The 144179-nt window shown below is 43.7% G+C and overlaps 2 protein-coding genes across 5 annotated transcripts; one reads left to right on the top strand and one right to left on the bottom strand.

Moving 5' to 3' along the window:
- Positions 1-7008: 7008 nt before the first annotated feature.
- LOC147898527 (SWI/SNF complex subunit SWI3B-like) lies at positions 7009-71717 on the bottom strand. The gene is made up of 7 exons (XM_087379347.1): positions 71153-71717; positions 70451-71007; positions 26552-27148; positions 26269-26423; positions 26056-26147; positions 8140-8285; positions 7009-8050 (listed from the first exon to the last, which is right to left on the bottom strand). The coding sequence occupies exons 1-7, from the start codon at positions 71526-71528 to the stop codon at positions 7607-7609; spliced, it is 2367 nt and encodes a 788-aa protein (XP_087235473.1). The 5' UTR covers positions 71529-71717; the 3' UTR covers positions 7009-7606.
- A 64762-nt stretch (positions 71718-136479) lies between these two features.
- Positions 136480-140226, top strand: LOC147898528 (uncharacterized). 4 transcript variants are annotated; one of them, XM_087379611.1, is made up of 8 exons: positions 136480-136678; positions 137657-137990; positions 138160-138756; positions 139013-139069; positions 139217-139366; positions 139495-139613; positions 139719-139884; positions 139959-140226. In XM_087379611.1, the coding sequence occupies exons 1-7, from the start codon at positions 136579-136581 to the stop codon at positions 139793-139795; spliced, it is 1434 nt and encodes a 477-aa protein (XP_087235737.1). In that variant the 5' UTR covers positions 136480-136578; the 3' UTR covers positions 139796-139884; positions 139959-140226. The 4 variants fall into 4 exon arrangements, with proteins under 4 accessions (XP_087235737.1, XP_087235739.1, XP_087235738.1 ...); XM_087379613.1 differs by having other exon boundaries at positions 139965-140226; XM_087379612.1 differs by having other exon boundaries at positions 139719-139869.
- The last annotated feature ends 3953 nt before the right edge of the window (positions 140227-144179 follow it).

The raw sequence follows: 144179 nt of genomic DNA on the forward strand, positions 1-144179 counted from the left end.
TTCTTATGCTTTCAACTGCCTAGGTTTTGAATAGGTTTATTCTTCATTTGCTCAGACCATTCCATCTATTTGCAAGGCATGGACAGTGCTCAATCCTCCTACATATTGCATGTACACACATAAACTCTTTCATAAGGACATGACTGCAAAAGGAACTATAAGGCTTTCAGAGTGGGAGAGAAAGCATTGTCCATAGTGGATAGAGATGAGTAGTGGAAAGTGTGTGGAGGAGGAGGCATTAATGCTAGAGAGGTATATTTCTCATGTTGGTTATTTATGTGCCTCTTGTTCTTAGCTATTTTTTTGTGATTGACTTGCTCCATGGGTTTCTTGATAAGGCATTCGAAAGGTCAATGTAAATTTGATTCTGGATCCTCTCGAGACATGACGGAGGAGCAGCGTAAAAATCTGGAGGAGCAACAAAAGATGTTGGTGGAGAAACAAAATGAAAATATAGGGAATCCTGATCTTGCAAAACCAGGGAGAAGGAAGAATACCAACTTCGATGGAGATGGTAAGCTGCAAAATCTTTGTTGAGGTTTTCCAATTCCTTTTAGTCTAGTATTGTCATTTGATATGCATTATGTTTTCAGATACTCCATAAGTTGATGACTCTGGGATAGTGAGAAAGCCTTTCTCCATTGAATTTATTTAGGTTCCACTGTCTTTTTTACCACATTGGAAACATCCCCTCATACCTAGGAGTTGGGTAAAGGTATGGGAGTTTGACTATATCAAATTGGGCAAAGAGATAGTGCAATCACAACTTGCAGATGGATATCAAGAATTACGCGATTTTTTTGCACTTCTACACCAATAAGGGAAGAAACGAAACTCTAAACAATGCACATGGAGTGTGGACTGTTGCATTGTGGATCTTCCCACAGGGTATGCTACAAGTGGTAAAGGAGAGGTTCCACCTTGGAATGTTATCACAGAAGATCATATCTCCTCTTTCTTGGCCTTTGCTACTGCTGTGATGGATGACAATGGGTGGACATTGGTTTTCTGTTCTCCATCTACTCTACCTACTGTGGAGCGCTATGCAGTAAGATTAAAAATGGAGGTGGCTTATAGGTAAATTTATTTCTGTTGAACACTTCATGAAGTCTTGCGGGTTATAGGCTAGGGTCTGATTCTGGTACATATTGTTTTGTTTCAAGCAGATGGATAGTACAAAGCATGGAACCTCAAGGCATTTCAGACACACTTGGGATTGGTGTGAAGGTGAGTCTTCAGATGTATGTTTGCTTCTACTTCTGTATCATAAATCACATAGAAATTGACTCATGCTTTTTTTAATAGTCTTATGTTTTCCATGCTATGGCTATGAGGAGGATAGGACAAAGACCCACATTTAACATGCAATCAGCAAAGGATGTGGCCTCCATGATGAGGATGAGTTTATATGGCAACTTGCTTCCACATTACTTGCCTTTAGTCCATCGTTCCAAAAGAGTTGGCAAGGGAGGTGCATGGCGTGGATCTCTTGAGAAGAGTCCTGCATTCATACTTATGTTCTTGGTGATGTTGTGTCCTCCAAATGGTTCCATTCTTGAGATGGGGGTAGGGACAGGACCAGGATTGAGGGCTGCACTCAACTCTGGTCACCCTTGCTTGGCAATAGACAATGACCCAGAGATATATATTGGACTACTTCTAGGAGTGGTGGATGCTATTTATGCAGGTGTGGGATCGTCTACACAGCAGCATATGCTCATGGACGTCGATGCCGAGGAGGAAGAAATCAATGTTGCTGTGCCATTGGACTAGTGAGTAAAAAATGTTGTTCTTTATTTTGAATGAATACCTTTCATTCACACATGTAAGGGAGTTTAAGAGTTTCATTTTGAAGTGAATTGCCAACTTATGCAGAGAGTATGGCCATGCACATGGAAAGGAACGACAAATCATATAACTATGAGTTGAGGGAGAAGAGGAGATGACGGACTTTATTTGTGGATGACTCTGCCTACGAGAATTAGTTTATGGTTATACTTTATGGTCTACTAGACATTGGTGCTATCTCACATACACGATATTTATTTTTGGCTATATCATTTTGATTCTGAAATTTTGTGACATTATGCGTATGAGACAATAGTTTGGAAAACTTTTTTTGGGTGCACTCTAGTTTATTAATGCACAAGTGAAATCTACATTGGAGGTACATATTGTTTTGGCTTTTGGAAACAATCTTGAGCTTCTATTTTGTTGGTTGGCATTATTATTTAATGTAAGGTTCTATGATATGCATTCCTTCTCCTTCATACGTTGTCACTCTTACTTGTTATATTACCTGCATCTGGTAAACTTGTTGCATGTGGTTTGTAAAATATCACTTGGCGGCTTACATATAGATGAGCAAGCTGAAGTGCACACGTACATTTATTGGTTGGATTGGTTCATTGAAATTCAAAATTTAAATTACGCTTGTGGGTTACAATTTTTAGTGTGGAATCCTGGATTCATGATCTGGATTTAATGTTTTTTCGGTTAGGAATATATTGGGCAAAACTTCCACATCTAGTAAAAATTTTATGCAATATGCTCAAACCTTGTTCATGGATGGAATCACATACATGAGTGGCCAACTTAGAGAAACAGTCTACTTTGGGTGTGAGGAGAATAGAGAAAAATAATAATGAATTTAAAAATATGAATGTTCCAAAAGATAATGTATCATTCTAGGGGGGTTGCAAATGACCTTGACCTGTTTTAACATTTTCTTTAAATACTATACATGGAAAGTTTATAATGTTAGAATTGAATAAATATAGTTGGTATTTAACATATGCCACCGCAATAGTGTTCCAATATGATTCCTTGAATGAATATACATTAAAAAATGTTGCAAAAAGGCTCGCTCGGACTTCTCCGCTCGTGGTTTTCTGCTCGGATACCTATAAAACCCTACCAATAGATAGGAATGGAAGTATTCCACAAATTGATTTTGTAGACTATGTGGAACACATTTTTGGCTAGGATGACAATAATATGACAGATTATTGATAATCAAGAATTGCTTGTTGAAGTTGGAGCTTGGGTCATTATACATGTGTATGATAGAACTGCTATACATATCATTAGCTTGCAGCTAAGGGATGATTTTGAAAACCCATTCAGGACTAGTATGATGCATCTTGAAACAATCAATATAGAATTGATGGAAAAGTGTGTCAATTATTTCATTATCTTTGACTGGGATAGCCTTTGATTGTAAACATGTAATCTTGGAGCACCAAGATTCATCTCATTGAACTCCAATGTAGATGTTTTTTAAAAATTATCCCCATTATTTGTTTGTGGTCGCTATGAACCATGACCTACATACCATGTACAATCAGTGGAAACTTGTGAAATGCCCTTACTGCTATGAGGAATTCTTTCTCAATAGTAAGATAGTTCTATTTTTCTTTTGAAATACCATGCTTGATGAAATAAATTGGTTGCCAATTATTCGAGTCTGTCTCTTGCTACAATAAGACAACTCCTAGACCCTGATTTGACATATAAATCCGTAGTAAGAATGGTCTATCAAAATTTGGATTCTTCAACACCAATGATGTTATAACCTTCTTATTTAGTTTACAAAATGGGTGCTCTGAATCATCCCATTGAAATATTGTTTCTTTTTACAAGATTTTACAGAATGGAGTTGTGATGTCTACAAAATTGGGAATCTATCTTCTTAAAAAATCAAAATTTTGTAATTGCTTCAGGGATTGGCCTTATCTAGGCCCATCTCAATTCTAGCCTCAAAAAGTATAAATCCAAAACCTTGACTTGTTTTTTTTTGCACCCATTTGCATGTTGAGTTGGTGCGCCAAGGACTTTTCCTTGTGCAACCGTGTTGATACTTCCTTGATTATCTTGAAGTGGTCGCTCTAGGATTTTGTGTGTATAAGCATTTTGTCAATGTATGTTACCATGAATTTTTGTTGATATAGATAATCAAACATTACATTTACCATGCTTTGTGGTTGTGTTGGACAAGCCAAATAAATCTATGATGGACTCTGAAGAACAATGGGAGTGCAAATGCAAAATTTGGGGAGTCTTTGGGCTTGAGTGGTATGAAGAGAGACAACAGTCATGCAGATGTTATGTCTAAGGACGAAGCCAATCTCACCAACTCTAACAGCATACTCTAGACTGTGTAAATCTACACTCTTACATTTGATCAAGTGGGTGTTAAAGAATAGAGTGAATAAGTGAGCTTTGTGGTCAAACCTACCAAAGATTTACTGAGGGCTGAATGGAAAGGTGGTGCAATCAACAAAAGAAATTCTCTTGCATCATTTATGGAGTTCACCACTTTGTGAAGCATGTCTACAAAACGTTGGTGCTACCTCTACTTTGTAATAGTGTGAATCTGTGTGAGTAATAGATCTTCTCAAGTCTTTTTGTGAATACTTGTGTCGACTTGTTGCTAGAGAGAGAAAGATAGAGTTCTCTGTACATTCATGATCACACACATTCATGATCATCTTATGTTCAAGTCTCTGTGTCTTCGATTCCATTGCTTATGAACATGTGGGTTTGCACATCATGGTGATTCAACGTGCTACCTTTTGTATGGTCATTAGTGATTCAATTGTCTACATAATGCTCTTAGAGGTCTTGGTCCAAGTACTACCTGTGTGCCATTATGCATTTCTGTTTTCCGTTTTAAACATCTGCACTAAGGTTGCATACTCTGCGTGAACTCTCGATTTGATTACAAATTCTTTGCGTGCCAACATAGCGTATATGGCAATCCTTCTAGAGCTTTCTTTTGGTGACAACTAGAAAGGGTTGGCTCTACAACATTCTTTTTTCCCTTTCTTTCGTAGACACTTGGTTTCCTTGTTAATTAGCTTCTCCTTGCCACTCCTCGTTTTCGAGCATTTGCATCTTGCAAAATGGTAAGGCATTATCAATGGATCTTATGATGATACCGAGAAGAAAAACCACCCAAGAAATCTTGAACAAGATAGGATTGAAAACATCATGACAGTCGTGTAACCTAAGGCCACAAAACAACTCTAAGAGCACAAAAGGGATTGCAAGCTGCTATTAATATAAATTGACTATTACAATTTTCATGTGCAACGGAAAATCAAGGACTTATGCATTACCTTTGCTTTGTAGCGCCAACCAAAAGCACATTTCAAGAGATTCAAACGCAAGGCCCAACATCTAAAACTGCACATTGTGCAACCCACGTAAATCGAACCAAATCCAAATATCAATATATCAAAAGATACGCCTAAAAACAAATTCACATCTCTTGAACAAAGATGAACAAAGGTAGAGAAGAAGACTCTGAAGAACCTAAGATAAAACATGACAAAATGATATGTAAGGAGGAAATGCAAGAATGTACATGAATGATGAAGAGTATCATAAAAGCAACCTTTTGGAATCAAGAGCAAGAAATAAATTCCTTTCTCAACATACACATTATCATACGTTTGAGTGTGTATAAGCAAGTAAATCCTTTCACCTCCTCTAAATAGGGATGCCTTTCACCTCTCGTATTCCAACCCATTAATTAATTAGTTTTGGTGCAAGGAGGCTTACTTAACCTATGTTTATCTATGACTTAATTTATTTATGCTTTAACTAACCTATGTTTCTCTATGGCTTGTTTTATTTATGCATTGATTAACATATGTTTCTCCATGGCTTAATATATTTTATGCATAGACTATGTCCAAGGGGGTCTTCCCCAAAAATTCAAGAAAAAATTCAAAGCCAAAACCTTCTTTTTCCCACGCATGAGCCCTACCACTACGTATAAAGCATTATTATATGCCCCTTTCCTTGTAATGGTATTATAAATCCTCCATTTCCTCTCTAATGCCCTTCATGAGTAGTCACTCCCTCCCAACCTGACACAGCCCTCCCTCTTTAATGCCCCACCCCCCCTATTTAATTCTAGCTCTCCCCCTCCCCCCCTATGAGACTAGTTATTGCCCCTCCCCCTCCCCCTTTATTTAATTCAAGCCCTCCCCCCATTATTTTGCTATCATATACCACTCCCCCTTCCCCCCCTCCTCCCACACCAACTAATTAGTTAATAGGGGGGATTTTCTCACTCGGGGGGCCCTATTTGTCTTGAAGATTTAAACCAGCAATTCTTATGTCATCCTAATTTTAGGCTCACCTATGCAAGTCCCATACATAGAGACACTGCTCAAGCACCATCCCATGAATTTGCATGGAAGGAGATTAAGAGAGATTCTGTACAATCGGGTATTGTTCAAACACCTCTTTAAGATAGGCTAGATCGTGGAGTTAATTCAGAAGGCTATCATAAACACTCCAAGACCTTTCTTACTCCTCAAGGCCATGCAGATCAGCCTCTGAAATGCAACAGGGACATTGTTTAGATCAAAACGCACGACCATGTAAGCAAAGACCCTCCGTTCACTTGCAAAGCCCGTCTTATGTTTCAGTCCATACTTGATTATCCACTAACAAACTATCCAAAAAAATATAGACCTCGCATTTTGCTACTTGACACACCCTGCATTCTCCCTATTGCATTGTGACACAGCCTCTCAAAAGTTGATGCCTTCTAACAGGATTCCCATATAAGGACATTACATTGAGCAGCGGAAATACATCTAGCTCCACTTGGCCAGATAGGACTGAAAATGTCCAAACCAGGGATGATCTGTATAACGATATAGTGAAATAAGTCCACACGGAATTACAAAATGAGTTCAACGGGGAACCCCTCAACAAAATGATAAAAGAAGATGCCCATCCCCATAAGAGGAGGCCAACAGCAGCAAGTATCCCAAAGTTAGCATGTTTTTATGATGAATCTGTTGTCGCTTTGTGAGACTTTCTTGCTACCACATATCATGTCACCAAAAATTAAGCAAATACTTTCATGCAATTCTTTTTGGCAAAGAGCAACACAGACACCTTCACTCCATAGATCCCTACATTGAGAGAGTTCAAGCTTAAGCTAGAAAATGAAGACCTCAGTGCATGCAAAATGAGAGCCTCTCTTTGTATTACATGTGAAACATGTGCAAATGCCAACACAAGACTGAAATCACTTATTCATCTAGGACTCCATGTACAGTGAAACCTGTCCCTATCATTCTAGCATTTATGCTCTGTTGTCATAAATGAAACCCAAATCAAAAAGGTAGAATTTGGCAGCAAGGTGCCACCCTGTTCTAAAGTGTACACTTTACTCCTAAGATACGTTACATCACATGACCTATAATAAGCCATGTAAAGCACTATGGGTCTAAAAACTTACAATTTACAGCAATCTGAGAATCGAAGACAGCCTCCAGGGCTAACCCAGTCCCTTGTGATGGGTAAGGACAACTGGAATGTCTTCAAAGTAACTTTGCATGACGACCCTGGTGATTCTCAGCAGCATGTGAGTGTCCCAAGATTCTGATTAGAAATGGGCATGTTCCTTTGTTTCTTTGCAGGAAAAGGTTCTCTGCAACAAGAACTTACCAAAATGGTTGCATATATCTAGATGAATCCAGGAACATGCCCAAACTCATCCTCTAAACACACAACACATAGTGCAGTTTCAATCTCATGATAGTCACTCATAAGGTTGAAAACCATAAACTAGTCTTTCTCATTTTGACCTTGACATCCTAGGTGTGCTTCTCTGAATCTCAGATTGGCCTAGAAACTGAGATGTATTAGCAAGAGACACAGGTCTCATAGGTAAGTTATTTGTCCCATGAGGATCCCTGAATTGTGGGACTGAAAGACCTCTGAGGGAATCATTTTGTCCTGGGGCAGTAAAAGGGGGGGTCGCTGCCGTTGGAGCCATTGGAGTCACTGAAACAAACCCTGAAGATGCTCCCAGAAGCGAATGTGATAGCTTTGATCCAAGGGATCCAGCTCCATTCAGACCTGATGAATGACCAGAGGCAGAGTGGATAGCCCGAGGTGCTGTTATCTGGGCATGATCCAATATAAGCCTTTGCCTAGATTTCTCCAACAGATCACGTTCCCTTTCCAGCATCATTTCTAGCTCTCTAAATAATTTAAGCTTGATTTGAGTCTTTTTCAACTGCATTCATAAAAAAACTTGTATTACTTTCCAAGCCCACCCAAAGATGGACCCAAAAAAAAAGCTGCATGACAACAGAGATCAGAAACCTGACTGTCAACAACTTTGTCTGCCAAACGTAAGATTTCCCATTCCTCTTGATCAGCAAGGAACTTGGCTTTGACAGCAGCAGCTGCCACAGCTGTTGCTGCAGCGTTCTTAATCTTCCCAAGAGATGAGCTCCTTCCCATTCTGGCTGTAAAAACAGAAACGCGAGTTTATATAAGACAATCGTGTTTGGTATATTTGTGAGAGCAAATACAAAACTAAGAAATGAAGCAATAAGCAATCAAGTCAAGAATCATGCCATTCTTCTTTTCCCACACATGAACTGTGCCTATTATCTAAACACTAGCATGACATTCTTTTTGTCCACACATGATTACCTATCTAGTTCTCTAAACCGTAGTAAGTACTCTTAGCTTTTACATTGTAAAGATGATATGATCAAACCAACAACAGAACTATGCTTACGACAATTCAAACAAGGCATGTAGAATCCTGGAACAACCAGCAGGAGCATGATAGTATCTTTGAAAAAAAGTTTGAAACATGTCATGGCTTACCAGGCTATGGTTAAGGTTCGTGGTTGTTACATCAGATATAACACATTAGAATGCTTTGGACAAGGGTGTCATAAGTTTTTCTAAAAATTAGACACTTTAGAAACACTTTTTTTAAAAACAAAATACTGTAACATACAAGTGGACCAAAAACAGGTTTTATATTACAATTCACATGTCATAGCAAACATTAAATGTAGATACTAAATAGAATTTCCAATCTACATGAATCAGTACATACTTTCATCATTGATGAGGTCTGAAGATAAAACTTAAATACTAAAGATTGAAGTAGTTTTAACGTGCTGTAGAGTTTGGAATCAAGACTGCCTGGCTTGCAACTTACAAGTTTAAGTAACAAAAGTTAAGTCTCAAATTTCAACTGAAATTAAAAATAATAAGTGGCCCAAGGGCTCTCCAGCAGCTCAAGTTCAAAGTGCCCTCTGCCACAAAATGAAAACAAAATACTCAAATCTGAAAAAACTATGAATAATCATAGATCATAGGTCATACGTTTCAGTGGCCAAATCACCAGACACAATGATACATCGTAAAACAAAGATCAGATCATCAAAAACAGAACTCAAGTATCAAGTCTCAAGTCTCATAACAACAGACTATACTGCCGAGTCAGTAGTCCCATGTCAGAATTGAGCCATGACAGGTCACATGAAACATGTCAAATCCTTATTTGAATGAACTGACTCGCTGAATTCATAGTTTCCATTAGTGATAGTGTTACCCTCAATTTCATACAAAGGCTCCATAATCTCCAGCACCTTTCCTCCTCATCTGACCCCTTAGGAATATACTGGGAGGTACTAGCCAGTCTTTGCCTCTCTTGGCTGTAGTTTCGCCCAGCATTTTGCTGGATGTGTTTACCTCCAATAGCCAACCTAGCTTCCCAGTTCCAAGCCTTCCAGGCATCCGGATCCCAGGGTAGTTCTGTTTGTGACAATTGACATTGCTTCCTAAGACCCAATTCAATGATGGTCCCCCTAATGTGCAACACCAGGAGCTTTGTGTTTTGTAGCATTTATTTCAGGCATCTAAAGGGGAAAAAATGGAAAATAAAACTTCTGGAAATCTATGCTAGTCAATGCATTGCACCTTCCTCTGGTAGCAATGCCACTTGAAGGATGGCAAAGGTGCCACCACGTGGGACAGATTTGAGCATGTCATTTGTAAGCAAGTCGTGCCTACTTATGAGGATTTCCAACCTCGTGCCCAGTTGCAATAATTAGATTGGTACTTGAGATTGATGGTTTGACCAATAAAGAGAAACTCCATGCCTTCACTTTGGGACTATCTCCAACAATCTGCACCGACGTTATGAACTACAATCCTTCCACATAGGCAAGATGACATACAATAATCCAAAGGATATCAGACCTTATGGGGCCCATTCGATGAACCTCTTCTCAGTTGCAATCACAATCCATCTCTGGCAGTTCTCATTTTCAACACAATGATCCCACAATCTCAATAATAGAATCATTTCTAATGAACTTCCAATATCTTCGCGGTAAGACCCCAAAGCTTGAAGCAACCTGGAATTAATCATCAACAACAATGGCCCAGGCTCTTGTCTAATGGACCTCCTCAAAAATATCGCTCACGAGTTTGCCAGAGTCCACAGGTTTCTCTAGACAATGCACCATTTGTTCAAGCACCCGTCACTAGATTGATTTCCAAAGCGCCTTTTAAACCAGCAGAATTCTAATATGGAACCTCCCACTTTGGACATACGATAGGAGGCTAAGCCTACTTCTCCAGACATTAAGAAAAACGCTTTCACAATGGAATACATGTCAGCCTCGCATCAACTTCAACACAAGCATTATAAAAACAGGTGCTCCTGTTTCAAGGATCTATTCTTGGTACTCCTCTATCAATTCTCATGGACAATCAATATTAACAGCATCTACTCTCGTAGAGTCAAAGAAATTCTCAATGTACGCTTCATTATGGAATTGAACTTGCGGATCAACCTACATTTTACCGTCACGCTCATGACTCAGGTCCAGCAACTTTCATTCCAAATCCAAAAATATATGGATCAGTTTGACTTTCGAGGCCATGCCCTTCTCCCGATACGACCTGATTCTTGTGTTATATAATTAAAATCTGATGATCAGCTTTAATATCTTTGGCAATTGCAGCTCATATGAGTTCAGAAGAATTGCATGGTACATCTGTTAGAGATCAACATCTCCTTATGAGAGAGGGCCAGTGTTTGTGGGTGTGCCCGCCCAATGAGTGAGGGTAGCGTAGAGAGTGAGGGCCTGTGTTGTGGGTGTGCCCGCCCCCCCCGTGAGGATAGTCTAGGGTATGCTGGTCCCTATGTCTGTGCTGTAGGGCTGCAGCCTGATCAGTCTTGAGGGGCAGGAGGAGAGGCTCTCCCTCAGGACTGTCAGCTCTGGAGGCGCCTAGGGGGGTCGCGACCCTGAGCAGCCCACTGCCAATGCTGACCCCAAGGGAGGGGATGTAAGAGAGGAGCTGCTGCTGTTCCAGAGGTGCAGAGAAACGCAGATTTCTGCAACGGGAAGGGGCTGGAACAGTAGAGAGAGAAATTCTGCAGTAGAGAGAGAAAGACTGCAGCAGGAGAGAGAAAGGGGCTGTGGCTGCTCCAGGCTAGGAGAGAGGATGCTGCTGCTGTTCCAGAAGAGCTGAGAGGGGGCAGATTTCTGGAGAGGAGGGGCTGGAACTGTAGAGAGACAATGTGCTGCTGTAGAGAGAGAAAGTGCTGCTGAGGTGAGAGAATGGCCTGGGGAGGAGCTGGTTGCACCCAAGGAGCTGGAGAGGTTCTGCTACATCAACCAAAAGGAGGGAGAAGAAAAGTGACGAATTTTTCCATGTAGGGAATGAAGGGGAGGGGCCTTCTTTTCTAGGCTCAGCCCCCCCCCCCCCCCCCCCCCAGGCCCAGAGTGGAAGGTGGACACTTGTCCCAGATTTTTGGTGGGCTGCAGTCCCAAAGAGGACAGCCCACAACCTACCCCAAATCTACTAGATTTGGGGCCAAACACTTGGCCTGCATGCCCTACCACCTACCATGCATGCTGCCACATGTGTGGGACAGCCATGCATGCTGCCACATGTGTGGGACAGGTGGGCTTACCTGCCAGCTCAGATTCCATGTGGCAGTCTGCCACGTGTCAGCTGCCACATGTCGCTCCCAAAAACCCTAAAATTTCAAAGTTGTCAAAATTCAATTCTGATCGCACCCACAGGTTCCTAACAGCTTGGACTATCTACTAACATACTCTAAGGTCATAATTGAGCCATACTGAGCTCATTTGTTTGTCGTCTTATCTTATATCTCCATTACTCTTGATGCAACCAGGCCCACACCCAAAGCTCAGGGAACATTCTCTTGAATGGTTCCTAGGTCAATATGCAATCTGTGCATTTGATTGGTCCCATGTTTGGGTACTCAAGTGGGGTTTGATTTCCGGATGTCCCTCTCAAAGAGAGGCCATCACTCGTGGGTCACTAATGCCCATAACCCCAAGCAAGGGGGTCCACCCTCAAATGCTAGACCTAGTCCCCATTGACCATAACTGAACAGTAGGAAAACATTTTATTTCTTAATAAGCATACTATTAAAAAACAAAAAGAAATATTACCAAGCAAGTGGATACATGTTATTGAAGCAGGATGACATTCCCTCCGTTTTTCATTCGGTTGTCCTCAACTGAAATGCTTCCTCATAAGCATCCAGGATTTCAAGACACTCTTGAAATGTAGCTCTGTCCACCCATTGGGCATCAGTGGATGGGAGTCCTCTGAACTTCAAAAGATACATCTTGCGAGTCGTGCCTCGATGTTTCATAGTGTAGACTGTAGTTATTCAAAATAATCTCCTCTGGGATCAACAAGATCTCAGTGTCCTCTACTTCAGATGCATCGTCCAATGTGGGCTCTTGAGGTGGTTCCCCAATGAAGGGTTTCACCAAGCTTACGTGGAAGACATCATGGATCTTCCAATGCTCTAGAAGTCTCAATCGGACTGAGACATCATTTATTACTTGCAACACCTGAGAAGGACCATAATATCGAAAGGATAGCTTGAAGTAGATGCGCTTTTTGCCCACTTTGGTTTTTAACCGGGCCTTCTCATATTTCAATAAGACCCATTGGCCTTCTTTCACTGCAAACACCCTCCGTCTTTTATTTGTAGCTGCTCTTTGTTTCTCCTGTGCCTTTTGAATGGCTGCTCGAGCATAAGCAGAGTCATAATCCTCCATGAATTGATCAGCGGCAAAGATTTTCTCTTTTGTTTGCATGAGTGGAGTTGGTAAAGATCTACCATATACAATTTTGAAAGGAGCTTTTCCAATGGAGGAATGAATTGTGTTATTATAAGCAAACTCCACAAGAGGAAGGAATTTCTCCCAAAAGGTTTGCTGGTCATACACATAAAATTTCAGCAAATCCAAGAGTGTACTATTCGTAACTTCAGTTTGGCCATCCGTTTGAGGACGAAAAGCTGAGGAGAAACTTAGAAGAGTTCCAAGGTTCTCAAACAAAGCTTGTCAGAAGTTACTAGTGAACTTTGAGTCTCTATCTGATACTGTAGACTTGGGCATGCTGTGGTGCCTAAAGATGTCTCTAATAAATAAATGGGCAACTTCAGGTGCCTTGAGATTCTTTCTGCAAGGAATGAAGTGGGCTTGCTTGCTGAATCGATCTACTATCACCCAAATCATGTCATGATTTTGATTGGTCCTGGGAATTCCTATAATGAAGTCCATGGTGATGTGTTCCCATGGTCTCTCAAGAATGGGCAAGGGCGGAAGTAAACCCTCGGGTTTTCCTCTCTCATACTTAGCTTTTTGACATGCGAGACAAGCTGAAATATAGGCAGCAGTGTCCTTTTTCATGTCAGGCCAATAGAAAAATTTATCCACGGGCCACGGCTGAAAAAGTGGCCACAATACCCCTATGACAAGCATAGGGTGGGTTATGGCTTTCCTCCATCACTTTAGATCTAAGCTGCTTTGTGATACATAGTTTGTTCTCCATGAATAAATAGCCATCCCTAATGTGGTAGGCATGATGGGTGCCCCATCTTTCAGATGTGCCCATGGCTGAGCAAAATCAGTGTCTCCCTCATTGAATTCTTTGAGGGCTGTTAGCTCATCATGATAGGGAACTGAAATATGGTGAAGCCGTGGTCTATGAGAAAGGGCATCAGCCACTACATTCTTTTTTCCAGGAGTATATTGTATCTGAAAATGAAATGATTGCAGAAAGGTAGACCATTTCATATGTCTCTCTCTGATCAGAGGTTGAGTTAGAAAATATTTAAGACTTTCATGATCAGTTTTTACAAGAAAATCTATCCCTAAAAGATAGTGTTTCCAAAGTTTGAGAGCTTGAATTACAGCTAAGAGTTCTTTTTCATAGATATCATATTGAAGTTCAGCATCTCTTAGCCGTCGGCTTTCAAAGGCCACAGCATGACCATCCTGGGTAAGAGAAGCCCCAAGGCAATCGCCATTGGCATCAACTGCTACTAGGAATGGTTTCCTTAAGTCAGGAATGATAAGTACAGGAGCTGTAGTCAGGGCATGCTTTAGAGCATTAAAAGAGTCCTTTTCTTTTTGGATCCATCTGAACTTCAGATTTTTCTTAGTGAGATCATGTAGAGGGGCTGCAAGTTCAGCAAAATGCCAAATATGAGCATAGGCCTAGAAAATACCTTACCTCATGGGCATTCTTCACGTCAAGCCACTCTACAATTGTTTGTATCTTGGCTGGGTCCATACGGACACCTTCTCGTGAGATAATGTGACCACGATAGTGAATCTCAGGAAGAAAGAACTCACTTTTCTTCTCATTGATGTGAAGCTAAGATTTGAAATACAATCTTTAGATGCTCCTTATGCTCTCCCTCATTCTTGCTGAAAATGAGGATGTCATCAAAGAAGACGGCAGTGAACTCTCTATAGTTCCTAAACAACCGTTCCATCAGCCGATTGAACGTGGCTGGGGCATTGGTAAGGCCAAATGGCATTACCATATATTCATACAGCCCAAATGTGGTTCGGAAGGCTGTTTTATGAATGTCCTCAGGTACAACTCGTACCTGATGGTAGCCACTCTTAAGATCTATGCGGCTGAAAATTTCAAATCCTCCTAAACGATCAAAGATATCGTCTATACGAGGAATCGGGAAACGATTCTTAACCGTTTGTTTGTTTAAGGCTCTATAGTCTATGCACATCCTGAAGGTTTTATCCTTCTTTTGGACTAGTAAGACAAGATAGCAAAAGGGAGAACTACTGGGTTGGATCAATCCCTTGTCCAAGAGTTCTTGGACTTGCTTGAAGATTTCATCCTACTGGGATTGACTAACTCTATATGGGGGTCTATGTGGAGGTGAAGACCTTGGAACTATTTTGTGATCTTCTGGTCTCTCAGGAGGGAGGTGGCTAGGAAGTTCTTGAGAGAAGCAACCACAGAATTCCTGAAGGAAATCTAATCTTTCTTTTATGAGAGGATCTAACTTTTCTTCACTTGGTTGCTTATCGCGTACAAACACTAGAAAAGAACATACTCCTTTCTTAAGCAAATTGGGAGATCGTGCATGACTTACCATATGGAATGGTGTTTCCTGAAACTCCCGCTGTAATGCTCACATCTCTACCTTATGTTGGAGGGTTAGAATATTCTTCACATAATCGATTCGGGGGTTGACTTGCTTATTCATGGGCATGCCAAGAATTACATCCGATCCTTGAAGTGGTGCCACCATGAAGGGTAGATGATCCAAGTACCCCTAGATGTCTACCTGAAGCTTCCCGATGATGGGATACACCTTCTCTTCTTGGTTCTTGAAGACTGCAATTGCCTCCAAGCCTTCTCCTTTATCCTCTAGGGCTGTCCCCAAGTTCTGTGCCATCTCATGAGATATAAAGTTGTGAGTAGCTCCGCTATTTAACAAAAACAAAGCGGATTGATCCTTTACCTGACCCCATGTTTTCAACAAACTATGGGTGTCATTTGCAGCTCCCTTTTCTGGAGGTGCTTCCACCTTGTTAACCACCAAAGCTGGCTTTTTGGGGGCTTTTTCTTTGTTGCTGCTGTTTTTGGCAGCTTGAGGGCATTCGTAGAAGTTGTGGCCTCGCTCGCCACATTTGAAGCACCGCCCTTCGGAGTAATACTTTTGCTTCTGTTGTGGAGACAATGAGCTGAAAGTGCAGGCTGCTTTCTTCGGAGGAGGTTGGCTGGCTGACTTTTGCTCTTTTGGTGCGTCCTTTGCTGTCTCCGTACCCTTTTGTTCCTTGGAAGAAGTTCCCTAGGACTTCCGCTTGTTGTTGCTGCCGTTCCACTTGTTGGAGAAAGACTGCTTCTTCTCCACCTTCAAGGTGATGTTGATGGTGTCTTCGAGAGAAGTAGGAGCGGCAATGTCCACCTCATGTTGAACGACATACCGTAGGCCAGCAAAGAACTTCCTTTGCTACTCTTTTTTATCCTTCCTACTGAATGCTTGAACTTTTAACAAAGTATCTCAAAAAAGATCAACATACTCACTGCCTTTCTCTTCTTGGTGTTAGCGGAGGATGTCCCACTGCACCATTGTATCTCTCTTAAACTCCTTATGCAGGAAGTACCTCATCAAGTTCTTCTTGAAGCGCTTCCAGGTGTGGGCTTGCTATCCAGTGTTGACCATAGCTGCCCACCAGAGTGAAGCACGGTCTTGCATGTGCAGGATGGCAAACTGGATCTTCAAAAATACTCGAGGTCTCACATCTACGCCAGCAAGACCTCGGGCTTGTCCTCTCCCTGGTACTTGGTAAACTTGAAGAGCTTGTCTCCAAGAGGTACCTTATGCTTTGCATACCTTCGTCTCCGTGGATGTCTCGAAGGAGATGGACTCCGATGACGCCGTCTACCTCGAGGAGGGGAAGAAGAGGATGATCTTCCCTCCTTGTTGGAGTTGGTGTTATCCGCACGGCCTCTTCCTTGGGATTGGGGCCCTGTATCATGAGTTTCTGCTTGGTTGCTTTCCAGCACTTCAAACTGTTGAGCAATGTTTCACAAGAGAGCACTCAACTCATGCAGGTTAGGAGGAGGGTCAGGTCCATTGGCTGCCATGATGACAAGATGACTCAATGAAGGAGAGACTCAACAAGAGAAAGCACAGAGTACAAGCCCACTGCCTAAGCTCTGATACCAATCTAAACTACCCGGTGCTTTCAATCGATTCAGACAACGGATTTTACAGAGGCGTTTGAATGAAATGATTGCGAGTTACCAATCACATATACTTGAACTTAAGAGATTGCAATTAAGCTGGAATTAAGACTTATACAGCTTAAACACAAAGTGACATCATTGGAAATTGCAATATGATTGAGGGGGCAAGACGCCCCCCTCCCCCTTATCTAGGCTCACTTTATTCTTGAAAATGGAGATACAAGACCAAGGTGCAATGCACCTTCCAAACTGATGAACTCAATGAAAGCCTAGGACCTAGATACAAGACTCAAGAGCATATGTACAAGGTAGACAACAGAAAGGAGGACTCCCAGCTCAGGTTTCAACTCTTGGCTTGCCCAATCCACAAGGAAGAAGCCTGCAACAATCACCACTTACATCCACCATTAGAGGCAAGCACTAGTTTCTAGAAAGATAGTAGAAACAACATGAAATAGTGCTGTAAATGAGATAAACTTGACAATACAGACTCCCTTCGTGACTTGACCCTTTTGTAGATGAAGTCCTTGATGCCTCTGAACCTCCCTTGGGTGAGGAGAGTGTGGATATGGGGCTGGAATGAGAACAGCTCAGAAAAACAGCCTGTAAGCTAGAGAGAGAGCCTTTATGGAGTGATAGCTGTAGACAGAGAGTGCCAATGCTGAGCCCAAGGGAGGGGATGTAAGAAAGGAGCCGCTGCTGTTCCAGAGATGCAGAGAAAGGCAAATTTCTGCAAGGGGAAGGGGCTGGAACAGTAGAGAGAGAAATTCTGCAGTAGAGAGAGAAAGGGGCTACGGCTGCTCCAAGCTAGGAGAAGGAGAGAGGATGCTGCTGCTGTTCCAAAAGAGCTGAGAGGGGGCAGATTTCTGGAGAGGAGGGGCTGGAACTGTAGAGAGAGAGTGTGCTGCTGTAGAGAGAGAAAGTGCTGCTGAGGTGAGAGAATGGCCTAGGGAGGAGCTGGCTGCACCCAAGGAGTTGGAGAGGTTCTGCTGCATCAACCAAAAGAAGGGAGAAGAAAAGTGACAAATTTTTTCATGTAGGGAATGAAGGGGAGAGGCCTTCTTTTATAGGCTTAGCCCCCCCCCCCCCCCCCCAAAAGCCCAGAGTGGAAGGTGGACACTTGTCCCAGACTTTTGGTGGGCTGCAGTCCCAAAGAGGACAGCCCACAACCTGCCCCAAATCTACTAGATTTGGGGCCAGACACTTGGCCTGCATGCCCTGCCACATGTGTGGGACAGGTGGACTGACCTGCCAGCTCAGATTCCATGTGGCAGTCTGCCACATGTCAGCCGCCACATGTCGCTCCCAAAAACCTTAAAATTTCAAAGTCATCAAAATTCAATTCTGATCACACCCACGGGTTGCTGACAGCTTGGACTATCTACTAACGTACTCTAAGGTCATAATTGAGCCATACTGAGCCCATTTGTCTGTCGTCTTATCTTGTATCTCCATTACTCTTCGCATGCTGCCAGGCCCACACCCAAAGCTCAGGAAACATTCTCTTGAATGGTTCCTAGGTCAGTATGCAATCTGTGCATTTGATTGGTCCCATGTTTGGGTACTCAAGTGGGGTTTGATTTCCGGATGTCCCTCTCAAAGAGAGGCCATCACTCGTGGGTCACTAATGCCCATAACCCCAAGCAAGGGGGTCCACCCTCAAATGCTAGACCTAGTCCCCATTGACCGTAACTGAACAGTAGGAAAACATTATATTTCTTAATAAGCATACTATTGAAAAACAAAAAGAAATATTACCAAGCAAGTGGATACATGTTGAAGCAGGATGACATTCCCTCCGTCTTTCATTCGGTTGTCCTCAACTGAAATGCTTCCTCATAAGCATCCAGGATTTCAGGACACTGCTGAAATGTAGCTATGTCCACCTCATAAACAAATTGAGCCATACTGAGCTCATTTGTTTGTCCTCTTATCTTGTATCTCCATTACTCTTGGGATGTTGCCAAGCCCACACCCAAAGCTCAGGGAACATTCTCTTGAATGGTTCCTAGGTCACTATTCAATCTATGCATTTGATTGGTCCCATGTTTGGGTATTCAGGGGTGGTGTGGTTTCCAGTTGTCCCTCTCAAAGAGAGGCCATCACTCTTGTGGGTCACTAATGCCCATAACCCGAAGCAAGGGGGTCCACCCTCAAATGCTAGACCTAGTCCCCATTGACCGTAACTGAACAATAGGAAAACATTTTATTTCTTTATAAGCATACTATTGAAAAACAAAAAGAAATATTTGTTGGAGATAAGTGCACACTAAGTGTACTATTTCCCTAGTCTACATTTGTCTAAGTCTAGTCTAGTCTTTGTGTCTTGAGTGTGTGCCATGTGGCACCTCTACAATTATCCCATAAGCACTCTTGCTTTATGTCTTGTACTTTGGCCCATATATTCATGGGTCACATCATTGCAATCTATCTATCTAGCTTGTGTCTTGTCTACACTCTTCTCAAGGTACTTCTTGTCTTTCAATCTTGTTATTATTTCACTTCTAGTTTTCTAGTTTCCCCTTCTCAGATTTCTCCCTCGCTCAGCTGGTCGCCATCTTCATCTTCTGCCCGCCATCTCTCTGCCACGCTGCTGCCGTTCCTGCTGCCGCTGCAGATCTGCCCGCCATCTCTCTGCCAGATCTGCGCGCCAGATCTGCACGCCATTGCGCTGCCAGATCTGCTGCGCAGTTCCGCTCTCTGCCAGATCTGCGTGTCAGATCTGCACAGATCTGGCGCTGCTGTAGCTCCTGCTCTTGCTGTCCCTGCTGTAGCTCCCGCTGCTGCTGTCGCTCCTGCACCTGCATCAACGAACGAACATTTCGAAGTACAGTCAAGACTGTCCGTACAGTCCAGACTGTCCGTACAGTCCGTACGACTGTACGGAATCCATACCTGCACAAACCGCACCTCTCCAGCTGCTGTCGCGATCTGCGCCATCTTCACGGAGATCTGCGCCATCTGTTCGTGACTGCACGGAGATCGCCTGAGAGCTGCCCACGTCTTCCCTACGGCATTGCCTTGGAGCTCGCGCTGCTTGCACCTCCTAGACCGCGCTCCTTTTTGCGCCTCTGCCTCTGCCTGGGATTAAGGTACTGTGCATTGCCTCTTTCAGTTTGCTGAGCAGTTCCTTTTTTTGCTGGTTCCTCCTGCTTCGATGGGTTGTCACATGCTATGGCCTTGACAAAGTGGTGAGAGAACCGGCTTCTTGGATCTCTCCTTTCATTTATTTTTGCAATATTGTAAGGGAATAGACACTGCCCTTGCATCTTAGCAAGAGGTAAGACCTTCCCACATGGCATCTTCCTCTCATTCTCTCATGTCTATCGACAAATTCAATGGGTCCAACTTTCATACTTGGCAAATCAAAATTAAGTGCCATCTTATGAAAGGTCTTTGGGACATTGTTCACCGTGCTACTCCCGAAGATCCCGACATTGAGCAAGCTGTCACTACCAAGAACGACAAAGCCTATGCTATCATCTTGCTCGGTCTTGGAGATAATTACATTCATCACATCTCCGACATACAGTCTGCTCCTCAAGCATGGATCACTTTGGATACCCTTTTTGGACCCCGATCTAAAAACTCTATGATTGCACTTATGATCTCATTCTTTGATCTACATATGCAGGAAGGAGCTACTATAGCCTCTCATGTCAATTATCTTCGCAGTCTTATGGTTCAGCTTGCATCAGTAAAGTCTCCCATCTCCGAAGATATTGCTATTGCTGTGCTTCTCAAAAGCTTACCTGACACCTATGCTACTCTTGTCACTACCTTCAAGTATCACAATTATCTTTCTCTTGAAGGTATCATTAATGCTCTCCAAGAGGAAGAAAGAACTCAACAACGAAAGGTAACTGACACTGCATTTTTAGCAAAGAAAGAAAGTTCTAAGGTAAGAAAGCCTTGCACCCATTGTGGCAAAACTAATCATATGGAGAAGGACTGTTTCAAGGCTCATCCATGCACCATTTGTGGCCGTGATAATCACCGGGAGAGGGACTGCTACTCCAAACCCTCTACATCAGCCCCTGCATGTACCTCAGCCCATGTTGCTGCAACATCTCCATCAGCTGATCCTGCTGTTCCTTCCTCATATGATGAGAAGTGGGCTTTCTGATTACTTCTATTTCTTGTCTACCACTTTGACCACGATGATGTAGGTCAAAGGGTTCTAGTGTCTTGGTCTTTCTGTTTGACTACAGTCAATCTTCTATCTATCTAGTCTTGTCTGTCTGTCTATTTGTCTATCATTCTGATTGTGTTTTGTTTTAGATCCATCTTGTCCCTACCCTTGTGGACCCATATGAGGATATCACTTGAGGAGGGGTGTCTCAGGATCTTTGTCTATCATGTCTTCTATCTTGTCTCTCAGTCTATCGGTCTTTATGTCTGTCTTCTAGTCTTGTCTTTCTGTCTTACTCCTAGTGTCCACTTAAGGAGGGTGTTGGAGATAAGTGCACACTAAGTGTACTATTTCCCTAGTCTACATTTGTCTAAGTCTTGTCTAGTCTTTGTGTCTTGAGTGTGTGCCATGTGGCACCTCTACAATTATCCCATAAGCACTCTTGCTTTATGTCTTGTACTTTGGCCCATATATTCATGGGTCACATCATTGCAATCTATCTATCTAGCTTGTGTCTTGTCTACACTCTTCTCAAGGTACTTCTTGTCTTTCAATCTTGTTATTATTTCACTTCTAGTTTTCTAGTTTCTAGTTCTTACTTCCATATTCCAACAATATTACCAAGCAAGTGGATACATGTTGTTGAGGCAGGATGACAGAGTGTGTGTGTTAGTGAGGTGTGCTATCTCTCTCTCTCCCTCTTCTGTTCATTTCTACTGCATTTCTCACATGGTATCCCCCCCTCAGCCCTCTTTGGTGCATCTTGTGGAGCATCAGATCAGTCCATTCCAGAGCCTGGCTGAGGAGAGCAGAACCAGCCCAGTCTTGCACCTGTGGAGCAAGGTTCTGGAGCAGTTCATCCACTCCCTTGTGCTCCCTTTCTTTGGTTGTTGAGCTGTGTGTTTCGAGCTCTCAAGCAGCCCATTTTTTCCTAGGTTTTCCCCTAGTTGTAGCGGGGTTTTCTCTAGAGATCACTTCAAGTTCTCATGTGCCTTTCTCTCCTTCTGAGTGTGTGTGAGTGAGGGATGCTCTCTCTCTCTCTCTTCTGTTCATTTCTGCTGCACTTCTCACATGGTATCAGAGCCACAGTTGGCTTGAGACCTGAGGGGCGGAGGGAGTGTTGAGCCAACACACAGAGAGGAGGATTAGGGTGCTGTTTGGAGGTATCTTTGAGGAGGAGCGTATGCAAGGAGTAGAGTGTTCAGGTCACCAGCGAAGGGTAACTTTGAAGGGTGTTTTCATATCAGAGAGGAGGGATTCCCTGCGAAGGTATATTGGGTTGTCAGCCCCTTCATCCTCATCTTCAACCTTCTCCTTTCTTCAACCCTCAGTTCCTTCCATCCCATCCATCTTCTCTTTCAGTTCATCGTCCTCTTCACTCCGACATGGCGACTCTGTCCGAGATGGCAGAGAACAAGACTATAATACCAGATGACCCAGTGTACCATTACCACACCAGTGGAGTGTACTTCACACCTGTGGCCTGGGAGCAACAGTTCCAAGTTTCCAGTGATCGTGCTAAGCCACGAGGGGGCTTCTTTGACAGTACCTATGGCGGTCTTCAGCGGTGGTGTATCACACGATGGATTCCTCCAGTTGTTCCAGCAGCACACCCAGCTCCCTGGCTCTCTGTTCCATCCAATAGCTGAGAGGGATTGTTAGAGATCAACATCTCCTTACGAGAGAGGGCCAGTGTGTGAGGTGGGAGAGAGAGAGAAAGAGAAAGCACACCGACACACACAATGGACACAAGAGTGTGGGGATAAGAAGTATGTGTGTACCTCCCCTAGCACACAGTCAACCTTTTATATCAATGGATAAGGTTATAGCACTAAGTACACAGTACTTAGTGTACTTAACAATAAAAGTACTAACTGTACTTAAGTGTACTAACTGTACTTGGGTGGCCATAGTGCCTTTACCCCAACAACCTCCCACTTAAAGGCAATATGCCCTCAAGTAAAAAATAAATGAGAGAAATACAGCATATACACAATGGAGTACAAGGCCAAAATGAGGCTCAACCTATACCCATCAACTGTCGGCAATGTGCAAACCGCTCTGCAGGCAAGCCTTTTGTCAACAAATCTGCTGGATTGTCATCCGTGTAAATCTTGACAAGCTGAATCAGCTTATCATCTATTACCTCCCTGATGAAGTGATACTTCACATCAATGTGCTTTGTCTTTGCATGAAAGACAGGATTGTGTGCCAACTGAATAGCACTTTGACTGTCACAATACAACAATGGAATATCACCTGTAATGCCCAAGTCTCCCACTAGCCGAGATAGCCATAAGGCCTCCTTGCATGCCTCTGTGGCTGCAATATATTCAGCTTCCGTGGTAGACAAGGCTATGCACTGCTGCATCCTTGACATCCATGACACTGCACCTCCAGTGAATGTATAAACATAACCGGTAGTAGACTTCCGGTTATCTGGATGACCAGCAAAATCTGAATCCACATAACCATGCACCTTTGCATCCCTCTTGCCAAAGCATATGCACAACTCCTGTGTGCCCTTCAGGTATCTCATGATACCTTTCACTGCATTCCAATGCTTCTTGCTTGGATTTGCCATATATCTGCTAACCACTCCCACTACAAACGCAAGATCAGGTCTGGTAGCAACCATGGCATACATGAGACTGCCACAAGCTGAAGCATACGGAATCTTGGCCATTTCAGCCCTATCAGCATCTGAGTGTGGGCTTTCCATTGCACTGAGTTTCACATATGGAGGCAATGGAGAACTAAGGGTCTACCCCCCTCCATATGAAACCTGTGCAATACTTTGCCAATATATTCGGTCTGAGACAAATACAACAAACGCTGTCCCCTGTCTCTCCGTATCCGCATTCCCAGTATGTGATTTGCATCACCAAGGTCCTTCATATCAAAGGCCTCATGCAATCTTTTCTTAAGGTCATCAAGCTCCTTACGAGCTTTACCAGCAATAAGCATGTCATCCACATATAAAATGAGAATGATTAAGCTGCCATTTGCAGCTCTTTTGGTATATAAGCAGTGATCGTCATCACTTCTCCTGAAACCTTGGGACTTCATGAAGGTATCAAATTTCTTATACCATTCCCTTGGTGCCTGTTTCAGCCCATAAAGGCTCTTCTTAAGCTTGCATACAAGTGACTCCTTGCCCGTTTGACTGTTCAAACCTATCAACTTCAAGCTTCAAGACATCACTAAAACTGTATAACACAGTTTAGAGTAGGATTTAGGCAAAAGCCCCTTGACTGGAAGAAAAAATTCTAAGAATTTGAGTGCATATACCGCTTCACTGACCACTGTAAGGCATTTAATTACTTCCCCCAGCACTGATATGCATCCAATTGCAAAACCCCCAATTTGACTGGCACATTCAGTGCTCAAGTCATGTAGTACTCAATGCATCTTCCACTGTCCCGTAGGTCAACAAATGCATACGAATCCTGCAAGAATCAACTCCAAATAGGAGGATAAACGCAATGCGTGCGTATACAAGCCAATACTTGGCACTGGCTACAAAAGCCCCTTGATTCTGCAATTCAATGTTGAGGATTTCCTCACACAGTAGGCATAGACTGTTATCTGCTTCCCCCAATACCAGTAATGCTCACAATGAGCTCGAAGGCTGCACGTATACCTGTAACACTGCCAGAGCAGTTGGAGAACTCCTGGCGGGAGCTCGTAGGCCTGGCGGGCTGATGCGGGTTCTCACCTGCGTGGCGAGCTGACGGCGGATTGCTGAAGGTGTCGCCTGTGAGGCGACTTGACTGCGCGCTGGAGGAGTCGCCTATGTGGCGACTTGGCGGCCCGCTAGTGGCGTCGCCTATGCAGCGACTTGGCGGCCCGCTGAAGCAGCAGATCGATGCTGCTGGCGACGAAATGCAGCAGCTTAGGCTGCTACTGGCTTGAAGGCGCTGTTGCTGGACGAATGGGAGGGAGATTGGCAGGCTCAAGCTCTGATACCACTTGTGAGGTGGGAGAGAGAGAGAAAGAGAGAGCACACCAACACACACAATGGACACAAGAGTGTGGGGATAAGAAGTATGTGTGTACCTCCCCTAGCACACAGTCAACCTTTTATATCAATGGATAAGGTTACAGCACTAAGTACACAGTACTTAGTGTACTTAACAATAAAAGTACTAACTGTACTTAAGTGTACTAACTGTACTTGGGTGGCCATAGTGCCTTTACCCCAACACAGTGTTGGTGGGTGTGCCCACCCAGTGAGTTAGGGTAGCGTAGAGAGTGAGGGCATGTGTTGTGGGTGTGCCCACCCCCCCGTGAGGATAGTCTAGGGTATGTTGGTCCTTGGTGTGTGTGGTAGGGCTGCAGCCTGATCAGTGTTGAGGGGCAGGAGGAGGGCTGTCGACTATGGAGACGCATAGGGGGTCGGCCCTGATCAGCCCCTGCAAGGCTGCTACCAGGCCCTATTATAGGGCAGAGGTGGGTCGGCCCACCCCCTTTTGAGTCAGCATGCTGGTCTGTGGGATCGGCCACCTTGCAGGCTGGTCGGCCAGTCTGCCCTACCCGACTAGGGAGGGTCTGGGGGGCTATATATAGGCCCCCCCTCAGCCCTCTTTGGTGCATCTTGTGGAGCAGCAGATCAGTCATTCAAGGGCCTGGCAGAGGAGCAGAGCCAGCCCAGTCTTGCACCTGTGGAGCAGGGTTAGTGGAGCAGTTCATCCACTCCCTTGTGCTCCCTTCCTTTGGTTGTTGAGCTGTATGTTCCAAGCTCTCGAGCAGCCCGTTGTTTCCGAGATTTTCCCCCAGTTGCAGCAGGGTTTTCTCCAGAGATCACTTGCAGTTCTCCTGTGCCTTTCTCTCCTTCTGAGTGTGTGTGTGAGAGGCGTGCTCTCTCTCTCTCTTCCGTTCATTTCCCCTGCACTTCTCACAACATCCTACCTATTAAAAAATCTAGGGATTTGACAGAGAAAGCATTAACCAAGGAACCTTAAATCAACAAAAACATGAATCCAGAGAGCACACAGCAGTAGAAAAATTGACCCACCAACATATAGTTGGCATCGTGTCACATGCACAAACGCCAAGAATTTTACCTTCATCAGGATAGATGTTGTCATCTCCAGTTGAAGCTTGCATGTTTTTTGTAATGGAGTGGGAATCAGACTGCACGGCCCCTTCCAAAGGCCTGACTTCTTTAAAGTTAGTGGGCAAAAACGATACTTCAAAAGTTCACATCAATAATCACAGAGCTCTGCGGACTACAAAATTAATGCCAAGCAGAAAGTTAGAATGTATATTTCACACACCCATCATGTGGTAAGCTGTCCACATCTGCCTCCAAATTGAAAGAGTTCTTATCAGCAAGTTGTAGAGCTGATGCCTGTCCAGCAAGGACATTGAGTGCAGCTTGGGCAGAGATGGCAGCCACATCTGGACCAACAAGAGCGCCAAGGAATGCTACCTGCAACATGATACTTAAACATCACATATCAGCACACAAAAGGAATAGCACACTTAAAAGTGGAATGTTGTTGCGGAAATGATGTCGATAGGAAATAACTTGCCAAACAAGAAAACTGCATTGCATACCAATGCCATGACAGGATTGCCACATTCACTGAATGCGAGCATTTTATCTGAGCCACAAAGCCCTGCTGCTTGGGCTGCAGCAATCATGGCACTTGTGACAATGGAATTGTTATCTTCCAGCCCACCATCACCCTTGGTCTCTTCCTGTTTTAGCTTTCCAAAAACTGTGTCATCTTCAGAAACTTTCTGCTGGATCATGTCATTTGATTGATTCTTAGCAACTCCATCTTGGTCATCAATTTGACCAAAGGAGCTTGAATTCTTATTACCAACAATAGCATCGGCTGCAAGCTGCACACTTGAAAGATTGCTTGACAATTCCTTGGCTTCAAGAAAAGGATCTTCAATAGGCAATCGAATAAAATGAAGAATACATTGAGCCTTTGTCTTTGTAGCCACATGGTCTGCTATCTCACTGAAATTGTCTCCATATAATTCCAGTGCTTCAAGAAGTAGCAGTGTTTCTTGGTCTGTCCAACCACCACTGCCATTATCATTGGCCTCTGATAAGGCTTCCATGAGAATGAAATCTGTCTTTGTCATTCCAAAGCTGAACTTATCTTCATTATAACATTCTGGACACAAATCAAAATCTACCTGCCACATGATGATGAACCGAACAGTTTCACTATCTTAATGGTGACCAATGGTAAGGAATGGAGGGACTTCAAATCTCTGAAAGCTTTGCTGTGAACTAACAAGTTGAAGTATGATGTAATCCCTAGAAATGGCCCACACAGCACTGAAAGCATTGCTACACTAAAAAATCAAATTAAAGAGCAGTAATACAGAACATCATACAACTCCCAAGACAACTCTATCAGAAAATACAAACTTACACAGTCAAGAAAATTCAGAATAAGTTTTTACACCATACATTTGAAATTTCGCCATGTGTCGCTTAGGACTTAAATCTTAGTCTAGGGTTAAGGATCCTGCACATGTGCTTATGTTTCAATTATCTTTAGTATGGTAATGTCATCTTCAGCATGGCCGTGTCACCTTCAGTGTAACCTTGTAATCGTCAATGTGACTTTACCAACTTTACTCTGTGTTCACTCTTTAGTAACCTTTGTTTTCACCTATAGTTGTGTTTTGCTAGTGACTTTCAGTGACATGATGTCCAAAGCTAGTGCATGAGGTGGGCTTCACATAGGTGGAGTTACAAGTCACTTGGCAATTGGTTTGCCTGATCATCCTCCATTTGATAATAGATTATTAGCATGCCGCACAAGAATGAGAAATTCTTAGTACAATCACGAAGTTTTCAAACACCTTAGGGTCTTTAGAACCCTATATTGGATTACCCAATACTTATAGTTTGGCGTTTGAGGTGACTGTTGCTGTATTAGGTGGTGATGCTCAGTTTCATGAGAATGGAACAAAGATCCCTTAGTTTTCAAACCGTGAAGCAGATATGTCTTCACGGCCAACTATCCTTTGAGTATATCTTACTTCCAACATCAAGAGGGGACATCTGAACTCTCATTGGCAGACATGGGAAAACCACAGTTGGAATTGATTTGGACATGAGGTGATAAAATCAGGCTCACTTCTAGCAAATATGCAGGGAAATCTAGCTGCAGATCCATCCAATCCTTTCAAGGCATAGACCAACAATCCTCCATCATGCAAAATGGTTATAGGAGTTTGACTTTATTCCTAAAGATTGCATATCTAATAGAATAAACTATCTTACAGAAAGGAGATGCTTTCTCCTTCAGTAAAGCCTTGCTGAATATGGACCTGTAAATTTTGCATCATTTCATGAATGAAGTGATATCTGATATCAATGTGCTTAACCTTGGAATGACCACAAAAACTTTTGCCAAAGCAATGCATGATTGATTGTCACAATACTAGGGACTATACCCTCCTATGCTATGCCAAGATCCTGAAGTAACCCCTGAAACCAAATTGCTTCACATACTACAACATTTGCTACCATGTACTCAGCCTCATTGGAAGAAGAATGTTCCTCACCCATGAAAGAACGCTAGTGCTGAGTGAAAAGTGTAGCCTACAGCAGACTTTACGTCTTTGCTACTTGCTCAATCAATGTGGCATCCACATCCAGCTCATCCATATCAACATCCATTTCAATCTTGTCTCCATGGGGGTAGAAATTGATTTGTTGTCCTGCATGTGGGGCTTTTCCAATGAGCCCTTAGTATACTTTGTCTATGAACAAAAAACCACTAAAGTTGTCCCAAATATATCATCTCAAACTCTTTGCATGACACCACCTTAAGTTGATCTATGAGAGCTTGACCATGCCCGTAATGATGAGATCATTGGCATAAAGATTGACAAGAATGAAGCTATCATTTTTAATAGAACAAAAAGACTTGGATCTAATTTGTCCTTCTCCATGTCAAAAGTCCAAAAGAAGGTATCTATCTTTGGTGTACACAATCTAGGTGCTTACTTAAGTCCACAAAGTAACTTGTGAATCTTGCAAACCTTTTGCTTTTGTTCCTTCTAGACAAAGTAAGATGAGCGCTTCATACAAACCTCCTCGTCCAAGTCTCCATTAAGAAAGTAAATGTGACATCATTTGCCATACAAGCCATGAGAAGTAAGCTGCCATGGATAACACTGTTCTTACAATACTTGACCTTGCAACTAGTGTAAGCATCTATAAACTTACCCCCCCTTCCTAGAAGTACCCTTTGGCAACTAGTCTTGCCTTGTACTTGTCCATGTGCTTTGACTTTCTTTTTATACACCCACTTGCATCCTACTGGATTCTTCTAGGGAAAATTAACTAGTCTCAGCTATTATTCTTGACAATGGCATCAGTTTTCTTCACATGATTATATGTTGAGTGAAACTAACAGTCATCAATTACCCAACACATACATCATGAGGATTGGATTTGCACTCTCCTTTGCTTGCTGTAATTTGGTTGGATGCCTCATCCTGCTGCCCGCATGGATATTCTGCAATTTTGCATCCTCAATTGGCTTCACATACCCTCTGGGCAATTTTTCTTGGAGAATCAAGGCATGTACTATAATGACCCTCAATATCTTGCTACATCTCCCATGTAGCATAAGAATGTAATATCAAAAGAAGAATCCTTGAAAGAAGAGAGAAACTCAAATAGATCCAAGTTCAATTAACATGTGTGCACAAAAATCACTCAGAGAGATTCTACTCAGATCTGAGATTAAGCCAGCTAGAACATCCAAAATAGTCCAAAGTTTGTTCGTCAAAACAAAGGTCAAAACCTTACAGCATCACACTCCTACAAAGACCTTGACACATGCAACAGTGAGCTACCTTTGGATGCTCAATGGAGAGCTCCTTTGTCTGCTCTAAGTCTACATCACATTACTCAGTGTGCTCCCTATGTGAATATTCCATGGCGTTCACAAGTGTGTGGCAATTTACAGATGGAAGAGGGGACTCAGTCTGTCCCGCTCCAGAAGCCGGCTGACTAGCCTAAAGACTATCCAAATGTAAACAACTGACCTATCTGTGGGCCAACCGACCCCACAAATGCCCATTTTGCTGACTAGGTTTATAAGCCCCATAGCCCCCTTTGATTGGACCCTTATCTCGGCTCCCATCTGCCCCAGCCATTGTCACCAATTGGTACTTCTCCCAAGAAATAAAGAGGAATCTTTGGTCAAAGAAAGTTGACTTTAGTTAACTAGAAAAAGTTTTATTTACTTGTGTTGCATTGGTAAAAGAGAGCTGCAGGGACGCCCACACATTAAACTAACCTCTTGTTGAAATGGTCACCTCCCCATCTGTAAGCCCCCATATGAGGAGAGCATGGGGGGGGTGAACCTAAGCACAAAAGCATGGTACCCAGCTGCCAGTGAAGGGCCTGGCAGAGGCAGCTCAAGGCACCTTCATGGTGGGATGCAATCACATAATAGGCGGCCCGGATGGCAAGGGTTGCAGGCAGGATCTCGACCTGCAGCAAGCCCTGGACGAGGCACAATGACATCAGCAGGAACAGCAGCGCTTTGGGGCCTGGAAAGTAACCTGGCAGGAGGCGATACATGCAGGGCTCATAGGTGCCTACTAGAAGCACATGGCAGGCCAGCACAGCAGGCTGGAACAGGCCTCACATAAAGGCAAACAGTGGCGCAGGGCTACGTGGCAAGGCGGGGCAGCAAATGGGCTGGCAAACCCCCCGGCCTGGTCAGTAGGTTGACCCCAAGGGGGTCGGTTTTGGTCGGCCAGGGGCAGGGGACTGAACCAACCAGCAATCGGCCCTCTCTAGGGCTGCTGGGTCGGTTGGCTGTGTTGGTAAACTGAAAGGAAAGAGTAGAGTGGACACAAATTCAGAATACTTGCATTATGGAATGAAGAAGAGTGAGGTCCTTATGTAGGTACCTCTTGCATGCTCACTGACATCACTGATGACTTCAGAGCTCCACAATCATCTCCTCAATCTGCTCCTAGATTCTCTCAATCATCCTATGTGGCTTTCCACCACCTAACTGTGCTTATGGGCACCTAACTGTGCCTCTAGCACTCACACATAGAAACCAAGGTGTGCCTGAGGCATACACCTTGAGATATCCCAACAAACCCCCCTCAAGGAAATGCCTCAGGCTATGTCAAGGATACAGCTAGCACAAGGTGTCTCATGCCATCTCATGGTGGTCATGGATCTAGGATCTCAAGCTAGCATGGGTTCCCATGGGTGTAAGGTAAACAAAAGGGATACAAAATACCTTCCAATGGTTATCTCCCCTGCAAGTACATGCACACAATGTCTGCAGGAGGTACCATGGAGCAAAAACACATACACATGGCCTACATCATATGGTGACCAGAGGTGTTTACAAAACACAATAGTTTATTTCATTCATTTTGGAGGACTATCCAGGCTGAGTACCTTGACTCAACAAAAAGAGAGATCTGGAGCATACATAGAGATGATTTAAAATGCATAATCTTCAAAGGATGCCTCATCTTGTGGAGGCACATCAACTGAAAGTAGATTGGCATTTTCTGTTTTTTCTTTGGCTCTGCAAAACTTCTCATGATGATTGTTTTTGCCACAGTGTTTGCATGGATTGATTTTGAAGCAGTCCTTTGAAAGGTGATTTGTCTTCCCACAATGATTGCAAGGTGTAAACTTGCCCTTCTGGATTTTTACAGCATAAACTGTGTCATTGCCTTTCCTGAGCTCCATGTGCCTTTCTTCTTCTTGGAGAGCAGAGATAATACCTTCAAGATTAGGATTAGGAAGATTTTTCAAAGTGGTAACAATATGATCATAATCTTCAGGCATACTCTTAAGTAACAGTGATAGGAGAGTTAATAGAAGCAAGTTGAGTCATAAGACTCCGCATGTAATTGACATGTGCTGCCAAAGGAGTGCCACTAATCATCTTCAATTCAAAGAAAGAGATTTTAAGTGATAATTTAGAGATGTGAGAGCTAGCACCAAAAATCATGTCAAGCTTCTGCCAAGCTTCTGAAGGAGACTCTAAGTCAGAGATATGATGAATATAATCATCTCCTAAAGCAAGAGCAATGATACCATATGCTTTCTCCTCTCTAGCGGGATCCCTTGCCGGGCGTGTCGGAGCTGAGGATTCTCCAGCATTGGAGGCTGTAGAAGAAGAAGTTGAAGTCGGTTTGACAAGTCCCCAGAGGTTTTCCCTCATCAATGCAAATTTCACCTTCATCTGCCATGTGTGGAAGCCCTTTCCATTGAACTTTTCTATATTCAATATGGTAGCCATGAGAGGGTCTAACCCAGATATTGGGCAGTGTCTTCTCTCTTACAAGGCTAGAATAACAACTAAAAGGCTTCCAAATATAATGTAGCAAAGACTAGTGACCAAAAATCAAACAATGATGCTTTTTCTTACATGCTTCAAAGAGGTGGCTAAAATGAAAGCTTTCCAATCAAAACCAGGTATAGCAACTCAAAGCAAAGCCGAAGCCACAGTTGTACTGATGTTATTGAAAACTTCAAAAACTCAGAAATGCTAGAGTAGCATTTTATGTAGCATCATCTTCAAAAACTTGTCAAAACTGTCAAAATCAAAAGACTGAACTTGGAGGGCTTGTATCTCACTCTTCAAAGCAAGGAAAAGAGGGCTTTCTGAAGCAAAAGAAAGCTCATATACCAGAGAAGATCCAACACAGAGGTTGGGCAAAATGGCGCGTCGTTTTGCCCGGGGGAGTTGCTGCAGGCTGAACCTGAGTTTTGACGATTTCTCCTTCGTTACTGAACCAAATGAGCTGAAAAATGACTCAAAATGTTCGTCTTGAGGTCGCCCATCTACAAGAGGGCTCGAGCAAGATTTGGGAAGAAAGAGGAGAAATGGTGAAGATGAAGAAGAAGAAGATGATGATGAGGGATCAAAGGGCTCTGATACCATGTTGGTAAACTGAAAGGAAAGAGTAGAGTGGACACAAATTCAGAATACTTGCATTATGGAATGAAGAAGAGTGAGGTCCTTATGTAGGTACCTCTTACATGCTCACTGACATCACTAATGACTTCAGAGCTCCACAATCATCTCCTCAATCTGCTCCTAAATTCTCTCAATCATCCTATGTGGCTTTCCACCACCTAACTGTGCTTATGGGCACCTAACTGTGCCTCTAGCACTCACACATAGAAACCAAGGTGTGCCTCAAGCATACACCTTGAGATATCCCAACAGGCTGGCCAGGCTCTTGGGCCTATATAAGGAGGGCCTTTGTGACCTCATAACTCATCACTTGGAGCAGCAGTTCATGGAGCAGAAGGAGCAGCAGAGCAGCCACCTGTGGGCCTTTATCCAGAAGGAGACAAGTGGGCTGTAGAGCTGCAGACCTAGCTCAGAGTGCTGCCCACCTAGGCTGGTGCAAAGACAGCAAGGTGGAAGGAATCTAGACGGAAAGTCTCCTTACACTCAAGGTGGAGCACGCAGGCTTGAGTCGAGAGATAACTGGTAGATAGGAGAAGGACCTTGTGGTAAGATCAAAGGACCACACCATTGGTGAGGCTCTGGATCTATCTCTTTTGTATTGTGTCCATAGCTTTGGACGGAAATATATTATTTTGGTGGTTTCTCTATCTGGCTGGTTCATTGTCTATTGATGAGTCTGCACATCTATTTTATGCACATAAGTTAAGAAGTTTGTGATTCCACACCCCACACGCACACTGTGTGAGCTCCTGGGCATTACTATCAGTCTTCCGCTGTGCGTACCCTCTGTTGGGTAATTTCTAACACCTCCAATGGACTAAAGTGTTGGAAAATGTTTATTGAATGCATAGGACCAAGAAGAGTGCAAAAAGGCCAAAATTCAAGTGGCAAGTGCCAAAAAGCAGGTCCCACAAGAGCCAAAGTAAAGAACAAGTGGCGTCCCACTTTATGGAGGGCCCACTAAAGTCAAAAGCCCATAAAAGATGCCCTACTTGGAGAAAAGCGCTTTCTTTATGGAGAAGAGAAGCAAAAGCTAGTTTTTTGTAAAAAGAAGCCTATTCTAGGCTAGAAAGCAGGTCTAGCTTTGGAAAAGCACAAGCTAGGCCTTGTCCAGGGCTGTGGTTTGCTTATTGGAAGCTGTGTTTGAGGTTCAGTTGAGGTTCTAGTCGGTAAAGTATCAGAGCTTAGGATTGTCACTTTCCTTGGTGACAACACCCAAGACCAAGAAGATTGTTGAGGACTGCAGCGATTTTGGATAAGCGAGAGTTTCAGCAGCCTTGATTACTGTGCCATGCTGTCCTGCAGAAAGCCTACCTTCTTCTCTTTTCGTTGCAGTCTATGATTCCTACGTGGCATCACTTCTGCTCTTTTTCTATGGAGCCTATGCTGCTGTACACAAGCATCCACAGCCCCTGGCATGCTTCCTACAGACTGGAGCACCATCAAGTATTGCCAGGCAGTCTCAGAAGACAGCACGGGTCAAAATATGCAGAGTTGTCTTCTTTGTCAGAAATTTAACGCGTTGACTTTTGACACTATCAACAAAGTGTTGACTAGATGTGGACCTCTGTACACACAAAACCTATTCTCCTACTATAGAAGCAAATGGGAGTGGGAAATGCAATGCTCAACAACACACACACAGGGAGAGAGATGCCTCAAAACTCCTTCATCTTAATGTTCTCTAATTCAACATTACACACCCCATTTCACTTTACAAGAGGATTACCCTAATCCTTTCTTCTCTTTACACTATGTCCTTTGGGATTCCACCTCATCCTATGACTCACACACACTTTTGTTCATATGTATAATGTCTATACACCAACAAGCTCCCCCTCAAGCTCAACATGAGCTTGCACATCATACAAGCCTAAAGCTTCTCTAAAATACTCAAACTTATCTTTACCTAAAGCCTTGGTAAAGATATCAGCCACTTGCTCATTGGTCTTCAGATAGACCAAAATCTATTTCATCACTAACCACTTCCTCCCATATGAAGTGATAGTGGACTTCTATATGCTTGGTTCTTGCATAATACACCGGATTCTTTTCTAGCATGATGCCACTCACATTATCACAAAAGATCATGACAAACTCATCATCTGGCATCTTATCTTTTTGAGTGAACCATTCACCAGGGTGGGTCATATGATTGTTGGCACCCGAGTCAATAAACCAATCATCACTTTGTGATGGCGCTGACATGCTATCCATAACATACTCCATGCTAAATAAATGAGCTCCATGCCTATGCTCATATATATATCATACTCCCTTTGGCCAACATAATTGTGGTATTTATGCCTTCCACATTGGCCTTTATGGAAGGAATTTTGTTTGGCATGACAATCCCTCCCACCTCAGTGATGCTCTAGTATCAGTCAATTTTCTCTCCTGTATGTAGCCTATTGGATGCCTCAAACATATGCAAATGATATGTTGGACCTTATCAGAAGAACCACTTGCTGACCGGAGAAACAGCCTGAGCGCTAATGCAGAAGCTTCAGATCCTCTCAACAAGAACACAGACCATGAAATCTGCTACCGCAAACCATTCGGAAAGGTTATTCCTCTCGTGAATTGTTGTATCGTCATCACTCTTGGCATATGCGTATTCGAAAATGATCCAGGTCGCTCAAGAAGCATCTGATCCCATTCATCGTCAGTCTCACCAAGAAGATGGCAATGATGTGCTCATACTACCATCAAAAAAAACTGCAGAGTAGTCGTATGTTGCTTACTCTATTTTTCAGAGCATCTGCGCCTTCGCCCAACACTGGATCAAAAAAATCAAGTCACGGCACCTTGGGTTCATGTCATTAATCCATCTCAATAATCGTGACTTCAATATAGCAAAACCATTATCTGCTTCGGAATCTTCACATGTCGAGTGGAACACGAGCCTATGGAATGAATTACACCTTATGAGTTTCAGCACTTCACCAACAATTTCAGAACCTTTACTTCCCATGTCTAGCCAATTGGTCCTGGCAAATAGTTTGTCTCAAGCAACTCCAATGAAAGATTCAGATCTGTACTTCCCCACTGAATGCTTTCCAATTTTCTTCTGTTGCAGGGCTCTGGCTGCAAGGCTTGGCTGTCTATACATACATAGGAAAATGGGGTGACAGAAGTTTGCTATGCTATCACTTGTAGAAGCAAATGGGAGTGGGAAATGCTCAACAAGACACACACAGGGAGAGATGCCTCAAAACTCCTTGAACTTCATGTTCTCTAACTTAACATTACACACCTCGTTTCACTTTACAAGAGGATTGCCCTAATCCTTTCTTCTCTTTACACTATGTACTTAAGGATTCCACCTCATCCTATGACTCACACACTCTATGTCCATATGCATAATGTCTATACACCAACGTAGCACTTCCAAAACAATTGCAAGGCCTGTGTTGCTCTCCTAGAGCTTATGTGGACCTCATACGTATGCCCCACAATCACGCCTCCTTGCTACTTCTCTAGCCAGCCCTTATAAGGTAGTGCTTGCTCAAGATCCTTGACCTCCTTGCTGCTATGAAGGCAGCCCAAACTGAGGCACAATTCTCCTCCTGACACCGTCTTCCTTTGCTGTTGTGTAGGCAGCACTTGAAGAAGAACTCTAAGAACTATCCTTGCTGCCAATAGTCACTTACCTCGCTGCACCAATAGGACCTGGTTCGCTCCTTGAAGCAGGCTGATCTGCACAAGGTTTGAACTCCCTGGAATAGTCACAATGCCCTAGACAAGGGGGCTTCCCATAGGGGGCTGGAAGCCCCAAAGATTGACCAACTAGGTCAGTGAGCCAACCGACCCAGTCAGCCAGCCAAACAACCAGCCAACCGATTGGTCCCACTAGCTGACCCAATGAAAGATTCAAATCTGTACTTCCCCACTGAATGCTGTCCAATTTTCTACTGTTGCATGTAGACCATTCTATGGACTATCCATAGGTGCCACTCAATCCTTGGTATGTGCCTTGTAGGCCTAGTTATAGGCAGTTAGCACACTTGGTACAGTTAGCACATGTACCAGTTAGGACACTTAGTCTAGTTAGGACACCCTGTCCTAGGGTTTTGTTAAATTGGGTGCCTCTTGTACTCTCTCATTTGAGTTTGCAGCAATTCATTACACAAGCTCGTTTTTGCCTCCATTCCTTGTCTCTTTGAGCTTCCATTGCCTGCCCTAGCCTACAGTGGTATCAAAGCAAGTTGGGGATCCCTCCCCTCAGCCATGGGCATCTTTCCCAAGCTGTTTGGCAGCCATTTCTGCTCTCCTTGCTAATCGGCCCATTTCTCCAAGTGGTCTTCACACATGCAAGCATTCAAGACTTCTCCAAGCAATCTTGTCGCGGCAAAAGTGCATTTTGGGGCTGTTGCAGCATTTCGAGGTGTTTTGGTGTTGCATTTGTGCCTTGAACCAGCATTTCGGAGCTGTTTTCAGCATTTTCGACTTGTTTTCCTGCAGTCGCCTCACACATGACTGTACGAAAATCCGTACATTCTGTACGGCTTGTACGTACAGCTGGTGGAAGCATTTAATATATACCTTTGTAAGACAAGAATAAGTCCAATCATACAAATTTAGATTTTTTGATGTTCTAAAGACCACAAAAGAATTTTGGCTGTTGGGGCTTTTGCACCCGCGTAAGATAAATCGATGTAGTTGAACAATTGATCACCACTTGGACGAAAATTCAAAGAATTTGCATGTCCGCTAAGGTGATAGAAAAATGTACCTTCGTAAGACTAAAAAAAAGTCTCCACGGTCGGACAATCCAACAAAAGTTTGAACTTGAGCTGCTACTCCTCTCCCCGCTCCCTTGCTGCCCCCTCTCCCTCAGCCCCCTCCCTGGGTCCCTCCCTCCCTCCACCTCCCTCGCCCTCAGCCCTTCCCCCTCCCCCTCCCCCTCCCTCAGCCCATCCCTCCCTCCTCCTCCTCTCCCTCTCAGCCCGCTCCCCCTTCCCCTCCTCTCCCTCTCAGCCTGCCCCCTCCTCTCCCTCTCAGCCCGCTCCCCCCGCTTCCCCTCCTCTCCCTCTCAGCCCGCCCCCTCCCCTATCCTCTCCCCTGCTCCCTACCCTCTCCCTTCTCAGCCCACTTCCCCCCCTTCCCCTCCTCTCCCTCAGCCTGCCCCATCCCCTCTCCTCTACCTCGCTCCCCCTGCTCTTCCCCCCCGCTCCCTTCCCTCCACCTCAGCCCTCCCTCTACCCCGCTCCCTACCCCCTGCCTCTACGCTCTCCTCTACCCTGCCTCTACGCTCTCCTCTACCCGCTCCCTACCCCCCCCGCCTCTACCCCCCTCTCCTCTACCCCCCTCCCTACCCCTCGCCTCAGCCCTCTCCTCACCCCCGCTCCCTATCCTCCGCCTCAGCCCCCCCTCTCATCTACCCCCCCTTCTCCTCTCCCCCGCTCCCTATCCCCCCACCTCAGCCCTCTCCCCTACCCGCCTCCCTACCCCTGCCTCTACGCTCTCCTCTACCCCGCTCCCTACCCCCCGCCTCTACGCTCTCCTCTACCCGCTCCCTACCCCCCCGCCTCTACCCCCCTCTCCTCTACCCCGCTCCCTACCCCTCGCCTCAGCCCTCTCCTCACCCCCACTCCCTATCCTCCGCCTCAGCCCCCCCTCTACCCGCTCCCTACCCCCCGCCTCAGCCCTCTCCTTACCCCCCTCCTCTACCCTTCCCCCTCTTTTGCTTCCTTTCTCCCCCCTCTTTCACTCTTCCACAGCGCTTTTTGGAACGGACGGAGCCTCAAAAGTGTTCGAATCGGCCTCTTCACCTCGATTGGCGATGGATATTCCATTAGCCGATCCTAAGCATATGCCTATTCATGCACGCATTGACAGATTTTATGTAGATGATTGGGCACTAGACAGAGATGGTAGCTACTGCCCTTTCTAGTATTAGCGACTTTTACCACTCAGTTGCTAGTACCAAGAGATGAGATATTCTCAGACGTGAGATTGGTATTCGCCAACAGTTGGCAGCTTTGCAGCGGGAAGAGCAGAAACGGCCTTCAGATGCTTGGATTCAGGAGCGCCTTGCTGCAGCAAAAGCTCATTAGCAGACATTGCTTGATCAGAGAGCAGAGTATGCCTTTCATGCACGGGAGTCCTTCTGCAGATGGGTGGCAGAGTCAATAAACACTTTTTCTCTACTCTTGGCCCTAGTCATAGTAGAGAGAGTGTATCCCAGCTTATTGACTCACATGGGGTTTTACAGACAGATCTAGATGACGTCATGCGCATAGCTTCAGATTTCTATGCCGCCCTTCTTACTGCAGATCCTGACACACAGGATAGAGAGGATGCTAGACAGGTTATTTGGCAGAGCATCGCTATGTTGGTGAAACCGGATATGCATGTTTTGCTTGATGTACCTTTCACCAACACAGAATACTGTACTTTCCGCCCTTCACAAGGGCAAGTGCCCAGGTTCGGATGACCTCACCCCTTCTTTCTTCATTGCATTTTGGGATATGATTGGAGACTGCATTACATCAATCCTGCAGGGCATTTGGGACTCTGGTGAGATGCCCGGGTTGCTCACAAAGGGTCTCATCCACCTTATCCCGAAAGGGGGTTGCAGAAATTTAGTGTCCCAGTGGAGGCCTATCACACTTTTAGGGGCATGTTACAAGATTCTGGCCAAGGCAATCAACCTCCGATTGCAGCCCCTTCTCCTAGATCTTATTCATGACACTCATACGGGATTTGTGCATGGCAAAAGAATTTTTGATAACATTTTCTTCTTTTGGGAAGCTTCAGAGTGGGCCATGCAAAGTGGCCAGAATCTAGCCATTCTGCTCTTGGATTTTGAGAAAGCTTATGACAGAGTAGATTGGGGTTTTTTAGAGGGCACCCTTCTACGTTTTGGCTTTACAGATGCTTGGATCAGAGGTGTTTCCTCTTTGTACATTCAGCCCACAGCCAGGTACTTATTGGTGGGGTAAGGGGTGAGAGATTTCAGATTTCCAGATCCGTCCGTCAACTATGCCCCCTTGCTCCTTTTCTTTTTTTGTTCGTGGCTGAAGCTATGAGCATCTATATTAGATCTCAAGCTGACATCTTTGGGCTGAGACTTCCCATCAGACGGGAAGAGGAGTTACTTGACACTGAGTTGGCAAATGGCACGGTAGTTTACTTGGATGCCACACCACAGACGCTCACTTCTTTCAGGACAGCATTGGATTTATCTTGCTTGGCGGCGGGGGCGCAGATAAATTGGCATAAATCCAATGGCTTTTGGATCAGTTACGAGGACACTCCAGATTGGGGGATTGACATAGGTTTCACTTGGGTTCAGAGGGGTGTATTTGGGCTGCCACGTCGGCTTGGATATTTCCTCCACGCAGCAGTTTGCTCCCGTGTTGGAGAGCATCAGGAGGAACCTCCTTTCTTGGATCTCAACCAAGCTAGACCTTGTCTCTAGAGTTGTGGTGGTCAACCAAGTCATCTTGGCCACGACCTAGTTTGTTTGCTCTCGCTGGTGCCATTCTAGGGATTGCATCATTCAGCTCATGAAACCGATCAGAAATTTCCTTTGGAGTGGGCTTGATGGCACAGCAGATGCTTTAGCCAGGGTGGCTTGGGAAACCCTCATCCTCCCTACACAAGAAGGGGGTCTCAATGTTATTGATCCACATTTACAGTGCAGAGCTTTACTCTCCAAGATGGTGGTGCGCGGACTTATGCTAGGGCAAGAGCCGTGGAAGGCTTTTTTTGTTAGCAGCATACAGATGTGCACACCTTCGTCAGGAGACTGGATGGATAGTATCAGATGGATCTTCACCGCAACACACCTCAAGTCTCCTTCATCCCCTCTCATGGTTGCCATCCTAAAAGCATGGGCCAGCTTCAGGAGCACTCTTCAGAGGATTTCCCCTTCCTCTCGCGAGAAGATTGATAGGCAACCGGTCATGTGGAATGACAATATATTGGATGATCGTGGCAAACCACTTGGTACTTCACTCTACATGTAGTGGTCCAGATGGGAGAGGGGACCTGCCTCATCTTTGGGGTCATGGAAAGCTTTCCGGAGGCTTCCAAAGGAGACTAAATCTCAGTTGACAAGACATCTCAGAGGGAGTGCAAGGAGGATCTTGCAGATTGAGGCAGCCCTTCTAGTGGATTGGGTAGACACAGATGATATGCCTCTCACTTGCTTCACTTGGGCAGATGCTTTTACGAGAGGGGCTGTTCCTCTTTAGGTTTTGGCCTTTCGAGATGCACATGGGGATCCCTTAGTTTTTGATGTGCATGATGGTGGTAGGTTGTTCAGGTCCACAGAGGACATCTTGCTTGAGTCTACCTTTCAGCCTATCAGGATTGTAGGTCTTTTGGTGCAGGGATCAGATTCAAAGTGGTTCCTTGACCCAGACCCCCGGTGTTATGCTCTAGCCGAGATAGCATGACCTCGCAAAGATCGGTGGGCATTTTCCCTTAGATGACCAACTTCTGTAATATTTTATGTGCGTAAATAAAATGGTCAAGGGAAGTAACTGCCAAGGTCCTAGGTGAGGGTGTATTGGCATCGACTAGGTGGTTCTGAGTGCTAAGACCTAGGTGCACCTAAATGTGTAATAATGCCAAGGGGCAAATGTTTTAATTGTGCCCCAAGAGAGGGGTAAATGGTATACCAAGTTAAAGGTCTAAAATGATGACATGTGGCAGAGGGAACCATCTAGGGAGTTGTGGGCTTGTGGATAGGCATGAAGGATAAAAAAAAGTTACGTATCTTGTGTGAGCATGCGATCCATGAGATTGGCTAGGAGGAAATACTGATGCCAACGCCTGTGAGCTAATCAGAATCAACGAAAACCAGAGAGATTAGAAATTGTTCGTTTCATTTGGTATAAGAGCAGGTGAGCGTTCAGGCTAGATGAAAGAGGTGCAGACGGAGGATTACTTCGTGGAGAGAGGTTTGACGAGGGGGAAAGCAGCGGGGTAGGCTGACGATGAGCTGTGATGGCATGGCGCACCTTCAACTATTTGATGGACAAGCCTCGCGTGCTGGTGGTTGATGCCAGAAGCTTAAGCTCTTACTCTGCTGGCCACATTCGGAACTTCATCTGTGTAAGGAAACGCAAGGCTGTGGTTTTGCAAAATGAGGAAACAGGTTTTGGAGCAAGTGCACCCTTTCGAACTTTGGTAAATCAGGCGTAGCGATGGACGATGCACGGACAACGATATAGCCCGTGAGTGAGGTGTTGGCGGTGTCAAGCGTATCAGTGGCCTCATTGACGAAGGAAGCGCTGATTTCTGCTCTTCAATCAATCCCGACGCGAGAAGCTAGGTCCTCACGTCAAGAAGCCCACTTTGCAATCTGTCACCACGTATGTCTTTGCAAGCTTTGTAGATTGGAGGTCCTTCAACGCGATAAATGATCCCCTTTTTTTTGGTTCGTAAGGGATCATCAACGTTGGGCTGCATTGAAAAATTTGATAGACAGGGGTAATCACTCGAGGCTGGCCGTTGCCTAGCTTGAAGCCCTACGCGTGAACAAGCCTACCAATCTGTTCACCAAACCAGAGCCAGTTGGTCCAGTCAGTGTAACCAGACAGTTATCCATCCAATTACTGTGGAGGAAAAAAAAAAAAAGAGGTTTTTGGTCACCAGTTTCCACTTATCTGCTGTCAGTTAATTTCCTGTCAGAAAGACAGAGTTTTGCAGAAATCTAGAGACTTGCAAAGGCTTGGGCAGAAGAAGGAAGTTCGGGACATCTGCACTACGTGGAACATCTAGGGAGGATCTTTTTTTTCCCTTTTATACAAATTTTCAGCTTGCAGTCTATTTTACTCCTGTACAGCAAAAGGGGAATTCGAAGTGTGATATACTTTTGGGGTTTTAACGTACGGAAAGAAGTTGAAAAAAAAAAAAATCTATTTTCCCTTTCGAAAGAATGGAGGCAGAGGGACAAGATTCCAGGGTAAATCCTGGCGAATCTAGAGCGCACTCTACACGACAAGTGTCCCATCACACAACACCTACTCTGGTGGTAGGATTTCTGTACTAGAAGATGCTTCACAGTAGATCATGAACCAGCAGCTTCAAGTGAACGCTGGTCAAAATGAAATTAGGGAGATGGTGCAAGCCTTGTCGGCTAGACCATCTAGAAATGAAAAGGGCAAAGCTCCAACAGAGCCAGAGCCCAATATACACTCATCAGAACGTGCGAAGGTCAAGGTACCTAATATTGCCAACTATAGACCGGAGAAGTACGCTGGTCGGATGACCGAGCGTAGTTCTGATGTGATCGAGGTTTGGTTACACAAGTGGGAAGAAGCCTTCGCCATTTGTGAAATCAGATCTGATCTAAAGAAAACCCGCGAGACCACTCACCTGTTTATTGAGGCAGCAGATAGATGGTGGATAAAGCAACAGAAAGATCGAGTTGCCCCTACCACCTGGGAAGGGTTTAAAGCTGAATTTAAGAAAACACTTTCTTCCACCCGACGAAGAGTCCCGAGCTTGGGATGCTTATAGAAACCTTCGCCAGAGGAATTTGTCGGTGGCAAAGTACACTGACAAATTCAAGGAATGTGTTATGAAAATAACAGACCCTCTCCCTATGTCGGTTCAGTTGAAAGACTATATCTGTGGACTGAACGACAAGATTAAAATGGAAGTTCGGGCTAAATATGTGACTATATTAGATGAATCTATTGCAGTAGCCCTGAACTATGAGGATGCCAGAGGCAGCCCTAGTGGTTTTGTGCAGGCAGGGACTCAGCATGAGTACCCGAGAAAAGGGGGATTTCAGAGGAAATGGACTTCAAAGACAAGTGTCTCGCAGCCAAGTGGCCAAACCAAGCAGGTGAAGCCAGTTGAGGGACCAGCAAAGACAAGTACCACCGTTGGGGTGAAAAGGAAAGTAACTCCAATGGCAGCCCGGGCTTGGTCGAAGTCCTCGTTCACCCCTGAGCAAAAGGTGAAAAACTGGGTTGAATCTGCCCCAGCTTGAGGTATTCTTCCAGTTGTCTTCGAACCTCAGCTTCTTCTGTAAAGCTTAATCTATAGGGAGGTCTATTTACAGGTTCTGCCCCCGAGATAAGCTCAAAACCCTCTGGTCCCATACTTCAGTTGCACTTCCGTCCGCCATCCTGACCGTATAAGCATAGTCAGACGGACTAGTTTTCAACTTGAGCCTCTTACTAAGCTTCGAGTTAATTACATTGTGCGTTGACGCTGAGTCAAACAACACAATCACATCACAATTGGCTACTTGTCCTTTCATTTTAATCAACTCGGGCTCATCGAAAACCGTACATCCCGTTGCTGCGGGCTTTGAAAGGATGTTATCAGGTGCACTGCTTACTAACTTAGTAACAGACACACTTAACAACATAGGTACTAACCTCTGAGAAGGTCCCGCCAATTGCATCTGCATATGTTCCGCATTGGGACTCTCCTGCATTTCCGCATCGCATTCAGATATTATCATGTTAGCCGTGCAACGGTCTTTATTTAGTGGTAAGTGGGAGAGCATTTCCACGGACTTTATTGTAGGTCTGCCTACGACACAAGGTGAATATGATTCTATCCTTGTGGTGGTTGATCGTCTTACCAAGATGGCTCACTTCATTCCAACTAGAGAGTTAGCGCCCGCAAGTGGCGGATTTGTTTATTAGACATATATTTCGTCTGCATGGATTACCCAGATCCATAGTGTCAGACAGAGATGTCAAATTTACTGGTCATTTTTGGACTGCGGTATTTGAGACACTGAGGGCTGAGTTGGGAATGAGTAGTGGGGATCATCCAGAAACGGATGGTCAGACAGAAAGAATCAACCAGATTTTAGAGGATATGCTTAGAGCATATGTGTCATTGAGGCAACATACATGGAGCCACGACCTTTGTGATTCAGATGCGGGAGATGCTAGCGCTTGCGAGAGCTAACATCTGCCAAGCTATGGATAGAGCTAAGGTGTATGCGGATGAGAACCGATCCACTAGAGAATTTAAGGAAGGAGAAAAAGTTTTTCTCAGAGTTTCTTCGCACTCTAAGTCTTTGACTGCAGGAGAGTGTGTTAAGTTATCACCTCGATATTGTGGGCCATGGTTAATTCTAAAAAGAATAGGCAAGGTAGCCTATAAATTAGAATTACCACCGGGGTGTAAGGTGCACCCAGTGTTTCATGTTTCTCGTTTAAAGAAATTTTTGCATACTAGTGACTCACTAATCGAAGGTGTGGTTTTGTTTCAGGAGATAGAGGATAATGCAAGACGCAAACCAACAAGAATCCCAGACCGAGGAACAATGCAAGTGCGCAATCGGAAGATACCCACGGTGTTGGTTGCATGGCATGGTTTACCTCTATCGGAAGCTACCTAGGAATCCGTATACCAGTTACGGAGTGTTCCCAAATTTCATCATCGAGGACGTTGATGCTTGAAGAGGGAAGGAATGTTATGCTTTAGCCGAGATAGCATGACCTCGGAAAGATCGGTGGGCATTTTCCCTTAGATGACTAACTTCTGTAATATTTTATGTGCGTAAATAAAATGGTCAAGGGAAGTAACTGCCAGGGTCCTAGGTGAGGGTGTATTGGCATCGACTAGGTGGTTCTGAGTGCTAAGACCTCGGTCTGAGTGCTAAGACCTAGGTGCACCTAAATGTGTAATAATGCCAAGGGGCAAATGTTTTAATTATGCCCCAAGAGAGGGGTAAATGGTATACCAAGTTAAAGGTCTAAAATGATGACATGTGGCAGAGGGAACCATATAGAAGTTGTGGGCTTGTGGATAGGCATGAAGGATAAAACAAAGTTACGTATCTTGTGTGAGCATGCGATCCATGAGATTGGCTGGGAGGAAATACCGATGCCAGCGCCTGTGAGCTAATCAGAATCAACAAAACCAGAGAGATTAGAAATTGTTCGTTTCACTCGGCTTCTCTCCACTGGATCTTGGAGACTTTGGCTCTACGGGGGAGTTCCCATTAGGTATTTGCAGTGGGAGCCTGGAGAGTGGGAGTGGATTGACGCAGGGCATCGAGAGAAGAGCATCCCCTTCTTTCACTACACGGTCAGTAATGCCAGGAGATTCCAGCCAAGTAGTAGAGGTTAGAGACCTTCCAGAGTTCCTCATTGGGAGGCATTTGATATCACTGCGGATTTGCAAAGGTGCTTCTGTAGGAGACTCTGGAAATCCCACAGGAATAGAAAGATCACTCTTTTCTTTTGGCTTTCTATCCATGGTGGGATTGCAGTGAACCTTTGGAGATCCAGATTCAGAGCCGACCCTACTTGCCCTCGTTGCCTCTGTGCTTTGGAGACGATTCAGCATTGCTTATGGGATTGCAGATAGGCGAGGATGATTTGGATAGGAGTAGCCAGGGTTTTCAGTCACTTTGTGCACTCCCCATTCTTTATGACATGGGGCTCGGTGGCTTGGCTTTTTCTTATTGGGCCTCAGGTCTTTTATGAGAGGCATGACTCTTCTCGGGCCATTTCGATTCGATGTCATTAAGTTGAGCCATGTTCTTTGGATGTGGTACCACACCTTCCTTATGTAGCTATACATGCCTCTATGGATACCTCTTGGGGGATACTGGCGAGCATAGCAGCTTGGCATATCTGGAGAGCCAGATGCACAGAGGCATTGGAGGAAACTCAGGTTCATTCCTCGCACACATTGGCTAGTATCTGGACAGACACCATACATACTTTGATGGCCGTATGGACGAGTATGCAGGGAGACTCCCGTGCAGCATCAACTAGGAGGGCTTTGTTCTTCAGGGAATGGAAGGATTCTCCTTTCTTCTTTGAGACTCTTACAGGGTTGAGGTGGCACTTTCAGCCTCAGTCTTGGTTGTTTTCCACCTCAATTTGAGGGGTTTATTTATCCTCATGGTTTCATGATGTATTCCGCTTTGAGCTTGCTCTCGCGGGTTTTTTCTCTTACTTAATAGAAGTCTCTTTCTTGGGGGGGAAAAAAAAAAAAAGAATTTTAGCTGTTGGGGCTTCTGCACCCGCATAAGATAAATCGATGTAGTTGCATAGCTGATCACCACTTGGACGAAAATTCAAAGAATTTGCATGTCCACTAAGGTGATAGAAAAATATGCCTTTGTAAGACTAGAATAAGTCCAATCATACAAATTTAGATTTTTTGATGTCCTAAAGACCAAAAAAGAATTTTAGCTGTTGGGGCTTCTACACCCGCGTAAGATAAATCGATGTAGTTGAATAGCTGTTCACCACTTGGAAGCATTTAATGTTGACTTCAACATGTACGGACAGTTTCGGTGCTGTAGAGCATTACTGCATTTACTGCATGTACGAAGCATTTAATGCTGTACGGAGCTGTTTTGGAGCATTTATTGCAGCCGCTTGCCATTCGGACATGCCTCGGGGTTTGTGCCAGCATTGGAAGCCTCCCTCCAGCTTCACTTAGTGGTTCGTGCTTGGCTGCTGCCATCCGGAGACCTCTCCTTGAGCCCATTTGCCATTCCTTGCCTCGGACTGCGAGATTGTCTCCATTGTATCCTTCTCCACTCATTTTGAGGTGCTCTCCTCCTTATGGAGCACATTCTCTTGCTGGAATTCTCATTTCCAGCCTTCTCTTGGCACCCTTCATTGCCATTTGCTGTCCATTTCACCTCTCCTCCAAGGGTGAATACCTGTACTTGCATTTGGAGCATTTTCCTTGCTGCATTTTTGGGCTACATTGTTGGGTAAAACTCTACTGCATTCATTCCTTTTATTTTCTGCAAAGCAGTCCTTTCTTTGCTTCATCGGCATTGTGGAAAGGCCCCGTGTTGCCTTGGAAGGCCTGGTGTTACCTTTTGGGAATCTTTTTGCAGCCTAGCATGTCAGCACTATGGCTGGCAGTAAGGATGATTTGTTTGGGATGCTTGGGCCTGAGAACCAACTTGATGGCACAAATTACCCCATGTGGGCCTATATGATTTTGGTTGCCAAGAATTTGTGGAATATTGTTTCAAGCACTGAGGTCAAGCCTACTCGACCTGCTGCTTCTGGTAATGCCTATGGTACATCTGCAACTGCCTCTGGCTCATCTGGTGATGGGTCTAATGCTAGTTCTAGTGCAGCTACTACAGATACTTTGCCTCCTCCTCAGAAGCAGATTCAGTGGGATGGACGTGATGCCAAAGCACATGCCTCGATTGCCCTTTCAGTGAAAAGGGTCATTGTCCCTCATATCCGATCATGCAAGACAGCTAAGCAAGCATGGGATCAGCTTGCATCCTTATATCAGGTGCGGAATGAGGCGAGGCTTGCCTATCTCCGCAAGCAGTTGAAGGATTTGAAGCTTGAAGAGGGTGGTATATGAATGCCTATCTTACCAGTGTGAAGGATCTGAAAGAGCAGTTCGCCAACATTGATGAGGTGGTTCCTGATTCTCAGTTTGTTTCTAATACCCTTGATGGGTTGTCTGACTCCTACCAAGGCTTTGCTACTACTCTGAGGTTGGTTGCAAGTGGCAATACCAACCATTATTCCTTTTTCCAGATGGTTTCCCTCTTATTACAGGAGAACAAAGCCATGCAAACAGAAATGCTTCTATGGCTAGTGATCAAGCCTTTGTTGCACAACATAAAAACAAGGGCAAAGGCCAGGTTTCAGCCGGTAAGCCCCTCATACACATGTTGGTCAAATGATGCCTCTTCTCATAGGGAGAAGAAGAAGAAAAAGTGATGCAACTATTGCAAGAAACCTAGGCATGATATTTTTGAATGCAAGAAGAGAATTGCATCTGAAAAAAAGGTCTTGTAGTTCCTAGTTCTCCTAGCCCAGATGATCGACATGAGTCAAATAATTTTGCACATGACCAGCATTGGGCTTTTCTTGTTACTTGTCAACCACTGATCTTCTGAATCGAGTAGCCCAACAACTTAAGGGTGGGCTGGCTAGGGAAGGCCAGAGTAATCCGCACTTGTTCCCCCGGCGAGACAATATGTGGTGCGGGATATGCACAGGCAACCATCCAACGAATGAATGCCCTCGCCTAAGGGAAAGGTCGTCACTCTACTGTGTGCATTGTGCTAGATGGGGAGATCATGAAGCACACTGCCGTTACCCTAAGCCAATGCCCCCATCCATGTACCAACAACGGCAACCATTATCCTTATCGGCACCACCTAATCTGTATAATCAGGGCCAGTTAGCCTTACAAGGAGCCCCCACGCCAACCAAGGGCCAATGCGAGCTCAAAATTTGCCATTGCCACCCGTAATCCTAGGACAACCCCCACCACCACAGATTACTCTTGTAAACCAAGTCATCATCGAGGAGTTGCAGACGAGTGGGAGGACCCTGACTACGTCTTACCAGCGCCCGAGTCATCTCCCTATGAGAGTCTTGTGTATCAAACCAATCAAATCAGCCATTATGTGATGCAAGATGAGCAGTACATTCCATTGTATCAAACAACTCATGCAACGCAGCAAGCCAAGGACATGAATGCTATGAATCACCGACCGGCCATCCAGTGTTATACTTGCCAAAGTCCGCATCGCGCTAGTGAGTGTCCCTACAAAATCACTGCTAACCAGGCCATAGCTTGCTATAAATGTCAAGGGCCTCACTTGCTAAGGGACTGCCCATACAAGGACGATCAACCCATACCGGGGCCGACAGCGACCAATTTGAATACTCCATTGTACTCGAGTTGTGGAGTGGATCGTCTCTATAAAGATTGCCCTATGAGAAGGGCTCCTAGGCTGGCTCCCGACCCAAGAGCCAGTATTATTTATGAAGTATCGAAAGGGGTCAAGTATCCTCAGTGTCACTAGATGTGATTACGAGGACCCACGCCAAAGCTATGAAGCATGCCAATAGGGAAAGGACGGCCGTGCCCCAGTCTAAGGGCAAGGGTCGGCGAATGCAATGAAGTGGGGGATGGTTCAAACAGAGTCATTATCCAAAGTGGCTCGGATGAAGAGACTGCAACAATCTCCACCTCGACATCCTCAGGACCTGACCGACCAAACAAGGAACCCACCACACCATGCAAGGTAAGTGGTAAGGCCAGTGAGACAACCACGTAGACAGGATTCAAGCCCAGTGGGTCAAAATACATACCCTGACCTGGCCACCGAGACGCAACACCTAATTGAGGCACAATGGTTAGTCCAGGATTGCCAAGAGAGCTTGCAAGCTCAGGTAAACCTTCCACAAACGTGAAGGTGTCTTGCTGCCAATCATGCTCACAGCACCAATGAATCCCAAGGATCATGTCGCACCCCATCAAAGGTATCAGGATAAAATCCCGAGTAAAAATGGCCTTCTAAACAACAAAAGTAAAATGGATGGCCTTATGTGTGATGTGTGTGCGCAAGCTAGGTGTGAACCCGTCCATTGCAAGCTCGTGAGTCACCAAAGTGCACGCCACTATCTTGGCAAGCAAGGTGGACATGGCATCTTCTGAACTCCCCATATCAAACAGGACAATAAACTGATGCCCATTAGCTATGCCATACGCTCGAATAAGAGCCTTCTTTTGGTCTGAGAGGTCGCCCTCCTTCTTAACTTGAAAGACCACCAAAGGAACGAAGTTCAAAGCAAGGAAGACGACATTTGTAGCTGAGGCTTATGGCGGGGTTGAAAGAGCCAATACATTGGCAATGGAAGAAGTAGGCGCTTTCACAGCCTTTTCGGCAAGCCACTTAGGACAACCCTTCTTGCTGTGACCCTCTCTCTCTCTAAGGTGACATCAGGAGATGTTGACCTCCAACACCTTCTCTCAGCTCCTGGATGGAACAGAGACGCCAGGGAGCTGGGTGTGCCGCTAGAACAACTGGAGAAATCCGTCGTGTGATGCTCCACCGCTAAAGACCGGCACAGGAACTGTCAAAGAAGCCCCTCGTGGCTCGAACCGCCTTAGCACGGACACTAGAAACCTAGAATTGTTGCTCCCAGGCCACTCGTGCTAGGTGTGTTGCTCCCAGGCCACTCGTGCTAGGTACACTACTCTGGTCTGATAATGGTACCCTGGGTCACCTGGTACAACAATCCAACTGCTGGCACTGGTATATGACTCCAACAGAGGATCCTCGAACAATAATCCAACTGATACAACCCCCGATGCATGGTCTACTTCCTTGCATGGGCACCAGTATCGCAGAACTAGATACCCCCTTTGAAGCCCCCTCTCAAGTGCAAACTGGTACACTGTCGCCAGATCGATGAACTTTAGTGCTCCAATGGCAACGGGCATATACCAGCTCACAAGGATCAACCACTGTGTCTAGGTTCCTGCACTAGCAATCTATTGACCCATCCGGATCCCCAGCAGCATCAGACAATAGTTGCAGCAGAACACTAGTAGACCCCCTCTAGATCTGCCAGGTCATAACGTCCAAACAAAATAGAAACTGGTAACATACTACCACCTGAGTCAGCGGGAACAAGTCGTGGCTCAAGGTCTACCTGAAAGCCTGCTTTGATAAATGACTCCCTGCTCAGTGCACCTGATCAGTAGGTCTAGCTGCCACAGACAAGCAAGCAATCCTCCATTTGGATCCGGAAAGCCTGCTAGCAGTGCCTGCCTGGCGCTACTAGAAGGCTTGAGTAAACGTGGTCACTAGTCACTATTGGCCACTTGGTTACCGGACCCCTCTGCGTTCCCTTGGGGACATTGACGCCAATAATGACCTTTCTGGCCACATCGGTTACAGGTACGGGATGCCTTAAGAGCTTCTCGTTACTCAGTTGTCAATTGCTTTCTACCTTTTTAATCAGTTGTCAAAGCCTCGGGCTGACTGTCGTAGGTACAATCGACACTAGTGATCAAGGATGAATAGAAGGCCCCATACTGAGAGGATAACTCCGAAAGTAGAGTAATGGCCATGTCCTCTGATAAAATCTGCTTCCCCGCCAGGAGGATCTCCTGCTGAAGTTCTTGTAACTTGTTGATGTGGTCCCACATCAATGAAGACTTCTTTGTTGGAATATGGAAGCAAGAACTAGAACTAGAAACTGGAAATGAAATAACAAGACTGAAAGACTAGAAATACCTTGAGAAGAGTGTAGACAAGACACAAGCTAGACTGATTGATTGCAATGATGTGACCCATGAATATATGGGCCAAAGTACAAGACATAAGTGCAATCTTAGAGTTTTTAGATCGGGCTCCAAAAAGGGTATCCAAAGTGATCCATGCTTGAGGAGCAGACTGTATGTCGGAGATGTGATGAATGTAATCATCTCCAAGGCCGAGCAATATGATAGCATAGGCTTTGTCATTCTTGGCAGTGACAACTTGCTCAGATGGACCTTCGGGAGCAGCACGGTGAACAATGTCCCAAAGACCTTCTTTCATAAGATGGCACTTGATTTTTATCTGCCAAGTATGAAAGTTGGACCCATTGAATTTGTTGATAGATATGAGAGAATGAGAGGAAGATGCCATGTGGGAAGGTCTTACCTCTTGCTAGGATGCAAGGGCAGTGTCTATTCCCTTACAATATTGCAGAAATAAATGAGAGGAAGAGATCCAAGAGGCCGGTTCTCTCACCACTTTGTCAAGGCCATAGCATATGACAGCCCATCGAAGCAGGAGGAACCAGCAAAAAAGGAGTGACTGTTCAGCAAACTGAAAGAGGCAAAGCTCAGTACCTTAATCCCGGGCAGAGGTAGAGGTGCAAAAAGGATGCAGATATCCGTGAAGATGGAGCTGGAGAAGTCAGCCTGTGCAGGTACGGAGAAGTCGGCCTGTGCAGGTACGGATACCGTACAGTCGTATGGACTCTACGGACAGCTGACGATGTACGGACGGCGAGCGGAGTACGGCCGACGTACAGATGACGTGCAGAGTACGGACGACGTACGAAATACGGGCGGCGTACGGACAGCGGACGACGTACGGATAGCAGGACTGTGCAGATCTGGTGAGTGACAGCAGGACTGCGCAGATCTGGCGCTCAGATCTGTGGCTGAACTGCGCAGATCTGGAGCGCAGATCTGGCGCAGATCTGAAGCAGGATACACACAGATCTGGCGTACACACAGATCTGGAATACACACAGATCTGGCGCAGATCTGGAGCGCAATGACGGGGCAGAAATAGATTCTAAAAGAGAGCTGAGAGATGACTGAAATATAGAGGTGAGAAGTGAGCTGTGCAAACTGTAAATAGAACTGTAAAGAGCTGCTGAAACAGTACCCAAACCTTACTCCGTTTGCTGGTCTGAATCCCTGACTGTTGTGCTGCATAATCCCTGACTGTTGTGCTGCATAGACACCTTCTAGGAGGGCTGAACTGAGGCCAAAAGCTGAGGCTGATCAGAGGGCAAACTCTGGAAGTGTCAAGGCTGCACAGGAGGGGCTGGAGGGGAGCTGTTTGGAGTGCTGAAGGCTGGAGGACTGAATGAAGAATGAGGGCATGGAGGCCCCCTATTTATAGGGGCTGGAGGGCTGAGCCAACCTACCCACACTGGCCAACTTTTCAGTCGGCTGTTTGGGGCTGGTTGGTTGGGCCCTTGGCCCCATAAAAGGTGGCCTAGGGAGGGGTGCAGGGCAGCCTATAAAGGCAGCCCTTCCCCAGCCCATTTCCTTCGCTTGTTCGAGCCCGGAGGGGGCCCAGAAGGGCTCCTATCCTAGGCTGGACCTAGAACTACCTCTAATCCTAAGATGGAAACACTACCCTACTGTTCTCCAATGGGTACAAGTGAACAAGGACTGATCTTCTGACTGGACCTAAGACTGAGAGGCTGACATACGTAGCTTGTGCCTGATTGTCCCTGGACAAGGGCTCACAAAGGGGTCACAACATACGACAAAATCTCCCATTAGGGAGCTCTAACGCACTTGTCGATGTAGCGAGTGTGTCACATTGCACCCAAGTGCAGGGGTGCACGTCACATAGGAGCCCTGTCAAGTCCCCGACTACAAATCGCCCTTCCCAAGAGCTGCTACATGAAATCGCAATTCACCAAAGCTGTCCCAGGAGCTGTTTGCTGAAATCGCAATTTGCCAATGTGCCTTCTAGGACAGGTAGTTGATGATTGCGCACTTTTCCAGGCTTCATTCCGCTTCCAGACAGGGCGATTCACTATTCTGTGTGTTCCCAGGGCTGATTCAGTAGATTCGCAATTTGCCTAGCCTGCCAAGCTGTTCGGGATTTCGCAAATTGCCAGAGAGCTCCTTTGGTCAATCGTTTTCAGTTTTACACCTGTCTGGGCTGCTCCGGTGACCTGCAGGAAATCGCCTTCAGGTTTCCTCATCTGCCAGGCCATCCGGGTGCTTCCAAGGTTGGAGAATTTCTCTAGAGACTTGGCGATTCTCCTCCAACACATTTCCAGGGTTGTCTTTGCTGATTTTCACCTGCCAAGGTGCCAGCGAACTTGCCCAAGGAGATTCATTTTCATGCTTGCTGCTCTCCCAGGGTTTCTCAAGCTTTCCGATCTATCAACTGCTTTCTGGGAGCTTTGTTGCAGCTAGCCTTTCTGATTCCCAAGAACAGCCAGGTGTGGTTGTTTTGCTGGCCTCTATCTTGCCAGGACCCCCTCGACAAGTATCAGAGCTGCCACGACAGATTTGACTGATTTCTCTCCTGCCAGGACTACCCTAGTGGGTATTAGAGCCGCCAGGTTAGAACCCTCAGTCAAAATCGGAAGAAGGGCTGCCATGAGAAGCTGCACTAGACTGGGATGCCTTTTATGTGATTGCATAGCAGGACGGAAGTGCCTGGGAATGGATTATTTAGTCGCCTGTCTTTGGGCTGATGCACAACAGTGCTTTCTTTGTACTTGCACGCCTCTGAATAAAAGATAAAGAAATACCAAAAAGGGCGCTAGGTTTAGGGCCAATCTGGTGTATGGTACAGGACGGGGGCAATCTAGCTCTCGGGTGTTCTTTTCTAAGTCGATCTGTTTTGCTATGGACAGTTCTAAGTGGCAGAAAATCAAGTATTTACTGGTTATTAACTGTTCAATGCCCTTTGGAGTTTCCGAAGGCCGGTTACATCTGCTACGGGATACCCTCTGGTGGGATTTCAATTTTCTAACATGGTATCAAAGCCCTAACGGAAGTTCTCGCGAAGTGAATGTTGAAGGCAAGGACCTTGCTGAAGGACAGCCTTGATTCAAGGCTCGGAGTAGGTGTACGACACTCTTTACCTCTTTCAATTCATTATCACGGCCAATAGATACCAGATCCCAAATTTTGGTGAGACAAGCAAGCTCGATGAGACCAGGTAGGGGAGAACCACCATGGAGGGCAGATCTGGCAAAGGAACAAATGCACAAGTTAGCAAGCTTTGGAGGACCCTAGGGGCTGGGAATTGAGGCTGATTATGGGTAGGCCTGCCTGGGCCAATGGCAGCCTGCAACGTGGCCAGGCAGGGCCAGCCAAAGATCTGTAAATGAGAGCCCCAGAGGTGTTTATATAGGCTGCAAGGGCTGAGTCGTTGATCGAGTCGGCTACAGGATCTGTCTGTGTCAGTTTTCACATAGGAGCAAACAGCCCTATAAAAGGGAGGCCTTTGGGCTTCATTCGCTCATCACTTGGAACAGCAATCCAAGAGTAGGAAGGAACAGGAGGAGGACCATCCTTGGGCCTATACACAGGAGGTGAAGGTGACCTACAGAGGGCTGCAGACTTAGTTGAAGGAGCTGCCCACCTAGGCTGCGTTTCCGAACAGTAAGGTGGAAGAGATCCTTTGGACAGAGAGTCTACATACGCTCAGTGGAGCACGCGGTCTTAGAGATCTAGACGTGCCAGGCATATAGTAGAAGAACCTTTTTGGTATTGTATCTTGTCCAGTCTGTGGACAGACGGAAATATATAAGAGTTGCTTCTATATTGTCTTTGAGCACAATCTATTTGCTAGTCTGCAAACAAATCAATGGTTGTGAAGTACACACACTTGATGAAGCTTAATTCCATAGTGAAACTCTTCTGCGTGTAATTCCTAGGCTATCTATCAGTCTTCTTCTGCAGGATACCCTCTCGTGGGATTCAATTTTCTAACATGAGGGTAGGTCTTAATGGGAAGATGGAACTTGATTGATCCTCAAGGGACATTAATGAAGGGTATCTCCCTTCATTGGGAATCACACATAGCATTCTCTCCACCACCTTGCATTCATCCGCCATCTCTCTCCCTGTGAAAAACCAGACTTTTCAAGAATGCAAATGTGTGCAATGCATGCAGAATTTGAATGCCAATTGGCCCTCCAATGGGGAAGAGTGCCCTCGCGAGAGTATATACCTAGATGAACCCAGGAACATTCCCAAACTCATCCTCTAAAAACACAACATAGTGTAGTTTCAATCTCACGATAGTCACTCATAAGATTGAAAACCATAAACTCCATCACGCATAGCAGGGACTAGCTACTATGACATCCCCACTGACGTCATCAGCGCCCAACAGTGGGTGTAGACCATAGTATAAAAGTATGCTCTCACACATACAAATCCACATACCCACACATACTTGAGCATACAAAGTCTTCGTACTAAGTTTCTGTCGGCACTCCGGAGGTGAAGGGCAAACTCAGCCATGACGAAGGCTAGCCCTCGTGAGAGTACTTGTTTCTATTTCAACCTACATGCAAGGTGGGAGAGAGATGGCGGACGAATGCAATGTGGTAGAGAGAATGCTACGTGAGATTCACAATGAAAGGGTGATACCCTTTCATTAATGTCCCTTGAGATCACTCAAGTTCCATCTTCCCATTTACACCTACCTTTATCCTATGACCCATGCACCTACCATTCAATGCACTCTAATGCACCCTTTCCCTTTCCTATTGCCCCTAGGACCTAGACACGTGTGTGCACATCTTTATTACTAATCACTGGCCAATGTTACATAGTTTTGGCGGTAACTATTTACACCGCTTGAGCGATCATAAATACAAACATGTAACCGCACCATCAAATTGGCGCCTAACAATAATAAGGTTCTAATGACTATTAATTAACTAAATAATCATTTCTCTTGTCATAACACTCCCTCCTGCTTGAATGAGCAAAAGTCCTCTTCTGGATTATTGCTTGTCTCTTCCTCTTACGTGCACTCTCTTGTTACTTTTGCAATTGCATCGCCTCTTTATAATCTGCGAGTATCTGTGGAAAATCTATAAAGAACTCTTCTTCCATCCATTGTGCGTCACTAGCTGGCTGGTTTTAGTTCAGTAAATACATATATTTCTTCTTTCCAGGAGTATTCTTCTCTTTATGGTACACGATCTGTTCCAAAGTAAGAACTTCAGTCCCATCTTCAAGTTCAGGTTCTTCTTGATGCTGAGTATCCAAAAACGCAGAAGTATCGCCATGGTATCTCTTCAAATTGCTCACATGGAAGATATTCTTCATACGCCAATGGGCTGGTAATTTCAGCTCATACGCTTTGGATCCTTCTCTTGGATATAAAGCTGCTGAAATCTGAAATGGACCATAAAACTTCGGTGCTAACTTGACATGTTTTGTACTTCCTCTCACTGACTTGATTCTTCTTTTATCAATCTTCAGTAAAACCCAATCATCCTCCTTATAATAAACTTCTTTTCTTTTTTTATTGGCTGCCTTGGATTGTTGAACCTGGGTCTTGTTAATATGTTCTTTTACCTGCTCAATAACCTGTGACATATCCTCAGCAAACTGGTCAGCAGCGAAAATTCGCTCCCCCAAGTGTGTTATTGGAGTGGGTAAACATTGCCCATAGATGATTTCAAATGGGGCTTTCTTGGTGGAAGTATGTACAATGTTATTATAAGCAAACTCTAACATGGGTAAGAACTCTGGCCACCTTCTAGGTTGGTCATGGACATAAGCTCGAAGTAAAGTAATTATGGTTTGATTGGCATTCTCACTTTGTCCATCTCCTTGAAGATGGAAGGCTGTAGTAAATTTCAGTTTGGTTCCAAGATGGGCTGTCCAAAAGTTGCTAATGAAACGGCCATCATTATCGGATACAATAGATTTTGGTAACCCATGTAACCTAAAGATTTCCCTAATGAATAACCTTGCTGTTTCAGGAGCAAACAACTCCTTTTTACAGGGAATAAAATGAGCTTGTTTACTCAGCCTATCTATAACAGTGAAAATCTGCTCAAACTAACCAACCTTGGGGAAACCTGACACAAAATCCATTGTAATGTGTTCCCACCTTTCAGAGGGAATAGGCAAAGGCTGCAAAAGACCAGTAGTCTTACTTGTGTCAGATTTAATGCACTGACATACGTCACATTGTTGAACAAAGGTCGAAACTTCTTTGCGAAGTTTAGGCCAATGGAAGTACCTCTCAATATTGTCAATGGTCCCTCTAATGCCGCTATGTCCAGAATATGGACTCGCATGTAACTCACTCATGACTAGATACCGAAATGTTTTGGGTACACATATGGCACATCCCAAAAATAAGTATCCATCCACGATGGAATAAGCATCTAAACCCCCGACCTCATTACACTGAATCTTCCCATAAATGTCAGCGAAGTCCTCATCTAAAGGATAAGCTTCAACCATTGCTCCTAATGATTTCTCCTTAATCACAAAAATGTGATTAACTTGGGGCCGTCTACTCAAAACATCAACTACTAAATTCTCCTTTGCTGGCTGATATTCAATATTTGGTTGCCCAAAGGATTGAATATATTCACCCCATTTGATTTGCCTTGAAGAAACAATGGGTTGAGAAAACAAGTGCTTGATACTTTGATGGTCAGTCTTAATCTTGAAAGCAGAACCATATATATAATGCTTCCATAACTTTAAAGCATGAATGACTGCCAGTAACTCCTTCTCATACGTGATATATTTCAATTCAGCCCCTTGAAGTTTTCTACTCTCATAAGCAATGGGATGCCCTCCTTGCATCAACACTGCCCCAATCGAGGTACCACTCGCATCCATACATACAACAAAGAACTCTTTGTCCATGTCCGGAAGTGTGAACACTGGTGCAGTGACCAATGTTCTCTTAAGCTCCTCAAAAGCTACTTGGTAAACCTCTCCCCACTCATACAAGGAATGCTTCTTCAACAAATATGTTAGTGGAGAAGCAAGACGAGCAAAATTATTAATGACTCTACAATAATAACTACACATCCCTCGGAAGGATCTCAGCTCATGTATATTTTTGGGTATTGGCCATTCAATTATGGCCTTGACCTTTTTAGGGTCAACCCGAATTCCCTCAGTAAACACAATGTGTTCCAAATACTCTATTTCTGTCTTGAAGAACTCACTCTTCTTGGTATTTAGGAACAATTGATCCTTCCTTAGGAGCTCCATCACCTTAGCAAGGTGATCCTTATGCTCTTCCTCATTCTGGCTGAAAACTAAAATGTCGTCAAAGAAGACTATGAAAAATTTTCCCAAGTAGGGTCGTAAAACCCTTCCCATCAGCCTACTAAAAGTGGTTGGAGCATTAGTTAGGCCAAAAGGCATGACCAAAAACTCATAATGTCTAGTGAGAGTGCGAAAAGCAGTCTTATGTTCATCCCCAACTTTCATCCGAAGTTGATGATAACCAGATTTCAAATCCAATTTGCTAGAAACTTTAGCACCTTTAAGCATATCCAATAAATCATCCACTCTTGGAATCGGATACTGGTTCTTAATCGTTAGTTTATTCAAAGCACAGTAATCTATACACATACGATATGATCCATCCTTCTTCTTGACCAATAATACACGTGCTCCAAATGGAGAACTGCTTGGTCGAATCAAGCCTTTTTGCAATAGATCTTCAATTTGTTTTTCTACCTCCGTTTCTGTCCTGTTCATCCTGTATGGGACTCTACATGGAGGAGAAGCTCCTGGCTCTAAGTCTATGGCATGATCATCTTCTCTCTCCATAGTTCAAATGAGTCATCTCTTGAAAATCGATCCTCATAAGCTCTAAGGAACTCATTTCTCTTCCAATATATGAAGATATCATGAATCCCGTATATACACAAGATTACAATCTACCCCTCTTTTTACCAATCTTTTCGCTTGGGTAGGAGTAATCAATGGAATGTATACACGTCTCGATCCCCTACGATCCTTATGTTTTCATCCTTATGTACAAAGCAACAATGATGAGTATGAGGATGAATAGCAGGGTTAAAATCATACCGCCATGGTTTACCTAGAATCATGTCAACGTCTTGTAAAGGAGCTACTAGAAAATCCCTTCGATCTCTATATTTTTGTATACGAAAATGAATATTCCGTACTATGGATGTGTCTTCTTCATTGTGTCCCCTAAAAGCTCCTGAGAGCGACATGTTTTTTATAGGTTCTGGTTTAAGATCGAGTAATTTTACCAATCTATCACTCACTAAGTCATAATTACACCCATCGTCTAGGAGAACCACTATTCTATGTCCATTCATGAATCCATACAACTTAAAAAGAATCCATACAACTTAAAAAGATCATGAGGCCCAAAGGTATTGGCTGAATGGACAGCATTCACTATTGGCTCAATAGTCACGGTAGATTTCGAGGGTGACAAGGTAGAAGCCTCACCCTCCTGCTTGGATGTAACATGCAGCGGTGATCTGATCGTGTAATTCACAGCAAGACCTTCTTTAAACCTTTAGCGAGGAATGAGCATTGTTTCCCATAGAGAGAGAAAGGAGATGAGGGTAGAGAGAGAGTAGAGTCGACAACCGATTGGGTCTCTGTACCCACTGAGGGCCCCCTCTCCCAATCAGAGGAGAATTTGCTTTATACTTGGAGAACTGAGAAATACAAAGAACACTCTTCGAGAGAGCCGGAACGCACTTCTCAAGAGCTCACTGTGCACACGTATAGCAGACCCAAAGACCTGATAGGCAACGCCGATCAGTACCAAGACCTTGATGCTGTCCACACTGACGATGTAGGACGCTTCTGCAAGGCAAGCAAGGCCGATCAGTACGGAGACCTTGATGCTATCCACACTGACGATGTACGATGCTTCTGCAAGGCAAGGAAGAGGCTTGTGCTGTCTACCGAAAGGCAGGATTACTACATGAGGAGAGTGATAGCTGAGAGTAATAGTGAACAAGAACTGACTTACTGACTTGACCTAAGGCTAAGAGACTGACCTACGTAGCTTGTGCTTAACTATCCCTGGACAAGGGCTCACAAAGGGGTCACAGCATACGACAAAATCTCCTATCTGGGAACTATGATGTAGCCAGTGTGTCACCTTGCACCCCAAGTGCAGGGGTGCATATGACATTCCCTCCTTCTTAACTTGGCGGTAGGTTCATTGCTTCCAAGGAGTCCGCCAATATCTGGAGAAACTCCTCGAAAAAATCTTCGTCCAACCACACTGCTTCATGGGTACCTCAATCACGGAACTTGGTGTAAAACTCACGGATCCTGCGTCCTGACCCATGCTTGGATTTATGAAGAAGGATCTATTTTGGCTGAAAAACTTCGGCTTCATCAAGAACTTCAGGTTGTTGCTCGTCGAAAATCTCTGAAAGAGCAAGTCCAAAATATGGCTTCAACCAAGCTACATGGAACACGTTGTGCATAGTCCAACTGTCTGGTAGGCGTAACTTCATTGAGACTTCGTTATCTTTTGAATAATAGGGAATGGTCCAAAGCTCCTGAAGGATAGCTTAGGGCATCGCTTGCCCACCTGCTTCAATTGTTGCTTGATAATGCGTAAATACACCCATTGACCCTCTTTATACTGGACATCTCATCTGGATTTATTAGCTTGGCATGTATACGATGCTTGAGCTTTGGCGATGCGGCTTTTCACGGACTTTGTAATCTCTGCCATGGATTCGGTGGTTTTGTTGGCTTCAGAGATGGAGACACCATCCGGGTGAGGAGTGAGGTAAATCGGCGTCCAAACGCCGCTTCATAAGGTGTGCGACCAATACTCGAAGAATAGATATCGTTTAGAATGGCCTGCACAAGCAGAAGAAACTGCTCCCACTTTCCTTGAGCATCATGACAATATGATTTCAAAATATCAAATGCCATACCATTATACTTTTCCGTCTCGCCGTTCGATTGCGGATGGAAAGCACTGGACATCTGAAGCTTAGTACCAAAATTATCAAACAAGGCTCGCCAAAAGTTAGACGTAAACTTGGAGTCCCTGTCGAATGTGATGGTCTTTGGCAACCCTCCAATGGGATACCCATACTTGATAAACAAACGAGCTACATCTTCAACATTGGCTGTTTGTTTGCAAGGAATGAGCATACAATATTTACTAAAGCGACAAACAATAGTAAGACATTGAGTATTACGCGTACCTGCCGATGCTGGAAGTGGCCCCACGAAATCCATACCTATGTCCTGGAAAGGACCGTCGAGGATTGGCAATGGCATAAGTAAGCCTGCCGCTTTCTTGTGGGAAGCCTTGACCTTTTGGCATATTTGACAATTATGCACATAGCCGTATACGTCCTTCCGCATCTTTGGCCAATAGACATAGCGCTCTAACTTCTCCAAAGTCTCCAAAGTCCCGTTGATACCTCTGTGACCACCGGTAAGGGTGTCATGGGCATCATGTAGAAGCAACTGCCATTTGTTTTTTAGTACACATAACCTTTTCTTATAGAAAAGCCAACCGTCCTCTAATAAGTAATGGCCTAGAGCAAGCGTCGTAGCTAACTGGAACTGCGTGCCAAACTCTGCTAACTCCGCGTACTGTGCCTTCATGCTATCAAGATCCTTTCCTTTGATTTCGAGCACAGTGGCCTGCTCAATGGCCTGGATGGAACCTTTCTGACTGAGAGCGTTTGCAATGGGGTTGTTTTTGCCGAGAACGTACTCAATCATTCCCCGAAACTGCTGGAATATCTGACTCCACCGCTGCTGCCGATCACTCCATTGCGTACTAGGCATTGTCTGAAGCCACTTAAAGGCTTGGTGATCTGTCTTCACCGTGAAAGTCCGTCCGTATAGGAAAGGCTTCCAATATTTTAATGCATGGATGACACTGAGGAGCTCTCTATCATACATTGAATAGTTCTTTTCGGCATCGTTAAGCTTTCTGCTGTAGTATGCCACGGGCCTATCCTCTTGCTGTAAAATTGCCCCTATGGCGACATTGCTAGCGTTTGTGATTACCAAAAATGGATCATCCCAAGAGGCGATCTTCATAACTGGTGCTATCGTGGCCAACCGTTTCAAGTCATAGAAGCGTGGAAGGCCTGCAAAGCTTTGCCTTTGACTTGAACTTTTTGTCTGCGCGTCTTTACACCCTTGAGTAAATCTGTAAGAGGGGCTGCGTATGTTGAGAAACCCTCCATGTGTGAGCTATATGCTTGACACAAACCCACAAAAGATCCGATCTCCTGGGCCGTCGTGGGGACAACCCAACTTGTGATAGCTTGGAACTCTTCAGGGTCCAATCGAATCCCTTGAGCACTAATGAAGTAGCCCAAATACTGAATTTACAGCAATCCGAATTCACTTTTCTTTGCGTTGAGATATAGATGGTTATCATGTAATAGCTGTAGGGCACATCGCACATTCTTCATATGCTGCTTGGCTGTCGCGGAAAAGATAAGGATATCATCGAGAAAGATGAACAGGCACTTCCCAATATACTCTGTGAATACCCGGGACATCATTTTGTTGAATGTTGGTGGTGCATTCTTCAGACCAAAGGACATGACAACAAACTCGTAATGAGCTCGCTCAGTTCGGAAAGCTGTCTTTGGGATGTCAGCTTCAAAAATCCGGACTTGATGGTAGCCACTCTTAAGGTCAATCTTTGAAAAAAATCTTGCACCATTGAGTCTTTCCAAGATGTACTCGATGCGGGGCATAGGAAACTTGTTGCTTACCGTAAGCTTGTTGAGTGCTCTGTAGTCGACACATAGTCGTGCGGACTTATCCTTCTTTGCCACAAATAAAATGGGTGCAGTAAAAGGCAAAGAAGAAGGTCTAATAAACCCTGCGCGCAGTAATTGAGACAATTGCTGCTGTAACTCCCCCTCCATGGGAACTTACTTGGAGGTGTCAAGTCCGGAAATAGATCGATGTGATGGTCTTCCGGTTGGTTGGGAGGTAGCTGGGGTGGCAGATCGTCCCGAAGCATGATGTCTTTGAACTCTTGGAGTAGATCCACCATTGCTTGCCCCATCGAAGGAGCGGCTTGAACTACAATGATTTGGCACTAGACATAGACAAGTGCACACATGGCACCCTTGCGGGCGGCGCAACCTGCTTGAATATGAGAGATTAATGGAATCCCTGGTATGCTCCGATCACCGCCTATCACGGCGGGCTCAGGTAAACCTTCCACAATCGTGAAGGTGTCCTGCTGCCAATCAGGCGTCGGAACATGCTCACGAAACCACTGAATCCCGAGGATCATGTCGCACCCCATCAAAGGAGTCAATATAAAATCCCGCGTAAACATGGCCTTCTGAACTGAAAAGTGAACTGGATGGCCTTATGCATGATGTGTGTGTGTGCAAGCCGGGCGTGAACCCGTCCACTGCAAGCTCGTGAGGCAACAAGGTGCACCCCACTGTCTTAGCAAGCTGAGGGGAGATGGCATCTTCTGAACTCTCCATATCGAACAAGACAACAAACTAATGCCCGTTAGCTGTGCTGTATGCTCAAATGAGCGCCTTCTTTTGATCTGAGAAGTCTCCCTCCTCCTTACCTTGAAGACCACCGTGGGAACGGCATTCAAAGCAAGGAAGACGGCATTCATAGCTGAGGATGGAGGCGGGGTTGGAAGAGCCAATACATGAGCAACGGACGAAGTAGGTGCTTTCGCAACCTTTTAGGCAAGCCACTTCGGACAATCCTTCTTGCCATGCCCAGCGATGTGGTGGCCATGAAGGCAGCAATGTTCTTGGTGGTACCGCTGCTGCTCATCGAGGTGTAGATAGCCTCTTGTAATACCTGCTTTAGCCTTCTCATCCGGAGTCATCTTTGATTTGGACTCCTTCTTTTGACCAGAAGCCTAGCCGTCTTTCTTTTGGAGCTGGTTGTCCTTCTTCTGATCCTTACCCGCTGTGTTGTTTGATTGCTGCGGGGCTTTGGAATCTTTCTGGACCTGCCTGGGCTTTCCCCCATTCAACATCATCTCCTGATTCTATGCGAGTCAACGCCCGCTCGTAATCTAGCGGGTCGAAGTTCCGAATGGTAAAACGTATGTTCGTGTCCAATCCTCGCATGAATTGCTTCATCTTGGCGCTCTCCGTCACGCCCAACTATTGTGCCAGCATGATGACCTTGTTACTGTATGTCAACACAGGCAAACCATTCTGGGAGAGACGAGCAAACTCATCCTCCACGTTAAGCAGATATTGGGGTGGGAGAAAACGGGCTTTGAGATCGGTCACAAACGTTGCCCAAACGAAATTCATCTTAAACGTGTTTGGGTCAGTATGCTTACTAGCCCAATGCTGCCACCAAGGAACGGCGTTCAAAGCAGGGAAGATGGCATTCATAGCTGAGGATGGAGGCGGGGCTGGAAGAGCCAATACATGGGCGACGAACGAAGTAGGTGCTTTCGCAGCCTTTTCGGCAAGCCACTTCGGACAATCCGTCTTGCCATGCCCAACGATGTGGTCGCAATTAAGGCAGCAATGTTCTTGGTGGTACCGCTTCTACTCATTGGGCTGTAGATAGCCTCCCGTAATACCAGCTTTAGCCTTCTCATCCGAAGTCATCTTTGGTTTGGATTCCTTCTTTTGACCAGAAGCCTGGCCGTCTTTCTTTTGGAGCTGGTTGTCCTTCTTCTGATCCTTACCCGCTGTGTTGTTTGACTGCTGCGGGGATTTGGAATCTTTCTGGACCTGCCTGGGCTTTCCCCCGTTCAGCATCATCTCCTGATTCTATGCGAGAGTCAGCGCCCACTCGTAATCTAGCGGGTCGAAGTTTCGAATGGTAAAACGTATGTTCGTGTCAAATCCTCGAATGAATTGCTTCATCTTGGCGCTCTCCATCACACCCAACTATTGTGCCAGCGTGATGATCTTGTTACTGTATGTCAACACAAGCAAACCATTCTGGGAGAGACGAGCGAACTCATCCTCCAGGTTAAGCAGATATTGGGGTGGGAGAAAACGGGCTTTGAGGTCGGTCACAAACGAGGTCAGTATGCTTACTAGCCCAATGATGCCACCAAGTCACCGCCTCACCTGTAAGATGAGGGGCTGCAAGGTGGACTTTATCTTGCTCATCTTGAATCCGTGCTAACGGAAAATGAGCTACAAACTTATGAATAAATTGTAAAATTGCTGAATGGTCACACTTACCATCATACTTAACAAAATTTGGAGTGGACCGAGTGAGTGGTGTTACCTTTGTCGATGGCGAAGCTGTGGCGGAGACGGCTGCTGCGCTCAAACTTGCCTGCATAGCAGCTAACATCTGTTTGTGTTGGAGAAGCATCGCCTCTCAGTCTAGCTTTTGTTGCCTCTCTGCCTAGGCAAGCTTTGCGCGTCGCAATGCCTCCTGATTTTTGCATTCCTCACATATCATCAAGAGTAGTTTTTCAAAATTTGTGGTTCCTCTTTCTTCCAGCGGCTTTTCTGCTTCTTTTTCCTCCAAACGTTGTTTTGTCTGGTCCAATTGTCTTCTGCTTTCTTCCAACTGGGATGAATGTTCTTCGAGTTCCTGCAGCAAGACCCGATTCTGCTCTAGAAGGTTCGCCATCACTTCTTGAGCATTTGGCGGAAGAGAATCTTGTTGGTAGTCTTTCTCCTCTTCAAAGTCTTCGAGGTTGAAATCTTTTCCTGACCCTTCCCTGTACCCACTGAGGGCCCCCTCCCCCAATCAGGGGATAATTTGCTTTATACTTGGAGAACTGAGATATACAAAGAACACTCTTCGAGAGAGCACGGAAGCGCTTCTCAAGAGCTCACTGTACACACGTATAGCAAACCCAAAGACCTGAGAGGCAACACCGATCAGTACCGAGACCTTGATGCTGTCCACACTGACAAAGTAGGACGCTTCTGCAAGGAAGGAAGAGGCTTGTGCTGTCTACCGGAAGGCAGGGTTATTGCGTGAGTGAGAGAGTGATAGCTGAGAGTAATAGATACTAAGAGAGAGCTGAGATATGACTGAGAAACTAGAGCTAAGAAGTAGGCTGCATAGCCTGTAAAGAAAACTGAGAAAAGCTCAGGAGACACTTTCCAAACCTCTCTCTCCGTTCTTGTGCCTGACTGTCCCTGGACAAGGGCTCACAAAGGGGTCACAGCATATGACAAAATCTCCTTTCTTGGAACTATAATGCACTTGTCGATGCAGCCAGTGTGTCACCTTGCACCCAAGTGCAAGGGTCCATGTGGCATTGGATGCCTTGGCTTTCCCTTTTACTAAATTCATCTTGGCAATCTTAGCCAAGAGAACCGGACACTTATGCCATACGTGCTCTGGCTTATGTTTCTTACACCCGAAACATTTTCCTTCCTCTAATCAACTTCCTCTTCTCTTCGTCCGTCATAGAAGGAAATGGCACCCATCCAAGTGGTGATTGGCTGTTCACATTCCTTACAAGAGCTTTACCCTTCCCTTTATTATTCTTAAACCGGTTGGGTATATTGTTGGTCTTAGATGATGACCCGCCCTCCTTATTGAAGGGTTTATGAGGATTCAATTTCCTCTTGGCTATTTCAGCCAGCTTAGTGAGGTCCTTAAGCGTGGTCGGGTTAAACATTTCAACCTCGTACCTTACTTTTGGACTTAAGGCTGCTAAATACTTCTTTCTCCTATCTTCCTCACTCTTTTCGAGTAACTCTAGAGAGAGTTTCCAAAATCTGGCTGTAAAATCTGCATTACTCTCATTATCAAACGGCCTAAACCTCTCCCAACGAAAGGTTAGGCTCTCTTCATGCCTTGGTGGCATGAACGTGGCTTTCAATTGCTCCACGAACTTAGCCCATTCATGAATAGGCTCTTTTCTTGTTTGTGACAAAGACCACCACATTAGAGCATCCTTCTACAGATGCAATGTGGCAAGAGCAAGCTTCTCTTGCTCAATCTTGCCTTGATGGGCAAAGTATAGCTCAAAATGGCGAATCCAATTGAGGATTTTGTCAGCCTCCCTTGCCCCATCATATTTGGGGAACTCAATTCTCTCTCGCGGTTGGAATTTGGACCTCTTAGAAGGGGTACTCAACTCTTCATTCCCAAAGTTTGTGACACCTTCGGTGCTCAACTTCACCACAATTTGCATTGGAGTGACTTCCATCCTACAATTTTCCTTTTGAAATTTCTTCAGTATCTCCAGGTATCCATTCAAAGGGGGACAAGAATTGATAGTGATGATTCTATACATCGAGATGAACCAATCATAAAAAGGTATCATGAGGACAAAATTGAAGAGGTGAAGACATTATTAAAGATGAAGTTTGACATTATTGACCTCAGTCTATATTTCTGCTGTAAACTGGTACGCTCCCTTTGGGCTACTTGTTTTGAGCCGATTGGAGCTCTAGATACCGTTATAGGGAGTACTTGATGGGTGGATCACCCCCTTAAAATCTTATTCCGATCCAACTTTCCGTTGGGGAGAACGGGGGGGTCTCTTTTCCTCACAGTTTAAGGATTTTAAGGGGGAGGGAGAGAAGTCACCCCATTAGGACACCCCGTTCACCGTTCAAGACCAAAAATTTTCATAACAATCCTTTGTTTCAAAACCTCAAGAATTCAGGATTGGCCAGGAAGGAGATGTTTACAACCTGAAAAATATGCTATGTGCATGGTGGACTGTTGTCCGTGGCGCATGCGTGTGTGCGCGCCGTCCAATATTTCGTTGTCTTGCATGCGTTCCTTGGTCGTGCACGCCTTCTTTTTCTGCGTAGCATTCCCTGTTCGTGCCTTCTCTTGCACGTTCTTTTACGGCTTCCGTGCCTACTCCCGCCACTCGTTGTGCTTCTCTTCCGTCATCCGCACCTGTCATGGATTGTACCTCCCACTAGTGCTTCCGCCACATCTGTCACGATTTTGCACGTTCCTCTCACCCTCTTCTCGCCCCAGTCATGGACCGTCACCGCTCTGATACCAAATGTAAAAAACCAGACTTTTCGAGAATGCAAATGTGTGCAATGCATGCAGAATTTGAATGCCAATTGGCCCTCCAATGGGGAAGAGCGCCCTCGTGAGAGTACTTGTTTCTATTTCTACCTACATGCAAGGTGGGAGAGAGATGGCGGATGAATACAATGTGGTAGAGAGAATGCTACGTGAATTCACAATGAAAGGGTGATACCCTTTCATTAATGTCCCTTGAGATCACTCAAGTTCCATCTTCCCATTTACACCTACCCTTATCCTATGACCCATGCACCTACCATTCAATGCACTCTAATGCACCCTTTCCCTTTCCTATTGCCCCTAGGACCTAGACACGTGTGTGCACATCTTTATTACTAATCATTGGCCAATGTTACATAGTTTTGGCGGTACTATTTACACCGCTTGATCAATCATCATAAATACAAACATATAACCGCACCATCAAATTGGCGTCTAACAATAACAAGGTTCTAATGACTATTAATTAACTAAATAATCATTTCTCTTGTCATGACACTCCCACCTTGTATATAGGTCAAAAATGGAAATAAGTACTCTCACAAGGGCACTCTTCCCCCATTGGAGGGCCCAATAAGCATCAAGATTCTGCATGCATTGCGCCCATTTGCATTCTTGTAAGTCTGATCCTTCACAAACTTTTCCTTCATCCATGAGGACACGGTTCTAGCTCAATATATATATGGAAGGAGGCTCAAAATACATGGAAGAAGGCCGTGACATTGATACTACAGAATGCCCCATTGAAAATTAACCCTGCAAAAATTAAAGAATGCCAAGTACAGAGTACATGAGCAGTAGGACAAGCAGCAGTGTTTAGAACAGTATGAACCCAAGTCAGCAAGCAGAGGCTCGACCTACCCCCAAAAGTTAAGCATCAGAAGATACGGCAGCCATATCATACAGCCGACGGCTCCATCTCAAGGATGCCCTGGTTCAGAGGATGAGCTGAAGAGCTAGATGCATTTCCTTTACCAACAAAAAAGAGCATGCCAGGGTCCTTTCAGTGAAACTAAAGAAAAGTTGCCAGCTCAAATAGAAACATTTCCATGGCAGCCTTCTCCTTCCACCGAAAATCCCACCTACTGCCACACCAACACCATTCACGCTGTCTTTGTGGTGTGGAGCCCTAGGTTTCAATTTGTAGCTCAAGGCTGAGCAAGATTGTAAGCATCTATGGTCAATTAGCGGAAGCAAAAGAGCTGAGTTAGGCAAGGGCCTACCTAATGGAACCAAGTGGGGTATAGAGGTAATATCTACACCCTCTTAATACTATCTTGATGCCACTTGATGTATTTCAGTTTGCGAGGGGTTCAAAGTGGAGTTTGCATTATGACACATGGCCAGATATTAGCTGCATTCCAAACACATTTGCTTATGTGATGCAAGAGCCATAAAAACCGTATCATGTAAAAGATCAAGCATATCAGCGAAAGTAGAAAGGATGCTTTATCTCAAAACCTACCGCACATTTCCCTACCTGCCCAAAAAACCCATCAAAGAAGAATGACATAATTGGCCGTTTGCAAAAAAGCCAATGATTCACATTGTTCGTCCAGCTAACACAAACCTGCTTTTGGCAATGAAAGCGTCTCTTTGAGCAGTCTGCTGAACAGAAATTGCAGTGGTATTCAACAGCTGGTCCTTGAACCGCACCCTGTAGTTCTGCTATCGTTGTTTCTGTGACAGTTGCAGCTGCTACGGCTTTTGCAGATGTAGCACAAGGCTTCGATGTGGAAGATGCACCAGGTGAGTCAAAGCGATACAACTGTGATGACAAAGACCGTTGTAATCGGTTTGATGTTGTTTCATCACCCATTGGAATTGGTCTCTTGAATGAAATATCATCTTTTTGCCCCTCTAAGGATCTCGAGTTTATAAGGCCCCAGTGGTCCAAAAACTCAAATATACGTTTAGCTGCCTCTCTGTGCGTCTCTTTGCTATCCGATATAACTCTTGACACATCCGCTAAAGTAAAGAGCTTTTCGGGATTTTCCAGATATTTTTTCATGAGAAGATTCCTGTATTCCATGTATAGAGAAGGTGTCTTTAATTTGGACTTTGAGTTGAAAAACTCAGGTAAGCCCCTTCGTTCCAATGCATGTATTTTATCCCACGAGAACCATCCTGGCAAATGGAGAAGAGAAGCATTTTGAGGCCACAAATCGGAATGACGATTTAGGAGCATTTGAAACCATAAATCGGGAATGACAATTTAGAATGGCAGGAGTATATTAACTGTACTTGCATCTGTCGAGACTCGGAAGCTCACCTGCATGATTGGGAATGAGTGGGCCCAAACTCGTAGACGCAATCGGCTCGCCAGTTCCAGCTTCTTGTCCCTTCCAATCTTCCCGGTGTAGTGTGTCCTTCGCTGCGACTTCTTCCTGATCCCGACTCTTTGCGTCGTGTTCGGAACAGGGCAGCCCAGCTTCTACAGAGAGATCGTCCGTCCTGGAGACAGAGGGCGCGAGATTATTCCCATTAGATTGAGGATTAGGTGGGGCATCGGCGGCAGGACCGTCATCTGCCCTTCTTGCAGGACAACCATTAGCAGGCAAAGAAGCAGCAGATTCATCTCTGGAAGGCCTCTTGTTGGGTGCAGGAGACTGGGGGAGAGTGGGATTCTTCCGCTTGAGAGAACCCATGTGTTAGGAGTGGATCAAATTCATGGGTGGGTGAAGGAAGAGGTCAGGGGAGGAAGCAAATGCGACATTTTGCAGGGCTAGAGTTTGCAAAGGAAGCATTGGGCTGCAAGTTTTGATGGTGCACCATCTCGTGTGTGTGTGTGTGTGTGTGTGTGAGAGAGAGAGAGAGAGAGAGAGAAAGAGAGAGTGACAGTGACAGAGTACACAGTGAAGTTCTTTGGCTAGAAGTGTGAATTTCCCTTTCTTTCGATCATTCCCACTCAACCAAATCTGCATAATTAGCCTAGCCATTGTGCATTTTTTCCCCCACGTGAAAAGAGATACGCATCATTGGATGTTGGTGGATCCGCGGAGCTAGCTCATCACATGGATACAATTCTCCGATAGCAAGCATCATGGCAAGATCCAAGCAAGCTATTCCATAACATTTCCATCTAGGTGGATTTTTTATGGCGAGAGACGCAAGAGGATTGGGTCTCTAGACTCTAAAATGTAGATGTGTGTATGAGAGAGAGAGAGAGAGTGTGTGTGTGTGTGTGTGCAATGTGTGTCCGTTTTTTTAGCATGAGTGAAGTGCTTTGGTTAGGAAGTGTGAATAATCATTCCTACTCAACAAAATATGCATAATTAGGCCATTATCACTATTTTTTGAGCTTGTTGGGTAGTCACAGAATTTGGATGCCTTGGCTACTTAGGGTGCATCTCAGCTTTTCCATCATATGAACTAGGGTGCGGTAGGCCGCCTAAGGGGAATGAATGAAGAGAGTAATCTATAATATGTTGATTATAAATTAACGATGAAGAAAAGATAATAGGCCGATGTTTGAAAAATACATGATTATAAACTAAGCTGACAATAGACCAAATGGCGTATGTGTTTAAGCGTTCCCTTCTTGTGAACACCTTGGCACACAAATAGAAAAAGAAGAATTTAGAATATGCAAAAGCAAAAGAAAACACAGAACTTGAAATGGAAAACATATATATATATAAAAGTGTGGGCGGGGAGGCGGCGTGCTTCCTTCCCAATAGTTATAATCCGAGGGAACGGGCCCTTCCCCGTGTGCTAAGGTTGTAATCACCAAGAATATTAGTTCCGAGATTGAGTATAGTGAATATGTAAGAGAATGATATATTACCTAGATCTTAATAAGTGTATCTGTATTCCAACTCAAGCATCGGACCACATTCTTGTCATGATTTCTTCTGTCATTTGCTGTGGAAATCCTGTCTCTACCTCCAAAGCGGTTTCTCGATGTGAGCGATGTTGGAGAGAGAGGGCGGCAGAGCCAACATCAACTAGATGATCCAAAGAGTTGAAGTTTGTGAAATATATAGATTTAGAGGCCTTCAAAAGTGCTCATGCCTTCCATCAAGAGCTTTTAATCCAAAAGCATGCTTTTCATCAAATGTTGTAGGCCTTCATATCAAAATTAAATCCAAGGCTTATATTAGGACACGTGGCTCAAGGGAAGGCCAAGAAACCCAAAATTCCCCATAGGCTGCCTATCGTAAAGATGGCTTTGCTAGGCAATAAAGAATGTCTTAACAAATCATAGTACCGGCTCTGAAATCTAATAAGAGCTGCAGTTGTGCACCATATATGGTTGCTTAGAAGTGCATTGGTCTTTCACCACGAGCAGCTCCCCCATGGCTCTCGTCAGACACAGGGTATTGAGTTGCTGGGATATTACAACAAAGTCTCTAAGGAGATAGGAACTACTTTCAAAGCTCTACATGATGGATTGTAGCATTAGCTTTTCTTGTTGTATTTTTCTTAATTTTCATTTTCATTGATATAATTTCATTCCCACCGCTAAAAAACAAAATATGCGCAATTTTTGTTCCCTTAAGGTGTTGTAGACGCCCACAAGCATTTACGCTCTCTTGTTTCCAAACTTTCTTACATGTGTAGTGCAATCTCCCTCAAGTTAGGAGTATTCATGTGTGACTCCATGTGTTGGGTAAGAGGGCGGGTTGGGGAGGGGGGGGGCGCGGGGGTGGCACAAGGGAGGTATTTACAAAAGTGGTTATAGGGTTATTTCAAATTGAACCCAACTTTTCCATTGCCAAGATTTCAAATTGAATGCAATGTTATGCACCCGAAGGCTACCTCCACCAAATTAAGATGAGTATATGACTATCAAGTTGCTTGACGTGGCATGAGAGAGCTCACTTGGATGCTACTTTTGCCAGCTCACATTACTACAAACTTAGTACAGTATGGGCCGTTAAAAGGCAATAATAGGGTTAGAACTACAAGTTAAGGCAACATCTTTGACATGCCCATCTAGAGATTTCCTTTTAAAAGATGCTAGCAATCAAAATATGTATTTACCAAGTATTTCACAAGAGCCAAAAAGCTTTTCACCTTCAAGCATTATGATACCTCACTTAAAGTTTTTAGGTGGTGTATAGACTAGTGCATGATGGGCATGCCACCCATGGATCATGGATGGGCAAGATTTCCTGCCCACATCCAGTCCACTGCCTAGATGCATTCAATGCACCATGGGTGGGCATGGGCGCCCATAGTTTGTCGAGAAAGTGAAAGAAGAGCTTCTTTCTTTAGCCCATGCCTTTCCAAGACCCCCTTTAAAAACAAGTAAGTTTAACTTGGCTTAAAAGAATGCAAATTGTACATAGTTTAAATTGTAATGAATGATATTACTTCTTTCTGTTGCAATTGATGCTGTAATATGCTTATTTCCTCTCTTACCTCGACACTTATTAGGGCTCTTTTTTATAGTCTATCACTTAGAGATGTCTCTTACCTTGACAATCATTAGGGCTCTTTTTTATAGTCTACACCTAGAGATGTCATTTACAAAAAAATGCAAGTCAAGGATATTACAAAAATGGAAATATACATGTGTACTAGAAATTAAAGAATGTTTAAACTTGAACTGGATTTTGCTCTTATAATTTTATACTAATGGCCGCATTATAAGGTCTTATAGCCATACAAAAAGCTACCAAAGTCAAATTCAAATTCTTAAACAGATGGAAAGATGGAAGACAGTGAACGATGATGGAGGTGATCTTGATGGGAATGCCTATCTACATCATACCCTCTCACATCTTGAGCCTAAACTACAGACAAAGCTAGTAGAGGATCTGGGACTGAAAGGACGGCTACCAAGATGGAATAATCTACTAACGGATGACTTAGAGCTCCCTCCCTTAGCCCAAGAAAGATAACCAAGCTCTTTTCAGCAGTAGGGTGTAGACTTCACATGTAAGCTTTTTTCTGAACATGGTAGAGAACCGCTCTTTGCCAGCTCATTACGTTCGCCCGCCAGCAACAAAGGGGGGAGCAACTCCCATGCAAGAGGACGTGGAAGTGGTAATGGTTCTCGAGGTGAAAGGGATGCACGAGACGAGCAAGACTCCACCATTGATAGAGGCGAGAGAGGTGCCAAGACCTCGTACTCAGCAGCAGCAGCACAGACAGACGACTAGGAGAGGGTTCTTCTCCCTTCCCACCTGGTTGAGATTTGCTCCTTGCGCTGCCTATCCAGAAGAGTCCCAGCATTTACCTGCCTAGGAAAAGCAGATGAAGTTAAGGGCACAGCCTACCCTCACGGAGGAGAAGGAAGCACACGTGAGCCCAATAACAGCCCTGTAGATAGTGAAAAAGAAGCCGACAACGAACGAACGTCAAGAAATAGAGAAGTCATTTAGACAAGAAATAGAGAAGTCATTTAGAGAGAGGATGAACGAAAGACTTCCAAAGCAACTGAAGGCTAGGCGGAAGCACAAGACTCCCAGGCCCCCCAGACTCTCCCCGCAAGCACTAGAATGGGAGGAAGCTATCCGAAAAGCTCATGCTTAATTTTGCAAGAGCTCTTAATCTTGTCGAGCAACGCCGACTATTGATTAAGGTATGCATGTTACTGCTACACTCGACGACAAACTCCTTTTCGAGTCTATGGAGTGGTTAAGCACACGTGCGTTGGTTGGGTTTTTGCCAGGTGTTAGACTCCCTCTCACAGTGATTGAAACGTGGATTCAAACCAATTGGTTGAGGAAGGGACTAGTTGTTGCTAATGTCAGATCCTTGAGGAAGGGATATTTCTTTTTTTTATTTGAAAGGACATGGCAGCAAGATCTTTTCAACATGGCTTATGGACTATTTGAGACCAACCCCTCTATCTCTCATGGTGGTCTCATGACTTCTCACCAAACAGCCCAAGGTCCACTAAAATCCCCGTTTGGGATGAATTTCCTAGTTTACCTTTGTCCCTCTGTAACCAACTCCCCACCCTCTATAGGGGATTGGGTAAGGTACTAGGTGTAGAAGCTGAAAACTTCATAAACCCGAGAGGGAATCCTCAAATTTGCATCCAAATGGACATAGTTGAGGAATTTCCTAGCTCTTTGGTGATTCTCAATAGGAATGGGAGTGTATTTAGAGAACAGCAACTACTACATAGAAATCTTCCTAATTCATTTTCGTATGCGGACTTGCAAGTCATTCGCTGAAGAATTGCCCTCAGAAGAAGAATAAGGCCAAGCGTCAGGTCCCTCCCACTCCTAAGCCGCAATGGCACAAATCAAGAAATGGGTGCCCAAGGCCCCTAACAGAAATGTAGAGAAGGCGCTCTCATAGATGTGGGAACTACCTCTAGTCATAAATCTACGCAGAAACAAGAGTTTCTTAAGCCCCCTTAGTCCTTCTCACTAAGAACTCTTTTGAAGCTTTAGTTGATAAAATGAGACTGAAGAGTGGATTAGAGAAAACTAGGACAAAATGCAAGGTGATGATTTTGATCCTGGATGGGCCAAAGACTTTAAAGAAGACATCATTAGAAGTGATGATATGGTCACACAGACACCATACTAGGTATTGCTGACTCAGAAAAGGAGCTACCCAAAGCTTCCCAAGAGGACAAGGAAACCCCCACTTAGAAATAGCCTTCACTATTGTCCAAAACAAAAGGAGGTAGTCCAAAATAGCCAGTCCTCGGAGTGATATCCCGAATCCTAGGGCTAAAAAGGGATCCAAAAAGAATGGTAAGTAAAATGGTCTCTTTCCTCGCCTACAATTTCGAGGGACTAACTAGCCCTGGTAGAAGTAGGAGATTGCCTTTTGGCTGAGAGCCAATTCCCTCCCTCCTCATTGTTAGCCCTTCAAGAGGTCAAAGCAATTAGATACACTCTTCTAGATAGACTTAAAAGAATAGAGAGAAGAAGAATTTGGTTTGTCACCAATCACGAGGATGGCAAAGGAGGGACAACTCTAGGGATCCTTTCTCATTTCGGGGGTTGTATCCTTCATGACCAGGTGGACACATAGGATAGATGGGTCTCATTAACTTGTCTTTTGAAAGGGCAACGCTTCATTGTCACTTCTATCTATGCCCCCAACGGTTATATAGACAGAAAGAGCACTTGGGATTCAGTAGATGCAATTGGTGAAAGAGGATTTCTCCTAGGTGACTCTAACATGGTTGAATCTAGCCAGGACAGATGGTTGAAAAAAGGCTCAGTTGTTAAAGGTTCAAAAAGAGATGCGTGGGAAAATGCCAACGAGCAGCTTCAGTTGGTTGACACAGGCAAAGTGGACACTTTCACTTGGTGCAACATCCAAACGGGCCTTAATAGAAGAGAGGCCAGGCTAGAAAGAACTTATCTTTCTCAGGAGTCAGCATTTGTTGAGTGAGGTCTCTTCTTTGACTGACCACATTCACTCTACCCTCTCTCTCTCTAACCATAAGCCTGTCACTCTCCAATGTGACTCTGGAATGGGGAGGCCGTTCATTTCATGGTTTAAGGTTGGCCCTAGACTCTTTGGTCTTAGGAATGTTTAGGAAAAGATTTTTCATATCTGAGAGGATTTCTTCATAGAACAAAGACTCGTTGAGGTTTCCTAGCTAGAGGCAAAGAATACCCAAAAAGTTCTAATGCAGGTGAGAAGGGACAGGGCCAAGATCACAAGATGTTGAATGGAAAAAATCAAGGAGACCATCAATGCACTAGAGAGGGTAGCCAAGGCAGGAGACAAGAGGAGCTGTTGCTAGCCAATCGAGACTTAAGATTGCAAGAGCAACTAAAGCTCAATGAGTCAAAAACTTATATATGAGGGGATCGTGGGTAGGTAGAATCGATCAACCAACCAAGGAAACCTTAAACTAATCAGAAAAAAGAGGGCTCAAGAAGAAATCCATCTGTTGAAAAATGGTGATAACTCTCTAGTAGCTGATATAGCAGGGAACATTCAGTTGATCCATCAACACTTTGAGAAACTGCTACTATCCGATGCTATTCCTCCTAATGAGTCAATCATTCAAGCGAGGCAGTTGTGCAAAGAGGCCAGGAGGAAGATGGTCAGAAACTTTGAGAAAATATACCTTGAAAAAGAGCTCAAGCAGGCAGTGGATGTAATGGTAGAGGAAAATGCCAGAGGAAGATGGTTTGTCTGTAGAGCCTCTGTAGAGTTTTACAAGTCCTTCTAGGAAACAGTAGGGCCTCATCTTTTGTAGGACTATGATTGATGAAAGACTTGCCTCCTCCTTCCTATCAGCCCACATAAATGGGGGAGTTAGTAAGCTTATCCCTAAGGATCTCCCTCTGAATTCAAGACAGATTTTACTCTTGGATTCTTAAAGAGCAGAAAGGGTTTATTAAAGGAAGGCACCTTCTTCAAGCAATCATTAATATTTGGGAAGGGTGTGAGCATGCAAACGACTCAAAATATGGCATTTTCTTTCTTAAAGTTGACTTTGACAAGGCATATGACCATTTGGACTGGGACTTCCTTATTCAAGCCCTCCAGGACATGGGCCTTCCCCTATCTTTTGTGTCTTTTGTAAGGCTACTCCTTACTAATTCTTTATCAAAATTTTGTGTCAATAGGAAGATGAGTCACTCCTTCCTCCTCAAAAGATCCATTAAACAGGGCTGCTCTATTGATCCACTCATTTTTGCAATTGCTGTAGATTCACTAGGATGGCTTATTCAAAATGAAATTGAAGGTGGTATCCTCAAAGGTATTGAGCTCCCTTCAGGCAAACAATTCATCTGTCAGCAGTTTGCAAATGACAGTATCTTCACACCGAAAAACGCAAGACAAGATATTCAAAAAGTGTCAAAATGTCTTGATGTCTTCTATGAAGCCTCGAAATCCCTCATCAATCATTCAAAAATTGGATATGCAACTTTAAGTGGAAAGGAACAAGATTTCTTGAGGGACCTTGGGGTGTTTGACGATACCCCATGGCTCAGTTTTTTGCCTGCTAGGGATTCCAATGGGATTTCAAATTTCAATGAAGCCAAGATGGGATTGGTTTCTCTGCAAATTCAAGAAAAAGCTTGATAAATGGAGTGGATACCAAGCCAACCTAGATGGGAGGAGATTAGTTCTTAATCATTGCCTTTACCCATTGGCCATCTTTTACTTATCTTGTTGGGCACCCTTAAGAGCTAGGCTTGAAAGCTTTTATCAAGCTATGTAGAACCTTTCTGTGGTGAGGTCCTTTTAGATTGTCAAAAGTGAGGTGGTATTTTTACACTAAGCCCAAAGGGGAGGGAGGTCTGGGGATGGTGGATATTGATGTTGGCTCTTTTCTAGGGCTTCCGCAAGAAGAGTAGGGTATTCTCAGTATGCATGGTTCCGAGGCTTTTTGTCACCTACAGATATATCGGTGTATGTTTGTAGTATAAGTGTAGCTTAGGACCTCGAGTCGTATTCCGATGAGAGACGTAGGCTTAAGTGGGGTAAGCAAACATAGTGCATGCATGTGTGAAAGGGATGTGCATCATCATGGTTAGGGTAACAAAGGCTTTTGCCTTCATTGGGGGTTGAAGGGTTTAGGAGGAGTTTGAAAGTTAGAGGGAGGTTCAAAGTTCAGAAGGAGGTTCCAAGGTTCAAAAGGTGGTTCCAAGGTTTAGAAGAGGTTTAAGGGTTAGGAGGATCCAAGGTTCAGAGTATAGTACATGGTGGAGAACTCGTCTCCCTCATAGATCATGGAGGTCAAGGGTTGAGGGACTAAGGGTTTAGGGGGAGTGTAGGAGTGGGAGAGGAAGAAGGTGTAACAGTATGGGGAGGAAGGAGAGAGAGGAGAAGGGAGAAGAAGGGAGGAGGAGGAGGGAGGAGAAGGGAGGAGGAGGAGGGAGGAGGAGGAGGGAGGAGGAGAGGGGAGGAGAAGGGAGGAGGAGGAGGGAGGAGGAGGAGGAGGAGGGAGGAGGGAGGAGGAGAGGGAGAGTGAGAGGATGGGTTGCAAGGTTCAATCGACTATGTGTCTAAATGAAAGCGTGTGAGTGCACGTGACCTAGTAACTAGGTAGGGACTAACTATATGCTTTTTTTGTTGTTGCTAGGATTTCATAGGGCAACTAGGACTCAGGCATCACTTCTGAGCCCTAGGTTGAAATTGGGTGATGCTACCTATATGTGCGAAGACGTACATATGCAAGTGAGTGCTCGGGATACAATCTAATACTAACTAAGGAAGACTTGGGTTTCCCAAATCTTCATTTTTGTCGGGGATGGCTTGCGTGTTGAAGTAGTAGCGCTTCAATCGACTCTCGTTTATGGTTGTGTTGAAGTGGACTTCATCCAATGTTTCTAGCAACACAGCTCCGATGGGATTCATTTTTCTTACTCGATACGGTCCTTGACCTAGATACTTGAGTTTTTCCTTGTGTACTTTGGCATTGTATAACAAGACTAGGTCACCTTCCTTTATGTCTTTGGCTTTAAGATTCCTGTCAAACCACACCTTTCTTCTACATTTTTCTATTTTCATGGCATGGTAGGCGACTAATCTGGTCTCTTTATGCTTCTCCAATTGATAGAGTCTTTCTTTCATGGATGCATGATCTCCCATGCGTTCCTGTACTGCTATGCATAGGCTTGGTATTATAAATTCTAGTGGGACTAAAACTTTAAGGCCGTACACCAATTAAAAAAGTGTATTTCCTGTACTGACCTTGAGTGTGGTTCTGTATGCCCATAAGGCTGCATTTAGTTTCTCTGCCCAATCAGAACACTGTGGTTCTACTATCTTGGTGAGGATAATGCATAATATTTTGTTGGTAGAGTCGGCCTGTCCATTCCCTTGGGGGTAGTAGGGTGTGCTTTTTCCATGGAATACCATAAAGCGAGACAAGAATTCTTGGATTACCTTATTAACAAGATCTGTGCCTCTATCCGACACAATTTCAATGGGGCATTCGAATCGGGTGATCACATTCTCATATAAGAATCTTGTTGTGCTTCTGGCATCTGTGTTTTGACTGCTTTAGCTTCAGCCCATTTGGTAAAGTAATCAATGCATGTGTCCCCTTTGCTGTTGGATGGATGGGACCTACATAATAAATCCCCCATTTTTCAAATGGTTTTTGTGCAACAACTGTTGTTAGGGGATTGAAGTCCTTGTGTTGTGGTTTAGTAGTCCGTTGGCATACATCACAGCCTTTGTCATATTCATAACATATTCATAGGCATTTGCCCAAAGTGTTGGCCACCAGTAGCCTGCTGCGAGGACTTTTCTTACTGTGGCTTCCCCTTGGAAGTGTCCTCTTGCAATGCCTTCATGGACTTCACTCAGGATTGGCATGATCTCATGAGGCATTACAGGTCTTCTTAAAAACTGGTCCTTGCCCATCTTGTATAGTTGTCCTGCAATGAGTTGATAGGTTGCAGCTTTTAAAATTAGTTTTTTGGCATCCATTGCTCTCATTTCAGGGGGTGGTCTCCCGCTTGACACGAGCAAAGTAGAATGAGTAGTCTTTCTTATGTTCACTAGGTTGACAAAGCACACTCCCAATCGCATACTTGGATCCATAAGCATGAACATGAAAATCAATATCCCAATTGGGAGATATAAGAATGGGTCATGTGATTAGGCGCCACTTAAAAGATCAAAGGCTTGGTCACACTCTTCTGTCCATAAGAATTCCACTAATAATTTGCAAAGTGGTCTGGCTATCATGGCATACCACAAGATAAATCTTCTATAACAGTCAGCATGTCCCATAAAGACCTGCACGCCTTTGGAATTTGTAGGAGGAGGCGATTCCATGATGATTTTGATTTTGTCCATGTCAGTTGTTGCAATCCCATGTTGAGAAATGATGTGCCCCAAAACAACTCTGCGGGTGACCATGAACTAGCATTTTATTGGATTTAGGGAGATGCCATACTCCCTGCATTTGATTAGTACTGCTTCAAGACATTTGAAGTGGTCTTTTTTGTTCGAGTGGATGCACAAATCATCCAATAACACCTGTAAAAACTTATTCAGAAATGACTTGAAAGCTGTGAACATGACTCGCTAGAATGTGGCTAGGGCATTACAAAGGCCAAATGGCATGACTCTATAGGCAAATATACCCCATTTTGTAGCAAATGTTGTTTTTGATTGGTATGCAAGAGCAATTTGCACTTGGTTATAGCCACTGAAGCCATCCAAGAAGCTATATATCTCGGAACTTGCCACCTTTTCCAACCATGTTTCTGTTAAGGGTAGGGGATAGTGATCCCTCATCGTGGTGGCATTCACATTCTTTAAGTTAACGCATATTCTTAGCTTTTGACGATGGGTGAAACCCAATCAGTGTGCTCGATCTCATAGATGAATCTGGCATCTAAGAGTTTTTCCATTTCGTCAGTCATAAACCATGGTGCCATATTTTGGATTTGTTCAATAAGGTCCACATACCTTAGGGTGGGCACCTTCCCTTATAGGTATCGTGTGTACTACCACTTCTGGTGAAATTCCTTTCATTTCCTTATACGACCATGCTAGGCAGTCTCGCTATTCCATTAGGAGTGCTTTGAGCTTGGTTTCATCGTCTTATGTAAGTTGTTTCCCAATGAAAACCAAATTTTCTTCCTCTCCTTCAAGGGCGAGGTTTATTGTTTGAGTTTTTGCCGGTCCCTCATAGATTGAAGTTTCTCCAATGCTATCGATTTCTTGAACTTCAGATTCTCTTAGTGGTCTTGGCATTGCTTTGGGGACACTACCACTTGTGTAGTTCTTGAAGTACTCCAGAACTTCTCAAAGATCATCCTCTGATGGTGTTGAACTAGCGTGACATGTGCTATGGGTACTGGGTGGCATAGTATCATCAACCAATTTTTTAGGCTCTTGGGAACTTTCTTTTCCTGTAGTCTCTTGATCGAGCTTCATCCGGACATGTGGCTTAACTTTCAAAACTTCTTACGTTGGGAATTGTGGGGTAACTTTTCCACTGGCATACTCCTTCAAGTCCATCAGGGGACCATTCAAGAGGAAGTGGCTTAGATTTTGAGGGAGTTGGCTTGGCAAGATACTATTTGGTGATCCTAGTTTGGACTCATTCGAATTCATTGAAGTGTTTGGTCTTGGCTTTGCGGCGGCGAGATCCTACTCCACCTTTCTTGTGGGATCTTTTACTATTATTCAACTTTGGAAAGCTCAATCGCCATTAGGGCATGCAGAATGGCTAAGTCATTGTCAAAGACTTGATCTTCAAATTGAGCATTCTCACCCTTAGTTTCAAGGTCCCAAGGAAAATTTGAGTCCTTATTGGTATGGGTACCTTCTTCAGGTTCATTATTCCACTCAAGGTCAACCATAAAGAATGGCACCTCTAGATCGATTGGTTCTTCATGTGTGAGTGGAGGATCTACCTGCATGACCTTAGCATCCATCTGCGAGAAGATGGGGTCTAGTGAATGGTAGTTGTCAGTGGTTGCCAATGCTTGTATCCAATTATTGACATTGCTTTGTGTATCGCCCGCTATGGCATGCTGTTTGTAGGGGAGCTGATTTGCTTGAGATCGTCGTTGAAGAGGTTTCATCCAACGCTCTAGGCACAATTGGTTTTGTTGCTCCTGTGCCCACATTGACACTGACTGCGGTGTTGCGATTTTGGATTGTTAGTCTATCAGCTCCCCAATCATGGAGGACCAATACTTCACGTAACCAAGGACACCCCAGCAAGATTTGATAGGATTTCTTGGAGATCCAAGGTTGTGAATTGAAGGGAAAAGTGGACTTCTATGAATTTTGTTGACATGCCATTCACTATTCCCAAGGGTTTTGCCTGTGAATCATCGGCAAGGCGTATGTTGAAATTAGCCTTTTGCATTGGTGGGAGATCCCATTCATTGTAGAGCTCCTTGGATAGGACATTTACACCTTCTCCACCATCCACTATGGCTTGGACTTCATCTTATGCCTTGTGGATCAAAGGCACAATGATGTTGTGTGTGTCCTCTCTCTCACTCATCCGCACAAGGATATCTTCTATGTCTTCCATAGGTGGAGGGGGATTTGCGAGTTCAATCTAGCCTTTGAAACTCTCCCAGATATTGGGACAATTCCATAATAGGATTCCAATGGGAATTGACATAGGGAAACTTAGAATGCTATAGAGTGTGGATCCTTCAAGGTGGTGTGGCGGTACATTATGTTGTGGATTCTGTTGTTGGAACAGAGGCTCGCGTACAGTATCAATACTCTATGGGGCCAAGTCATGGATTGGATCTTGTGCTTGCTTCTTAGCCTCAAATTGAGCTTGTTCCTTTTGTACCCATTGTTGAAGGGCTTGAAATCGAGCCTTCTCCACTTCTGCATTTGGGTATGGAGCTTCTTTTACTTGAGGTTCGGGAGCTGATGTGGATGAGCTTAACTACTCATTGCTTGGCGGAGGTAGAGGCACTTGTGCTTTCTTTTAAAGAAGTCATCTTGATTGAATTGAAATATTAGGGTCCTTGGTGGCCTCTTTTTGCTCGCGTGTAATTACATTCATAGGTTGTGATATTATGCTTGTTGGCCCTAGACTTTGATGGTCCACCCCAATAATGCCGATTGGAACATAAGGCTTAGCCTTAGTTTGTTGTGGGACCTTATTTTTCATGGGACAATCCATACAGGACACAATCTCTACAGAGTGGTTGGAAAGTAGCAGGGCTACTACAATGAGGGCACTCTGTGATCCGGTGATTCTCTCCATAATTGGCTCTCAATATGTGTTGGGTCGAACTTGATTTGCATAGACTGGTATTAAACCTTCTCTGCCTTCTACATAGTACACTAGGTACTCAGCTTCATACTTGAATGGCGCATCCACTTCCTCGGCTTGAAGTTGTTGTATTGAAATTGTTGGAGGAGTTGGATTTGGTGCTCTTGGATATGGTCATGGATTTGGATTCCTGAGTAATTGCGGGACTTGTGTTTGGACGGGAACAAGATTAAGCCTCAGAGCTGGGGGTGCAAGTGCCGGCTGCCTATACACTGGTATGGGTGCCGGTTGGTATTGTTGAGGTCGAGGTGGGTTGTTGCGCATGTTAAAGATGCAACTATTTTCATCATGGCCACCGACTACGCAAATATGGCACCACAACCTTGGTGGTGGATTTGCTTGTGTAGTAATCCTGGCTCTTAGGATCGAGCATTCACTTGCTGTATGATTTACATTTTCTTATCGTGGATAAGTCTGAGGTGATGACTGAGACATGTGAAGCTTTTAATAAATGGCCTGCATCATTTCTTCTTTTAGTTTCATGGTCATGGCCTCTAGGCGATCTTCTTTAGATGTTTCGGCAGTGGACTTGGATTTTTCCTTTTTAGAGCGCTTATCTCGTGCATTGGTTCTTCCATCATCATGAGCGGCATTGAATGTTTCGTAAAACTGCTAATCTTTTTCATGTCTTTGCGGATTTTCTTCCTTAGGCCTATAATGAACCAGGCTGTGAAGTACTTTGCATCTGGGCGTGGGTCACATTTGGCAATTAAGCATTTCATCTTGCCCAGGTACGTGCGTACATCTTCTTGTTGACCTTGTTTGAGCTTGCTTAGTTGGAGAGCGGGATCGTCTTGTAGTCTCTCTGTTTGAAAGCACGTCTTGAATTCAGGAGGTCTAGGTCCCCTTCAGAGGCTTCATCGGTTAAGGCCATGGGGAACCAGGCGACCTTGGTTTCATTGGATTGATCTCCACAGTTGACATGTGGCATCAAAATGCTAGAGGAATCGGGCTGGATCACCCCTAACATTGTATTTGGGAAGTTTGAGTTTACCCAGGGGGCGCCTGCCTTGATTGTTATTATTGTTGCTAAAATTGTTGTGATTGTTAAATAAATTGTTCCCCTTCGCTTCGAGTTCAAGATCCCCATCATCACGATGGCGTTCGACCATGTCGTGTTGTGGAGTCAAAGGGCTTTCTTGAATTTTAGGGGGGGAATTGGGGTAGAGGTTTATCGGAGGCATTGGTCGGAGCGTAGTTGCATGCAAATTTGCATGAGGTGGAACGGGTGTCTCTGTCGCAAGTGTGGGTGTTGATGTAGTTGTGTTAGGGGGGTTAGAGATGCATTAGTGTTGTAGGGATCATCGTGTTAATCATGTGCCTAGGATTGTCCCACGTGTGTAGGGAAATGTGCCGGTGCAGACGGATCGTCAATCGGAGGAAGTTATGAGAAAATTATGGCAAAAAGAGGCCCACACGGGGGCACAAATTAATGAGTGCTAGGGATGCTGAAATGGTGGGCAATGGGTTGGAAAAATGCCTTGTAGCGTAGTGTTTCTGTGTGTGAAACCATGGTTCAAACGGGGTTGAATTTGGCCACCAAACGAGCGAGTTACGAAGGGTTAAATTGGCATGAAATGTAGCCTTTTTGTGTGTTGGGGGGGTGTCTCTTGGTCAAAGGTTTGGTGTGAATGGGCTTTAAGTCTAATTGAGGGAACTAGACTAGAGTAGTCCTAGTTAGTCTAACTAGCCTATTACCCTAACTGTCCAGTTACTTTAACTCGACAGTTACTTTACTTACATTTAGTGTAACCTAACTTCACTATGGTTAACACTAACTGAGGTTAGATTGACCTAGGTTTATACTAATTCAACTACTGGTAATTACCCTAACCTAGTCAGTTAGTCTAAGTCTTAGTTAATTAAACCTAATTGTAGCTAACTAACCTAACTAACCAAAGGTTAAACTAACCTAGAGTAAGACTAACCACTTTTCTACCCAAAAAAAAAGAGAGTAAGACTAACCTAAGCTAACCCACTAACCTAACCTATTCAACTAAACTAACCTAGGTTAGTGCTTAGGTTAGTTTAGGTTTAGGTCTTTAAAATAATAATAATAATAATAAAACGTGAAAAAGAGGGGGGGTGGCGACCACTATCGTGAGGAGGGGGGGTTGTCACAGGGGTGGGGGTAGGAGTCGAGGGGGTGGGGAAGAGCGGGGAGGGGAGGTGGGGAAGAGGGAGGAGTAGGAGGCTGAGTGTAGAGTGGAGGAGATGGAGGGGAGGGAGGAGGCGGGTGGCAAGCAGGAGGGAGCGCCACTGCAAGCGGGTGAGGCGGGGTGGGGTGGATGCCTCCCACATGGTGGGCGTCATCGCCCTTTTCGAGCGATTTCGCCTCAGGCGGGCAGGCAACTCTGTGTTGCCATCACCTCCGGGCCAGTGGCCTTGTAAGGCCTTCGGTCCTTAGATGGTAGTTAGGGAAGGGAGGGGGGTGGGTGGAGGTGGAGAGAGGGGTGGTGGTGGAGAGGGGGTGGGTGGGTGGAGGTGGAGAGGGGGGTGACGGTTTCCGCAGGAAGAGCAAGGTATTCTCAGTATGCAGGGTTCCGAGGCTTTTTGTCACCTACAGATATTTCGATATCGTCATTTGTAGTATACATGTAGCTCTTGAGTCGTATTCTGATGAGAGATGTAGGCTTAAGTTGGATAAGCAAACATAGTGCATGCATGTGTGAAAGGGATGTGCATCATCATGATTAGGGTAACGAAGGCTTTTGCCTTCATTGGGGGTTGAAGGGTTTAGGAGGAGTTTGAGGGTTGGGGGGAGGTTTAGGGTTCAGAAGGAGGTTCCAAGGTTCAGAAGGTGGTTCCAAGGTTTAGAAGAGGTTTAAGGGTTAGAAGGAGGATCCAAGGTTCAGGGTATAGTACATGGTGGAGAACTCGTTTTCCTCGTAGATCATGGAGGTCAAGGGTTGAGGGACTAAGTGTTTAGGGGGAGAGTAGGAGTGGGAGAGGAAGAAGGCGTAAGAGCATGGGGGGGAAGGAGAGAGAGGAGAAGGGAGAAGAAGGGAGAAGAAGGGAGGAGGAGGAGGGAGGAGGAGGAGGGAGAAGAAGGGAGGAGGAGGAGGAGGGAGGAGAAGGGAGGAGAAGGGAGGAGGAGAGGGGAGGAGAAGGGAGGAGGAGAAGGGGGGAGAAGGGAGGAGGAGGAGGGAGGGAGGAGAGGGAGAGGATGGGTTGCAAGGTTGGAGGAGAGGGGAGGAGGAGTTGTAAGGTTAGGACATGCTTTTGGATGTGGAGTGCAAGGAAGCATGGACACTTGGAGACAATTGATTGGAATACCAAAGTAGAACTTAACACAATGCCGCAAAGAGTGTGGACTTCATTCCATTATGGGGTATTTATACAAGTTGGAGAGTCTCTCTCTCTCTCTCTGCATGTAGGAATTGTAAGACATTCTCTCTCTACATGTAGAACTTGCATGTAGGAGTTTCAAGTTGCATGTATAAGCTGCATGCTAGCCTTATGCAAGTACAAGCGTAGGTTTGCCACTACTCTACACACACATTGTGTGCTATCTAAGTCCATGTTGGCACATAGACAACAATTGAACAAGCTACTCGTAAGCTTGCGGCCTCCTGGATTGTTAAATTCCTTTGAATGGTGCTGCTATCCTACATTCCTTGACTCAGGTTGTAGGGAGCACCCCCTCTATTGAGCATTTTTAAAGAGCCCCTTCTCCAAGAAGACCCTCTTTAATAACTCCCCTCCTTGCTACTCATGGTCCTAGCTAAATGGAACTAGATACTATGGTGAAGGACACTGATAAGCTTAATTCTGACCTCCCAAAGCTCCTCTCAAGTTTCACAAATGAAATGTTCATTAGGATAAACTAAAAACAAAAGACTTTGAACGTTTGACTTTCAAGCATCTTCATCCTTGACTATGTGATCCAACCGAAGCTTTGTTTTTATTATCAGGAACCCATGAGGCTATTCCTTTTCCTGAGGAGAGCATGAGTCTTTTATAGATACCTGTGATGTAAACTGATTATGTAAATAATATACAACTTTTTTTCTGCAGAAAAAAAAGTTACCAATAACTTTGGTCTCTACATAAAAATAAGTTTGGGTATCCTTCTTTTCCCTTTTTGCTTTCATGTGCACTGACCTTTGTTTGCTAGTTATAACTATGGATGCTTACCTAAGAATGGTATTTGACAATAATTTCAGGAGTTTATACTTTTGGAGTGATGCCCTATGGTAGATGTTGAGGCATGGGTGCGTCATTTGTATGAGCAAAAACCTATGAGCAGGTTTATCCGAGCGTGTTTTTCAAGATTTAAAAAATGTTATTTCTTTAGGAAACATGGTTTTTACACTTTATTTTCACTAGAACTAGATCCCTTTATCATAAAAATATATAGAATAGTCACTTGAGTCACTTTCACATAACACAAATTTTCATAGACATCCTTTGTACCTCTGTTATTACCTAAAAAGAGTTTTGAAAAATAATTTCTTTAAGAAACATCCCTCATAGTCACTCGCAATGTAATAATATTATACACATATAATTACTTAGTTATTATTAAACACATTTATATCAATATGACAAGAACTTTCTAGTATTTTTATAGCATAAATAACAAGACTTTTATGGATATATTTCTAAAGAAGTTAAAATTACTATGAGTAAGTACTAACTTGGGCTTACATATCTACTCTTATAAAAATACATGTAGGATTTAGAACCACATATGCAAAAATTTTTAAAATATAACCTTGTAACTGTCCTCAAATGGCCTTTTCTGATCAATTTGATTGGTTGAATGACTATATTTAGACATTGTATGTGAAAGTTATTACACTTTTAAAAGTGTTGTCTAAGGTAGTTTTGCCAGTGAAACTACCTCAGAAGACCTACTTCAAAGGGGTTTCACTAGCAAAACTACCTTCTATGGCTTGCTTCAATGAGGTGTCTTTGGAAAAACCCTTTCATGAAGATAGGTTGAGAGAAAGTTTTCAATTTCACCCCCTATTAAATAAAAGTTGTAAGAGGGATCATAAGGGAATTCTCATAGAGAAATCTACTCTACATGTGGGTTTCATCAAAAGCCATCCCATTACATTATTCACCATCCCCAAAGATTCATGTAAAGATTTTTGTATAAAATAGGCATTCCTATAATACTTTGCATATTTGTAAGTGAAACTATTTTTTCTTCCAATCCATTTTTGCCATGTTTTTAAATAGTTGGAAGCTTTTTTTTCCTTCATTCAGATGCTCAAAAGGTTTTGCTTGGAAAATGCTCGTTTCCTTGAGGCATGAACATTTGCTTTGTTCAATACTCATTTTGTGAAACTAAAAGAAGAAAATAAATAATAGGGATAAAATTAATACATTTTTCTTGGAGATTTTGTAGCTTGAGAAAATGTTGCTAGAGAAGTATCTACCCTTACCTAAGTGAAACATTTAGTCACTTAGCCCTTCATATCCTGTTTCAATTGAAGAGTCTCTATGAATTTCATAGGTGTGAAAGCTTTCAAGGAGGAGAGGAGAAGGAGAAATTCAGTTGGATGGTGCCCTAGTCACAAACACCATGACAGGAAAAGGTCGTAGAACAGGAGGTAATAGAGCTATGTCCTTAGTTGTCCTTCAAAGCTCTTCAATACACCAGATGGCATTTTCAATCTTCTATTTAGCACCTCACATCATACAGGTTTTAGAGGCATTAGGAGGTTTATTACAATTATACTGTTATACATATTATTAGTATCCTTATTGATATTGTGATATCGAAAGCTAAGATTTATCCTATGCGGTTTCCCTATTCACATTGGGACACATTTACATCCTGGTTTCTATTACCAAGTTGACTCTGATGCCACACTAGCATATTTGATGCATGGTTCACACTACCATTCTGATGCCAACCCCAAATCCCATGTCATCAATTCAAACCTAGATTCCATGTCATCAATCAAGTTCATCACCATATCAACACACTCTAGAGCACATACACTTTTAGACAACCTGGGACAATTATGTTCCTAGTCTTTGTTTCTGGCATAAAGGCACGAGAGTTTTGATTATGCTTATTGAAATGCTCTCTTTGATTCCTACTCTTGTTTTATAAGATTCCATTGTGGCTATTGCATATTCTTACTTAGTCCATACCTACATCTCCCACACTTTTGGACAACCCGAACGTGATCATCTTTGAGTGATTCTAAATTAGCCACCCTCACTTAGATGTTGAAAATCTCTCTCTCTCCCTCCCTCCCTCCTTCCCTCTCTCTCTCTCTCTCTCTCTCTCTCTCTCTCTCTTTCTCTCTCCACATTGGAACATCTTGTTACCATTTGGGTTATTATGAAAGAAAGTGGTCTCAAGGGGCAACCATTGTATGGCTCCTTTGTGGACTTTAGAAAGGCCTTTGATGATATTCCCAAGAAGAGTTTGTGGGACACCTATATGAACATGTGCATTTTAAATAGAGGATGGTTTCTCTTGTGCATTCAGTAGTGATTGAGGGGAAAACAAGGATGTCCTCTCTCGCCCTTACTTTTGGGCCTATGCATATATCATTTAGAAGAGGCAATTATGTAGATGGAAATCGATGGAAATATCATGTCACCTTTATATTATGATGACATTGTGCATCTAGTAGTAGTCACATGTTTGTGTGTGTGTGTGTAGTATAACACACTTAGTCCTATGACATGTCTAGGACCATAAGATAGGTGGTGATGCAATACAAGGCGCCCTCTTGAGAAGGTGACAAAGATTTAGGAAGTCCCTATGATGTAGGGCTGATTGCCTTTGATGTAGGAGAGGTGCTTATGATCTAGGACACTCTCTCTCCCACTCTATAAATGAGAGGCTTCTCTCTCATAATCAATAGAACACACATTTTGGTCTTGTCTTGTGTTCTCAACTCTTGTCATGATGCATATCTTCTCTCCCATGACTCCCCAACATGTGGCATCAGAGTTGTAGGTTCTAAAAAACTCCTTAGCCTCCTAGTTTGCCACATCATCATCTTCTTCCTCACCTCCACCTCCTCCTCTCCATTTTGCCTCTTTCTTGAAAATTCTTGTGAGAACTTGACACTTGTTCTCTTCACCTGGGTGACCATTCTCCAAGACCTCTATGCTAAAAAATCTTTTCATTAGGACGCACCTCCAGCTCCAAGCTTGGTGCAGAATTGTCCTCCTACTGCTTGTACCAATGCATTCTATGTCTAGCATGCTTTTTCAAGATTCGAACTACAGATGTAGAATCTTGACTAGCCCTCATAGTTGAAGTTGGCAGACACTATGAAGAATCTCCTGATGAATTTTGAGCTCAAATTCTTCAATGGATGAGGAGAAATAAGAGGAAAACCAATCAAACTTGGTGCAGCTCTCCTGGGTGAATGGCACAACATTGTGCAATTCATGTCTGATGGCTCTTCTTTGGTATACGACCTTTCATTCTGCATAAAAAGACCTTTTAATGGTCTCTTTATTAGTGCGAATTGATCTCTCCAATTTGCTGATGTCTCTACAAGTACTTTTTTAGAAGAATCTTTTGTTTATGGTCGACCAAGTCAACTTAAATATGGAGGTTTTCATTCCAAAAGTTCCTTTACATAGTGGAATGCACTTTTTGCTTTGGGTTGATATACATATGTTTGATGAAATGCCTTCATTATGTTTGTCTTCCAATGCTTCATATGTAAAAGCAATAGAGAAGAAGAAGTAAGAAGCACCTAGATATGTAAATAGAAACGTGACAAAGCTTGTGAAGAGAAAGCCATATTATTATTTTGCTGCAAAAATTTTAGGCTTCTCTGATTTCATCATTGCTTGCAATATGCACTTGTATGGTTGAGATTTATAGACATTTGTAAGAGAGCAGATACTGCCTAAATCATAAGGGTAAGACCCTCTCATGGCTACCTTTAAGATAGAAAAATTCAATGGCCAAGGCTTCCTTGGCAACAAATGAAAATTAAATTTGTTCTTATGAAGGAGAATTTGTGGGATTTAGTCAAGCTAGGGAATCATTCATCATAAGAGGGTGAATCCACTACTACCAAGAAGGCAAGTGACTCTACTTCACCAACACTAGGAGATGATAAAGGCTAGAGAAAGCTTATGCAATTATTGCATCAGGTTTGGGAGATGATTATGTACATCATATTTCATAGTTGGAATCTCCTTATGAGGCTTGGCATAAGTTAAATGTGCTATCTGGTGCTAGCTCTCATAACTCTAAATTGACTTTGAAGATTAAGTTCTTTTAACTAAAGATGGATGGAGACTTGTTGCAGCTCATGTCAACACTATGAGGAGGCTTATGACACAATTGGCCTCAATCAACTCTCTACTAAATGGCTATGCTCTTGAAGAGTATGCCTTAGGACTTTGACTATGTTGTGACTACTTTGAAGAATCTTCCCCAACCAACACTAGAGAGCATCATCAGTGCTCTACAAGAAGAAGAGAGAAACAAGACTTCAAGGAAGGTAGAAGATCAAACTCAAGCACTTATAGTGAAGTTGTAAAAAGGCAAGTACAAAGCATGTAAGAATTGTGGCAAGACCAATCATCTTGAAAAAGATTGCTATAGGATCAATCCTTGTACTTATTGTGTTAAAAACAATCAGTCTGAGAAGTTTTGCAATAAGAAGAAGAAAGACAAGGTAAATATGGTTGAAGTAAGAACTCCATCAGCAAATGAAGAAACAAATTTTGTGGTAGATAAAGATAAAGATTGGACCTTCTAAAGTCCAACATCTTTGAACTTTTGTCATCACTTTGTCATGTCAATTTTGAGGTTCTTTGCGTGGAGTAGTACTCCAAAAAGAATGTTATGGTTATGTGTTGTGTTTGCCTCCATGGTACCTCTTGCGGACATCAGAAACTAGTTCCACACAAAGGCCTAAGATTAATCCTTGCACATGCAAGGGAGATGACCATTTGGGGGGGGTCTATCTCATTTTTGTAAAGCTCGACCCTTGGGCACCCTTACTAGCATGTGATCCTAGCCATAGATTTATCCTTGACCACCATGAGATGGAATGTGAAACTATGTGACTAGATGTATCCTTGACATAGCATGAGGCAAACCCTTGATAGGGGGGTATGTCGGGACATTTGTGAGAGCAAGGGCTTGCTCTAAGTTGCATGTGTGCATCTAACAGTCACATGTGTGTGTGTGTGTAGTACAACACACTTAGTGCTATGAGGTGTCTAGGACCATGACACAAGTGGTGATGCAGTACAAGGTGCCCTCTTGAGAAGGTGCCAAAAATTTAGAAAGTTCCTATGATTTAGGGCTAATTGCCTTTGATGTAGGAGAGGTGCCTATGATCTAGGACACCCTCTCTCCCACTCTATAAATGAGAGGCTTCTCTCTCACAATTAGTAGAGCACACATTTTGGTCTTCTCTTGTATTCTCAACTCTTGTCATGATGCATATCTTCTCTCCCATGACTCCCCAATAAGTGGTCTAAGTTTTGCTTTATGTAGTGAAGGTTGGGGGGGGGGGGGGTATCATATCTCAAGCCTTTTGAATGACTAGTGAGAAATTGCAAAAAATATTATTGAGATGGCACTTGGGGGTCAAGATAGCGATGATGCTTCTAGAAACTGGCATATGACCCATCAAGAAGAACCAATCTATCTCAACTTCTTGAGATTAGCCATACAAATTCACATATCCTAGGTACCTTTTTATGTCTCCACCATAGACAAGAAATCATGACAAAATACACAAGAATTGAACACTTTGATCATTTAGGGGAGACTATGTAATATTCTTGCTATGTCCCATAGGTCCTGTATCACTGGACTCCCAAGGAGCTACTATATCATCATCATCATCATCTCATTTTCCCATCTCAATTACAAAATTGTATTCAGAATCAAATCCAAATAGATCTCTATTTTCCTTTATTTTTGTTGCAAAACTATGTCTTCTTCTCACTTAAATAAAGCATAAATTATTTGATTAAAATTATTGGGGTATCTACTATAGTACTATAGGAAGGCTAGTAAGGGTGTTTAAGAAGTTACACGTAGCTTATATGTGGTTGAAAATAGGAGGGCTATTTTCAAAACAATTTGTAACAAAAATAATAAGCATAAATTTTTATTACAAAGCTATGTCCTCTTCTCACTTAAATAAAGCATAAATAATTTGATTAAAATTGGGGTATCTACTATAGTACTATAGGAAGGTTAGTAAGGGTGTTTGACAAGTTACACGTAGCTTATATGTGGTTGAAAATGGGAGGGCTATTTTAAAAAATATTCTTTTACTTTTGTGATGCTACATAAAATAGATGTCAAATTGGTAACTTTCAAGTTGTCAAGATTTTAAAGGCATGCATTTTTTAGCTATTTGCAATATATAAATGAATTATGGAATTTACCTCCCCCACACGCACACGCTCGCACAAAAGTGGATAAAAGTTTCCATTCACATGAGTCTCCATCTATTATACAGAATATATTCCATCTACTTTTGTGACATCTATCTTAATCTAACAAATGGTTCTCTATTGTTGAAAAAGGATGCTATGTATTTCTAGGTTATGCATCACATTACGTTTTGTTGTGAAAGAAACTGCCTCATCTAGCTTAGTTTCACAAAGGCCAAATCAGAGGAACTATAGACATTATCTCACCCCCCATAATGGGGAATCTCTAGAAAAGGTATGAGGGTCACAAGGACAAGAGTAAGCCATTTGGATTGGCTACCCTTGCATCGAGATCATGGCAATAGCAGCCAACCTTGCACTAGCTGTAAAAAGAATAATTGCTCACCCTTAGTATCCATCTCTTGGTATCCAACCTTCCACTAGTTGCGGAAATACTTTGCTCATCCTTGGTATCCATCCCTTAGAGATAGAAGAATGGTCACATCTACCCAAGCTTTTTAGCATATCAATCAAGTCTTGTACCAAATGAGCTACCAACAGACCCCTACCACTCGTCTCCTTCCAGTTAGTCAACTAAATTGCTTCCAACTCTCCATACAGTGGTACATTACTATACCAAACCTAGTAGCCAGATTCCCGGTTGTCCAGATTTTGTCTAGATTCCACACAGATTGTTACTCAAAGATGCACGGTCTATTATAATTCAGTCATGTATGACCTTTTTAAATTAATTGCAATGGTGGTTCTGCATTTGTGCCTAAGATTATGCAATGGGGGAAAATTGAAGCACTTACATGACACTTTGATTGATTGCATACCAAAGGAGACAATGCTACTCGGAGTAGATTGCTCTCCTTCATACTAAAATTCAATTGGATGTGGTGGTTGTCCATTGTATTGTTGGTCATGTGTTTTGCTAAATGTTCCATCAGCCTTACCTTATTGGTCATTAAAATAATAGGAAAAAATTACTCCAATAAAGCATTCGACCAATTTTCCAAGGTGAATAACCTCCCTTTCTGTCAAGTGCTCATGGTCGCATCACAAATGCATACCACCACTTTTGAAAGAAGTCAATGTTTCTTTATTCTCTATGAAAAGCTACCATATACAAAGAGAATTGGTTTGCATATGCTCTCTTAGACTCAAAACATTTGGTATGTTTTTAGAATTTGGGGACGTTACATTCGGCAAGTCTTTTAAGATGCAAGCATAGATGTTTAAAACAATGACATGTGCAAATAAACCACTGTGTGAAGGAGATAAGTCATCATTCCATTGATTTTGGCATGTGAGATAGACATCAAAAGAGAGAGTAAGTGTAGATCAATCACTAATAATTATAAGAGGAGGTCAGTGAGAAGAACGTTCCAAGTATGAGACAAGTATTAACTCTACTTACGCAAAAGCAAATTGCAAATTAGAAACAAGAATGAGAAACTAGAAATAATGATGAGAAATATATCTGGACAGTGTGAAAAAGATCCAACTGCAAGAATGACATAAAGACCCAAGCAAAGAACGATTTGCAAGTTCTTCTAATGTGGAAGCAAAGGCTCCCTCATGGAACAAGAAGAGGCGCGAACCACGTTGATTCAAGAATCTTGCAAATGTGCATGTGTGCATGGCCCATATCTCGACTAATGTCAAATGAATTTTAATCTAATACAATCATCAGTCTACGTCCAAGGGTCTATATCCTTTCAATGGTCTTAACCAACTAGTATTGTTAATATATTATAGATATGCCTCTCAAAAAAACAAAATCTCTATGTACATGTAGAACCTTGTAGAAAAGTACACCGGCTCGCCTATCACCATCCACGATAAACAACCAACGTTAGTTTGCTAGTGGGAAGACAAGCTTCAATACCAGTGTGTAGTTGTTATCCATGTCCATCTACAAATTTTACAAGACACAATACTAAAGGCTATTTGTTGATCAATGTCTTAAAATTATTTTCTAACATATTCTTAATTCAATAAAAATCAAGTATTGTGAGAAGAGGGTATCTTGCCAGAATTATATAAGCTTCTGCTTTGTCCCAACCTCAACATTTACAATCAACCCTGCACAAGGCTCCATACTCAAAAACTCCTTTCAAAAGCCTTTAGAATTCAATTATGTTGGCCAACCAAGCTCGAGCATTAATTCTTGTATAAGGCTTAGCAACAAAATACTCGCTACGGATGTAATAAGACAAATTCAAGCACCCCCACAAGTATGATACTAGTTGCAAGGTTAGCATCCCATTCATGAAAAACCAGAGGAAATAAAGTGTATATATTACTTCTTTCCATGACTCATTTTTTATTCTTTTCCTAAGAGCTATGATTTGGAAAATAGAGCTTGAAAAGAGTTATAAACATGCACTAAACTATAAAAAGAAGCCAAATATTGGTTCTTGGGCTTCGGCCATCCATCCCTATAATTTATCTTGCTATTTAACAGTCCCATGGTTACTTACATAACAGTATAGCCTAAATATTGAAGTAAAACATTTCACAATGTGCATCCCTTAAGATGCTTTCTAGATAAAAAGGTGTTTGAGGCTAAAGTTATATATGTCAAGGTCATGCCTACCATGCTACAAATCCAAGAGGGACTTATGCAAAATCAAAAGAACAATAATAGCAAAGACCTTGCATTCCAAAGCTCCAAGGCAAAGATGGGTGCTCATATACATTTGCACCAGGGGTGGAATAGCCCTTATTTGCTGCTCACTACCCTGATTCGTGTAGAGCTATGTGTCTCATACACAAGAGCTACCTAACTAGTCACATTGTATATTAACAAATAGGCAGAGGTTCGGATGCCAAATCAAAGGTGCAGTAGGAAAACCTTTACATGCATATACACAGCCCATACACCATGGGTGCTATAGAAGAATGCTTGGTCGAACGTCTTGTAAGATGCAAAGTGTTAACATAATGGTTAACAATATGACACCATTGGTTAAGTGAGGTGATTTGATGGACAATGGCAAGTCTGTAGAGCCAGGACTGTGTCTTGGAGCTAAATGGGCCCAAGAGGATGGTAAAAGAATAAGAAGAGAGAGTGGTATAAAGAGATTAGGGTTGGCCCTCCCTTCAAAAGGTGACTTGTATAAAAGGCCAAATGGTTGACTTTGGTCTTCATTGTTGTTTGCACAAGTTTGAATACAAGCTCCCTCTTCTCTTCCAAGAGAGTGTTTTGGATGTTCTCTTGTTTCCATTGTAGTGCCTTTGTGGTTGTCACTCTATCCCCGTTCACCCCCTTCTCCTTCTTTCCTTCCTCCTCCTCCCTTCTCCCTCCTTTTTTCTCTCCCCTTCACTCTTCCTCGCATGAAACCACATTGCAACGATCTGGAGGCCGCTTGAGTGACACTTGTGGATGGCTCGTGCTATGCATTGCTCCCACAAGGAGTAGTCGGGAGTGGAAGCTCCATCGGCATATCTTCAACTACCTCATGACACGTGAGTCACCGCTAAGACCCACCACATTTTTGGCACCGCTACTAGGGAGAAAAGGTATGCTTTTGCATTTACATTTGTCTCCCTTTGTTATATTCCCATTGCACAAGTTTTTAAGCTTACCTTGGAGTTTGTTAGTGGAGTTGTAGGAGAGAAGAGAGGTGGAGAGAGAGAGAGAGAGGATGAAAATCTGTTTTTTCATGTAGGAATGCCATTTGTGAGCTTGAGAAGCTTGTTTTGGTTGCTTTTTGGTGTTTCAAGTTGATAGGAACTTAGTAGGCTTGATTGCTAAGGTGTGTGTGTGGTCTAATCACCTCAAAAAACAACAAAACTAAGGAATTTTTGTCAAGTTTGAAGTAGTTTCATGTTTTAGAACTCCACTTTTTTGAGTTTTTGCATTTTGGCTTTCAAAAAGTGCTTTTCTTTCAAGTTTTTTTCATTGAGTAGGTAGATTAGGTAGTTTAGCATCCCCCCATCACAAAAAAAACATGAACAAAAACTTTTAAATCGTCACAAATCATCAAAAACCAATCAACGAAACTCCGTGTTCCTATCCCCACGGGTTGGTGCGATAGCGCTATCTCGTTGGCCAGTGCTAAACCGTATCCCGTCGATCAAACTTGCATCGACCCAGTGCCAAACCGTATCTTGCCGGTCAAACTTGCATTGACATGGTGCCAAACCGTATCCCACTGGTCAACCTTAGTTGACCCGGCACCGTAGTGCTTCTCCGTCGACCTAACCTCTGACTACGGGTTACCCCGCTGCTCGGAGTTAATGCGTGTCAGAGTTACTTCCGCACCGACCTGACAAGCTATTGATCGGCATTGTAGTGGTTTCCCGTCGATCGTTCCTATTCTACTACCCCGCCGTCGATGCAGTGAACCCATCCCTCTGTCCCTGGTCATAATTGTTCCCCGTCGCCGTCACATCCATCACACCACCCGTCATTGTTCAATCCCGTCGTCCGGTGTTGTCCACTTATCTCGTCGATCGGTGCCATAACCGTATCCCACCGATCGGTGCCATAATTGTATCCCACTGGTCAAAATTGGTGCCATAGCCCTATCCCATCAGTCGTTGCCATAGTCGTATCGCACCAACTTGCTACCTCGTCGGTTGCTGCCGCAGCCACAAGCCCTTGACCCCGCGGTGAGGTAGACTCAACCTAGAATTGGGGCATCAACTGCACATACTAACACATGTACTTGAGATCAAGAAGAGTCCTACAAGCTCACCCTGAGCCTAAAGATAGTGCCTCAAATACCATCTTGTCCACCTCCATACCTACCTTGGCATCCTTAGGGTTAGTAAGTTCAAAAGTCGATTCTCACTCATTGCAAGAACCACCACCAGCTGAATTATCTAGCTTGGGAGAGTCCATGATTCAGGATAGAGACATGGGTGAACCCTCTAATGTTAGAGCCTCAATGGCTCTGGACTCCATCCCCATTGATCTCCACTCTCCTACCCCATCTATAGCAGTAGCTACATTAAGGGAAACCTTTTCCAATATCATGGGAAGGTTTGGATTGACAGACCCAGTAGAGTGGCTAAACCCATTTGCTAGGTAGACTAGGGCAATGTGAGAGGCTCAAATGCCAACCCAACCACTAATGTTAGAAGCCATACTCAGGGAACCAAGTCCCACCATACCTAGTCGCAATCAACCCCCATCATACCAATTCTTTGACAAAGGCAATCCTATGGGGAGGGATTTGGACTGACATTCTCATAAGGGTCCCAAATGTTAGAGGAAAGAGGGTAGAGGAATAACCTTGAAGGCTCACAATTAAGGCCCTCCACCTTAGAATCCCCTATGATGCCTCCTTGGCAACAAAACATGGGAGATATTCCCTACCCAAGAAGTGCTCCATATAGGCCTATGCCTACAGGGAACATACCACTCCCTTGCCAATGAGTGTCCATATAAAGGGCCATCTAAGCAGCCAATCACATGTGCACCAGTGCCTAATACACCACACTACCATTATGCACTGGGTGTGGTGTGGACCATCTTTTTAAGGATTGCTCGATGAGAAGGCCATCTAAGTCCACAAGCCTTAACTTGCTAAGCATTGATAGAGGCCAAGTGTCATTAGTACCCTTGAATGTAATCACGAGGTTGCAAGCTAAAGCCCTTAATAAAGAACTTTGCAAACAAGCCAAAAGGGATAAAGCTAGCACATCAAAGCCTAGAGAGGCAAGTGAACCAGCACGAGTAAGCACCAAGGGTGCAATGAAGATTGGGAAGGGAAAAAATAAGGTCATCATCCAAGCTGGGTTGGATGAAGAGACAACCTCCCTACCCACATCATCTTCCTCTGATGATACTCTCTTAAATGGTACCATCAACAACCACCCGCATGAGGCAAATGAGGCACCGATAATGGCTTCAACCCATGGCCAAGCTACAACACCTAAGGGTCATGGCGGTGAGTATTCCAACCCATGGGTGGGGAAACAAGGTCTCCCCGAGGCGCATAAATTGGTACACAAGTGCCAAAAGGGATATCGGCAGAGTCTCAAGCCAAGCAAGAGTACTGACACAATTCATCCTAGATATGAGATAAACACTCGAGCCTCAAAAGCCTTGCAAATACTTGAAAGGGTAGAGGAAGAAGGTGTGTCATGCCCTTCAATAGAGGGATCCACCCTAATGCAATGGATGTTAAGAAGACCCCACCTTGCAACAACCAAAGGAGGATGGCAACATGTCCTTTTATGGCTTAGAAGAGTCTAAATTAATAGGCATGGAATCTATGTGAGAGTGCTCTCAACGGAAGCAAGAACGGAAGAAGGAGAGAGAGAGACAGAGAGCCACACAAGTTTGGTGGGTGCAGAACCACCCTAATCTTCTTTTTCATTCATTTATATATGTGTTTGAGTATTGTACATAACCAAGGTTAAGGCACAGTGACCTTTAACCCCCACAACCTCCCACTTAAAGGAAAATGTGCCTTTAAGGGAGAACAACCAGTGAGCATACTATCCAATGCCCATCAATACACGACAATACTCAAACCACTGACTAGGTAGACTCTTCGTCAGCATATCTGCAGGGTTATCATCTGTATGAACCTTGACAAGCTCTATGCGCTTGTCCTCAAGTACCTCCCTAATGAAATGGTACCTGACCTCAATGTGTTTGGTCTTTGCATGAAAGCCAAAGGAGTTTCCTACTCCGATCACGCGTGATGCGCATACCAAGAATATGACCTGCAAGGCCCAAATCCTTCATATCAAAGGCCTCATGCAACTTGGCCTTTAATGCATCTAGCTCATAAGTATTCTTGCTAGCCAATAGCATATCACCCACATATAGTGCCAGGATTATCAGGCTATTATCCTTAGCCCTTTTAGTGTAGAGGCAGTGATCTATTTCACTCCTTCTAAAACCCTGGGACCGAATGAAAGCATCAAACTTCTGATACCATTCTCTAGATGCTTGCTTAAGACCATAGAGACTCTTTTCCAGCTTGCAAACTAAATGCTCTTTGCCCTTTTCTTCAAAGCCTTCCGGCTGCACCATGTAAATTTCCTCATGCAAATCCCCATGCAAGAAAGATGTCTTGACATCCATCTGCATAAGCTCCATATCCTCTGATGCCACTAGTCCAAGCATGCATCTAAGTGTGGTCATCTTCACAACCGGAGAGAATATCTCATCAAAGTCCACACCCTTCTCTTGCTTGAACCCTTTAGCAACCAAACGGGCCTTGTACCTAGGCACATCATCACCTGTGACCTTCATTTTGTAGACCCATTTACATGGCAATGCTTTCTTTCCATGTGGCAAAGAAACCAAGTCCCAAGTCTTATTCTTCATAAGTGAACTCATCTCTGATTGCATAGCATACTCCCACTTGCGTTGATCCTCATGCATCATAGCCTCTCTATAGCAAGAAGGTTCCCCGCAATCAGTAAGCATCACATAGTCTACCCCTGGAACAAACCTATCAGGTGGTCTAGACACTCTAGATGATCTTCTCAAGGGCATTTCAGCTTGCTGTCCCACTTGCATATCAGCCACATTTGGCTCATCATTTCCACCAATAGATGATCCATCATCTACCCTTGATTGTATACCTATGGGAGTACTTGGTGGTACCATTTCTTGCACATTTGGTGCATGGACAGCTTGCTGTCTATCAACATATGCAGGTGGATTCACATCTTAGAAAGTGATTCTCCTCATTTCCACATCCCTCATGGGTGCCTTATGCATCTTCTTCTCATTGAAGACCACATCATGGCTGCGTATGATCTTCTTTGCTTCTGGATCCCAGAGACGATAGCCCATCTCTCCACTTTCACCATAACCCAGAAAGATGCATTTCCTAGACTTAGGATCTAGCTTCTTTCGAAGCTCTTTTGGCACATGTGCATATGCCTCACACCCAAATATACGCAAATGAGAGTAAGAGGGCTTCTTGCCACTCCATGCCTCTTCAGGAATACCACCATCCAAACTCTTACTAGGTGATCTATTGATCACATGCACTGCAGTCTTCATTGCCTCAGCCCAAAAACCACCAGAAAGACTTGCATTGGAAAGCATGCATTGCAACCTTTCTTGAATGGTACGGTTCATCTTTTTTGCAACTGGATTTTGCTCTGGAGTACGAGGGGATGTGAGCTCCCTCTTAATCCCACGTGTATCACAGAAATGCTGAAAGTCATGAGAGAGATACTCTCCACCATTGTCAGTCCGTAGGCATTTAAGCATTCTACCTGACTGATTCTCAACCAAGGCCAGCCATTTCTGAAATACGTGGAACACATCACTCTTCCGAGCTATAGCATAAGCCCACACTTTCCTAGTTGCATCATCAATGAATGTCACATAGTATTCAGCCCCGCCTAATGACCGTGTAGGCATGGGACCACATACGTCTGAATGCACCAAATCAAGCATTTCAAAGTCTTTCTTTCCCCTTCTTTTATGGGCTGATTTAGTCTGCTTCCCATAGAGACAATGCTCACAAAATTCAAAATCAGAGAAACTCAAATGCGGTACATAACCCAAACAGCATAAGAGTTTCATTCCATTCTGGCTCATGTGCCCCAACCTGCAATGCCACAAAGAAGTGCTTGGCTGCTTGGTTATTGCAACAACATGATCAAATACCCCTGATACATGTAAGGGATACAAAGTCCCACACTTGGCACCCCTGGCCAAAAGCATAGAGCCCTTCTGAATTTTCCAACTTTAAAAGCCAAAAGTGGTGTGAAAACCAGCATCATCTAGCTGACCCACTGAAATAAGACTCTTGGTCAGCTTAGGCACATGTCTCACATGTTTCAAAACAAATGCAGACCCATTTGCAAAAGAAAACTTTATGTCACCTGCTCCCACTATGTCACATGCATAGTCATTTCCAAGATGTACACAACCTGTCTTTCCACTATCATAAGTGGAGAACCATTCCCTATGGGGAGTAACATGGAATGAAGCACTAGAATCCAAAATCCAATCCTGGGAATATGCATCATCTGAAGTGGTAAGCAATTCTGCAGATAAAGTAGACATGAAGAGAACATCATTGTCACTATCATGTGCATCATCTGAAGTGGTAAGCAATTCTGCAGATAAAGTAGACATGAAGAGAACATCATTGTCACTATCATGTGTGACTGCATTGATCTCCTCGATCTTCACTTTTCCTTTGTCCTCCCTTGGATTCTCTTCCTTTTGATTTGCACCCCAATTTGCATTCTTTTTCTTATCCTTTTGCTCTCTTTTCAGCTTGTAGCAATCCTTTTTCATATGGCCCTTCATGCCACAATGGTAACACTCAATGTTCCGTGCCCTGGATTTGCTACGTGACTTCACTCTTTCTTGGGACTTCCCCCTGAACTGTGATCTGCCCCTTTGCACATTTAAGGTTGCATCCTGCTTGTTGCCATCCATAGACTTCCGTCTAATCTCCTCGGCCAACAAGCTACCCACAACATCATCAAATTTCAGTACTCCACCAGGTGCAGAGTTACTGACAGCTGTACGGAAGGTATCCCATGAGGATGGCAATGAACATAAGAGAAATATTGCCTTAGTCTCCGCATCAAAATTCATTTTTTGAGCCTGAAGCTGGCTGAAAATAATATTGAATTCATTCAAGTGAGAAGCAATGGAGACCCCTTCCTTCATCTGCAGCTCAAACAACCTCTTCATGAGGTAAACTTTATTAGAGGCAGTTTCCTTCTCATAAGTGGCACACAGTTTCTTCCACAAATCTTCCGTAGTCTGCTCATTTACTACTGTGAAATAAACTGACTCTGCAAGATGAAGTCTAATAGTAGACTTTGCTAATGCATCCAACTCATTCCAATCATCCTCAGACATATTTCCAGGCTTAGCTTCAATCCTTGCCAAGGGTTTAATCTGCTTCTTTTGAATAAGCACATCCCTTATTTGTTCTTTCCACAAAGAAAAGTTTGTCCCATCAAACTTTTTAATGCTGAAAAACTCCTTTTCAGACATCGAAGAGGATGCCATGATGCAAATAAAGCAAAATCCCAAATGCTAGTGCCTGCAAGAGAGAATCACAACAAATACTAGGTGCACCCAAATGTGTATGCCACAATAGACTGAAATATCACAAAAGACTCAAAGCTCAAAGCATCAAAAGATGCATCTGACTCATGTGCATATACTATGCATCCATATGAGCAAATCTGGCCCAAAAGAAAATGCCAATAAGTGCCAAATGACTCAAGCATAAATACCGTCCACTGGCATATGCATCAATAATATCTCATCCAAGAGAGCATAGCACTATCAGTGCATCACCTGCAATGTGTCAAAGCTGTCCCTCAGCATAAAATAGCATCCATGTGCAAAGCGTCCATAAAAAATAGCATCCCACAAGGCAATTTGGGCCTATCAGCGCATCCAACAAGGACCGCAATGCATCCAAATGGCCTATAAATCATCCATTGCAACCCAATGCATACCACGAATGAGCGCACACAAACTACAACCAGAGTGATCTGCATAAGGTATGCTCAAGAAATCATAGTCCCACGGTAATGAGCGCTACTGAAAATAGAACCTGAGATGCTTCAAAACATGGGCGTCATTGCATAATCAGACTCAGCAAGAAAATCTGCAAATATCTCTCTTCTGCCAGAACTCCAAAATCCCAACCGATGAGTGAGAAATGGGAGTCAACACTTATCCACTGCCATGTGGCATAAATCTAAGGTTTCAAAACCTTAGAATGAAAAATGCATAACAGAGAGACGAAATCGAATACACAGAGATCTATAACTCTGAGAATCCTCCACCGAATCGTGCAAGGACTGACAGGTAGGGGTTTTTGGGTGTCCGGAACGCAATGGGACAGATGGTTTTGGAAACCGTGGTCTCAATCACTGGGTCCAACACACGGACTGAAAAACGTTTTTGGAAACAGAGCTGTTTGTAAACTCCACCGGAGTGCGAATGATGATGAGCAACATAGAAGTTTTAGGACCTCCTGAGTCCACCGGAACTGACAGATCTGCAAATGGTTGCTCCAAACTTGAGTTCCAACACCCGGGCAAAAAACGCAGGAACTGACACAGTGACTCAGAAATCCAATGAAATGATCCCAGATTCAAGAATGAAGGTGTTTCCAAGCTTCTGAAGTAATGTGGACACCAAAAGCAAGCAATAGTTGCCTCTACAAGTCAATACGGAGTCTCTGTCATCGAACGGAACAGGAAAAAGCTCAAAAAACGACTTTTTCTTTGAAAGCTCTTAACAGGCTCTCAAAACCACTTCACAAAGCCAAAGTGACTTTTCCAAAGGTTCCTCCAAGGTCTCTGCACACTCGGATGCAAGTAAAGTCACCCACAAAGCTTCCCACAAAGCTTCTCCTCCCTCCACAGAGCTGCTGAGCTTCTAAGCATTCACGCATGCTCAGCTAGATCACCCGGGCTCTGATACCAGTTGAGAGTGCTCTCAACGGAAGCAAGAACGAAAGAAGGAGAGAGAGAGACAGAGAGCCACACAAGTTTGGTGGGTGTAGAACCACCCTAATCTTCTTTTTCATTCATTTATATATGTGTTTGAGTATTGTACATAACCAGGGTTAAGGCACAGTGACCTTTAACCCCCACACTATGACTGGTCCTCGAGACATCGTAGGATTAGCCTCATTCCTATCAACTGAGATCAAGATGCCCATCGCAACACCATTATGGGGTAATCCTACTCTATGGAGAGACCTCTCAGATTGGATGAATGGGCAAATTGTGACACCCCAACCCACAAATCCTAATAATGTTGAATCTCCCAATCATGCTCAAGACCTTCCAAGGGTGCCAATCAACAAATTGGGCCAATATTTTGAGAGTGATGACACGAATGTAGTGATACCCATCTCCTTTCGTGATAAGAAAGCTATGGCAATCTTGGATGGAGGAGCAGGTGTTAGCATCATCATGAAACAATGCTGGGAAAAGTGGGGAAGCCCCAACCAAGAGAGCACTTCCTTGGTAGTTAATTTAGCTAATGGAGGCATGGCTCATCCCATAGGAGTCCTCAAGGACATTAAAATCAAAACCTATGGTCTCACATATCGGGTCTGCCTTGTAATGAATTTCCAAAACAACCTTGGGTATGAGGCTATTCTCGGAAGACCTTTCTTGTGTATGGCAGGATTGATCCATGATTGGAGCTCCAATAACATTTATATAAGGAAAGATCAGCAAGTTGTGAGGGTTGATCTCCAAACATGGAAGGCTCACACTATGTCCGGAAATCTATTTGCAGCTGCCGGTAAAGCTGGTTAAAAGATATGAGAAAGAGGACAGTGAAAAGAGTCTTGATGAACCATGGTGTGCTCCTTTACCAGATCTAGAAGACTCAATTGATTTGATGCATACACTGGCGGCAATAGATCCACCAACTATTGAGGGCACTCAGACGATGTACCTTGAGGATGAACAACTTAGCTCCATTACACCTTTTTACACCATAAGAGCGGTACTACCTAATGAAATTGAATTAGGAATTGACAATTTCTTTAATCCTAACGAGGTAGATATGACTCCATCTCAACTTTGGGTAGAGATGACATCAACAGGTGCAACATGCCGAATACAGGCTAGGGTAGATGCACGAGTAGGCCACAACCTCATCTCCTGGGAGACATTAAAGCATCTCAGCCAGGTACACCTTCAAGTATGTGATTCTGAAATTCAATCCATAGAGGGTACCTCTATTAAGGTTATTGGTTCCTTAATGTTGAATGTTTCCTTGGACAATTACATTATGCCTTCCAAGTTTTTTGTAGCTCCTACAGGTCCCTCAATGGAAGCTGCCATTCTTGGTAAAAGTTGGATCCAAGACACTTACAAAGGGTTATTTGGTGATGAATCATCCCATCAAGATGCACCAATTACTAGCCAAGGATCAACACCAGCAACTACTTCCACCTCCCCACCTCGACAAGGACACCACCAAGGAAGAAGACAAAGACAAAAGGCAACCAAGCAAATATGGGTTTGAAAGGATCTATTGAAGGTTCAAGGATACTTTGAGGGTGAATCATATTTTTGGATTCCAAAGAGACCTCGACAGATGAATCCACCCCCTCCTCCAAACATCAAGCCTCACCATTGCCAGCCACCTCCTCATGTAAACAACAAACCTCAACATCAAAGGAGAAGAAGACGCCATCCAACAAGGAAGGTACATTACCAATGGGTTCCCACAAGACTACTCGAGGCCCAGGGATATTACCTTGGCAACTCTTATATATGGGTACCCAAACCTCGCCAGAGCAATCAACAACCCATTTATGCTAGCCCTAAGCCTAAATGTACACCAACACCATTGCAAAAGCAAGAGCGGAGCCCAAAATCTATCAATACAAGATCATCAACGAGTGCAGATGCACTAGTAGTAGTCACACAAGAACCTACTCTGCAAAGATGCCAAGAACAACGAGAACCTGCTTGTAAGGACAAGGGAAAAGCACCAATGCAGGAGGATCATATGCAAAGGAATTCATCTACTTCCTCTCGAGTAGTTACACAAGAACCTGTCTCAAAATGGGAGACAGCAATACAAGAACCTGCTCGATCGTAAATCTATTAAAAGGGATGCCAATTTATTGCATCATCTTCAAGGCAACTAGCATTAACACAAGAACCTGTCTTGAAATAAGAGATAGTTACACAAGAACCTGCCAAGAAAAAAGCTAAATCCACATTGGGAGCCACACAAGAACCTTCCTTACTGAGAAATTTGGCATCTATGATCAGTAAAGCTATGCAAGAGTCAGCCACACAAGTAATTCCCAACACAACGGAAGCCACACAAGAACTTTCCAATGTGAACAATGAAGTATCTTCATCCTTGACAACTTTCTCAACTGAAACTTGGGCTCAACAAAAGCAAAAGATCTATGAGACATTGCGATCCTACTCGCACTTAATACATAGAACATATCTCACTTTATTATGATGAGTATCATAGAAGTGGTACATGTGGGAGACCGCAATGTTCAATGGTGCAACACTGACAACAAAAAACATGCCAACAGTAGATCCACAAGAACCTACTTCTAAAAATGGAGTAGCTCCACAAGAACCTACTGCTGCAGTTAAGAATCTTAAAGAACTTCAAGCAACGTATGGGATGACAACTACTCACCAACAAAGATCTCCAGTAATGTCTTAATGATGTTCTTGCCAGGTAGGAGTCACAATTGGCCAATATGTCACTACACTCACTTGGTACTAAGGTCAATGCTCGAGCACAAATTTGTAAACCTAGTGATAGTTGAAGCTCTGTATGAGCTATTGCAAGTTCTAAATTGGTTGTTGCTTCCAAAGCCAGGGCTCAAAGACATAAGAAATGCTCGGTTATCATTGTGTCTTCCTATGACAATCAGCCACCATGAGCCCCTCACTCTCCTCCAGCACATACGTTGTAGGAGATCTTCACATCTAGGGGGGTTTATTTCTATGTCCACTTAGGAATGAATGAGATCTAGTTGTTGTTAACAAACACTCTATCCCAAGCGGGTTACCTGACTATCATCCATCATATCCAGGGTGTCTATTGTTTGCATGAAGAATTGTGCCTTTGTCTATACTTTGTGCCTTCTAGGCATGTGAGGTAGTAAACATTGTAGACATTGCTTAAAGGACTCATTAGAAGGAGGTAAGATGAAGAGAGGGAATCCAAAGTCCCTTGGGATTCACTTCCTTTTGGCTAGATATCACTCAAATGCAACTCTTGCTTCAAGGTTCGTATGCGTGTTGTTGGGCTTCTACATTGGCCTGAGTGAGCTGTTTCTTCTACGCTAGATGTCACAGTTCTTCTTGTCCCATGCCCCTCTCTCTTTAGTACCAATCATGGTGCCTCAACCATTCCAGTGTCATGCAAATCCCACCCTTTTTCTGCCCCAATAGGTAAAGGGAATCTGTACTTACTTTTCAATGGCTACAAGTATAACCAATGTGTAATTGAACGTGTCTTGTGGTCCCTCCTGTGTTCCATCTCCAAGAGGCTTTTTCCTATATGTAAAGGGGTTTGTATATATTCACCATTTTAACTAAATCTAGTGTAAATTTAGTCATTCATGGTGTGATTTCTAGCTGTGCCCTCTCTCCTCATCTCCACTCTTCTCCTCTCTTGTCTCCATATTTGTTCAATGGTTGCATTTCATATGCGAGATAGAAGAATATAGGGGGGGAAACTTGGGTATCATAGAAGAAACAAGCTTCTATTTTGAAGCATAAGGCAGGGAGACACATAAAAGTTATCAAGCCAAGATGAGAAGGAAGCAATGAAGTTTGTAGTCAGATATAAAACCTTTGATGGATTGAAAAATATTGAGGTTTTGCTAGCGCAGTCTCTCAAAAGTGTGCTATGATGCTCTTGAAAGAATAACTATATAAGTTTTTCAAAGATAGCCTCTAGAATGAGGCCATGTCAATAAAGCTTTCCAAAGGTCAGAAAAGGCGCCCTTCACAATGAGGCAATGCCACAAGTCTACATATAGCCTACTTGAAGAAGAAGAAGATCTAGAGTAAGGATCATGTTGGTCTCAAGGTACCATCAGTGATATGCCTCTCACAGAGGACTTAAAAAAATCTTCAAAGAGCTACTGATCAAGCTATTATAGTCTCACAAAGGAAGAGCTAGGAGAGAGCAATATGTATGAAGCTGACACAACTCACATACCCTTCAAAACACAATGTAGGTCCTTGGCTCATTGGTTAAGATAATTGACTTTGCTAAAGCAGGTCTAAATGACATCAAGTCATCACTTGGACTTTGCATAGCCTTGAACATACTTAATATAATAGAACTTTGATAAGGTTATTCCTTGCACAACAAAGCCACATAGGCATCACCTCATAATTTCCAAGCTATATGACACATTGATAGACACATTAGTGTTGAAACACACTTGTAATCTAATTCCTACTATTAATCAATAACTAGAGATGAAAGAAGATGCTATAGAAAAATCACAATATAATAACTGAAAGAAGATGCTGTAGAAAAATCACAATATAAACCAAACTAAAATATATTGAAAAGGACCAACTACAAAGTAAAGTATCCTCCTCATCCACAAGGGCCTTTTTAGAAGTTAGAGGATAGCATGGACTAAAAGACTCAAACTTACACAAGCTACAACAATGACCCATAACTTTGACCTCCTAATATAGAAGAAGGCACATAGCCAAAGATAAGTTATTAGACAAATGTTGCAGCCAGGAAATTAGGAGAAAAGAGTGTGCACCATCAGCACCAAATTAGGAGAAAGTAGTGTGCACCTGATTTTCTTTTCTTTCTGTCTTAGTTCCTTTGTTCATCTTTTTGGTTGAACAAGTTGTATCTCCTAGAAGTAATATAATTCAACTATCTTTCTTAAAAAAAAAGAAAAGAAGAGTCAGACTTTATAAAGGTTGGAATCATATCTCAAAATTAGTATAGGTAACAAAAGAGTTCATCCTCAAAAAACTAAGAGAGGATGACTCAAAAAAAGGTCCAAACTCTTCAAAATGATGGCCTTTTAAACATAACTCAAAGCCTAGGCTAGTATGAGTCAGTAATAATCTAAAAATCATAAACATCAAACTTATCACCAGGTCTTGCCAAGCACAAGTCGGTATGTTCTTCAACAACAACATTTGCAATCTCTCCTTGTTCTTCTTCTACATATCTTCATGCTTTTTGAATAAAAATTTCATTGTGGCTTTTCCTACCATAGTATTCACACTTACATTGATTCATGTTGACTTTCTTGAGAAGCTTGCTTTTACCAAAATCACCACCTTTTACTGCAAGCTTGCTGCTACTCTTATGGTTTGGCATCTATACGATGACAATCATCATCTAGGAGGGTTGATGTCATTTCAAGAAGATTGACAAAATTGTTAACTCACAAGATCTTCACCATAGCATCAAATACTTGATGCTAGACTTGATAGAAGAATTGCTTTAGTATCATTGTTGTCTAAGGTGTAAGAGCTATCTTGAGATTGCATGCATCCTATTTAAATTCTCTCCCAACATCACATTATCAGACATCTAGGAGGCCCTCAAGGCCCTCCCACCCCAAAAGTGCCCTACGGAGGATGGCTTAACCCTGGCCTTCTTTAGGAGTTTTTGGGAGCACATTCTCACCCCAGTGTGATGACTAGCTTCACAAGAGATCTTTAACTCCTCAGTCCTTGAGTCGGGGATAGATTTGCTTGATCTCAAAGAAGAGGGATAGGCTAGGCATTCTCCAATGGGGACCGATCAACCTCTAGATACTGCATATAGGATCTTAGTCAAGGTGTTGAGCTTATGGCTAAAACCCCACCTCTCAGACATCATTCATGACCTGTAGAGTAGTTTTGTCCAGGAACATAGTATCTCGACAACATCTTCACCTTTTTGGAGGCAATAGATTGGGTTTGAGAGGAATCACAGCCTCTTTCCATCCTTCTTCTTGATTTCAAGGCTTATGATAAGGTGGAGTGGTCCTTCTTGGAGGGGACTATGCATCAATTTGGCTTCTCAAATAGGTAGATCAGGGGGGTATTAGCTCTTTATGTAGGGAGCTCTAGTTAAGTTCTTAAAGGAGGCCACATAGGTGAGGCTTTTCTCCGCCACTCAATAGGACAGGGTTGTGCCCTCACCCCCTTCCTTTTTCTTTGTCACACTGAGGTGCTAGGTCACTTCTTGCACTCTTAGGCCACATGCATGACTTGGATTCTGATCAAGCAGGAGGAGGAGTTGCTAGATTCAGAGTTTGCAAATGAGATGGACTTATATGTGGAGGGCTCAGCAAAACGAGCCTTGAGATGGTCAAGGGTGCCTTGACCCTAGATTGTGATGCCTCAGGTGCTTTGAAACGCACCTGTAATCTAATTCATGTAATGAATATTCAACTCAGAATGAAAGGAGATGTAGTAGATGAATCACAATATAAACTACACCAAAAAAAAAAGAAAAGACACAAACTACAAAACATAGTCTCCTCCTCATCCCTAGGGGGATTTTTGGGGGCGACATGATAGTACAAACGAAAAGAATCATACTTACACATACTGAAGAGCCTTAACTTTCTTGATATATAATAAGGTGCATAGCAAAAGATTGGCTCTTAGAGAAATCCCATGGACAAGAAATCAAGAGAAAAGAGTGCACCATTATTGCCAAAGTAGAGGTGTCATGCACCAAAGAAACTTCATGATCACATGACCACATGTTCATCGACTTGAGATACCATGCACCTTATTATTCCTACCACAGTCTTTTCAAAAATAATTGGCACCATATTGATATACAACACAATAGCGTTCATAAGACTTGGGACACATCAACAAACATGCAAGTCACCATGTTGACTCTATAACACAATAGATATTCATATGTCCTTATCATGCCACATCATCTAGATAGTTGGATTGCCATGTTGCCATGTCATGTAGGTATTTCATCATACCAGATCATCTAGATAGCTGGATTGACATGTCATGTAATTATACATGAAAGAATCTATAATATACTTGATAGTTATGACATAGCATGTCATGAATCTATGGTTATTGTTGCTTTAAGTTTACTTATTAATAAAATTAGAAAATTCCATTCTAATATTTCTTCAATAAAGAATTATCCTTAGCACTCTATTAAAAACATCTTCACATTTCTCTAAATGAGATTTGAATTTCAAATCTAATGATGCACACTTTAGGGCATGAGCGAACAACCATAGTCAACAATACATGTAGTGATATCATATTGAATGATAAAATTAACCAACGATATGCGCATCACCTACAAATAGCTAATCTCTAATTCATATGATAGTCAATGATAAAACCGTCCAACAATACCTACAACTAGGGAGTCTTTAATTGTGATGACTACCATCATCAAAAGTTGCTCTTCCCCAAACTAAAGACCAACATACTGGTCTTAAGCAATCAAGGCAAGGGAGGTGTGAATAACAAAAAGGCAAGGCTGAGGTGTTAGAATGCTCAATGTACATTAGAGTTAGTGAGTGAGTGAGTGAGTGAGTGAGTGTGTGTGTGTGTGTGTGCGCGCGCGCATGTGCACATGTGCGTGTGCATGTGCGAATGCATGTATGTGTGCATGTGCACACGCGCATGCACGTGTGTGTGTGCTTGCATGCATGCATGTGTGTGTGTGTGTGTGAGAGAGAGAGAGAGAGAGAGAGAGAGAGAGAGAGAGAGAGAGAGAGAGAGAGCACCAAGTCTCAATAATTTGTTTCTATGATCTAGTTAATTAAATAACATGTGACAATATACAACACACACACATAGACACACACACACACACACACATGCACACGCGCGCACACACACACACACACACACACACACACACACACACACACACACACACACAATCCTCTTTTTCCTTTTGACAATACTAATTACTTCTCTTCCCTTTATAACCCCTTGTAAATCCTTTTATACTGCCTTTCCCCCTTTCTCCCTCTCTAGATTTTTCCCTCACTCTCTCTCTATTCCTCTTCCCCTCTCTTTCTCCTAAGCTCCCCTAAAACCTCTCAGTTCACCCCACTCGAACCACTTTTGTTAATTTACATAGTTTTCTCATAATTTTTCCTATTCTCCCCTATTTTTCCTTGGTTTTTCCTTTATTTTTTCATAGTTTCCTAATTTCGCTAATTATTTCCTAATTCTACCTACTATTTCCATTTTTTCTAAATTTCCTTATTTTTTAAAATTTTCCTAAATATTTATCAAATTTTTTTTCTTAAATTTTGCCTATTTCCCCCCCTATATTCTCTCTCTCTCTCCCTCTCTCTATTTTCTTCAAAGTAAAATTTTAATTATTTACCCCTTTTTTCTTTACCCATATTTTTCCCTCTATTTTTTCTAGTCCCCTTATTTTCTACTTCTTAATTCCCTTCTTTCTTATCTCTCCCCAATTTTCTCAAGTTAATTTTAATTTTCCCCCTTTATTTATTTATTACTTCTCCTTTTTTTTTCCTTTGTTTGTTTACTCTTTTCTTAAGAATTTTAAAACTATTTTTATTTTTTCCTTTCCTCTTAATTCTTTAAATTTTCTCGTTTTCTCTTCTATTTTTCCTATTTTTTATATATCTTTTTTTCCCTCTTCTATTTTAATTTCCTTTCTAGCTTCCTCTACTTTTCATTAGTACTGCTCCTTTCTTAATATTTTACCAAATTTTCGTAAGTTTTTCCTTAATTCTTCCTCTAATTTTTAGCTATTTTACCCATTTTTTGCATTTCTCTATCTTTCTAATTTGTCCCTATCATGCTCCTATGCTCTTTCTTAATTCCTTAAAAAAAACTATCTTTAATTTCCTTGAATTGAAACCTCTAATTAGCTCCTAAAAAGCCCACCCCCTAACTAAACTTGACCTCCTCGTCCCACGGCTTTCTCGGTTCAACCCCCCACGTATCCCATCGCTTCCTGCGCTTCTATCTACTCATACGTTATAGCACCTCGATGTGTGCTTAGCACTTCCCTATGCTTAGCTCGTCGCCTTGACTTCCTCGTCCCCCCCGATTGTGTCGTCCCGAATCTCCTGTCCCCGATGGTACTTTGCCTACCTTTATAAAGAGGCCTCTCCCATAAGTCCTTCACTTTCGCTTGACTGTGGTACCCCGTCCTCTAATCCCACTGAGCTCTGCTCGAGTCCACTATCCCTACTCTGCGCTGCCTTGTGTGGCTCTACAATCATAACAATAAAAGACCCTCCTTGCCTACTCCAACCTAGTCTCTCCCACTGCTCTCTAATACATTTGTCCGTCTTTTTACCTCCACCGCCCTGCTCGGCTACATCCGCCTACCTCTCGCCTATACTAGCACTCTTTACTCTACTCCCTTTACTCTGGGTATGTGGCATGTCGTGATTGGTTTGTGACGTAGTAGTTATGATTTATGATGGGCAATTTGGTTCATAGAGACGCGGTATTTTGGTTGTTGATTTGTTTTATGAGATTTGATGTGTGTGTGACATGTGTTTTAAAGGGTGTGGCTTATGTGGTTGGGTGGTGTGTTTGTGCCACATGTGTGAGTTAGTGGGGCGTGTCATATTGTGGTTTGTGGCACGTGTGTTTGGTGGACTTTGGATGACGTCTGTTGTTGGATGTTTTGATTTGGGACATCGGATCTTTTACGGGGTTGTTTGTATTCATCTTCCTATGTGTTTTTGAACATTTTTGATTTATGATGGGTTTTGAAGCATGGAGAAACGATGCTCGGTTGTCAGTGTTGGTGATGGGGATTGGCTTTTTGATGAGAGATTTGGGTGTGGTTCTACTTTTAAAGAAGTGTTCGTTGTTGCAATGATGCTGAGTAGAAAAATTCCGTCGGTTCCCTTGGATGGAGATGTTCAGTGTGTATTTTGGTTTTGTGGTGATTGCGGTGGTTTATATAAGTTCATTGCTTCTGTTGATGGGAGTTTGTTTTGGATAGAGGAGATTGAAGGGCCTTCTTTTAGTTTGGGTGTGTCTCAGGTGGATTCGGAGTCGATCAGTTTGGGTGTTCATGTTGATTCCTCATGTGTGGGTTTAGAGTGGAATTTAGAGTATCCGCTTGCAGAAGTGCTGTTGCTGTGGATTATGGAGTTGCGAGCGGGGTTTCTCGTGTTGTTCCGGGAGAGATTTTTATTGTCTAAGTCTTATGGAGGTATGGAGGGGATTGTTGTTTTGGAAGGTGTTCCATCCCTTCTTATCGATGAAGCTGAGGAACGGGCTGTTAGGGAATGTTGGTGGAATAGGAGCCAAGGGAAGGATGATTGGGCGAGGAGCTTGGAGGTAGATTCATGGGGTCATGATGTGAGTGTTAGGTTGGAGTCTCTTGATTATCATGTGTTGGATGATATGTTGTAGAGTATTTCCTTCGGATGATGAAATTGGACGGGTCTTTGTATCCACTTGAGAGTTTAATGGGGATGTATAGATGTTTTGGCTGTATATTGCATCATGAGCAAGACTATCATGTGGCTAGTTTTGGTAGTATGTAGGTTCCAATCAATATCATGAAGAGTCCTTTGTTTAAAGGAAGCCAGTGCGCTTTGGTTATTGCCATGAACCGTAGTGTGCAGAATGCATCGTGCCAGGACAAAGAAAAGGATTGTGTTGTTGGTTTTACTGAGGAGAAGAAGATTCTTGATGACATTGATTTTTCTATGTATCATCTCAGGGGGGTTTAGTGCCGTTGTGCTTTCTACTACTTTAGTAGAAACTATATTCAAGGTGGAAAATATGGTGTACTGCATGCAGATTTTTGTAGAAGATGTGATGAACTGGGTGACTATGTCGAGTAAGTGTTGGGGTTTTTTGTGTTGTTGGTTGTTATTTGTGTTTGTTTTTATGGTTTTGTTAACATTGAATGGTTTCATAGGTATAACGAACGTTTGTCCAAGTAGTATGTTGTTTCTCTCACACGATATTAGAAGATGGAATTGTGTCCGGGTGTCAAGGTTCGTGAATCGGATATATGAATAGCTTGTTCATCACGTGTCAGTGTTGGATGAGCGTGTTCCGAATACAAAATTTCTCTTCATTGTATTGATACTTTCAATTCTCAAGTGAGTTAGTATTTTGTGTTTTTGATGTTTGGCTTTTTGGTATGTGTTTTTTATGTGTGGTTTCTTATTGTGTAGTTTGTTTGTTTTTGTAGTAGGTTTTTTTTTTTTTTGGGCAAAAAGAGACTTCTATTAAGTATTAAAGAAAAACCGTTAGAGCAAGCTCCATACGGGATACATCATGCAATGCACGAAAAGCTCAAGAGCCAAAAAGAAAGGATTGAGGTTGATAGTGCCATCTCAATCCGGTAGAAACCTCTAAGAAAAAGGGAGAACCCCTCCAAACTCGAAGAAATATAGTCTTTCTAGAAGAGGCTGCCCGTGAAGAGCCCTGCATGCTAGCCCATATGGCTATCAAAGTGTGAACCGTGTCAGTCCAAATACCCATGAACACTTGTGATGGGTGTATCTGGGTGCCATCCAAGGCCTCAGTACATCTGGCTCTCCAAATGTGCCAAGAGGAAATGCTAGCCAAAATCTCCCAAGAGGTGTCCACTGAAACATGAGAAGCTCTGAAGGGAGTAAGTGGTACATCCTGCAGAGAGCAGGGCTCTATCACCTACCGACCGACCGAGAGTGCCCAAGAAGAAGGCTCACCCTCATAAAACACCTAGGGCCTGGTAAGAGATAACCATGCGACCGAGCCCCAAGTCATGAAGGGGGGGGGGTGGAGGTGGAGATGGAGATGGGGGGGAAAGAGGGAAGAAGGGGGGGGTGGAGGTGGAGATGGAGATGGGGGGAAAGAGGGAAGCAGGGTGGAGGTTGAGATGGAGATGTGGGGGAAAGAGGGAAGAAGGGGGGCGGGTCGAGGTGGAGATGGAGATGGAGATGGGGGGGAGAGAGGGAAGAAGGGGGGGGTGGAGGGGGTAAAAAGGGTCGAGGTGGAGATGGAGATGGAGATGGGGGGGAGAGAGGGAAGAAGGGGGGGGTGGAGGGGGTAAAAAGGGGGGGTGGAGATGGAGATTGAGATGGGGGGGAAAGAGGGAAGAAGGGGGGAAGGAGGTGGGGGTGGAGGGGGGTGGAGGTGGAGGTGGAGGGGGATAGAGAGAGGTAGAGAAATAATGGAGTGTAGGGAGGGGGGATAGAGAGAGGTAGAGAGACAGTGGAGTGGAGGGAGTTGGAGATGGGGAATGGAGGAGGAGATGGGAGATAGAGGGGGAGGGGAAAAAGGGGAGATGGGATGTAGAGAGAGGTAGAGAGATAATGGAGTGGGGGATGGAGAGAGGTAAAGAAATGGTGGAGTGGAGGGAGTTGGAGATGGGGGGTGGAGGAGGAGATGGGAGATGGAGGGGGAGGGGGAAAAGGGGAGATGGGATGTACAGAGAGGTAGAGAGATAATGGAGTGAAGGGAGTGGGGGATGGAGAGAGGTAGAGAGATGGTGGAGGTTGGGGGGTGGTGGAGGAGATGGGAGATGGAGGGGGAGGGGAAAAGGGGGAGATGGGGTGTAGAGAGAGGTAGAGAGATGGTGGAGGAAAAAAGGATGGTTACCTTGAGTGGGGGAGATGGGGGATGGACGGAAAAAGTGGAGGTGGTGGGGAGGAAGATGATGGGAGGTGGAGATGGAGATGGAAGGGGGGGTGACGGAAAAAGTGCTGGTGGAGGGGGGGTTGACGGAAAAAGTGGTGGTGGTGGTGTTGGACGGAAAATAGAGAAAGATGAAAATTATGGAGGCTTAACGGAATTTGGAGAAGGAAGTGGCTAGCTAAAGGGTGGGGAAAGAAATGAGGGGGGTTGGTGTTGCTTTTATAGGATGTGGGGGGATTAAGGGTTAATTTTGGGTGTTTAGTGTATTAATGTGATTTTGTAAGTCAACATTATCCTTTTGCATTATTTGGAAGCATTTTTTCACTCCTTTGCCTTGAGGGATGTATCTTATATGGTTTTTTGTAGGGGGTTCTTTTTTCACATATGCAAGCACGTGCTCCGCTTTCACTTCAAGTGCTAACCTCCCCGACAGCGGCACCAAATGTTGTCTTTGTTTTACCCAATTGCAGGTTTCGAGGGTGTTGGTCACCTACAGTCGTGTCGTTGCTCGTTGTAGCATAGGTGTTCACAAGTGTAGCATAGGATCTCGGGTCATGTTCCGTTGAGAGGTGTGGGCTGAAGCGTGGAAAGCAAATCTCATGCATACGTGAATGAGAAAGAGGGCTAGATTATAACGATTGATGGAGGCTCTCGCCTCCACGGGAGTTCAAGGGTTTAGAAGGGGATTTCAGGGTTAGAAATGGGGACAAGGTTGAGAGAGTTAACTAGGACTTCCAGGGTTTAGAGGGGGTTACAAGGTTTAGGAGGAGGGGATTTCAGGGTTAGAAGTGGGGGTAGGGTTGAGAGAGTTAACTAGGAGTTCCAGGGTTTAGAGGGGGTTGCAGGGTTTAGGAGGAGTCCAAGGTTGAGGAGTGGAGAGCTAGTCTCCTTCGCGGATTTGAGAGGTAGGGGTTGAGGAGAAGGGAGAAAGGAAGAGGGAGGAAGGAGGAGGAGGAGGGAGGAGGAGGAGAAGGGAGGAGGAGGAAGAAGGAGGAGGAGGAGATGGAGGAGGAGGAGGAGGGAGTTCAACGGAGGGAGGAAGGAGGAGGAGGAGGAGGGAGTTGAAGGGAGGGAGGAAGGAGGAGATGGGAGGAGGAGGAGGAGGGAGTTCAAGGGAGGGAGGAAGGAGGAGAAGGGAGAAGGAGGGTAGAGAGTGCAAGGGTAAGGGCATGCTAGAACACGATAGTGTAAGAGAGCATGTACATAAGGGAAATCAATCACATGAACACAATAGTGAGCTTGAACACCGAATCCCAAAGAGTGGGAGCTTCATTCCATTTGAGATTATACATGTTGTTCTCTCCACTTTTTGAGGGGACCTTTCGGGTCTCTACACAAAGTGGAGGGACCTCCAAAAGTGTAGGCTTTTAGTCTTTCTCTCTCTAGATTTAGTATTTCTCTCTCTAGATCCTGATTTTGCAAGTATGATTGGATCTTTTCTAGAGAGGATTTTGGCTATCCTCATCCTTTGAGATTTATCATACTATCTTTCAGGATCAAGATATTACAAGCGGAGCTTCGCCCCGCTACTCTACACATAATGCTCTCATAGTTGTTGTCCTAGACTGGACTTCTGGCCCTTGTTGCCACAGGGTTAACAACTTGGCAAAGACTAAGTCTTGTAACTGTACTAGCCCGCACGCTTTATTGGTTCTCTTCTCAACAGAAGAATTATTCACAGTTCCAAGCATACACTTCACAAGCTTAGCAAGAGATTTTCCTCTGGCCTGTTAAACCAAACCTACGACAAATTTTACTCTTGGACTTCGAGAAAGCCTATGACAGAGTAGATTGGGGTTTTCTTGAGGGCACTCTTCTACGGTTTGGATTTTCAGATGCTTGGATCAGAGGAGTGGCCTCCCTTTACAGATCAGCCCACAGCCAGGTTTTGATTGGAGGGGTAAGGGGTGACAGGTTTCAGATTTCCAGATCAGTTCGTCAGGGATGCCCTTTAGCCCCCTTCCTCTTTCTTTTTGTGGCAGAAGCTATGAGTATCTTCCTTAGATCTCAAGCTGAGCTTTTTGGGCTGAGATTGCCCTTGAGACAGGAGCAGGAGCTTTTTGACTATGAGTTGGCTGATGACACTGCTATTTTTATTGAGGCCTCCTTGTAGTCACTTGATTCTTTCCGGACAGCCTTGGATATTTTTTGCTTAGCTCCAGGGGCACACATTAACTGGCATAAATCCTTTGGCTTTTGGATGAGTGATGAGGACACTCTAGGCTGGGGAGTTGACATTGGTTTTTCTTGGATTCAAAGGGGTGTTCCTATCAGGTATTTGGGATGCCAGGTAGGATTGGACATCTCTCCAGCACAACAGTTCGCCCCAGTACTAGAAAGTATGAGGAAAAAGCTCCTTTTCTGGAGCTCTACCAAACTCGACCTTGCATCTAGAGTTGTGGTAGTGAACCAAGTTCTCTTGGCCACCTCCTGGTTTGTGTGTTCTTGCTGGTGCCGGTAGGGATTGCATCACTCAGCTCATCAGACCAGTCAGGAATTTTATGGAGCGGACTTGATGGCACAGCAGATGTTGCAGCAAGGGTGACCTGGGAGACTATTATTCTCCCTACATGTGAAGGGGGCCTTAATGTCATTGACCTGGACTTGCAGTGCAGGTCATTTCTTTGTAAGGTGGTGGTGAGGGGACTCATGCCTGGGCAGGAACCTTGGAAGGATTTCTTTTTAGGACGCATTCAGGCTTGCACACCAACCTTGGGAGATGATTGGGTGGACAGCCCTCGCTGGATTTTCACTTCAGCCCCTCTCAGATCTCTTGCCTCTCCTCTCATGACTGCCATCTTGAAAGCTTGGGGGAGCTTCAAGAACACTCTTCAAAGGATTCCACCTTCTACCATCGAAGAGATTGATAGGCAGCCGATAATTTAGAATGATAGTATTCTTGACGCGCATGCCAGACCACTGGGCACTTCCCATTACATGCAGTGGTCTAAATGGGAGAGAGGCCCCGCCTACACAATAGGCACTTGGAAATCTTTTATCAGGCTACCTGAAGATCAGAGACTGCGGTCCGTGAGTCACCTCAGAGGGGTAGCATGCAGGATTCAGCAGATAGATGCAGCCATCCCAGTGGAATGGACAGTTGAGTTGCCTATTACTTCCACCACTTGGATGGGGGCTTTTTCGAGGACATCAATTCCTTTACAGGTGATCGCTCTCCGACGTCTCGGGGAAGACACATTGGTCTTTGATGTTGGGGATGGAGGTTTACTTTCTACATCCAAGGATGGCATTCTTCTTGAGGTTACCTTTCAGCCTGCCAGGATTGCTGGTTTTGTGGACCATGGAGTAGGCTTGCAGTGGTACTTAGACCTCGACCCTCTGCTCTTGGCCTTGGGATCCTGGAGGTTGTGGTTATATGGAGGTGCACCTATCAGGTGCTTGCAGTGGGACCCAAGAGAGTGGGAGTGGATAGATCATGAGCACCGAGAGAGGGGGATTCCCTTCTTTCGTTTCACGGTTGGTAATGCCAGGAGATTTCAGCTGAACAGTAGGGGTTGGATTCCCTCCAGAGCCCCCCATTGGGAAAGCTTCTTCATCACCGCAGATTTGCGTAGAAATTTCTGGAGGAGGCTTTGGAAATCCCTCAGAAATAGAAAGATCACTCTTTTCTTTTGGCTTTCTATTCATGGAGGGATTGCAGTGAACCTGTGGAGATCACGATTTGGGGCTGATCCCACTTGTCCTCATTGTCATTCTACAGAGGAGTCAGTGCGACATTGCCTTTGGGACTGCAGTCAGGCGAGGACTGTTTGGAAAGGGGTTGCTCGGATACTCAGCATCTTTCACACTTCCACCCCCCCCTTCACCCCCTCCACCCCTCCCCTCACCCCCCTCACCCCCCTCTCTTTTTTCCTCCACCCCTTCTCTCTCTCTCTCTCTCTCTCTCTCTCCCCCTTTCCTCCCCCCTTTTCTCTCTCTCTCTCTCTCTCTCTCTCTCTCTCTCTCTCTCTCTCTCTCTCTCTCTCTCTCTCTCTCTCTCTCTCTCCCCCCCCCCTCCCCTAAAGGCCATAAGGCCTGGAAGGCGACCGCATAGGCGGCGGTGCCTACCTAAGGCGGAGCCCACCCGTGCACCAGTGGCGGCAGTACCCACACACAGGCGATGCCCACGCCATGCAACAGAGCCCGCCTGCGTCGACAGCGGCGGCAACGAGTAATGCACGCCAAGCCTTAGCCTTAAGAGGCTAAGGCTTTAGGCCTCCCCCCCCCTCTCAAAAAAAAAAAACGAGGGTAAAGAAACCAAACTTAAGGGCAAGGACCCTCCCCACAAAAAAGGTCCATTTTTACCCTTACTTTAACCCCTTGTAACTCATCCGATTGGGACCCGAATTGGACCCAGATTGAACCAAAATTTCACACACGAAAACATCACGCTATAGGGTATTTTTCCATCACATTGCACACCATTTCGGCATCCCTAGCACTCACTCATTCGCACCCCCATGTAGGCCTTATTTCGCACAAATTCGCTCGTATCTTCACACAGTGACCTTCGATTAACGACCCGTCTGCATTGGCATAGTTCTTTACACACGTAGGAAAATCTTAGACACAATATTAACACGATGGTCCCTACACAAACTAACCCTCCAAACAAAACTACATCAACACCCGCACTTACGGCGGAGACACCCGTTGCAAATTTTGCCCAATTGGTATGCAGCTATGTTCCGACCAATGCCTCCGACTCCAATGCTCGCCAAATCCACATACAACTCTGCTGAAACAACCGCCCCCGACAATCCTCTACCCTGAATCCCCTCCTGAGATTCAATCACTCCCTTTAACTCCTCCACGCCACAACATGGCTGGACGCCATCTCGACAATGATGAGGATATCGACCTTGATGCAGAGGCTGACATTTTCTTTAATCAAAGAAATAATAACACTCAAGGTAGGCACCCCTTGGGAAAACTGGAACTTCCCAAATATAATGGTAGGGGAGATCCAGCTGGATTCCTCCAGCATTTTGATGCAGCATGCCGTGCAGGTGGAGATCAATCCCATGAAACCAAGGTGGCTTCGTTTCCCATGGCCTTAACTGATGAAGCGTCTGAATGGTACCTAGACCTTCTAGTGGAAGAGCGTGCCACATGGGACCTACTTCAAATAGAATTTAAACGATGCTTTCAAACGCAGAGGCTACAAGATGATCCCGCTCTCTAACTAAGCACTCTAACTAAGCAAGATTGAACAAGGCCGTCGAGAAGATGTACGCACATACCTGGGTAAGATGAAAAGATTAATTGCCAAATGTGACCCACGCCCCAATGCAAAGTACCTCATGGCCTGGTTCATTGCAGGACTAAGAAAGAAAATCCAAAAGGATATGAAAAGAATAAGCAGCTATGAAACGTTCAGTGTTGCTCATGCGGCAGCCATTGACATCGAGGATGGCATGACCGACTCAGACACTAGCAGTGATGATGGCAGATGATGATGGCAGATCTAGTGCACGAGATAAGTGCTCGAAAAAGAGCAAATCAAAGTCCACTACCGAAACATCAAATGAAGATTACTTAGAGGCCATAACCATGAAGCTGAAAGAAGACATGATGCAGGCCATGGAACAAAAACTTCACTTGTCTCAGCGGCCAACTCAGACATATCCACGGCGAGAAAATGTCTGGTGCCCACATTGTATGGCCAACCATACAGCCAATGAATGCCCGATCTTGAGGAACAGACTCAACCCACTAGAAGTGGCTCAACCCCCCACGCTTATGGTGCCCCATTTGCAATGCTGCAGGGCATGATGTAAATACTTGCTTCTACAATATGAGGGTAGCACAACCCCGGCCTAAACAATACCAACAGTTGTCACAAATCCCAGTGGACAGACAACTGGGACTGGCACCTAATGCACAAGTGCCATGTCTCAACCCACTCCCGGTGAGAACACAAGTGCCTCAACTAATGAGGAATCCCAATCCCCCACAATATCCACGGGCTCCCAATCTTGCTCTAGTAGTTCTAGTGCAACAACTCCAAACTGAAGAGTAGGAACCTCACTATGAGTATCAAGCAGAATACCCTATGTACTACATGGATGGTGCTGAAGGACTCATCTCGGTGTATGCAAATCAAGTAAGACCCACCACATATTGAACACCCATCAAGTGTTTTGGTTGTGGAGAAAACCACCGCATAGCAGAATGCCCACACAAGGGTAACCCCACTTCATTCCAACTTGTGTGTAGGGAATGTGGAGTTGGGCATGCTTGCATGGATTGCCCACTAAGAACAAAGCCTTAGCCAACCACGGAAGTAAAACCTGAAGTACCCCTGGGGATGATAACTGTGGAAAATCACAGTGTGGCAAAACCAAGTGTGGCATCACAGCCAATCTTGATCATAACAAGACAATAGAAAGAAGCGGCATGGCAAAAACTCCTTTTAGCTCAAAAAGCAAAGAGCCCTTTGGCAAAATAAGCCATGCCAATCCCACAACACAGTGAGACCATGCTTAGCACATCCACGAAAAGTGCCACCCAAGGAGCCAAGGAAGCATACCCCAATGCTGAAATTGAAAAGACGCGCTACCAAGCCTTGAAGCAATAGGTTCAACAAGAACAAGAAAAATTTGAGGCAGACAGGATGGCAACAGCAAAGGACAGAGCACCATCAGTACCTAGCATTGACACAGTGAGTGATCCCAACAACTTCCAAGAGGTAATAGAGCAACATGCAAAACATCCCCAATTGGATGGCACTGCACTAGCAAGCTTGATAAGCTACCCAGTCACGATGCCAATTGGGACATTACTAATAAATTGCCCTACAATGTGGGAAAGTTTGAAGAGATGGATCAAATCTTCACAATACTTCCCCCCACCTGAAGAAGAGGAAAAGACAATTTCGGTAAAATTCGGTGCTCGAGATGACATAAAAAATGTAACCATCCTGCTGGAGCATAAAGCCTTTGGTCAATACCTGGCAATAGTGGACGGTGGAGCCGGAGTAAACATACTGGCAAGAGAGCTATATGAACAATGGGGTCTACCTCCAATGCAAAAGGCCACATTTAACATCCGCCTAGCTGACCACACGAAAATGAAGCCATTAGGTATCATTGACGATGTGTCAACAAAAATTGCGGGAGTAAGATTCACACTCCAGTTTACTATCTTGGATCTTCCCAAGGGCACCACAACATACCAGATATTGTTGGGAAGACCATGGCTTCGAGAAGCATCGGTACTCCATGATTGGGGCACCGATAGGATCACTATCCAAAATAGAGAAACCGTCGTAAAGATAAATCTGGGAACAGGGGAAATCAAACCCACTATTCCTAGAAATGTTGAAGACACTTCTTCCACTACAGCCACCAGTCATGCATCCCCTAAACCTACCAATGCACAAAAGCCCATACAAGGGGATACACAAAGTGACATCAACAATTGGATACAGACGTTGGCTACAATAGATAATTGTAAAACAACACATCTAATGTTGCTAGATGTGGATGCCCAAATGATACAACTAGAAGAACCAATCTGGGATGATGAATCAGAAGTAGTGGAAATGCCAGTCTTCATCATAGGCGTCGAATGGGATAATGACCTAGAAGAGTCCATAATAGAAGGATACGGTGCCAACATAGAGTGGGATCTGGAAACAGAAGCTGATAATGCATCCTTGGAAGGCCAAGTATTTGACAATGACTTGGCAATCCTACAGGCACTCATGGCCATTGAATTCCCCAAGATCGACCCTCCATCACAATCCAAAGGCAACCGGTCTAGGAAAAAGAAGGAGGGTGTACAATGCCATAAGGCCAAGATAGAGCATTACAATGAATTCGAAAGAATGCAGACAAGAGTGGTAGAATTGTACTTAACTAAGCCCACAAAAGCACCTGAGTCCCCAAATTTTAAATGGGATCCTAAAGGGCTTGAAGGTCTTTGTATGGCCGAAGAACCACTCCTTGGGAGTGCAACTCCTATTGAAAATCCATCACTGGTCTCACTAAGGAAAAAACTTAGAAAGTTCAAACCCAATGTGAGAATGAAGAGTGAAAAGGTCACCAGTAACAAAAAAGAACAAGGGAACACAGGTGAATTAGACCAAACATATTCCAGTGAAGCTAGCAGCCAAGCAAGCACCTCAAAGGGCCATAAAGGCCTAAGGGAAGTTCCCGATTACTTCAAAAACTACACTAGAGGAGAAGCAACAATAGCAATGCCTAGGCCAGTCAGGGAATTGGAGCTCAAAGAAACAGAGAATAGTGAGGATACCCCAGTTTATGAAGGACTAGCCAAGACAAGGAAACTAAATCTTGCCTTGGATGGTGAAGAAGAAAAGCCAGTATACATCGGTGAACAACTCACTCTAGAAGAAGAAAATGAATTGAAAGCATTGCTAATGGAATATAGAGATTACATGGCTTCGTCCTACAAAGAAATGAAAGGGATTTCCCTAGAAGTTGCAGAACATACCATACCAATAAGGGAAAGATCCAAACCAAGCGTATGTGGACCTTACAGGACAAATCCCAAGTATGGCACCCATGTCTATGAAGAACTAGAAAAACTACTGGAGGCTGGCCAAGACAAGGAAACTAAATCATGCCTTGGACGGTGAAGAAGAAAAGCCAGTATACATCGGTGAACAGCTCACTCTAGAAGAAGAAAATGAATTGAAAGCATTGGTAATGGAGTATAGAGATTGCATGGCTTGGTCCTACAAAGAAATGAAAGGGATTTCCCCAGAAGTTGTAGTACATACCATACCAATAAGGGAAGGATCCAAACCAAAGGTATGTGGACATTACAGGACAAATCCCAAGTATGGCACCCATGTCTATGAAGAACTAGAAAAACTATTGGAGGCTGGTTTCATTTATGAGGTTGAGCATACCGATTGGGTGTCACCAATTGTGATTGTTCCTAAGAAAAACAAGAAGCTCAGAATATGTGTGAATCTCAAGAAGGTCAATACAGCAGCAATCAGAGATCATTATCCCCTACCATTAACTAAAACAGTTCTAGAAAGTGTAGCAGGATTTGGAGTGTATAGTGCATACAGAGTCATGCCATTTGGCTTACGCAATGCCCCATCTACTTTTCAAAGGGTAATGTACGCCGCCTTCAAGGAATTTCTCAACAAGTTCCTACAAGTCTTCCTCGACGACTTGTGCATACACTCAGGAAAAAAGGATCACTTGAAATGCCTTGAAGAAGTGCTTAAAAAATGCAGGGAGTATGGAATCTCTTTGAATCCTCTAAAATGTCAATTCTTGGTCACACACGGAGTAGTCTTGGGACACATAGTCTCTTGACATGGGATTGCAACTGACATGGACAAAATAAAGATCATCATGGAACTTCCCCCCCTGCTAAATGCCAAGGGAATTCAAGTCTTCATGGGACATACCGGATACTATAGATGATTCATACAGAGGTATGCCATGATTGCAAGGCCCCATGATTGCAAGGCCCCTATACAAGCTCCTCGCGTCAAATTCATTTGGATAGATGAATGCGAACAAGCATTCAAAACCCTCAAGTGGAGATTGATCACAGCCCCTGTTCTAATGGCACCAAATTGGGACATAGACTTTCATGTACATATTGACTGTTCCAATTATGCAGTAGGGAGTGTGTTATGTCAACCTGGCAAACACAACAAAGACTACCCAGTATACTTTGCAAGCAGACAGCTAAATGATGCGGAGGTGAATTACACCACAACAGAAAGAGAAGCCTTGGCAATGATCTACAGCGTGAAGAAATTTCGACACTCTCTATTGGTTACTGACTTTATCTTCTACACAGATCATCAAGCCTTAGTATATCTTGTGAATCGGCCATGTACCACAGGCCGGATCACTCGATGGCTTCTACTATTATAAGAATTCAATTTCAAAATCGTAGTGAGAAAAGGAGCTCAACATTTCATTGCTGATCACACGTCATGATTGAGGACAGGAGAAGAGCCGGAAGGAATAGAAGATGATCTACCAGATGCCGCATTATTTCAGATAGACGTTGTGCCTGATTGGTGTGCAGACATCATTGGGTATTTAATGGCAAGAAGACCACCTCTTGAAATGAAAGCAGTGGATGCTAGGAAACTAATTCTAAAAGCTGCACCCTATCAACTCATTGCAGGACAACTATACAAGATGGGCAAGGACCAGGTTTTAAGGAGATGTGTGATGCCACATGAGATCATGACAATCCTTAGTGAAGCACATGAAGGCATTGCAAGCGGACATTTCCAAGGGGAAGCAACATCAAGAAAAGTCCTTCTCGCAGGATACTGGTGGCCAACACTTTGGTCAGATGCCTATGAATATGTCAAAAGCTATGATGTATGCCAACGAACTTCTAAATCACAACACAAAGACTTCAATCCCCTAACAACAGTCGTTGCACAAAAACCCTTTGAGAAATGAGGGATTGATTTTGTGGGTCCCATTCGTCCAGCAGTAAAAGGAACACAGGCACGCTACATCATTGTGGCCACAGATTACTTTACTAAGTGGGCTGAAGCTAAAGCTGTCAGAAAGGCAGATGCCAAGGTTCTTGTACGAGAATGTGATCACTCGATTTGGATGTCCCATTGAAATTGTGTCAGATAGAGGCACACATTTTGTCAATGAGGTCATCTAAGAACTCTTGTCTGGCTTTATGGTGATCCATAGAAAGAGCACACCTTACTACCCCCAAGGGAATGGACAAGCCGAATCCACCAACAAAATTCTATGTATTGTCCTCACCAAGGTAGTAGAACCAAGGCATTCTAACTGGGCACAGAAACTAAATGCAACCTTATGGGCATATAGAACCACACTCAAGGTTAGTACATGAAATACACCTTTTCAATTGGTGTATGGCCTTGAAGCTGTGGTCCCACTGGAATTTGTAATACCTAGTCTACGCATAGCAGTACAAGAATGCATGGGAGATCATGAATCGTTGAAAGAAAGACTCTACCAATTAGAGAAGCATACAGAGTCCAGATTAGTTGTCTACCATGCCATGACAACAGAAAAACGAAGAAGGAAGGCATGGTTTGATAGAAACCTCAAAGACAAAAACATCAAAGAAGGTGACCTGGTTCTGCTGTACAATACCAAAGTCCAAAAGGGCAAGCTCAAATTTCTAGGTCAAGGACCCTATAGAGTCAAAAAAATGAATCCCATCGGAGCTGTGCTGCTAGAAACACTGGATGGAGTCCAGTTCACAACAACAATAAACGGGAGCCTGTGCTACTACATCAACATGCAAGCCATCCGCCGCAACAATAATGAAGATTTGGGGGTCCCAAGTCTTCCATAGTTAGGACTAGATTGTTCCACAAGCACTCACTAGCATATGTACGCCTTCGCACATATAGGTAGTTTCAATCGATTTCAACCTAGGGCTTAGAGGTGATGACTGTGTCCTAGTTGCCGTATGATTCCCTTAGCAAATTAAGCATATAGGAGGAATGCCTACCTCACTAGTCATGCATAGCGCACCCACACGTTTCGAGCACCATAAATAAATTACACAAATAAAAGCCCCAAGAGATACTTGTTGTAAATCCACACACACAGCACCCTCATCACAAAAAGAGTAAAATGCATTAGCCACTCACAAAAGAAACATGCACTCTTGGCACATGACACTATATTGGCACTGTCAAACTGGAACTTGATTCATGTGTGCAATGCCAGGGTGAAGACATTCCAATAAGATGGGAAAAAGGTCTACAATGCCGTCAACAAAGCAACACCATGCCAAACAGCCTAAGCCTCAACCTCAACAGCCCTCCTCAAATCACCAACCTGAAGAAGGACACGGTGCAGACTCACACCTACCCAGAGGTCAGCACCAAAACGACCATGGCTAGTGGTTCTAGACAATGATACTGATGAGCAAATAAATGCAACATGCCAAAAAGAAATGTCACAGAACCAAGGGATACTAGAGGCAGGAGAAATTGAGCCAGAACAATTGACTATGCAAAATGCTGGTGCAGAACACCTTGAGGACCAGACCAACAAAGAGCTTGCAACAGATGGAACAATACAGCTTGTATGGCCATGAGTCTCAACGTTCACCATGTCACCCAATGCTTACAACTTCTTGCAGTCAAAGGGACTAGGTAGTCTTTTTAAGAAGCTAAAATCCTTCTCACCAACACCTGCTATGACCGAATACATTTGTCAATTCATAACATCATATAAAAGCAGAGAGTTGGAGAAAGATAAGTATGGAATAGTAACTTATAAAAAAAAGACCTTACAGATCTACCTTAGTAGATCCACTATGTAGGAGTCTTTCTCATTTCCAGATGCATAAGAAGAATATCCAAAGAAACATTTGGATGCAAGATTCTCTGAAATTCAAAATTTATTCCCACCTAACACAAAGTCACAAAGCGGGGGAATATGCCATGAAATGATTCTGGACCCCAATATGCAAAGAGGCAGCTAAGTTTTTGGCTGACATTTTCAATCATTCAGGAGTGAGAAAAAACTATATGTCAATAAAAACTCTTACACTCCTTGGTAGAGAAAAACTACAAGATTGGGCTCAACACATATCCTTGCTGCTAACCAATTATGTATCCACTATCCATAATGGCAAAAGCTACATTGCCTGTCCATTGGCCATAATAATTGGGTTTGCAATATATAGAGCAAGAGAATGACTCTACACCCCTCTCAACACAAGATATGGAGGACTTTGAAGCATTGATATTATCGCCAAAATGGTAATTAGACCCTCCACCTACTCTCAATGAGGACAGCATGGAAGGGCAACAATCCGAATAGACTCCAGAGAATGACAATGTGGAACTCTGCCAAAGAATACTGCAACTCAGTTCAATCTTGCTCCCGCAACAGGACTCAAACATGGAAATCCAAGAGGATACCATTCCACATAATGACTTTGCAAAAGAGCCAAATAACATACCTCTCTGGGAATCACAAGTCACCAATATTGACAACTCCATGACTCTAGAGTCACAACCCCCAAATGTCTCTAGTGGCACCATACAACAGACTCTTGTTCAAGTCATAGATCAAAATTCCACATGGGCACATGGGAATTAGCTGTATGACCAATACAAGCAAGGCCATAGCACATTCCAGATCATACAACATCATAGCCAACAGTTACAACAATGGTCTTAATTATTTGCTACCATGGTGTCAGATGAGCAGGAAAGAGAAATGGAAAGATAGATGCTCCCATCACTCCAATCCAAAGTGCAAAGTGCCGAGGCTGAAATTATGAAGCTCAAGGAAAGCATGGCAGAACAAATGTAGCTACAACTCCTTGCACACAATGCCCTAGAGAGGATGCCCTACAAGCCACGGTTTCTCTCCAAGATAAACACCTATAGCTATCTAAGGCCTTGAACCAAAAGGAAAAGGTTGAGTTATCCCTCTCCCATATGCAAGCCACTTGTGATTATATCAAAAAGGAATTGGTGCAATTAAATGAAAGATTATTACTTAAAGAGGATCAGCTCCATGCCACATTAGACACAAACAATGAGTTACAAAATAGCCTAAAAAAGGGTGAACATCAAATTCAAGCACTAGATAAGGAAGGCATGGAATCAAGGGAGATACTTGTGCACACCAAAGCAGAACTGGACACTCAAGAACAAGAGATACTCCAACTCCGTGTGCTTAATAATCAAGTTCCAGGGCATCCAAAAGCAGCTCAACAATTCAATAGTCTAAAGCTTGCATACACCTCCACATTGGGTAAGTATAAAGATAAGTGCATGGAGTGGCAAAATCAAAAAGCTATAATTTCCAAGTTGGAAATTCAACTACTGGGTCAAGCCGATGATGTGGAGGGGTCAGCACAAGATCTTTTGATACAAGACATCACTACATTATACCAAGAGCTTGTTGCAGTTCTCTAGCAAGAGGATCACCTTGAAGGAAGAATACGCATACTCTGGAAACACTTGCAAATCAAAATGTTACATGCAGTATCTGGTCTTGATTGGACCAAACCAGTAAGCACAAAGAATCTCCGAGATCTACGCCAGCACATGGATGAAGACGAGAGGAATGTGTTCTGTCTCTCAGTACATGCAAATCTCATACGGGTAAAGGCTAATGCAATACTACATTATGAATGCTTGATGGGAAGCCCTCCTCTTCGGGTAATAGTTGGACTCCTACCTTTACTGCAACAATCACTAGCAACTTCCATGGGATACAACTCCCAGAAAAATCTAAAATTAAAGCTGTCAATGCCTACCAGAAGCGATAGGGATCTGCCAGAGGAATATGTGGTCTACCTTCAATCTAATCTCCCCTATCTTGCCACTCTCTATTCTGATCTACTCACATCCCTACCTAACTCCAGTACTATCCTCCATACCTTTCCAGAAATCCACGCTAATCCATACTCCTTGCCATGCCTCTTTGCCCATGCCTCTCAACACTATCGCCTAATCCAAGAATCTAACTCCTATCATCCACTTATGCCTAACTTTTTTCCAACACTTGACAGTCCATCCCTTGAGGATTATCAAGTTGCTGAGTCAATTTGTCCTGCTCTCCCTCCACTTTCCGTGTGTGTGTAGAGTAGCGCGAAGCTCCGCTTGTAATATCTTGATCCTGAAAGATAGTATGATAAATCTTAAAGGATGAGGATAGCCAAAATCCTCTCTAGAAAAGATCCAATCATACTTGCAAAATCAAGATCTAGAGAGAGAAAGACTAAATCTAGAGAGAGAAAGACTAAAAGCCTACACTTTCGGAGGTCCCTCCACTTTGTGTAGAGACCCAAAAGGTCCCTCCCAAAAGTGGAGAGACCAACATGTATAAATATCTCTCAAATGGAATGAAGCTCCCACTCTTTGGGATTCAGTGTTTAAGCTCACTATTATGTTCATGTGATTGATTTCCATTGCGTCCATGCTCTCTTACACTATCGTGTTCTAGCATGTCCTTACCCTTGCACTCTCTACCCTTGAACTCCCTCCTCCTCCGCCTCCCATCTCCTCCTTCCTCCCTCCCTTCAACTTCCTCCTCCTCCTTCTCCTTCCTCCCTCCCTTGAACTCCCTCCTCCTCCTCCTCCATCTCCTCCTCCTCCCTCCTCCTCCTCCCTTCTCCTCCTCCTCCCTCCTCCTCCTCCTTCCTCCCTCTTCCTTCCTCCCTTCTCCTCAACCCCTACCCCTCGAATCCGCGAAGGAGACTAGCTCTCCACTCCTCAACCTTGGACTCCTCCTAAACCCTGCAACCCCCTCTAAACCCTGGAACTCCTAGTTAACTCTCTCAACCCTACCCCCACTTCTAACCCTGAAATCCCCTCCTCCTAAACCCTGCAACCCCCTCTAAACCCTGGAACTTGTAGTTAACTCTCTCAACCCTGTCCCCATTTCTAACCCTGAAATCCCCTTCTAAACCCTTGAACTCCCGTGGAGGCGAGCCTCCATCAATCGTTATAATCTAGCCCTCTTTTTCATTCACGTATGCATGAGATCTGCTTTCCACGCTTCAGCCTACACCTCTCAACGAAACATGACCCGAGGACCTATGCTACACTTGTGAACACCTATGCTACAATGAGCAACGACACAATTGTAGGTGACCAACACCCTCAGAACCTGCAATTGGGTAAAACAGAGACAACACAAGTGCCTGAGGAGGTGGGTCAGTTGGTGATGGGCCATCGGAGGGTGTCTTCTTACCAAAAATATGACAAGAGTAACCTTATCAAGGTTGCTGTTGCTCAATCTATACTTTTGAATACTAATGATGAATTTGACAAGGTGAAGATCTATGCTAGTCCATTGCAGGAGAGTTTGAGGACCTTTAGTAAGAAGGTCGATGGGGTGGCTGGTTTTGATGAGGGTATTGCTTCTGTTGGTGTTGATTCTGGTAAGTTTTTTGAATTCTTCTATTTTGTGTTACAATGACCTGTTATGTGCGTAAGTATTTTTTGTTGTAATTATTTTGGTAACTATCTAGTGTTTGCTATGTTGATTTTCGTTATTCTTTTGCAGGTGGTGTTGTTTCTGCAAGAGGTACTGGTGTAGTTGGTGATGTGGGGGGTTCTCTTAATGCTAGTTTGGGTTGTGGTGTTTTGGTTTCGGTTGAATTTGGTGCTAATGTTAATAAGGCAGAGGTTGAATCTCGCGCTAATGTTAATAAGGCGGATGTCGAATCTGGCAGTGTTTCGGTCGTTGTGTCTTGTGGTAATTCTATTTTGTAGTTTTGTTTGTTTGATTTAGTTTGTGGTGTTTGTTTTAGTTCTCTTACTATTTCTTTTGTTTGTTTTTGTAGGCTTTTCTTGTGTAATTCTTGTTGTGGAGAGTTGTTTTGATGGTGGTGTTTCTTGTGTTACTGTTGGAGATGTTTCGGGAGTTAAGTCTGTTTCAAAGATTGTGCTGGGAATGTTGCAGCTAGTCATGGAGTTAAGAAATCTCTGATGGTAATTCTGGCATATTTTTGTGCAGGGAATCTTCTGGTGTTCGTTTGTGCAGAGGGTTTGCACGTTTTGCTGTGACGGTTGGAAGCTTGCAGTGGACTATGGTGCACTCTATGCTGGGGAAGAGGATGCTGAAATACTTGAGGAGCTGAGTCGCGTGTCGCTTGTAGCTTGAGGAGCTTTGGGATTGAAATATCGGGGGTCGCTTGTGGTGATTCTTCATGGAGCAACTTTCAAGAATTGCTATGTGCAGTTTATCAGCAACAAGCAGTGATGTCTGTCTTCGTTTTGGTTGATTATTTTCGGTGGACTTTGTTCTTTTCGTCAGTTTGTAATATTTTCGACAGTGCCAGATTTTTGTTACTGGCTTGTTCGGATTTGTATATAAGATACTTCTATAAATAAAATTTAAAGGCTACGGCCTTTTCCGTGTGTATTTGTTGGTTTACTATGGCTATGTCTCATATTTTGGTTGGGCTAAATGTTATTTTTGAGGTTATTTTGTATTTGTAAAATTTTGAGGTTATTTTAAATTAATGTCTGCTATTTGCGGTGAGCGTTTCACATCAATATTACGATTCGGGAAAGGTTTGGATCGAATGGCTAGGATGGAGTAGGGAATCAGCTCTTGGAGCCGATCTTTGGGAGGAAACTTGGCACACTGGCGCCCGGTCGACGATCGGGAGCCGGTTGCCCACGATCGGAGCTGATTTTTGTTTTTGATTGAGGGTGTACACTTGCCGTTGTGCCAGATGTCGCGACGCCAATGCATGTGTTGTTTAGGATCGTTGATTACATTTGTAGATCTAAGGGCTGTAAGGCGGCGCGAGGCCTTAGATCGGGTAGATCATTGGATCTGGGCCGTCGAAAAGTGGGAGAGGAGTCACGTTAGGTGGATCGAATGGTGGTCATTACGCGGTGATCTCGAGGCGTCGAGGGGGGATATGGCAACTGGTAAAGTTGACCGGCTGTTGGTAATAAAGCCGGTTGTGGCCCGCGGCACGTATTCCCATTTTGCAAAAGGTTCGATCCTACGGCTGGGCGAGATACGGCTCCGGCAACCCCCGCTGGGGACGGATTTTCGGTGTGGAATGGCCGTGGGGGCGAGGGGAATGGAAGGCTGTTGGGGTGACGCATTCTGGATTCCGTCTTCGTCTCTCTCAAAGTGTCTGTGTGTGCAAATTTGTTGGATAGCTGCTTGAGCTTCATGGCTATGGCTTCCCTTCACCTCTTCCTCCCCCTCCTCGGCTTCTTCTTCTGCTTCTCCTCCTTCTTCTTCCTCGCCTCTTCTGCACCTCCCCTCGCTGGTAAGCTTCTCCTCCTCCTCCTCCTCCTCCTCTCTTCATCCTTCATCCCTTTCTCCTCCTTGCTTCCTTTCCCCTTTCTCCGACACCGCAACATCCACAGGTATGCCTCGTTTCCTCTCTGTTCTCCTTTCCCTTCTTCCAGCACCATTGTTTCATCCCATGCTGCTTGCAGCAGCATTGTCGTAGATGCTGCAAAAACATATGCTGCCCGGAGAGATCCGACCTCAGAGACAGAAATGGTTGCGACTTCATCCTCACACAGACGTAGTTTATGAGGATACAGGAGGTTTTTCTTCCTGTTTGTCTCAGTGTCTGTGTCTTGATTTGTCTTCTTCGGATCTAGATTTGCCCTGCTTCTGGCGGCAGACAGCATCGGCATCTTTCTCTCTCCCCTCTAGCTTCTCATTGCCATTCGTTCTAAATTAGCTTGCCGCACGAAGGCAAGCATCTGCATTTTGGTCTTCGTGCCTGCTTTGTTCGCATCTCCATTGCCGTAAGTTTAGCAGCACCGGCAACTTTGCTAAACAACAGTAAGCATCAGCGTTTCTCCCTGCTTCTCTGCCTGTTACTCCTCGTCTTGCAGCTGCAGGCAGCAGCATCATTCATTATTCTCGCAGCACCATTAGCAGCAGCAGCATTGCTACCTTTCGTGGATCTGCGATTTTCTGCTTCTTCCTAGAATAATTCCTTCGCATTTCGCCTTGCAACAGTTTCTCCTCGGAGCACTTCCCAATTCCTTTGTTGGATCCGCATCTTTCTTGAATGATCTATGCTTTCCCGGCCTTTCCGATTGCCTCTGCTTCACTCATTTTGTGCATTCTGTGACTCACACGAGCTAGTTTTGCATGATCTATGATTACCGATTGCCTCTGCTTCACTCATTGTGTGCATTCTGGATTTGGTGTACGTTGCCGAGCTTACGGTTCCGAGGTTCCATGCTGCATTTTTAGTAACGTTAAATTTGTTTTTGTCATGTAGCCCCAGCTCCAGGTCCAGCTCTTCTCGATGATGCCGGATCTCCCTCAATTCTACCTGCTCCCCTCGGGGGTGGTCCCTCTTCTGCTCCCTCGCCAGAAGTACCAGAAAGTTCCCCCGTGCTCTCCCCTGAGGCTCTTGAAACTTCCTCACCTCCTTTTCCTGCACTTTCGCCTGGTGTGGCAAATGCACCATCTCCCGATAGCCCAGTAGAAAAACCTCCAGGACCTTCAGATTTGTCTACCAAGACCGTAACATGGTGTGCAGTTAGAGACGAGTATACGGATTGCCAGTATTTCTTGAGCCTCCTACAACCTGAGGATTACGAGTGGTCTTGGTATATTGCTCCCTAATCCTGCTTCTATTCGAGCTCGAATGTGTGTAGCATATGCAGAGTATTATATTTCGATGTAAGAGTTAGGCCGTGATTTGCATTGAAAGCATAAACTTAGAATGTGTAGGAGAAGAATTTATGAACTGAACTGAATTGTTACTATCTGGTTTAGTGTCAGAAAACAGACCTCACTGGATTGCATGGAGGCCATCAGAAACAAAGAAGCGGACCTAGTTACGTTGGATGCAGGCCTAGCATACTTTGCATTCACGAATTATTCCATGAAAGCTATTATGGCTGAGGAGTATTGCTACCATGCGAATTCTTACAGCGCAGTTGCTGTAGTGAATAAGGGAATGTGTGACAAGAATTCAAAGCTCCGCCTGGAAAACTTCCGTGGTCTGAGATCTTGTCATCCTGGTTATCGAACAGCAGCAGGATGGAACTACCCTGTCCATTTCCTGGTCGATACTGGCCTGCAGGCACCATCGTTGAACGAAAATATGCAGAGAGATGAAGCTGTTATAAGTGATTTTTTTGCAGAAACCTGCGCTCCGTCTGAATTAGATGGAACCGGAATTTGCACTTCCTGTGGTAATAACGGCTCGTGTCCGTCTCCTAGTATGTATGAAGGTTACTCTGGAGCTTTTCGATGTCTAATGGAAGGGGTAGGAGACATTGCCTTCTTGCGATCAGATACTGCCCTTAGACTCTCTAACGATGGCTTCAATGCACAAGACTGGTCGACAAAGTCTGTGAACGAGTTCATGTGAGTTCGAAGCTCGATACCTCGATTGACTTTCAATTCGTGCGCCCTTCAAGAGTTGAATTCAGCTGAAATAAATACGGTTCTATTTTTTTCCCGTTATCTAGACTTGAGCGATTGGCAGCAGAGAACTGGGATAAACAAAAAAAATATTCGAAGCTGAACTGTTTCTAATTCTGCCTGCGTTTATTGCACAAGTAGTTCTATGCTTGGACCTTGTTTTTAAGGTTGTATCTATGTTCTGTGGTATCTATTTCAGGTATCTTTGTCCGCAGGGAGGGTGCAGGCCTATCAACGATAATATAGGAAGTTGCTCGTATGAATCAGCTGAGCTATCTCCGGTGTTCTTTTAGTGATTTGCTTGTGTATACTCCAAACTTACAAGCAAAGTGGCTTCTTTACTGCTACTATACTGCCGGCAATGCGTTTACTGAAAGTGGTCCTTTTAATTTCTTTGAATCAGGTTTGGCTTAGTCCCTGCAAATGCCATAATGACTTATAACTCTCAGCCGAATGCAAGAAGGAATGCTATTGTGAAGACCTTATTGAACGCAAGTTGGACAGAAGCTCTTTATAGCGGCAAGAATTGGAATGATCACGTTCTTTCTGCCAGGTAATGTAGAGACAATTTTCGAATTTATGAAAAATTAGCTATCTTGCAACATTATGGAAGTCCAGTCCTCTGGGGTAATAGACAAACTCTAACTCATAACTGATGACATGAGTTCCTTGGTGTGACAGCGCGCAGAATTTAGTTGAGCTCAAGAAGTTAACACGGTCCTATTTGGGAGACTCGGCAGCTGTGGCTCAAAGTGTGCAGGCCCTCCAGACTACCAACGTTTCATCTCTCCCCACAAGCGGTACAAGCTCTTCCAGCTGCTAACAAATATCCGAAAGTTCAATTGACTGGTCTATATGCAATTCATTGCTTTGTATTGGCTAAACTCTCTTCTCTGTTGTTGCAGATTGTCTGAGCCTGACCTCATTTTCCTGCACGATTATTGTCACTAGTCTCATTGCTACCCTTCTGAATCATCACTAAAGCGTAACGACATGAAGGGGTGTAAAGGATTTCCCCACTAATCTTCCAAATATGGCAAACGATGAGGTGCTCAGGTTAGCATCCACCAGGTAATTTTGATCTTTGTCAACGAAATTGCTAATGAATTCATTGGGGCAAAGTATGATGATGAATCATGTTGCAGGTACAGACAACTGAGGATGATGGTGGTTCAAAATATACCCATACTCAATTTCCACACGGCAGCTTCACATTCTGAGAAATCTTATTTATATTCGTTGTACAACGTACTCTTTGCCATTTGTGCTATTTGTGATTCGCAAACCTCAACATAGCGTTGTAGCAACATCTCCATCACCAGTATGAGCAAGTCACCTTTGAATAGACTTGCACGTTGAGATTATCTAAGCCAAAAAATTTATTTGGAAATATCGGATATTCGTGTTGTTGCATCTATATTCCACTCGTTCATAACTTTAATGCATATACCATTTTGAGAAAAAGGAAGTAGAAAAGAAACAAGCATGTTGTTTCAAAAGGGCCAAGTGCCTCCTTGTTCTTCTTATAATATTCAAGGAGTGGAGGCCGAATGCTAGGACCTGTAACTAGTCTACATAGGCAGCCTTTGGGTTTTTCGCACCTCTTGATAGAGAATATTGGTATTTAATTATTGTTTGAACTCACTACTAAAAGCTACTCACACATTCATGCACATGCACATGCACACGTACATATCGTTTCGGTGGAACGTCCAAATGCAAAGTCAAAACATAGCCTAAACCATAACTTTTTAGCATCTTGACAAAATGCCAAAATTAACCATAACTTTTGATATGGGTTCATTCGGACTTGATTCCCCCTACCAATATTAGGTTTTTATCATTGAGTTAGTGATGGTCAAACATTATATAACTCTTTGGAAGCATAAAGCCAATAAATGTAATTGCCATACGTTCTCTTTCAAGACTTTAACATAGACTGCTATCGCTATAGCCTATAACACATTATGGCCTTGCTTGTGATAACATCAAAATTGATATTGTCCTTGGAGCTCACATCATCATGGTCCTATGTTTGATTCCCAACTCAATAAGAACATGCTTAGGAAGGGAGGGCTATTTAGTTTCTCATAATGTAAAATTATAATTATTTTTATATTTTAAACTTTCTCAAATCCTATAATGCAATTATGCACATAATTACTTTTATATTTTTTAATTTCTCAAATCCTATAATGCAAATGTGCACATGTTCATATATATGATTTTATAACTATATAAGTATAACTACACAAGAGGATAAAGAGAGAGAGAGAGCATGTTTCTCTTCAAAAATTTCTTGGAAGTTACTTGAGGTTGAGTATAGGACCTTGTGTAGGATGGATTATGTGTAATGAATGATGAGTTGTCACTTTTGAATGAGAAATTTAAGTGGTACTTCATCAATGAATGATGAGTTGTCACTTTTGAATGAGAAATTTAAGTGGTACTTCATCTTGTTGATGAGTTTGTGAAGAAAGCAATTGTACATAATTCTTTTTTTGGCATTGTGGCTTTTAAGATATCCTCTTGAACCTAGTTCTTTCTATTTAAATGTTGCATATTTCCATCATAACATTTTTATGATAGACATTTGTACATCATTGCTTTTTTACTTGTCCAAAAGCAATAATTAGCACACAAGCCAAATTAAAAATGTTTAATATACCAAGACATGTTAGATGTGGAATTGGGAATATAAATAAGAAAGAAAAAAGCAGGCTATGCTCATACCCATGTGTGTCTAAGTCGAGTGACTACAACTAGCCAAAAAAATTAAACCATGAATGATAGTAGGAAAGGTAAAGTGATGTCCATCAAGTGAAGATGAATAAGCTATTATTTTGATAGGCATACAACACCCAAGTAGTGAAGATGGAATACTAGCAATTTCGAATAGTTGGTGGAGCAATTTCTTGCTCATGTGCCATGGTAAATAAACCGAAGCTAGGCTAACATTTACAAGCTTGACTTGAACCTTACAAGAAACCCATGAAAAATGTATTGAAGACACTTGGTCCACGGAAACTTAGCCTATTTTCTGAGTTAATAGTCTAAAGAAGCTTGAAAAGTCAGATTGACACTCGCTCAATTAATGATACAAGAGGCTCACAAGCATTTCAAGAAAGCTCTAAAAAGTGGAGAATGGAGCATATTTGAACGTGTTTTGAATCACATTGACTAAGATGGCAAAGGATAATGTTAATTGATTTGATTATACAGAGTAGAGAATGCATTAAACTAATAAAGTGCAAAAAAGGCTTAAGAAATTATAGGAAGCAGGACCAAAAAATGGCCTTTTAGATAGCGAGTGAGATCCACAAAGAGTTTCAAGTGAAAAAGGTTCCAAGCTGTAAGTAGACATCCCATTAGAATTGGATCAAATAATAGATATAAAGCCATAAAGAAGGGAGGCAACTAAAAAGCTTGTTTTGACAGAAGAATCTCAATTGTAGTACCCTAAAACTACAACCAAAATGAAAGAGAGTTGGTTGATCATGCAAGAGAGCGGAGTGAACACATATAGGTCAATCTTGAAAAAAACACCTGGTGTTGATCCTAATTAATTTGCAAAAAGATTTTCTTTGACACTTTGGTGCCCTAGACCTAAAGCATAAAATTCCTCTTGTAGTAAGGGTAGCTCAGCTTGTGGGACTCAATTGAGACCACTCTTGGCTTCTTGTGTCATGAAAATGGAAAATCAACCATGCCACAAATTTATGAATTAATAAAAAAAATGAACAAAGGAACCATGTACGAAAGAATAAAAGGAGACTAGGAAAAGACAAGAAAGCAATGCAGATGTGTAATAGGTAGAGAAATATTTAGAAAAACTACCTATTAGAATAAACAAAGTACCATTGAAAACATAGTAAGAACTTCCGACAACTAACATTTCAATTATGAATTGGAACAAGTAAAGGTCAAAATAAGTAATATTGATTGATATCCGTTCCATTACTGTTGAAAACTCAATACATAAGATAGGAAACATAGTCAAAACTAGACAAAATAGGGATTTGCAGATAGAGAATGTTTCCTCATTTGAAACTTCTGAACTTCTGAACCAACAAAATAGAATAGAGAACTACTATCTCATCTATATGACAGTTTCAACTACTAGCATACACGCTCTAGAAGCGATTGTTTCTAACTAGCATAGTCTTTCTATTACTTAGCAAAATAGATACATGTCATGAGTACCCAAGTAGCATTTGTCTACATTAGCACACTCGGTGGTACAAGGATTTTTGTTCATAAAAAATAATTGCGACTTGAACCCACTTAAACATTGGATTTATCAAGTTCTTCATCCATTTCTGTTCGCAAAGAAACTAATGGATCATCTTCACAATCATGCTCATGACTTGCATCTTGCATTGGGGTAATCTGTTCTCCGTACTCTTCTGTAACAGTCTCTGGTTCATCTGTAATTGCATCATGTTCTTTTGTAACATGATGTGGTCTTTCTACAACTACATCAGGTTCTTCTATAATAGGGTCTGACTTTTCTGCAACATCATCAAAATCAGTGAATTGTTGAGCTTCGAGCTTCTTGTCCTCTGCATCAGTAAAGTCTTGAATAGTCTTTAAAGCTTGCACCATTTCCTCAGTCTGCACCTCTTCCTCGTGCCATGAACTCTGCTGAATCTCATGATTGGTTCTTGCATTTGTCTTCTCTACTATAAAATCTTTATGTAATTGAATAGATAAAATTTTGAAAAAAATATCTTTTGTGTTAGTAGTCTAATACTGGTGTTGATACCATCTGTAGCCTCTGTTCACATTACATAAGTTGCTGCTGCAGCTCCTGAATATTATGTTTCTACTATTGAACTTTCTCCTGCAAAGCATTCGTGGTGTATTCTTCTTCTGAAGCAAAAGATTCGTATGGCCTCTGAGCCAAAATTACCAATCTTTCTTTGACATTATCCTAGGCATTTTGAGATATATTCACCAGTTCTGTTTGTACATGCTCCATTGGGTCAATCTTCATAAATGTACCTTCTACTTCAATATCTTTTGAAAGTGTCTTTAGCTCATGTTCCACATACTTCAAAGATTCTAATTTTGCCTACAATAAAAAGTTATCTATTTGCAACTCTGAATTGCATTTAGAAAGCAATTCTAAAACATTAAAAAATTCATCTTGCACCTCCTTTAGCCATTCCTTAATAGTACGTAAACATTCTTGTTGCCTCTCAATTTGATCCATCAATTGTTTCTCAGTCTTTTCGTTCTGCTCTCTGTAACTTTGAAACTAGTTCTATAATTGTAATAATTCCTGTTGGATCTTATGCACTTCACTTTTATTTACTGTGCCAATATTCTATTCTATGTTTGCAATCCCACAATTTCATTGACTG

Source organism: Dipteris shenzhenensis, chromosome 9, assembly GCF_047967505.1.
Source record: "Dipteris shenzhenensis isolate YYH24624 ecotype China chromosome 9, Dip_SZ_1.0, whole genome shotgun sequence".
Classification (NCBI taxonomy): Eukaryota; Viridiplantae; Streptophyta; class Polypodiopsida; order Gleicheniales; family Dipteridaceae; genus Dipteris; species Dipteris shenzhenensis.

Coding starts and splice junctions, on each gene's coding strand:
- LOC147898527 (XM_087379347.1), bottom strand. CDS start 71,528: ATGGGTTCTCTCAAGCGGAAGAATCCCACTCTCCCCCAGTCTCCTGCA. Junction 26,424..26,551: donor GCAATCCTGTCATGGCATTG/GTATGCAATGCA, acceptor ATCATGTTGCAG/GTAGCATTCCTTGGCGCTCT. Junction 26,148..26,268: donor GACAGCTTACCACATGATGG/GTGTGTGAAATA, acceptor TAAAGAAGTCAG/GCCTTTGGAAGGGGCCGTGC.
- LOC147898528 (XM_087379611.1), top strand. CDS start 136,579: ATGGCTATGGCTTCCCTTCACCTCTTCCTCCCCCTCCTCGGCTTCTTC. Junction 138,757..139,012: donor AAGTCTGTGAACGAGTTCAT/GTGAGTTCGAAG, acceptor TATCTATTTCAG/GTATCTTTGTCCGCAGGGAG. Junction 139,070..139,216: donor GATAATATAGGAAGTTGCTC/GTATGAATCAGC, acceptor TCTTTGAATCAG/GTTTGGCTTAGTCCCTGCAA.